General features: G+C 35.1%; 9 protein-coding genes and 1 long non-coding RNA gene across 22 annotated transcripts; 5 read left to right on the top strand and 5 right to left on the bottom strand.

The window, feature by feature from the left end:
• The first annotated feature begins 17,432 nt into the window (after positions 1-17,432).
• LOC106359146 (uncharacterized mitochondrial protein AtMg00310-like) lies at positions 17,433-18,068 on the top strand. The gene has a single exon (XM_013798891.3). It carries the CDS (start codon positions 17,433-17,435, stop codon positions 18,066-18,068), a length of 636 nt encoding a protein of 211 aa, XP_013654345.3.
• Positions 18,069-28,977: 10,909 nt separating this feature from the next.
• LOC106361630 (probable E3 ubiquitin-protein ligase RHY1A) lies at positions 28,978-30,196 on the bottom strand. 2 transcript variants are annotated; one of them, XM_013801409.3, is made up of 3 exons: positions 29,811-30,196; positions 29,611-29,723; positions 28,978-29,293 (listed from the first exon to the last, which is right to left on the bottom strand). In XM_013801409.3, the coding sequence occupies exons 1-3, from the start codon at positions 29,994-29,996 to the stop codon at positions 29,005-29,007; spliced, it is 588 nt and encodes a 195-aa protein (XP_013656863.1). In that variant the 5' UTR covers positions 29,997-30,196; the 3' UTR covers positions 28,978-29,004. The 2 variants fall into 2 exon arrangements, with proteins under 2 accessions (XP_013656863.1, XP_013656864.1); XM_013801410.3 differs by having other exon boundaries at positions 28,978-29,298; positions 29,811-30,108.
• Positions 30,197-30,453: 257 nt separating this feature from the next.
• On the top strand, positions 30,454-54,307 carry LOC125576670. Of its 6 annotated transcripts, XR_007315107.1 has the most exons (9): positions 30,454-33,609; positions 33,917-34,286; positions 40,093-40,149; positions 40,876-40,929; positions 44,569-44,669; positions 45,593-45,654; positions 53,799-53,852; positions 53,968-54,027; positions 54,111-54,307. It is a non-coding gene; the product is annotated as an uncharacterized LOC125576670 (long non-coding RNA). The 6 variants fall into 6 exon arrangements; XR_007315105.1 differs by lacking the exon at positions 44,569-44,669; XR_007315106.1 differs by lacking the exons at positions 53,799-53,852; positions 53,968-54,027; positions 54,111-54,307 and adding an exon at positions 50,162-50,402 and having other exon boundaries at positions 33,143-33,609.
• A 10,800-nt stretch (positions 54,308-65,107) lies between these two features.
• On the top strand, positions 65,108-66,491 carry LOC106361632 (thioredoxin M3, chloroplastic). 2 transcript variants are annotated; one of them, XM_013801412.3, is made up of 2 exons: positions 65,108-65,417; positions 65,948-66,491. In XM_013801412.3, exons 1-2 carry the CDS (start codon positions 65,222-65,224, stop codon positions 66,262-66,264), a joined length of 513 nt encoding a protein of 170 aa, XP_013656866.2. In that variant the 5' UTR covers positions 65,108-65,221; the 3' UTR covers positions 66,265-66,491. The 2 variants fall into 2 exon arrangements, with proteins under 2 accessions (XP_013656866.2, XP_013656865.2); XM_013801411.3 differs by having other exon boundaries at positions 65,112-65,417; positions 65,945-66,491.
• A 13,188-nt stretch (positions 66,492-79,679) lies between these two features.
• LOC125576085 lies at positions 79,680-80,591 on the top strand. Its single transcript, XM_048735434.1, has one exon. It carries the CDS (start codon positions 79,680-79,682, stop codon positions 80,589-80,591), a length of 912 nt encoding a protein of 303 aa, XP_048591391.1.
• Positions 80,592-89,989: 9,398 nt separating this feature from the next.
• On the top strand, positions 89,990-91,923 carry LOC106371541. Of its 2 annotated transcripts, none has more exons than XM_013811628.3 (2): positions 89,990-90,155; positions 90,245-91,923. In XM_013811628.3, exon 2 carries the CDS (start codon positions 90,258-90,260, stop codon positions 91,674-91,676), a length of 1,419 nt encoding a protein of 472 aa, XP_013667082.1. In that variant the 5' UTR covers positions 89,990-90,155; positions 90,245-90,257; the 3' UTR covers positions 91,677-91,923. The 2 variants fall into 2 exon arrangements, with proteins under 2 accessions (XP_013667082.1, XP_048593189.1); XM_048737232.1 differs by having other exon boundaries at positions 90,031-90,155; positions 90,226-91,923.
• Positions 91,924-92,190: 267 nt separating this feature from the next.
• Positions 92,191-95,942, bottom strand: LOC106371540 (E3 ubiquitin-protein ligase MBR1). Of its 5 annotated transcripts, none has more exons than XM_013811627.3 (8): positions 95,700-95,942; positions 95,558-95,624; positions 95,422-95,478; positions 93,895-95,338; positions 93,526-93,576; positions 93,142-93,240; positions 92,922-93,065; positions 92,191-92,600 (listed from the first exon to the last, which is right to left on the bottom strand). In XM_013811627.3, the coding sequence occupies exons 4-8, from the start codon at positions 95,269-95,271 to the stop codon at positions 92,469-92,471; spliced, it is 1,803 nt and encodes a 600-aa protein (XP_013667081.1). In that variant the 5' UTR covers positions 95,272-95,338; positions 95,422-95,478; positions 95,558-95,624; positions 95,700-95,942; the 3' UTR covers positions 92,191-92,468. The 5 variants fall into 5 exon arrangements, with proteins under 5 accessions (XP_013667081.1, XP_013667078.1, XP_013667080.1 ...); XM_013811624.3 differs by having other exon boundaries at positions 95,552-95,624; XM_013811626.3 differs by having other exon boundaries at positions 95,552-95,615; positions 95,700-95,900.
• A 9,552-nt stretch (positions 95,943-105,494) lies between these two features.
• LOC106370353 (polyadenylate-binding protein 2-like) lies at positions 105,495-113,672 on the bottom strand. The gene is made up of 8 exons (XM_013810376.3): positions 108,909-113,672; positions 108,169-108,287; positions 107,310-107,966; positions 107,144-107,221; positions 106,967-107,056; positions 106,404-106,541; positions 105,957-106,322; positions 105,495-105,870 (listed from the first exon to the last, which is right to left on the bottom strand). The coding sequence occupies exons 1-8, from the start codon at positions 109,129-109,131 to the stop codon at positions 105,592-105,594; spliced, it is 1,950 nt and encodes a 649-aa protein (XP_013665830.2). The 5' UTR covers positions 109,132-113,672; the 3' UTR covers positions 105,495-105,591.
• A 5,434-nt stretch (positions 113,673-119,106) lies between these two features.
• LOC106371539 (UDP-glycosyltransferase 73B5) lies at positions 119,107-121,073 on the bottom strand. Its single transcript, XM_013811623.3, has 2 exons — positions 119,918-121,073; positions 119,107-119,759 (listed from the first exon to the last, which is right to left on the bottom strand). The coding sequence occupies exons 1-2, from the start codon at positions 120,906-120,908 to the stop codon at positions 119,296-119,298; spliced, it is 1,455 nt and encodes a 484-aa protein (XP_013667077.2). The 5' UTR covers positions 120,909-121,073; the 3' UTR covers positions 119,107-119,295.
• A 3,336-nt stretch (positions 121,074-124,409) lies between these two features.
• Positions 124,410-125,938, bottom strand: LOC106371538 (DNA-directed RNA polymerases II, IV and V subunit 3). Its single transcript, XM_013811622.3, has 3 exons — positions 125,404-125,938; positions 125,049-125,286; positions 124,410-124,894 (listed from the first exon to the last, which is right to left on the bottom strand). The coding sequence occupies exons 1-3, from the start codon at positions 125,850-125,852 to the stop codon at positions 124,622-124,624; spliced, it is 960 nt and encodes a 319-aa protein (XP_013667076.1). The 5' UTR covers positions 125,853-125,938; the 3' UTR covers positions 124,410-124,621.
• Positions 125,939-143,191: the final 17,253 nt, after the last annotated feature.

Here is a 143,191-nt window from a genome sequence, read left to right on the forward strand (position 1 = left end):
GAGACATGAACAACGTGTGTTTTTTTTTCTCTTTCTCAACCCACAACCGTAGTTTTTATATTTCGATTTTCGCACAATCCTGTAACAATTTGTATAGTTTTTTTTTTTGACAAAGGGCTTAACAATTTGTATAGTTGCATCATGTTTTAACGTTTTGCAATTTATCGGGGTGACATAACTAGCCAAGGACGGAACTAGGACCGAACTATTTGAGCAAAATAGAAGGAAAAAACATCCGCCAGAAAAGGAAATGGTGGTCGTCAGAAAATTGCGGTAGTAATATCCTAGGAAGGTTTTTTTTTTTTTTTTTGGCTCAACATCAACTTTCATTAACCAATAACAGTGAATACAGGATTGTAACCACACGAGTTTAAACCCAACATACAAACGACGAAATCTAGTACCACCTAGAATCACTAAGTTGGATTCTACGCTACCTAATTTGGACGTCGCTGTATTTTTCACCACTTGGAGACGACACCAACTCACGACACGAGATGGCCGTCTCTTAGACCCTACTAATTTGACCACAAAGTACGGAGACAGTAATTTACACGGAAAAGAATGAAAACGTAGCCGGTACCAATTTTTAACCGCCTATTAGTCTCCTAATGGTAAGCCTTCAGCACGTGTACTAACAGGACCATCACCGCTGGCGCATACCGACCAAATTCCACCCCTCCGGCAGTCACCATCCCGACCCTAAGCCACAAAACCGAACAAGAATGTCCGGACTGAAAAGCGGATTTTGACGTCGGAAAACGAGCAAGGATCACCAAATAACAGCTTCAAGAGGTGCAAAGCACGTACCGCCGGGACAATCGTAGATATCACCGGCGCTGGGAAATACGGCTCCGCCGTGCCTCAGAAGGCAGAGACCTCTACTCCGGTTGACAAGTCCGTCGTTGAAGGTTCATGCCGCACGTTGTCTCCGGGAACCAAAGAACAAGCCCCTTTTCACCGTCTGTCGCAGCACTCCTCCAGCAGTCTCACCGTCACACGGTAAGGGAGATCCGCGGTGGAGGAGACGTCACACCTCGTCACGCGCCGACGCCATGAATCCTTCACCGTAGATCTCGAAATTTGGAAAACCGGATCTGGTGAAGTCTTCAATCCTAAAAGCCGACTTTCATCTCCGTCGTTCCACCTTGTATCTCGCCGCTACTCCATAGAAGCCGAGAGCCATCACCGCCGAACACAAGAGGTCACCGGAAGAAGTCATCGACAGCACAGAATCGCGAGCATATCGACGAAGGGAGACCGGGGTAAATGAAAGCAAAGAGAAAAACAAGGAAGGGAGAGGGAGGTGGTGCCTCCGGCACGCCTATCAGCAGCGGCGGCCGGAGTTAGGGTTTTTACAGATCTGGTTTTTTACGCGTTTGAGAGAGAGAATTCTAATATTGCTTATGGTTGGATGCTGTCCTGGTTCGTCTTTTGCTAGTGTGGATTCTCCTAGGAAGGTTATATCTGTGTTATTAAAATTGAGTCTATCTTGTTTTTTTTTTTGGGTGCAAATGTTAAAAATGAGTTTATCTAGTTGAATATTTTGCTTAAGTAATAACATGAATTTAGTTTTTTTTTTTTTTTTTGAAAAGGTTGAATTTAGTTTACCGACTTGAATATATATAAATAGAAAAAAGAAATAGTTTACTGACTTCAATATATTTTGCTTAAGTAATAGTACATGTATTTTAAATAAAATTAGTTGGATTTCTAACATATTTGACTCTTTTTTAATCTCTAAAATAAATATTATAACTATTTTTGTATTTGAAATTATAACTATTTTTGTATTTGAATCTAAAATTAACAAATATCAAACTCAGTATTGCAAAATTCAACAAAAAATCTTCCAAATTTTTATGTCCAGACATTTTCTTAGTTTATGACTCGAACATCAAAATGTCATAGAATAACATTACACAACTGTATGTTAAAAGAACATTACAATATTGTACGGAAATATAGTTTCATTGTAGCAACATCCTAACACAAAATTATAAAGACCTGCATTTTTTATTGAAAAAAGAAGAAGGAACCCCTACCTTTTAACACCAATAAAAAATAGCTAGTGGCTCTTCTAGCTTTTATAATTTCACGACATAACGTACGACCTCTCACGACGTCTAAGAAACAAAAAGTTGAGAAAGACATCAACCGGTTCTGTCCAAACCGTCCGCCGCTTTCACGCGTGGCTTCCACACTCCCCCTCATCTCTTCTGCATATCGAGATATTGATAAAAATCTTCGCTTTGAGAAAATCATTGGACCATGAGCTTTAACTATCAAAAATGTACAATCAACTAAAGTACTAAACAATGATGCTAAAGATTGAATTAAACACCACGCTGATACTCAATATGACTAACTCATTTATGTGGCGCTAGTAAACTTTACTATTTTTTTTCCTTTTTGACATTAAAAGTTTTTTTTATTATTCAAACAAGAAATTGTTCGAAAATCTAAACCAAAATTATAAACTAATAAAAAAAATTCTATGAAAATCTATGCAGTTTATACTCACCGGTCCGGTTTTACCCCTGGAGATGGTAGATAATCTTGTAATCTTGAAGCCTTTCTTTTAGGAAAGTTAACTTCTTCAGTTATGTTGAAAAGTTGAAAATACTATTAGGTATTGAATCATGAGATTAGATCCTTGCAATCTGTTTCAACACACACCATGTCAATATTTTGGAACAGACTGTAAAAATCTAATTTAAATGATTCAAGACCCAATAGCATGATCAAACTTTTCAACATAAATGAAGAAGTTACCCTCTTATAAGAAAGGTTTCAAGACTACAAGATTGTCTACCGTCCCTAGAGGTAAAACCGGACTGCTGATTCATTACCATAAACTGCATAGATTTTTCATAGATTTTTTTATTAACTTTTTTTTAATTTCAGTTTAGATTTTCATACTTTCCATATCCCAGGCTAGTCGTTCCAGCTTTGTATGCATAGATGAGATGCGCCTCCTTTAATTCCTTAAACCCAAAAGTTGCACTTGTCCTAAAGAATCTTTTTATACTCATTCACATCCACTGAGTTGTGCCTCAGTGTCCATGAGCCATTCACTAAACATACGCTCTCCAAGCTTAAGGCTTGAGGTGTAAGTTGACGATGTAATGGTTGGCTTTCTTCAATTTCTTTTGCATTCACTTCAAACAATGCTTTACATTCACCTTCCACACAACTTAATAGCTCTAAGCGATTCCTCGTGATTCCCCTAAATTGTTTGTCATTGCGATTTTTCTAGAGATATTAAATTATTCATGGATAAAGATTTATATCCAACTCCGGGTCTTCAATAACATTTTTTCCTCCAAAATAGATAATCCAAGTTTGTATAAACTCTGGAAATTGAAAAATTGATGGACATTAAGGTGTAAGAATTCAAAGCATGAGGATACCATAATCACCTTTTGTCCTCCCATATACTCTTGCTTTAGAATCTCCCATGCTTGGCGAGTTGGACGTGGTCGGCACTACTCGCCATACGGCGAATTAGACGAGGGCGAGGTCATTTTGATATTCCGGAGATTTCTACTTAGCAATTTTCTGAATTTATTTCGAGAAAGTTCCTTAAGAGAAGCAATCTTAGACATTGATTCTGTAAATCGCCAAGAGCTTTGTATACTTTTGGAACCATTTCGTTTGTTTTACGAAATTTTTTCCGTAAACGTTTTCCGAAAGTTGATTTGCGAAAGATTATCTCATAGATTATGCTGTGATGTTTTTCCACGGAAACTTCCCGAATTTCGTTTGATGGAAGATTGTTTCATAGAACTCATTTATTGTAAAAACCTTCCGCAAGAACATTTTTCCAATCATGTTTGGGTAGAAATATACAAATTTTGCTCTTGTATCATTATTCAAATTAGTTTGGCTTTGGCTGTATAGCTTCACCGACATTTTCAGCTCATATTTACTTAAGGCATGAGTTCTCGGAGGATTTTAGCCGTTAATTTTACAATGACCAATTTTGACCCCCGACATCTATCAGAGGCTCGTAGTCTGATTTTGTGAGTGCTTTTGTTGTTAGAGGAAGTCCTAAATACCTGATGGGTAGAGTGCCCACATTAATTTCATGCCATGTAGTTCATCATACAGACCCACAAGATTAGTTCCAGATGCATATAAGGATGATTTTGAAGCATTGATGTGCAAACCAGTTAGCTCTACACACCTCTCAAAACTTAAATGGGTTAATTGAACAGCTTGGCACTGTGGGTGGTAACCAAAACACCCATATGAAGTAGCCCGATTGAGAAGCTTTGAGAGAACATTATTTAGTATCACATACAGGTAAGGGGACAAAGAACATCCCTGACTGATACCTCTAGCACTATAGAAGAACCCTTCAAGGCTCCCGTTAACAGAAACATATAAGGAAGCCGTGGAGATAGACACCATGATCCAATGGATGAACTGAGCTGGCAGGCCCGTTTCCTTGAGAAAGAGATGAAAGAACACTTGACAGTGTCAAATGCTTTAAAAATGTCAAATTTAATAGTGCATCTGTTTAAATTAGTCTTCTTATGGTAACAATTTACCAGCTCTGAAGCCAACAAGACATTCTCCAACAACAGTTTTCCTTTAATAAAAGCGCACTGGTTTGATTCGATAGCTCTAGGCAGGAGTGTCTTAAGGCGATTGGCAAGCACCTTGGATATGACCTTGTATAGCAGATTACAGCAAGCCATGCGGTGATAGTCTTTCATTGTCCGAACATTTTCTGATTTGGGAATGAGGGACATGATCGTTGCGTTGACGCCTGTTCGGAGGAACCTAATAAGAAAAAAAGATTGTGCACCAGTAACATAGTATTGTCCTATAACTGCCCAAGCTGCCACAAAAAAATCTTTATTGTACCCGTCTGGACCTGAGACCGTATCATTAGGTAGAGAGTGTAGAGCTGTTTGAATCTACGCTGAAACAAGAGCGACCAACTGAGAAGCTCTCGAGGTAGGACAACGATAACTGAGGAGGTCTTGGACTATGGACTCATGTGCATCCTCTCCTACTGGGTCTTGCACTAGAGAAAACGTTGAAAAATGAATCACAGCTTCCTGCTTGATATCAGTAGAACCGCTTCCTATATATATATATTTAAATCAATAACTTATTTTCCTAGAGAACACTTTTATCTATATTACTTCGCTTTTTTCACTAAAACCATAACTAATTCGATCATATGTCAATTCATATATGGCGAGTAGGACAGACCATATGGACCATATGGCGACCACCTCTCCCTTCGAGCCTCGACTAAACTATCTCTTGTTTTGTTTCGATTGGAATTACCACTGAAACTTTACGATAAATTTATCAATTTGTATGAATTCAAATCAATCGTGTAAAACGATAAAAGTTAACTTAACACCATAATTATCTTGACTACACGATTAGTTCGCAAAAACGGCATCTTACCAAAGGTGATTTCTCAAAGAAATCGTAAAAACATTTGAGTCGATAACACAGCCTGAAAAGCGTTTAAAATGCGGCAAAAGTCTACTAACGATTTTTGGCGAGTATGAGCCCAAAACTACTATGATGGTCTATCTAATATTCGCAAGAGAAGATAAATGTCAAGTTTCAAAGGATAATTACGAAGATCAAGAAAAGTGGGATATTTCCGCGAAGATATAAAACTTGGGTCCGAGGGCAGAAAAGGAAAAGACGACTGACCTTGAAGGCATATATAAGGGCAGAGGCAAGGAGCACATGGACGATTCTTTCAAGCTCTTAGAACTCTCTGCACTTAGAAACTTTAGGATTTATTCTCGACAAGTTTGGTTTCTAATGACTGGCACTCAATTACTAGACGAACTCGCACAGGCAGTTCGATCTCTTGTTCCAATATTTTAATTGAATTATGTTCGGCATGATCCTCGAAAGGGGTACGTAGACAGCCTTTCATAAGGTTCAGTCCACGATCAATCAAAACCTTTTTCGTATTTTTTTGTCTTTTATTATCTAGCTCAATTCAATTAGGTTTAAGGTTTTAGGTGGCAAGATCTAGGGAACTCGCTGACAGTTCTTGTGGCCGAAACTTTTATAATCTATTGTAATGATCGCATCGCTCTTACGCGGATTCGAAATAAAGATCTTCTTTTTCTAAATTCGTTTTGTTATCTTTCTATATTTTCCGCATTTATTTGGTCACTTGTCGTTGGCTCTCGCAGAGAATCCGGACCTCAAGGAAAGTAGGGTTTTCTTTACTTTCCTCTGTTTACGGAAATCTACGGTGTGAATTTCGGTTCCAACAAAAGACAAGATCCGAAACATGATGCTGTCTTGGACGAATAAATGCCTCTCCTTTGCAGGCAGGTTGCAATTAATCAAGTTTTTGATATCCAGCATTGTCAACTTCTGGAGTCTTGCTTTTATCCTTCCTACGGGTTGTTTGAAGCGATTGAGAGTTTGTGTAGTGTTTTTTTTATGGTCTGGATCTCCTCATCAGACTCATAAGCTAAAGTTAATTGGGAAAATTTATGTTCCCCGAAGACAGAAGGAGGACTTTGCTTGCGCAAGCTTAAAGATTCATAAAAAATCTTTGCTCTCTATTTGATATGGAGGTTGCTAACACTATCAGGATTATTAGGGTTTTCATGGGTGCAACATTACTTGTTGCAGCAGAGCTCCTTTTGGGATGTTAGAGATGACAATAAAGGTTCATGGATTTGGAGAAAGCTTCTCAAACTGAGAGAGTTGGCTTATCCTTTCATTCGAATGGAAACCAGTCGGAAGGCTTTTTCTAGTTTGATGATTGGCTGCATATGGGGAAACTTTACAACATAATTGGAGCTACTGGTACTTGTTACCTTGGCGTGAGAATAGGAGCCTGAGTTTCTGAGGCGGTCTCTCAGGGACAGTGGAGCGTTAGTGGACAGAGAAGTAGACATTTTTCAGCCTTTGCACGCCAAGATTCAAGCTACACATGTTCCAAAGGTTGATCTAGATGAAGGTGTCTATATGTGGCGACCCTCCATAGACACTTACAACGATCACTTCTCAGCAGGGAACACTTGGTACTAAATCTGTAGGTGGCTTGGTTTAGTAGTGTTTGGTTCCTGCAGGGCGTGCCTCATTACTCCTTCATTCTTTGGTTGGCTGTTCAAAACAGGTTATCAACGGGAGATGATATACCATGAATTTTATCCACTTTCAGACATGGTATATAAGTGTTTTAAGATATAATTATTTTGTTTTGGAGTCTTTTTAGAGTATTTACAGGTTCAGGTACGTTCTGGAGAAATATGGTGATTTTGGAGCCTTTTGAGGTGCAGAGCTGCATAGACGTGTAAGATGTTTAGCTATGTATAGAGACCTTCCCAGTGTTAGATGGAGCCCATATTTTGACACAAGATAGAGATTTGAGTTAGCTTTCCAATTCCACCGGGTTTAGGTCAATCAGCATCTTATAGCAGCCGGTATGCCCGTTTTACTGAAGAGTGGTCAGTCTGCCTCCCAAGAGGAAGCTGTCGAGGAGATGAAGGACTTCCGATCGACGGTGTACCCTTTCCATCGATCGACGGTGATGCCAGAACGTGGTCCAAACATTATTTCAAGACCGTCTGAAGCCCAGAAGCCACACAAAGTTACCAAAACACCCATGGACGACCAAAAACCCTATTTATGTTATTTATAAGCCATTGTTGACGGCTACGCTATTAAAGATTTCTTTTATTCATAGTTTTAGGTTAGGAGAGAAAGGAAGAACTTCTTCAGAGTCCTTCTTTTATTATTGCTTTTATCTATTCTATTCATCTATGATTTATGTGACAAACTTCATGCTTGAATAGATCCACATGTTAGGTTTAGGTTTTATATAGGTTATGAGGGATTAGCCCCAACTATAGATTGCTAAGTTGTGATATTCATCTTTAGGATTGTCATTAATGCATCTTTCTAGATTAGCTACCTAGAACTTGCCCTAGGAGTTGTAGACATAAGCGATATCTTGCATCTCACCCTGAATACATCCTAACTGAGCTAAAATTTCTAGAGTAGCGAGAGCTGATCTAGGAAGTTTAGTGAGCACATTCAACCCGTGCATTAATGCTTAACCAAAAGCGTCGATCGATATTCTAATCGAATAATCGGTCGACGTTTCAACAAGTGTATCGATCGATATTCTAATCGAATAATCGGTCGACGTTTTAACAAGTGTATCAATCGATATTCCTATAGAATCATCGATCGACACTAGTCAATAGACAAACCTAGAAAGCGAGAGCCTAATTGTTTGTTTATAAGTGTTGAGCTCTATAATATCATGCATACAATTTGTTAGGCATCTGTAGCATTATAATCTGTAGCATTATAATCTTGATTACCTGAATAGAAATCCTAGATCTAGCAACCATCCTTCCATTAAACAACTCAATCAATCAACCGAGCAACTACCTTTCTCACAAACCTGCTATTTAAATTTAAACATAATCAATCTAGCTTAATCATATAACTATTAGATCTTTTGTGTGGCTTAGCTCCCTGTGAATTCATACCCTAAGTACTACAACTCGACCTCATATTTGAGAGAGTATAAATCACTCCTTAGGGTAATTTGAGTGATATCATGAGACATAATGAGAATGTGGGGCATTAGGAAGAATTGTTTATTGTGTGGAGAAAGGGATGAGACTAGAGAACATATGTTTTTTGCTTGCCCTTACTCGTTTTCAGTATGGGATATAGTAGCTAGTGTGCTCATTGCGTCAGACATCAATCCAGATTGGTGGATACTCTCACTTTTATTCAAGATGGAGGGCGCTGTCACATGGAAAGTATTCTCCTTTGCCTTGCTCTTCAGACAACAGTCTATCATGTCTGGAGGGAGCACAATATGTAGGCATCTCAGTGGTAATCAGGATGTAGCACATATCATTGGTCTCATTGGTAAAGTTGCCAGGAACATAATATATTCCCTATGATACAGGTCACCCCATAGATTTGAAGGATTGATGAGAAGGTGGTTCGAAGTAATGAGAGATTAGAGTAGAATGACGACAAGTACAAAGTCTGTTTTTGAGTTGGACTAAAGACCAATTTCCTTTTCTTTTGATTCTCTAAATCTTTTGTACATGAGTTCATAGATGATCAATAAATTTCAAATTTCATCAAAAAAATATAACATACAATTCATTAAAATAAAATTAATATTTTATTTAGTTTGCAACAACAAAAAATCCACCAAATGTGATAAAAACAACTCTTATAAAACTATTTTATGCACATTCATCATTTGAAATATTTGTATCACTATCACATTTGAAACAAATTCAAGCAACCCTTTTTCATTTAAGCAAACCATACAATCACTTAGAAACCGATCTCCAATTCAGTTACGTGCACCTGTTTTCACTAACTTTGTAGCTGAAAAACATCTTTCAACACTTGCGATGGAACCAGTAAAGTTAGATCTAACTTTAAATGCATGTTAACCAAGGGATATGGAATATGCTTTTAACTTTTCACTATCAAACAATAAAGATCTCCAAGATCTCCACACTCTTAAACATTTCTATGTGTATATTATTGTTGTAGATATCAAGTTGTGGCTCTAGAGATAAAATCTCACCATAGCTAAAATCATATGGATATAACTTAGCTAACCTCATTAACTTCCCCTTGAAAAACCCATGAAATGAATCAATCGGGATTAAAGAAGCCATACAAATAAGTAGATTAGTGGTTACCTCGGTAAAACGATCATTAAACTATGGAATATGCAAATCTAGAGCTGTGCAAAAGCAATTGACCTTATAATGATGCATATTAGATATGTTGCTTCTCTTTCTTGGCATCATTGTATTAACAAAATCTTCTTCCAAGATGAGCATTTCAACATCATGTTTCTTACAAAAAGAAGCAACTTTATCCATAAGTAAATCTCAATCATAATCCCTAAGCTTCTACAGTTCTCATTTAGTGGATTCTACCATTGACATAGCGTTTAAAAATTCTTGATCTTTCTCTTGCAAATCCAATGACAAACTTGCAGTGAGCCAAAAATAAGTAGCATTAGATGCAAATAGAACACACAATCAAATGTGTTAAAATATTTGAGAAGACCACATGCTTGACGTTTCTGTAAGTCTTCCATGACTTCATCGATATACTCAAGAATTTTAATTGTAGTAGAAAATAATTCTTCCAGCCTCAACAATGTTTTGTTATGAGAACCCCAATGAGTATTTACAGGCCTTAGTAAAGAGCATTCCTGATATTTTTCTATCGCAGTTTTAACTTCACCACTATTGATTCTTTTTTTCTAAATCTTCACACCGAATTCCTGGAAACAAATATTTTGTTTTACAAGAAGCCTCAACAATATTCAACAGTGTAGAAATCATATAAAAATTCAACAATATCAACATGTTTTTTGCAACTGCCACCACAACTAACTAATTAAATATAATATTTTGATGAATGTAAATATTACAATTTTACAAATTTAAATCTACAATTTTACAATTTTACAAATTCATAAAATTAAAATATGAAATTTTACAATATTTTACAATTTTACAATATTTTATTTATTTAAAATACAATTTTACAAATAAATAAAATCATAAAATTAAAATATGAAATAAATGAAAATTGCGTCTGCGGCAACCAAATGAACATAACTAAATCTACTTTATGCGTCTGCGACTGCGGCAATGTCTTGCGTCTTCGAAACGAACAACAAGCTGCGTCTGCGGCTGCGGCTGAGTCTGCGGCTGCAAAACGAACAACAGCCAAACGAATAGACACAGCCGCAGCCGCAGATTCAGCCGCAGCCGCAGACTCAGCCGCAAGCGCAGGAACCTGCGTCAATGAAACGAACAGCGCTTATATCACCTGGTACGAAGATAGACGCATCTTGCTCTTGCCACTGTCCATCTCTAAGAATCTGTAAGTGTGGATCTTGCTCAGATTTAAGGTAATATGGACACTGTAGAATCAAAACCATATAAGGGAAGAACCGACAATTGTTTCTGGAGCCAAGCAAGCCATAAGAGCTACAGCACCATTCCCAGCATTGTTTTCTTCAAAGAAGCTGATTGTTGCGTTGATCAGTAAAAGACAAACGATTCCAATGAATACAACAATATCAGTTCTTACCTGCTTGTAATCTCCTTGATTTCAAAAAGGTTGGCGTCAAAGTAAAACTTGGTTGCTGGTGTAGAGTTCAAATACAGGTTCCCTACAAAAGTCAAAGGTTTTTCAAGAAAAGCGTATCAGGCAAATCATTGTTGGAATGAGAAAGCTACTCAGTTTGAGAAGTAATGGAACGTACCAAATGTTAAGGCAATTATCGAGTGACAATGTTTTCCATCTGCAAATGAATTATTCTTATTTAACAATGTTTTGTGTATGTATAAAGAGACGATAAATTCTTGCAAATTTTGCATACCCGAATTTGGCATGACAAAGAGATTTTGGGCTTCACGTTATCTTCATGTGGCTACAAAATCAAGACTCAATATAAGAACCAAAAGCTGAGATTTAAGAATAAATGTCATAAAAAAATTCTACAATAATGAAGCCTTTGTGCTTCGGCAAGCCAAAAGTGGAAAAAGCTGCCAACAATCTCTTAATATGATCGGCTGAGACGGAGATCATCACTGTGGCGTCGTTAACCGATGTTTAGAATTACGTCGATTGGAGAACTTTTTCAGGACGGATGGTAAATAAGGTTTATGCAGGAGAATCATATATATATAATGAGGTTCAAATCCAGACTAATCTCAAATCAAATATCTGCAATATCATGAAAATTACAGTTGGAATTTCCCTAAATAATATAAACTGCTGTGACAATAGAGACCATATACAATATGTTAAACCCTCTTGATCATCCACCAGAATCTCAAGTTATTATGATAAGCTTGCAGTTCCTTTAGCATTTGCTCAGAGAAGGTCGAGGACTAAGAGACAGAGAAGTGGCTGAAGTGTAGAAGAGTTGAAGTGAAGGAAAGACTCTGAGTGAGAGAGAGGGTCTTAATAATTAATATTATGTCGTTTTGGGTTTACATTATGGCTACTAAATTCACGTTATGTGTATGGGAAACATTAAATAATTAATCAAAACTCTATCTTCTTATCTTATCTTCTCTCTCTCCCTTTCCCATTTCTGTCACGTAGATAAACCCTAAATCTTAGGGCTTATCATTGGTATCAGAGCCTAATCATCCCGCCTAAGCAAGATTTTAACTCCGATAGGATCTCTGCGCTCGAGGGTAGCGTGGCTAGCATCCTAGATGAGCTGCAAGAAGCGTTTAAGAAGACTGACCAGCAATTCATGGAAATGGAGAAACGAGCTGAAGAACATCACCTCCAGTCCATGGCGTCGAAGGAAAAGCCATCGTTCCGTTAACGTCTGATGACCCCGGAAACGCTAGATCTAAGAATGGGGTAGCCGGCGAAGCTCCACGGGTCATCGTTGAAGGATCGAACAACCAGACTGAAGGATCTCAAAAACGTGTTGACACGGGCTTGCTCGCGTTACCACAGACGGCGATTCCTCTCAGATCTGCCGAGATGAACACCCCGAGCTACAGAGGAGGATCCACAAGGTACTCTTCGCATCAGAAGAACGGATCTTCTCCAAAGAAGCTTGAACTGCCAGAGTTTGAAGCAAAGAATCCTGATGACTTGATCTTCAGGGTTGAGAAGTGTTTTAAGGTGAATCAAACGGAGGAGGATGAGAAGTTGTCAGTGGCTATGGATTGTTTGGTGGGTTGTGCTGTGACGTGGTTACAGATGATACAAGATCGCGAGGAGCTGTTGGATTGGAGGGATTTCAAGATCAAACTCAAGAGGAGATTCAAAACCACGAAAGGAGGAACCATACTCAGTCAAATGCTTCGTCTGAGACAAACGGGCACGATTTCAGAGTATAGAGAGAAATCTGAGGAGCTTTCTGCTGAAGTACCTCATGTTCCAAATGATGTGCTTGAAGAGATTTTTCTACATGGGATGAAGAGAAGCTTGAGGGAGCAGGTATTTAGGTTGAGGCCCATGGGAATTGACGAGATAGTGGATATGGCGACAATCATAGAAGAGCAGGAGAACGAGAGACACTTCTATCATTCGAGGCCGTTCCAGAGAACAAATTCAGCACCGGCTCTGAACTCCCATCAGAGGAATAGCAACTTCAGCCCGGGAACACAAGGAGATCACACTCCAGCCAGGAAGTCAGTTGATTCTACTCGAGAAAATAAGGGTTCTGATCAGAGACGTTCAGTTCAGAACCTATGTCGTTACTGCGGGGAGCGTTATTTCACTGGCCATCGCTGCAAGACTTTCCAAAAGTATAAATTCCTAGAGGTGGAGGAGGAGTCTGAAGGAGTAGATGAGTCGGAAGAGGAACTGGTAGAAGAATCAGAGGCTCAAGCGAAACAAGAGCTACAAGTTCTGCCGTTAGAATCCATGGCCGGGCTGTAACACCCCAAAACCAGCCCAATTAAAATTTTTAAAAGCTAATGGGTTCTCTTCAGCCCAACTAGAAAACCCTAGGGTTTTCCCTTTCCTCACCTTATAAAAGCAAGCCTCCACCCCTTAGCCTCCCATCAGAAATTGAGAAGCGAAGCCCTGCAGAGAATTCCCGGAGATCAGAAGCCCTAGCCGTCGACTCCTTCTCTCTTCCACGCGCCGCCTCTCTCCTCCTTCTCTCTCTTCGCCGCGTCTCTCCTCTCTCTCTTTCTCTCTTCGCCGCGCCTCCTTCTCTCTCTCTCGGCCGCGTCTCTCTCTCCTCGCCGTGAACAGCCGCGAGTGGTGGTGGTGGCCGCGTGGTGTCCTAGACCTCAGATCCCGTTTCTCTTACCCTCTATTCTCAGATCCAGATCCAGATTTAGGCTAAGGTGAGGTGTTCTATCCAGATCTGTTTCATGTTCGTTTATATTGTTGAATGGGTTGCTAGGATTGATTAGATCCTGTTTGTTGTTAGGATGATAGATCATATTGCATCAGGACTCTCATACTGATTAAGAACTTTACACGAACTGGTTCAATGATGATTGTGATTGAGTGATTGGTTGTTAGATGATCTGTTGTTTGTGATTGAGAGCTAGGATGGTTAGAAAGAAATGAGCGTAGGATCTCAAGAGAACTGTTAACCGGTCTGGTTAGATGAATGAGAGGATATCCATGACTGATTGTTAAATGGATTGAGTGTGACACCGAGAACGGGTGGCGTCTAAAAAGGAAAGTAAGAAAGAGTCTAAGGGTTAAAGAAAAAGGAAATGATAAGAAAAAGGAAATGATGAGAAAAAGGAAATAAAGGGAAAAGGAAAGTTAAATGATTGAAATACGAACCACCGAGGAACTGGTGGGGAGTATGAGAAATGAATAGAAATGGAATACGAACCACCGAGGGACTGGTGGGGAGTATGGGAAAACGCGGCGGCCGTAGCGTTCAAAAACGGCAGGTTAAGAATAGAGGCGCCGGTAAGATTGAGTCACGCCGAGTCTTGGCGGGAAGGGGCCGTAATACACTGCAAAGGGTATAGACTACATCCAAGGGAACCGGATGCCGAGTGTACCAGGGCAGGCGGCTCCACAGGAACGCAGCAAGAAAAGGGGAGGGTTGGTCCGCTTGAGCTGTGTAGGTCCTAGAGTTATAGGATGAATGGAGTCTTAAACAATAAACCAAAATGTGTGAATTGAGCGATGACTGAGTTCATTGCACTGCTTGTTTTGTGAAATGAAACTTTAATAGTTAGTTAAGAAATGGGTGTAGTGACTAGTCGGTTCTCGTTTCGCATTGAGCGGTATAAAAGCTCATGGGGGAGGCTGGTCTAGAATCGCTTCACTGAGTATTCATACTTACCCCTCTTTTTCCCTCTCACTTTTGCAGAACTATAAGTGGAAATGTCGATAGTAAGAAAGGAAATGCACCTGAAACTCATGGGACCAGAAACGGGACACACGGAGATGTCGGGAAAGTAGACATGTGTGTCCTAAACCCCGCACCCAGGAACCCCGGTTGGAAATGGGGAAGGGGCGGGTGTTTCACGGGCTCACAACCAAAAGAACGATGAGGATCAAAGGTCACATTGGAGGTGAAGAAGTGGTGGTCCTCATCAAGAGCTTCGTGCAGTTTCATTGCTACCAGGGTAGTGGAGAAGCTAGGACTACCGGTAGTGGCCACACAAGAGTTCGGGGTGGCTATTGGAGATGGAAGAGTAATGACAAGCAGAGGAAAGTGTGAAGGGTTGAAGCTATACTTTTGGTCTGGGAATTCAAAGTGACCAAGTTTTGACGAAAGATTCCTATCTTTCCCATTATTTTCGATACTCAAGTGGGTCATTGTGGAAGAAGAACAGAAGAGGGGAAGAGGAAAATAGAAGAAGAGAAGTCGATCCAATCATTCCAACCTCTCTTCAAGTGAAATTTTGTTTCGTATAAATTATATTATTTAAGTTTTGACGCATATTATAATTATTAAAATAACATTTTAAACATAATAATTCTATTTATTAAATTGAGTAATTATATTTTGTTTTTAACATTCAGTTACATCACCATATTTTTATTGGATAGATTTATTGTATTTGATTTTGAGTGAAATTTAATTTGTATAAAAATAAGCTACCAATAATATTTAAATGGAATAATTTATATTTATGTATATATTATATAAATGATTATTTTATAAATTTTTAGTTATTACTAATAAATAAAGAAAATATAACTATATATTTTTAAAATGATATTGTATTCTAAATTGAGAAAACGGATATCTAAATCGGTGTAGGTGATTTTTACAAGTTTTTAAAAGTTAATTTAAATTAATTATTATTTTATATTTAACGTTATATCACGTTTTTATCATGTTTATTAATTAATGACACATCTTCCACATTCGAAATAAATTTTATATAAATGCATGTTGAGTTTTATATAATTTTATTTGACTAAAACTAATGACACACATAACTAAATACAAATATCAGACATATTCATCATGTGAAATATGAAAATTAATTTTTAATATCATTCTAAAAATATACTTACAATTATAGGTATTTTAGTTTAAGTTTATTGTAAACTTTGACAAAATTATATTGTAAATGAAATGATCTTTTTAGTTTTTCTGTACGTTTACTTAAATTATTTTAAAACTAATTTAAAAATTTCATATTAATTTATTTAACCATTGGTATTACTTGGTGTAATAATGTAATTATGGTTGTTAAAAATTTCCATTATTTTACTATAGCATAAAAATATATTTTATAATAGTTTATAATAATTCATATCTATATATTTATTACTCAGTAAAATTTATTTTTAAGAAAAGTTAAATCAAAGTAAATTGGGAAAGTATTGATTATAAATCTGTTAAAATATATTAAGTCATGTATTTTTATAATTTAAGACTTGCCAATTACGAAGATCCTAAATATATGGATTCCGAATTGTAGTGTATTAATTAAATTTAAGATTTATCATGAATTTGTTGTGAATTTATTTTAGGTAATTGTGTATAAATTAGGAAAAAACAATTTATGTTTAAAGATAAGATTAATTATTACTCCAGTGGCATTGATGCGTAAATAAATTGAATTTTTAGGGGTTAATTTATAAGTGTGCTTCTATTTTAATAAGATAGATGGAAATTCATTCGTTCTGAAACTGAAAAGCCAAGCGACGCAAAATACGTTTAATACGATAAAAATGTGTAATTATCAAAGATTAATGAGGTTTAAAAACATAAGCTTGGACAATAAAAGAAAAAAAAGAACCTTGGTAAATTAACACCACACACTTAATTATTCGAAACTAAACAGATTTTTTTTTTCATTTGTTTTTTATTCGGAGTTTGATTCTAAGCTTATGTATTCTTTGTATTTAAATAAAATAAAAAATATTATTCAGAAATCTTGCTTTAAATTTTATTTACTAAATATCCTGTTAAACTTGTGTGTTTATCACCTAAAAATTGATTTTTAAATTTTCTTTATCTATAAATTGATAATTTTCATATTAATAATACACACCTTTATTCGCAGATACAATTTTTCTAATTTCTTTATCATATCGTTGGGGAAAAATGATTTGTTACCGCAGGATATATATAGCTATGAAATTATTAATCTCGTGAATGTGAAGAAGTAATGAAAGTAGTCAGAATATATGGTAAAGCGTCTGGCCAATGTATTAACTTTGACAAATCTTCTTTATTTTTTGGTAAGAGGATTAATGCCACTACTAAGCAAGAGATTAAAGATGTACTTGGAATACATAATGATGGTAGGATGGGAAAGTACTTGGGAATCCCAGAAGATATTAGTGGCTCTTAATGTAAACTCTTTGCATTTTTAAAGGATAACCTGATGCATAGAGTAAATGGATGGACAGGTAGATGGCTCTCAAAAGGGGGGAAAGAGGTAATGATCAAATCTATTTTGCTCGCTCTTCCGACATACGTTATGTCGACATTTCTGCTCCCATTGGAGATTTTTGAAAACCTTGCTAGTGCCATTGCACAATTTTGGTGGAGTTCGAATCCACCGAAAAGAGGAATACACTGGGCGAAATGGGATAAGGTTTGTCTACCAAAAGAAGAGGGCATGATTGGCTTCCGTTTAATCTATGAGTTTAATCTAGCACTATTGGCAAAGCAATTATGGAGATTGGTTCAGTACCCTGATTCACTGGTTGTCCGAGTCTTGAGGGGCAGATACTATAGGATGACCTCGCCATTGGGAGCAATCTCTGCAAGTAGTCCATCATGTGTGTGGACAAGCATTTATGCCGCAAGGAAGCTTCTGCTTCTGGAGATTAGACAGAAGATTCATCCTGGTTATGAAGTCACGGTGCGGGAGGATCAGTGGATTCCAACGATACCTGCTAGATCAGCTACACCTGTAGCACCTGTGACACACCCGAATATGAGAGTTAGTGACCTCATTAACCAGGATTTGAAGAAATGGGACGTAGAGTTACTAGAGGATTATGTCCACCCCGCTGACATACCACTCATACGTAGTATGGCCATAAGCTCTACTTATCGCCGTGATACCTTCTGCTGGAAGTACACAAAGAATTACCAGTACACAGTCTAGTCTGGGTATTGGGTTGCTCAAAACCTGTTGAAAACAGAAGAGGAAAAAGAAATACTGGAACCAAATATCACTAAACTTCAAGCCTTTGCGTGGAAGTTGAAAGCGCCAAGGAAGATGTGCCATCTTATATGGCAATTGACAACGGGTCAGGTGGCAGTAACGAGGAATCTAGTAAGGCGGAATATGAGGTGCGATAATTATTGCCGAAGGTGTGGAGAATTAGAAGAATCTGTAACACTTGCAATATTTGAATGCCCTCCAGCACTCCAAGTATGGTCCTTATCAGCAACTCCTACAAGCCCAGGTATATTTCCAGTGGCAAGCGTCTACACAAACATGGACTATCTATTCTGGAGGAAGAATGAAATCTTAGAACCAGGCCAAGACAGGGATCCTTATCCCTGGATAATATGGTATATTTGGAATGCTCATAATGATAAACTTTTTCGGGGAATTAGCAGAGACCCATTGGAACTAGTTCGATACGCAGAAAGTGAATGTCAAACCTGGTTTAATGCAAATGAGATGATACCACCAGTAGTACAAGTCATCAATAATGAGGAAAGCCAAGTCTTAAGCTTGGGTAATATTTGTCTATTAGATGGATCTTAGACAGCTTTTGATCGCTATAGTGGATGTGGTGGGTCTGGATTGATAGCAGGGAGAACACACAACTTATGAGAACACGGAATTTCACTAGATGTGAATCAGCATTGCATTGGGAGGTAGAAGCACTGCGATGGGCGATGGAGAATATGCTTCAACACTCACCATGCCAGAGCTTTGGAACAGACTGCAAGGAGCTGATTGCAATGATAAAGGAATCCCAAGAGTGGCCAAGCTTCGCGACAGAATTGGAGAAGATAGAGACGCTGCAGATTTGCTTCCCGGACTTCAAAATCACCCATGTGCCACGAGTGCGCAACCAGTTTTCTGATTTTTTGGCTAAAACTGCTAGGACCTTTCATAGAGAGTTACTTTTCATTGGTTGTTCTATTCCGGTCTGGTTACCCAGACCACCTCAAACTTGAGTAATAGAATGGCCGTTCGACGTCAAGAAAAAAAAAAAAAAACTTATTAACCTCAGACATATGATTAGTACATTTCTTTTCTGTGTGTATTTAAATAGCTCCACACAACACTCTTTCCTAGAACCCCCAAAAAGGAACTCGAGAGATAGATATGGTTTTATCATGTCTCTATCTTAGACTATTACCTCGTAGACTTGTTGGATACAAAGGCAATTAAGATACATAAAGAAAACATGTACAGTTAACATGCATAATATCCACACATGTATTAAATATAAATAATATTGAAAAACTTTAAGAGATTATTGAGATAATAAAAATAGGCCTGACCATTTTACTCGATAACTTAAGAACCGAACCGAAATATCTTAAACTAGAACCGACATGAACTCTCAAATATCCAAAAACTTCCTATATTTCTATATCCAAATTATCTTAACCAAACCAAAACTGAATGTAGAACCGAACATGTACGCAAATATATATAACTCTTCATTATATATACATATAAATAACCAGATATATATAATTAAAGTTTAAAAATCTACTAAATATATCCAAAATTATTTTAAAAAACTGAACTGTTCAAAATTATGCAAACTATCCAAAATTATCAAAAGATATCCGAATACTTTTATCCAAAATATTTGAAATAATCAAAATTATTCGAGATTTTTGTCGAATCGTTCGAATTACACAATATTTTACCTGAAATAATTGATAATATATAACAATTATCGAAAATAACTAAACCACAACCAAAGGGCCCCACATTTATTTTTCGGGTATTTGCATGTTCCTAACATTACTATCCAAACAGATGCAAACCCAAAATTATCTGAACCGATTCGAGCAAGAAATTGTGGTTCTTACATGGATGCAAATATTTCCAAACCGAACTAACTGATATCCAAATTAGCCGACCCGAACTGATACCCTTAATGTTCATAGGTAAAAAACCTGTACAGTAAACATACATGACATCCAAATTAGGATACTCATCCATTAATCATCATTAAAAAGTAGTTTTATTTTCAAAATAAAACCTTGATGTTGTTTTTGTTTAAATATATCAAATCTGATAAAAATGAGGAAGTGTCTATATATATATATATATATATATATATGCATCTTGGGATTATGGATTTAGATTTTAATGTAACATGTTATACTTCTGAATTAGAACGAAATAAATTTAACTGCATGTAAAAATTTTGCAATTTAACAGTTGAAGCCATTTAGTTGCATGTCAGAATTTTAAATGGGAGGTTTTCTGAAAAAGACTATCAAATAATTGAAGGTCTCAACTAAGTTCACTAACACGTGATCGATTAAAAACGACAATGGGGTCAACGCTTATAAATGTTCAACTAGGTCCTCAAAACGTGATAAGAATCTTCAAATGCTTTTTCTATAACATAAGTGTAACATCCCGAATTGTGATATATGGAAAGATTTAAAATGATTGATTTGACTATTTATATCACCAAAGTTGACTTACCTTTTTCGTTACACATCTGTTTAGAACTCCAGAGTTAAGCGTGCTTGTGTTGGAGTAATGAAATGATAGGTGACCTATCGGAAAGTGATTCGTGATACCGTGCGAGTGAGGCCAAAGCACAGGAAAAGGTCGGGTGGAGATTGTAGGGTTAGTAAACAATGATTTTGAGCCTTGGAAATTTTACGCACCGACCATTGAAACGGGATGGGGCCCATATGCCGAGAGAACGGGAATGGGTGATCCATTAGCCGTGGGCGGTCGGGACGTTACAATAAATTTTGGGAAAAAACACATAATTCTTTTAGTATGTACAGAAGCAGAATGTTAAATCCCTTCTTTGCAGCTGCGAGACTCAAATCTGGTACCTGTACTTTTAAGGTAAAAAGCTTTACCGGTAAAATTAAGGTTAAAATTAACTAAATTTGAATCTGTCTTTGGATATCCAAATATATATATATATATATATAAGACTTGTTTGGAAAATAACCAAAAAAGGAGATATTAGATTTGTAGAATATAGAGAGAGAGAAAGTAAAAGAAAGTAGAAGAAAGTGGATGATTTTGGATAGTTAGTGAGTTTGTGTGTGTTTTTTGGTTACTTGGCTTAATTTTCCATATATATATGGACGAGATAAGTGACGATAAAAATAAAAAAATAAAGATAGTGTGTTAAAAAATCCCAATAATTAAAATGCGCTAGTTCAAATTTTTTTTTTTATAACAAACGGTTATTTTATTACTCAAACTTAAGATGGCCTGGATAACCAGACCGAAATAGTTCAAACTTTAAAACGCAATGAACGATAAAAAAATTGGTCCAAGAGGTCATGTAGCTGATTAATTGTATATGATATATATACTGAATATGACAAAACTTTTTGAGAGAGATTTAACTTTTTTTCTTTTTTTTCTTTATAGTTATTGGTTGCCACTATTCACTTCTAGCTTTCTTTTTTTCTATTTCGTCTCATGTTGTTTAACAGCTTTCCCACCTCTTTTTTTCTTCAGCATCTGTGGATTTTTGTTGGATAAAAGCAGAATCCCGTATATCTAACCAGTTGTTGGGTGTGTGCTCGAGGTTGTGAATGGTCGTTCACCCTCATGAAGCGTTGATCTGGAAGTATGTAATAACCCGTAACAGAAATAAGGACGCTGACGAAACCAAAAAATGGCTGCACAGAAAATGGTCGATGTATGGACACATATATGGCTGAATAAGAAAATTTGAGCCATAACAGTTTTGATGAACAGAATAAGTTCTAATGGGTTAATAAATAAAGATATTGAATTTCAATGAGCTTCGCATGAGGAAACAATGCATTAAGTCGAATGTCTGGAGGAGTGTTACAAGTTTTAAGAAATTCATGAAGCACCGAGAAGCTAAAAATAGAAATGAAAGTATTGGAAAATCGGAAATCGGAGTTCAAAGGACAATAGACTTAGAAAAGTAGTTGTTGTTCGAGTAAAAGTTGAATTGGTCAGAGTATCTGTTACATTGGTCAAGAAATTACTTCTTTGATACTTTAGAAAAGATAATGGAACGCTATAATAGAAAGACTGCAAGTGATGTCGAAAAATAAACGAATAGCATGGGAAAAAGCCAAGTGGTGATAATGCTTGAGAGGTGCATAAATTTGAATTTGAGTTTTGAAAGAAGTAATGGTACGAGAAAATTCTTCGAGAAATTTAATGGGTTGTAAATGCTCGTAGTTCGACTTAGATAGTCCTAGAAATCTCAGAAAAAAATAAATTCTAATTTGGTCTGGGAATTCAAAGTGACCAAGAATAACAAGTTCCGAAAATCCTGATAAAACCATAGCAAGTTCAAACTTGCGCAAGTTCGTGCTAGTTTTCTTCGACGACATCCTAGTCTATAGAAGGAGCGAGAAGGAACACCGAGAACACCTTCAGATAGTGATGCAAGTGTTGGAGAAACACAGGTTTTACGCTAATGAGAAGAAATGTGCCTTTGCACAAAAGAAGATATCGTATTTGAGACACGCGATCACCAAAGAAGGAGTTTTAGCTGATCCCGAGAAGGTGGAAGCAATGAGACTATGGCCACAACCGAAGAATGTAACTGCCTTACGAGGGTTCCTTGGTCTCACAGGGTACTATAGGAGGTTTGTGCTGGCCTATGGGAAGATAGCGAGACCAATGACTGAGCTTCTGAAGAAGGATGGGTTCTTTTGGACAGTGGAGGCGACACATGCGTTCGAGCAGTTGAAGGGAGCCATGTGTAGCTTACTAGTGCTGAGGCTACCCAACTTTAGCAAGCCATTTGTGGTGGAGACAGATGCGTCTGGTATGGGCATAGGTAAGATCATCCTATTTCTTTTATCAATAAAGGGTTCTCCAGCAAAGGAAGAGTTAAGTCAGTGTATGAAAGAGAGCTACTCGCCATAGCTAGTATTTGCAGTCACCAAGTGGAGGCACTATCTGACGGATCACCAGTTCACCATAAGGACTGATCAGAAGAGTTTAAGACACTTGTTGGAGCAGAGAGCTGTCTTGTTGGAGCAACAGAAGTGGGCTTCTATGTTATTAGGGCTGAATTACACCATCGAGTACTGGCCAGGGAAGGAAAACAGAGTCGCTGACGCATTATCTAGACGTATGGAAAAGAAAGAGGAGTTTCAAGAGTTTCTTGAGTTCCAATTGACCGCTCCTTTATCGATTGATATTGATGAATTGGCTCTTCAGGTAGAGATGGATGAGTCGTTGCAGAGGATCATTCGAGGCGTGAAACAGGGTGATAAGAACTTTGCAGGCTTTACCGTGGACAAGGGGGTGTTGTTTAAGGAGAGAAGGCTAGTAATTCCTGTGAAGTCTCTCTTCATTCCTACATTGTTGGAACAATTTCATTCAAGTGCCATAGGAGGATATGAGGGAGTGTTGAAGACGTTCAAGAGAATGGCCAGGGAAGTGCATTGGCCTGAGATGAAAAATGATATTACAGAATTCATCAAGTCTTGTGAGGAATGTCAGAAAAATAAATACTCGACTCTTTCCCCAGCGGGTCTCCTGTCTCCTTTGCCAATACCCACTCAAGTTTGGTCTGACATAAGTCTCGACTTTGTTGAGGTTTTACCGGTCTCGAAGGGTTTTGACATCATATTGGTGGTCGTAGACAGGCTATCGAAGTATTCGCATTTCATCGCCCTCAAACATCCTTTCACCGCCAAGACAGTGGCAGAGGCATTCAAGAAAGAGGTAATTAAGTTACATGGTTTTCCAGAGACGATGGTGTATGATCGTGATAAAGTGTTCCTGAGTCATTTTTGGTCTGCATTGTTTGTAACACAAGGCACCACTCTTCATAAGAGCACCGCTTATCACCCGCAATCAAACGACCAAACAGAGGTAGTGAACAGGTGCCTTGAATCGTATCTGAGGTGCTTTGCAAGGCGCAAACCAACGTCGTGGAGTCAGTGGTTGCCATGGGGGGGGGGGGTATTGATAAGGTTGCAGTTCCCTCGAGGACTAAGAGACAGAGAAGTGGCTGAAGTGAAGGAAAGGAGAGAGAGGGTCTTAATAATTAATACTATGTCGTTTTAGGTTTACATTATGGCTACTTAAGTCATATTATGTGTATGGGAAACATTATCAAAATAATTAATCAAAACTCTATCTTCTTATCTTATCTTCTCTCTCTCCCTTTCCCTTTACTGTCACGTAGATAAACCTTAAATCTCAGGGCTTATCATATTACTATAAGCTTGTGAACCTATTCTTCAATTACAAATCCAGATAAGGAATTGATAATATACTGAAGAATCAACCATTCAAACATCAAGGCACATAACTCAATACTCGAAAAGTTTGTGTCTTTGCCACATAAAACCATTTCCAGCTACTTCAGTGAAACACCGAAGTCAACAGAGTACCTAACAAGCCTTAACACGTGAAACAGTGATCAAATCTGATTCTAAAGATGCACAGATCTTCGAAACCCAAAAGCTAAACTAAGGAATAGAAAAGATTGAAACTTAACTTTGGCAGAAGCAGCGAGCCACCGAGAAAGAGAAATCCAGAAAGACAATTGTGACTAAAGAGACAAGAAGATGATCTCCTCCAAGTCCAACCCTGACGATAACTTTACATAGGTTAATGAGATGTTGTTGCCTATGCTGGGATTTCAACTATTGGGAGATAGGAGAGAAATAATTAAATGATAGAAGCCATTACCTTTAGGTTAGATGAACTTAGATCTCATCGCCTCTAATTTGAACGCTTACAGAGAATACACCGTTTCGACAAGCTTGGGAGGAAGAGGAAGACAAAAATAAGAAGACATAGAGTCAAGGATTAAGATCGAGCAAAACGGATGAGACACCGGAAGAGGAATCACCACAGACGAAGGATCTGGATGAAGACGGCAGATGTCCTAATCTCTACCACGCCTGCTGAATAGATTTGGGCCAAATACGAAGCCCATAACACCAGAAAATCAAATAGCACACTCGTTTAGCCTTAACCCATTGATTCAGTCTATTCTTTAAAAAAAAAAAAATTATAGAGGTGGGGTCCACATACCTGCTGACATGTCACCTCAGTAAAGAATGAATTGCCTTATTATATTATAGATTAAATAGAATGCTTTACATTTGAAGCTTCTGCAATGAGAATAAACAATAAATTTGAAACATTAATAAAAAGCAAAAAAAAAAAAACCACATTTCTCTGTGAAGCAAAGATGAACGAGAAGGTGACTAGATTAGGAATTTTAGTTTGTAAACTAGGGATTAATCCGCGCTACACGCGAAACTATATTAATTTTCAAATGTTAATTATCTAACTATTCTTATTGTTTTATAGCAAATGGTAATACTAAAATATATTTTTAATATATTATTTACTTATTATTTATTTTATTTAATATTTTTAAGATAGATAGTTAATATATATTTTCTACTTCTTATAGTATATATTTTTTTATTATTTATTTCTTCTATATTGTATATTTACTTATACTAATATTACACTAGATATTTAATGTAATATTCTTATTTCTTATATTGTACATTTAATTATTTTTTAGTTTATTATAATTATATTTTATGTTTATTAATTCTAATATTGTTTTATTTTTTATTAAATAACAATATTAGGATAATATTTTAACGTAATATTTGTATTTCTTCTACTGCATATTTACTTATTATTTATTTTTTCTTATATTGCATATTTACTTATTCTAATATTGCGATAAATTTTTAACGTAATACTTATATTTTTATATTGTATATTTACTGATTATTTATTTTAGTATTAAAATTTTAGATCGATGTTTAATTTAGTTTTTCTATTTCTTATATTGTATATCTACTTATTGTTTATTTTTCTTATATTTTATATTTACTTATTCTAATTTTCTTGCTTTTATGTTATATGATAATATTACGATAAATTTTTAAATGCATATTTACATGTAATTAATTTTTACATTTAAAGATATATGTCTAATGTAGTATTTCTATTTTTTTTTATTTACATTGTTAAGATAGATGTTTACTTATTCCATTTTTTATATTATGTATTTACTTATCAATATTATTTTCGTATATTATATATTTACTTAATATCTATATTTTACATTTTAAGATAAATGTTTAAGGCTTAATGTACTTTTTTTTATTTTTTTTAATTGTTTATATTTTTTATTTTAAGATAAATGTTTAATGCTTAATGTACCTTTTCTATTTTTATATTATGTATTTACTTATTAATATTATTTTTATATTATATATTTTTTAAATTGTGTATTTAATTATTATAGTATATATAATTTGTATATTATATATTTACGCATTTAAATGTATATTTACTTATATTTTCGTATGTACTTACTTATTATTACTTTGTATATTATATATTTATACATATTTAAATATATATTTAAATGGATTTAATTTTTATATTTTAATATAAATATCTAATGTAATATTTCCATTCTTTTTTTTGTTATTTACATTTTAAGATAGATGTTTAGTGCTTAATGTACTTTTTCCATTTTTTATATTATGTATTTACTTATAAATATTATTTTCGTATATTATATGTTTACTTAATATCTAAATTTGACATTTTAAGATAGATGTTTAAGGTTTAATGTACTTTTTTCTTTTTTTTTAAATTGTGTATTTACATTTTAAGATAAATTTATAATGCTTGATATATTTTTATATATTTTTATTATGTATTTACTTATTAATATTATTTTTATATATTATATATATTTTTAAATTTTGTATTTACTTATTATTGTATATATAATTCATTTATTATATATTTACATATTTAAATGTATATTTACTTATATTTTCGTATGATTTAATGTATATATGGCAATAATATGTAGTACGGTAATATGATTTAATGTAATAAGGTAATAATAGTAGTCATGCCATGTGGCTTCTTTTCGAAGAGTGTTTCTAAAAGAACGTGGAAGCTTCCTGGATTATTATATATTTTTATTTTCCTGATATGAAATGATAATATTACGATAAAATTTTTATGTAATATTTTTGTCTCTGATATTATATATTAACTTATTATTTTTATATTGTATATTTATTTATTATCTATTTTTAATACCACATGGCTTCTTTTGAAAAATAGATTTTTATATTTATGTGGACGGTCAATGGAAAACACTTAGTCTTTAATATGAAAAATAGATAATTAATTATAAACTAATAAATTGTTATAAATTTAACAAATTTAATAAAAAAACTAATGCAATGTTTACAATTAAAAGATAATTCTTTTACATTTTTTGGATTCCTATTATTGATAGATTAATTTATACCAACTTTATTTTGACTAATGTAGTATTTATATTTTATATATTGTATATTACTTTTTAATGTAGTATTTTCATTTTTTAAATTGTGTACTTAATTATTATTAATTTTTGTATATTATATATTTACGTACTTAAATGCATATTTACATGTAATTTATTTTTACGTTTTAAGATATATTTCTAATGTAGTATTTCTATTTTTTATTTTTTATTTACATTTTAAGATAGATGTTTACTTTTTCCATTTTTTATATTATGTATTTACTTATCAATATTATTTTCGTATATTATATATTTACTTAATATCTATATTTTACATTTTAAGATAATTGTTTAAGGGTTAATGTACTTTTTCTATTTTTTTTTAATTGTTTATATTTACATTTTAAGGTAAATGTTTAATTCTTAATGTACCTTTTCTATTTTTATATTATGTATTTACTTATTAATATTATTTTTTATAGTATATATTTTTAAATTGTGTATTTACTTATTATTGTATATATAATTTGTATATTATATATTTACGCATTTAAATGCATATTTACTTATATTTTTGTATGTACTTACTTATTATTAGTTTGTATATTATATATTTATACATACTTCAATATATATTTACATGGATTTAATTTTTATATTTTAAGATAGATATCTAATGTAATATTTCCATTTTTTTTTGTTATTTACATTTTAAGATAGATTTTTAGTGCTTAATGTAATTTTTCCATTTTTAATAGTATGTATTTACTTATAAATATTATTATCGTATATTATATGTTTACTTAATATCTAAATTTGACATTTTAAGATAGATGTTTAAGGTATAATGTACTTTTTCTATTGTTTTTTTTAAATTGTGTATTTACATTTTAAGATAAATTTTTAATGCTTGATATACATTTATATTTTTTTATTATATATTTTCTTATTAATATTCTTTTCGTATATTATATATATTTTTAAATTGTGTATTTACTTATTATTGTATATATAATTTATATATTATATATTTACATATTTAAATATATATTTACTTATATTTTCATATGATTTAATGTATATATGGTAATAATATGTAGTATGGTAATATGATTTAATGTAATAAGTTAATAATAGTAGTTATGCCACGTGGCTTCTTTTCGAAAAGGGTTTCTAAAACGACGTGGACGCTTCCTTAAGCATCGATTAGTCTCTATAGATTGATTAAGTAGTATAATTAAGTAAAATTTCTAAAACAAAATATATTTATAAAATGGGTTTGGACCTTTAACATTGTCAAATGGGCTGTGAGGGCAAAAAAATAGATTTGTTAATATGCTTTTATCATGTTAGATAGATGTCTTTTATCATGTTTTTTTTTTTTTTTTTTGGTCTAAATCTTTTATCATGTTTATATATATGTTTCCACGTTATCTTCGCGCATAGGTTATAGGCTGATTTATGTATGGTGGAAAGTAATGATAGACTATCGATGCACTTCTGCACAAGGTTATATTATATAGATCAAGGATATGCTGTTTATGTTAACAATTCTAAAGACTAAGATTAGCCGTGCACAAGACCTAATGATATGATGACCTTCAATTATTACAATTAATTCCAAATGTCCATTCTACAATAAGGGCAATACACGTTGGTGTCTAGCCAAGGCAATAAACATATGGAGTGAAACTTATGGGTGCAAGGTAGGTGGACCAATGTCTCACCCGTCTTGAACTGGTCTAAACATATAGCACACTCTTGTTGCTCCCTTACTCGCCACCCGAACCATTTGACAAGCCTTCCCCGGCTCTTCTTCAACCCAACCACCTCTGTCAGTAAATCCTTAAGAGATTTACCTTTCCCTTGCTCCAATTTAGTCGCTTTGTCTTTGCCATTTTGCCTGAACTTGAAAATATAAAGCAAAAATCGGGACAAGTAAATGTCAAATTTGGTGATCTTAACATTAAATTGAAACCCTTGCTAAAATGCGCACAGCCGATAAAGTCTGTCAGCGCTAAAAGGATAAAATAATTGTCCGACAAAAGGCAATCTCACAATTATATGCTCATGTGTTACCACATGTTAGAAAGATAATAATAGTACACCATCATGTGTCATTATCAAGGAATTAAAGCAAATGGCTTGAGCTGGTTCGGTGCATTTTAAGGTGAATTAGGACTTGGTTTGCTATCATACACTTGTTTAAACAAACCAAACCTTCTTCGCGGGTTTCTCAGCCGCTCGTCCAATCTATCTTTCGCCTCTTTGGCTGCTCCTACGAGCTTCTCGTCGTTATCAACACCGTAAGATTTGTTCCTAACATTTCTCTCCTATAATTTTATAAATTGTGTAAGTTACAATCTTTCCTGCCAAGAAAATGTTTGAACTTTTTTCTTTTATTTTAGTCGTTTCATTACCGAGAAGGAGACATAGGCTTGGTGACTCTCGTGATTGGTAGTGTAGAGAGAGAAGGATGGTCGGCGAGTCCATACGTGTCCCGTTGCTGCCGCCACAGAAGCCGTGTTGGATAAGTCAATCGGTGGAGCACCGCCGTGAAAGCGCCGCCTCCTCGCGCACTCAACTCCTGGAAGCATACCAGCCATAGGTTTTATTCTTGTTGTGTTTTAGCTTGCTTAGAGAAAGGGAGAGAGGGTGCGAGAGAGAGAGAGAAATGACCGGCAGCTACAAAGGTTTATATCGCTAATAATTGAGAGCAATATGATATAATGATGGAAAAATATAAAGATGGGTTAGTTAGGTATAAACTAAAAGTTAGTTAAAAGTTCAAAAAAAATTAATCTAAAAGTTAGTTTTAAATTATATAACAGTTTCTTATTTAGCATTAGAATTTCCTTTTCCCCTATTTTTTCCATCTTGACTGAAGGCCTTTTGACAAAAAACAAACTTTTACATCTTGAAGGTACAGACTTTAGTAAAGATATGAAACATTATATTGTAATTAAAAAAAGAACAAACAGGAGCCCTGGTAGTGTTGTATTAGATAACTAATCATGGGAATATTTTTACCGAAAAAATCGTATGATAAGACCATAATATAGTATATTATTAAATCAAATTAGTAAAAAATAATAATCATTGTTAAAATATATAGGAAAATGATTAAAGACACGTAAATAATGTGAGGGCAGAAAACAAGAAAGAAAAATGCATTCGCTCTATTTTACTACAGAATGTGTGGTTACGTTTTGGTATAAAACGTTAAACCCGTTTAAGTTTACGTGAAAGTCCATCATATTTTCTGAACTGGTAACAAGTTTTATAACTATTCTAAAATTTCTTACAAAAAAAATCTAAAATAATAATTAAAATTGTCAGTGATATAAAATACTATTTAACTGATGGTCAGAGGAATATATTACTTTTGCAATATACATAGAAGAAATCCAAAAGCTTCAAGATAATTTTACTACCTTTCAGCTCAAGTATTTACCCAGGATTCAGAATACAAAGACATATGCTCTTGCACTGATGCATGAAATCAATCTTCATATTGTTTTCATATAAATATAGAGTCTTCAATTTAGTTAACAGAATCTTAATCGTGTCTTTTTAAGTTGATGTAAAAAATGAAATACTATTTAAACTGGAATAATGTAAAATGGTGGATAATGTTTCATCTAAAATCACTCCGATCCAACTTTGTTTTTTCCTATATATTCTTCTAAAAATAAACAAAATTATATATAGAGGTGATTTTGCTCCAATATATTTTATCTATAACATAATTTTATACTATACAGAAAAATATAGAAAATGCTACATTTTTACTCTAAAAATAAAAAAAGTAATATATCTTTTATATTTTTATAATATAGAGGAATTCTATTATAAATACATTTATTGGAATAAATATATTTCTATAATAGAGTTTATCTATTTAGAGGAAAATATAAAAGAGAAAATTAGGTTGAGTTAAAGATGCTCTAAAGCTACACTATTAGGTTTAACAAAATTCACTAGTCAGCAGTAGTAGAGAAAAAATGAAACTTCTTTGTAATTCTTGAATTATAGAAATAGTATATGATATTTTAAATTTATTAATCTACAAAAAAAATATCTGTGATAATCTTGTAAGTTTTTTAAAAACCAAAATCTTGTAAGGTACGTACGTTGTAACCGAGTTTGTGAGTCATCTTATACGTGTATTCAAAATAAAATATTAAATATTTTTCCGAATAAATTATGCCAAAGCCAAGAGAGAAAAAAAAGAGTTACTTCTTATGTAATTTATGGACCACATATATTATGTATGGACTAGAGTAGAAAAGGTCATTTGCATTTCAGATAATTTTTGGTACGATGTGAAGAATAACTGTGGACCAAGAAAAGGACGAAACAAGGGAGAGGAACTTTCGCGGCAATTTACTTTGTCTCCCTCTCTATCATACAAACAGCACACACATCACCACTCATGCATTCATTTCGATCCAGACGTCTATTTTCCAAAATAATTAATTATAGATATGATTGATAAGTGATAACCTCTTACCAAAAAAAAATGACAAAATCAGTAAGAAAAAAATTAGTGAAAAACTTCTAGTATATCTTCCTATTAGCTCTATTTACTTTTTGTATATTGCATTTTTGTAAGGAAAAACTTTTTATTTCAAGATCGATTTCTCGATTAAAGTTTCTCTCTCCTCTATTTTCTCGTGCGATTTTTTTTCTAAGGTTCTTTTGCTGCCTCTTCGCATCTCCGGCGCCGCCGCGGCGATAGCCATAGCCCCACTGTCTTCTCTGCTTCTCCTGTGTGTCTTTGTGGTCTAGCTTTTGTTTCTCGACGGAGGTGGTGCTCGTCCAAGGATCTCTGGTTCAGATCTGGCGGTTTTCCATGTAGATCTGGCGGTCTTCCGTGTAGATCTGCAGGTACATGGCATTGGCGATAAAGCTTGAGAGGATGGCTCTACATGTCATGTATCTCTGGTTCTCGCGACGAGATCTCTGTCTGGAGGGTTTCCCTCCTTTGCTGGGTTGTCCTCGAGACGGTGGCGCATGAGGTACCGAGTAACCTGGCTCGGGTTTATCTCCTTCTCAGTGTGGCGAGTGACTGGTTGGAGACGTTTTCCCAGCAGGTTAGGGGTCTGGGCTCGTGGATCTAAGGTCTCTCACATTAGATTTGGGTTCGCCGGTGATACGCGTTAAGTCTCGGTGAGGGATTCTTCTCTCTCTGAGGTTTTTGGTGGTGGCGCGTTTGGGTTGACTCAACCGCGTATTTGTTGGGGTCTCTTTGATGCGTACTGGTTTGGGTTTCTCCTCATAGTTTGTGTGTGCTCGGTGGTGTGGCTCTCCTTGTCGCTGTCTTTTTCTCTTGTGAATCTTATTGCGGTTTGCTCTCTTGTGGAAACACTTCAGGTCTGTGGTGAAGGGTAAGCTTCACTTGAACTTTCAATTCGTTGTTCATTTTGTGGCGCTTCTCCAGAGGGGGTGCGCTCTTCCTGTATCGGTGCTCTATATGGGTGCTTGGTTAAATCGGTGTATACGGTTCCGGGTTGGAGAGATTAACATACTAATATGTTTTTGTTGTTGTTTTTATAACGAAACATGTTTGTATTCAATTATACTATATTTGTTTTAATCTTAACTAGACTTTGACCCGCCCGACCGGGCGGGTATATTGTTATTTTTTTTAAACAACAAAATTTTTATATGATTTATATTTATACACATTTTCTATAATAATAACTTACTTTCGGATATAAATTAAGTTAAAAATTTAATTCTGAAAATAAAAAAGTGTTATTTATATTTTAACCATAGTTAGATGTTATTATTAATTTGAAGATGTTATGAATGTGTTGTGCAGTCTGTTTAATATAATATATACACTATATAACAATACAATCACTTTACATATTGCCAACCTAATTATAATTATGTGGCCCATCGATAATTTTTAAAGCCCATTATCAATCCATTATATATAAAAATTAACACAAAAATCAAAAACAATTTACATCATCAACAGAATAGTCCTGGAATGGTCAATACATTAACAACTTTTTTATAATTATTTTCTTTACTTTTCTGTCGGTGTCTTCTCTTCCCTATCTTATTAACTTTTCATATTCCTCTTCTTCTTCTCCGATTAAGATCTCATGCAAATTAAAATATGTATCAATACAAACGATTGATCAAAGAATCTGTTTGCGAAAAATCAATCTATTTGATTCAGGATCTACATCTATCATACATCAGGTTTGACTCTCAATTGTTAAAATTTTAAACTTTGGTCAATTTTTTCTTTCAGCAGCTAGTTCTGTTTCTCTAGATCGGCCATAACTAAGTATATGAAGACATGAAATAGAATAATTAATTCTCTAATTTAAGGTTTTGTTAAGATATATTTCCAAGTGTATATCAAGTTATCAATTGATCGCAAAGCTAAAGTCATTTTTTCTGTTGACAGATAATACTAACTGATGCTAATTAAAAGTTTGTGTTAACAATTCTAATACTTGTCTACTTCTAATTTTAACTATAAATTTGTCTATTTTTAATACAGTGATAGGAGAATAGAAGGAAGTTGTGGTTCTACAATAAGAGAGCCTCAAAGATAAGTCCAAGTCTCTATCTTGATGCTTTATATAATCGTTAAGCTATAAATGCAATTTTAGCAAGAATTTTACTAACTGTTTTAAGAAATAGATGCTTAATTGTCTAGCTTAATGATTAATCAGAATATTATCACAGAAATTCTTTGGATATGGAACAATACGACTTATATCTTTCATTCTTAGTAATAATTGTTGTTAATATGATTTATACGACAACTTTGTTTCAGGTACATGGTGAATTGACCAGAAACTAAGAATGTAACCACAATCATCAAAGAATTATAAATTGGCCAGTACATTCATATAACGAATACTAAGGTTAGTTACTCAAAACTAAAGAAATAGTATAGGATTCATACTATTATGAATTGACTGGTTAGTTTAGAACGGCTTGTTCATTTTTTTTCTAAGTAGTTTTTGGCTTAGAATTACTCTTATATCATTCTTTTTTTTTTTGGAGATTTAAAATGAATTACTTGAATGTGTGATAATGCTCGTGGTATGCTTAGTTTTGCATGGATCATGGACAAAAGAAATAACACTGCATCAAACTTAGATAAAACATGAGAATTATACCAAACTTAGAAGGTTCAAAAGAGCTTAAACTTTAAAAACAAATTCATAACATTGTTCAACCATAGAAACAAAATCAAGTCAACTTTCAATCCTGATCTTCGTTTTCAAGGTTGTTAAACACTTCTTTGAAAACAACATTCTTAGTCTTCCTCTGAGGCTTTCCATCCTTGTCCACAATAAGGATTTTCAATCCTTTCTTTGAGGTCACCCTAGAAATTGCAACATAGAGCTGTCCATGTGAAAACACAGGTCTAGGAAGAAATAGACCAACTTGAGAGAGTGATTGTCCTTGGCTTTTGTTGATAGTTATTGCAAAAGCAACAGCTAAAGGCAATTGTTTTCTTCGCATTTTGAAAGGAAGTTTCTTATCTGATGGATGTATCAACAACCTAGGAATATAAACTATGTCACCGACTTTCTCCCCAGTAAGTATTCTAGCACCAACCATGAAATCCATCATCTCTGTTATTTGCAGTCTGGTTCCATTCATTAAACCCCCTGTAGAATTAATATTTCTGAGCAACATAACAGGACAACCAATCTTCAATCTCAAACTATGGTTTGGCAGTCCAGAAACTTTAATACTGTTCAAAAAATCAGTACTGAGTGCTTGATTATTTTCTGAGGTCAAATCGGATGGATCAATACTGTCAGAACTAATATAGATCATTTCTTCACCTGAAAAAACATCAATAAAGAAAACGTTAAGGTCTAAGGCGCATATCAATGTTTACATTATATAGAAAGTGTTGACTAACCATCAAGTTTAGATAACATATGATCATTAATCATATTAACATCCTCATTAGTTGGACATAAGATTGCTCTCTCTTGAAAAAATATAGGATCCTGTAACTCTCTGAGGGAATCACTGCTTCCATAAATAGCATGGCTTATAGTCTCAATAGGATCCTTGGGGTCAATTATTAAAAACTCATCAGGAATATCTATCAGAACCTCCCCATCATTTGGCTCCTCAATCTTTCCATCGCCAACGTCCAAAATCCAGTTGGAAAATTCCTTAAGATCATTTGCTTCCTCATCAGTCAGATTATTGGAAGACAATCGCATGTTTTTTGTGAGCTTCAAGACCTTGCAGTGCTCCCAAAGATATGAAGAATTCATTGCAGCCAATACAATCTCTGCCCTACCAGCTCCGGTGATGACTGGAAGTACTTAACGAAAATCACCTCCAAACACAACTACTTTTCCACCAAATAGCTTGTTTCTATGATTTCCCATAAGATCCTTTAAACTTCTGTCCAAAGATTCAAAACAATACTTGCTCATCATGGGTGCTTCATCCCATATGATAAGTGATGCTTCCTTTATAAGATTAGCCTTATGTGTGCCATGAACAATATTACATGTGGTAAACTCGTCTGGATTAATGGGTATGCCAAACCGGGAATGAGCAGTCCTACCACATTGTAACAATAGAGAAGCAATTCCGCTAGATGCAGTATTCAGTACTATATCTCCCTTACACCTTATTGCAGCTGAAAGGATTCGCCACAAAAATGTCTTTCCGGTGCCACCAAATCCATAAACAAAGAACATTCCACCTCTTTCAGCATCAACAGCACCAATGATCTCATCATATATCTTCTTATGTTCATCCGTCATCCTAAGTATATCTCTATCATGAGCTGCTCTCAATTCTTCAAGATTGTAGTTACGTTCATCGAATATCAATACATTTTCCATCCGACTACTATGGCTTTGAATCTTTGGCATAGATTCATACAACGATAAAGAACTCTCATTCCTTTTCATAAGCTTCTCAATCTCTACCAGAGCAAATTGTTGTTTCTCTTCAGCAGTTAAAATAAGTCCTGTAAAACATATATCATGAGTAACAGAATGAGAACAATATATGTTTTAGAAATGATAAGTCACGTGTTTTAAAGTGATAACATAAAAAGCCAAAAAAGTGATAATTTGATACCTGGTATTTTCAGACGTTTCCTATGATGATACTCACTGTCTTCTGACAATAGTTCCCAAGTTTGTTTGAAGACAACCTCTGGTTGACCCAAACTATCAGAGCTTAGCATCATCACAAACATCTCTCTAACAAAGGATGCAGAACTTTGAAAACTGTGCCTTGCTAAATCATCAATATACTCTTGATCATCATCCAATAAACCTCGAGCAAAACATGCATCTTTGTACTCAGCATATACTACATTGTTATAGGTCTTCAAGTCTTGAAAACTGGTAGGACCTTTAACAATGTTCAATAACACTCTTAAATAATAGGCTGCCTCTTGCTTGCACGGAGCATAATTGATTCTTCCAACACTAAATCCTTGTTTTCGTCTTTTGAACATCTTTTTACTCTTATCAAATGTATAGAAGTTGGGGATCTGAGCATAAGTTAGAGTCCTAGCGAAAGCATCCACTTTATTCAGCTCAAACCATGCTAGATACATTGTATTCTCAATGAGTTCGCGGCTGACAACGTCCTGAAGTTTGTCTTTACCTTTGAAAATGACTTTGTTTTCCGGGTAGATGGAATGTGAGTTTCTCAACCGGAGTAGATCTGTAATGAATCAGATATTTAAAAATTCTCCAGGCACCTTCACAAGCTGAAACATATCTATACAATAAAGACAATAGTTAGGATTCATACTTTCTAGTCATTTACCAATATAAAATCGTAATTAAAATGTAGAATGCATCAATCACCTGCAATCGAAGAAGTCTTTTATTTCATTCTTCTTTTCATTCACCACACCTTCTCCAGCAATAACATTATTTGATGCATCCATCTCTGGTGGTTCTACTGCTACAGTGACCCGATCTGCTCCCTTGTTAATATACTTAAATAAGTATTTAATAGAACCAGCTTGATTGCACCACTCGACATTGATGTGAGCTCTATAACGAAGAGACAGCTTCTTGTTATACGGGATAACCCATCTGTTATCGAGTTTAATGCCGTTTTTCTCAATATAAACACCTGATTGTTCACGTCGCCTATACACAGGAAAGCCCTCTTTGTTAACTGTAGTTTTCTCTGCATGTCGTTTAGGATAATTCTTCTCACAATTCCCATTTTCCATACATGGTGAATTCATGTTGGCAGCTCCACATGGACCGTGAATCATCATGTCCTTAACAACATTATACAGCTCTGGCTCTTCATCTTTATCTGGTATTTCAGCAGATATGATATTTTCTATGTCATCAATAGTGAGAAATTTCGAGTCAGGATGCATATAAAGTAGGATGTGAGCATGAGGAAGTCCACGTTTCTGAAACTCTACTGTATACATAGCTGAAAAAATGAAGAAAGCAATCGAGTTAGTCCAAAAATTTGATACACAGAATTTAATAACTTGAAACAGAAGTACATACATGAAACAGTTTTTCCCAAAAGTTTCTTCTTCGTTAAATCGTCCATCAAAGAGTCTAGCATCATCTTAAACATTCGACAAATGATGTCAGGTCTGTCGTCAGCCTTCAATCCATGTTTCTGTACATATCTAGTTATCTCTGGCCATTTTGGATTGCAAGTGAAAGTGATAAATAGATCAGGGAAACCAAAATGCTTGCAAATGGTCATTGCATCAAGATAGTTATTCCTCATGTATCTAGGACTTCCTGTGAAAGTTGCTGGCAATATAAACTGCTGACCTTGTTCATGCATATCGATGTTGCCTGCACTTTCAGATTCTTTAATAGAATCATAGCTGTCGGATCGCAAGCAAGTCTGGTTAAACTTGAGATAACGGAGCCTGTTTTCTCAATGGTTGTGTAATCATCAACCAGAAATTGTTGAAACAACCTTCTTGATTTCAGAAGAACATTAGACTCATTTTCTCTATCTTGAATCCTGAAAGCAAAAAACTGTCTCATACTAATTGTATCTTTCTTCAGCTTCTTGTTAGCTTCTGTGACACCCTTCTTAATACCAAGTCAAAAACCATCCTCACCATAAACAAATATCAGAGGATACTGTAGTGCAAGGTATGAAATATGAATTTCACTTATTCTTTGTAGCCTCCCTGATTTTTCCTCAATAACAATGTCCCTCTTATCCATTCCTAATTGAAAATCCCCTGGAATTAGTGCTGCGACTTCAGAAGCAGTTGGCATGCTATATGTCCTTCCATCTTTTAAACGGTCACTAACAATCCTCATATGTAGAGTACTCTTAGGATTATCATCCAATCTGTGTCTAGCTTGTCGAAATTTGGAGACATATGGATTGACTTCGTCTAGCATAGCTATTATTTTCTGGATGATCTCCTTTTTCAAACCATCTTTCTTGCCTTTGCTGTAAACATTGTTAATGTAATCAAATAAGTATTGAATTAACTTAACATGCCAAGAATATGAATCATCGGAAAACTCATTTAGATAATACCTTAATATGTTAACTCTATTCTCTGCCTCATTCTTTGTGTCGACAATGTATAGCTGACCAAACTTTGCAGAATTACCATCTGGAGGTTTCAAACTCCCCAGTCTATGGTAGTTTTCACCTTGAAGCTGAAACATTTTTGGTCCTAACCCTTTTGGAAGAGAACGATCTATCTTCCCTCCAATAGAAGTAAATGAAAATACCATGTTATAAGGCCGGGTATTCCTTTGAAAATGTTTGCTGAGCTTATCATCTCCATTAAGTAGCCTTTCCATTAGCTCCGGGGTTTTTTTTAAAAGAGGCAACTGAACTTGACCTTGCATACAACATAGAGTAAATATGGGTTTTCTTGACTTCATACTCTTGTTTATACGCTCCCCAAACCACATATACGCTCCACAATGCTCACATATATATGTTGCATCACCTTCATCAATATAATCTACAAAACACATATTTGGGTCTGGTGAAAAAGAATTCATGGTAGTCTTTGTTTTGATACATATACAAATTCAGGATGGTAGATTTTTGTTTCAGAACTTACAACATTCTTTTTTTGCAACCTTGGCAGTTTTAGATTTGGTATTGTAGAAAGCTTGTTTCATAAATGCTGCCATTGTAAGGACCCGACTTCTGTGATTATCTGTTTTCATTTTTTTGGGTTGACGACATAAGCATTTTCTTCATCAGAATCAGTACTCTCTATGCTACTACAGTCAAACTCTTGATCATTATCGTCACGCATTGTTCCTGATAAAATTCAATGTAACTCGAGTGAAAAAATAATTTTATGACAACAACACAGAAAACTAATATAATTACGAAATTACCGTTAGATGAAACATCTGATAGTTCAAAGTCAGCATCATCATCATCATCCAATATAACACCTGAAATTTGTTCACCTGAGGCTAAGTTCATAAAACGAACAGTCAGTTTGAAGTTGCATTTAACTCCCTTTACTTAAAATAGAGTAGATAATAACTGAAGTAAAACTTACATGGTATTTCTGGATTTTGCTTACTTTTTTTCACTGATTGCAAGTTTCTGACATTTTCTTTCATAATCCCTAAAACGCATTGTAATACGTTCTCAATGAGATATAATGATATAATGATATTTAGTTATCATCTCAATAGAGTTTAATACCAGTTATGAGTTTTCTTTTCTTTGTAGGTTCAACAGCCACAAAGAGATTTCCTTGGGAACTCCTTTGAATACCAGAAGATACAGGTATGTTTTTAAGATCACCCAAAATCCGCTTAAAAACTGATCTTAATGGTATTGAATGTTGAATAGAATTCCGATTTGAATGTTGTAAACCATTACTTTGACGATTAGTAGCATTACTTGTATTATCCATTGATATATGACCATTTTCCCTGTGGAATTGGGTCAAACCATTATATTGTCTCTTTCTCATTGTGACCTGCTAATCAAACAAACATATAAGTATTATGTTATTGAGAAAGAGTCATAGATGTCGATTGTTGAAGAATTGGAAACCTTAGATTTCGATTGGTGTGTTTTGTGGAGAAAAGAGAATGATCACGTAAGTCATTTGTTTTGATTATAGAATATTCTGTAAGGTTACTTGGCGGGTTCACCAAATTAATTTAAATTTTTTGAGATTGATATTTCAAACAGAATAAGTTGGAAAAAAATAATCTGTTAGGATAAATATATTATTGTTTGGATAATATATTTAAGTTACATTTTAAAATCCATTAATTTCCATGAGGAGCAACATGCTTTCTGATCATCTAAGGTCTAAATTTTTATAAACTCTATTTATATATAAATAGACGTAAAGAAGTTAGTACTATAACATGTTCTTACATAAGTTGATCAATTTAGAAGACGTAATTGATTGTATAAGGGTTTAAAATGTATCTTAGTCATTAATCTTTGAAAGGGTCACAGGATTGATTGTATAAACATTTAGTTTTGTTTTTTCAGGATAGTTTATGCTATTATATTGTCTAAAGGGATTTCAACTACAGCATATGACAAGTAAGTATTTATTAACGTTAAATGCTCGTAGGTTATAAAATATATTAGATCATAACACATAGTAGAATATCTTGAAGTGCTATAAAATGAATGACATCATAATCAATACTCAATTATTTTATTAAAACTCAAAATTTTTTCCTAACTGATAGTAAAAAAAATATCAAACTAATACGACAAACTGAAGATAACATCATAAGAGCAAAATAAAAAAAAATATGTTTGAGATCATAAGATACAACCAAATCGTCAAATGCACGCCCCTTTTAACTACTCTCCATCATTCATTTTCACCTTGATTATCTTAGAGCATCTGCTCTTTGAAGTGAAAGAAAGGTCATCAATCTCATTGTGGACTTTTCGTTTTGATAGTGGAGTTGAAGAAAAACATGTGTTGGCTGCATTTTCGATGCTAACGGAAGAATCCTAAAACATTGAAACATATAAAGAATATTTTGGTCAAAAATACAAATATGGTTAATCTATTAATTTAAAAAAAAAATTAAAATTACAAACCTGTCCTGGTAAATGATCACATGAAACTACAATGTGGGTTGTATCTTCAGTATTATCATTGTCAGACTGAGAGAATATTTCATCAGCAGACCAAGTTCCCCCAATGTTAAATATATGGCATCCGTAGTCAACATTGTCTTTGCTCACATAGACACCAAATTTGAATGTCTTCCCAATCAGATCATTAATAGTGTCAGGCAAGTCCTCAAAATCCTTAACCTAAATAGAAATATAAATTAGTTTTAATAATTATCTTATTTATAAAACAAAATATGATATCTCAACTACAACTTATACATACCTCTTCTAAAGATCCATCCAAGAGCACTTCAGCACTTACTCCCAAAATGTGTTCAGCAATAGTATCAAGCAACATCACGGGTAACTCACCAGTTTCATCCTTTAATAGTAGATGTAGTTTAAACCTAATAGAAATTTCCAAATTAGTGAAGACATATATCAACTATATTATTGAATCAAGATTTAGAAACATAATTAGGTGCAACATGGGTGACTGACTGATGGCATGTACCACAATGCCAAAGATGTTTCAGAGGCACCAGATCCTTATTAGTAATGTTGGTCACCTTATGGAAGTGGCACTTAACACATCCAAAATAATACCATGCCCAGTCTGTGTCTATTGCATAAATTGTTGCCTTAACAATGCATTTTTCAATCTACAAAAATAACAATAGTGTTAGTAAATGTGTATCTTATAATACAAAAAGTTTACATACAAATAAGAAAATGAACCTTAGTTGACATTATGATTTCTAAAATTGTTCTCTCTGGATAAAGAGACCACGTTTCTGGTTGTCGTTGGTTTCCAATCGTTTTCACAACATGTGGAACAGCAGCAGTGAGAGTAAGGTCATTTGGCATCCTAAAGAGTAATACGTAAACTTTGCATTAATATATTTATGTATGATCCTAATAAAATATGTAATTATTATGAGACTATAATAGAACATCTATTCTATTAAAAGTGAAGCAGTCTTGAGAAATCTACCTATGAAAGTTGTTGGGATATTTTCCTTTTATTATATTTTGGTCTTCTCCTATATATAAGGTTGTTGGACCTATCTATAACAAGTTATTATATTTTTAGTTATACAATTAATTATTCTAACTAAATGCGACTAATAACTAACTATGCATATTTATTTTTTTCTGTTACCATAAAAAAATTAAAACCCTAATACAGTGGGATCACGATTATTGTGATAAAGAAATCAAAAGAATATGTAGAGACTTCTTAAACTATACGAAAATACTATATTAAACAAGATCAATCATATTTAATCCAACTATGATTACCAAATCTAATGACTCTTAAATATACTAACAACTACAAAAATATAAGTTAACAAATAATACCTTTTGAAACACTAACAAATAATACCTATAATATTATTTTTCTACTTTTAATGAAAATGACTATTTTACAAAATGTTCTTAAAATTACAAAAAAAAATTAATTCTCATTGATGAAAATTTGGTATTTTGGGTTTTGGGATAAAGACTATACATACCCATTAATTAATTTAATTCTTTGCATTCATGATCTATTAAAAATTTCTCATTGTATCAATCCTAATTTTTAATTTTATTAATAGGTGTAAACCCAATGTATGCTTCTAAACAAAATAAATAAACAATATACATTTAAATTGTAATAGTATTGATCAATACAAAAATTATAAATTAAAATGCATAACATAAATACAATAAATTTATTTATATGACAAATAAAATAGTTTATTCAGTTTTTTGTAGTATTGTAAAGTATATGAAATGTTTAAAAGGTATTAAAATTATGGTTTTACCGGGTTAATCGGTGTCGGTCCACAGATTAATAGCGAATTTTTTGGTTTTATTGGATTTTAATTAATAAGTTTTCATTGAATACAAATTTTGTGGAAACATATGAGTTTGTAAAAAATCTGACAGAATGCTACATGAAAAACATAAACCAGTCCGGATTATATACGACCACTATATTTACCAATTCGATCACAGATCTGGATCGGATATAAAAATATTTCTTATATCTTAATTCGTCTATAAATCATATATGTACTCCACTAAAAATAGTTCAATAATTTTTTAAAAAAAATTTCTTCTCACCATTTAAATGGTATTGATGCACTATTAGTCATCATCATTAATATTTGTGAATATATAATTTGTACTTTAAATATTCCGGTACCCATTCAGTTTTTGGTTTGATTTTAATTTTGAGTTCTAAAGATATATGATCTGTTCGGTTCTTTTTTTCAGTTTGATACAATTCGATTTGAGGTTTCGAATAAATGTACTTAAATTTATACTCTTATATAGAAATTCATCAAAAATTTATATTTAATTTCGAAAACAAACCCGCGCTTTCCAAGCGCGGGTCAAAATCTAGTACAGTCTTATATAATCTTGCAGAATAAATCCAGGTGGATTTATCTCCACACTTGAAATTTCAAATGCATTTGTTATCTGGACTTGTCCTACAACAAAAAAAAATTACATTACAATATGGGCACAAAATCATCTTTTAAATATAAACTTCTTAATAGTTTAGTAGATATCTTACCAATGTACACTGAGATTTTAGCAAATCTCAGTAAACAGAGAAAATTCTGATTAACTTGACCAACTTTGTATGCATATAACACGTGTTCAGCACATAGACCCCAAAGACAAGTTGCTATTTGGTGACCGCTGATAATAGTTGAAAAAGGTCGTAATATATTAAACACAGATTTTTAAACATTTGAAATATATATTTGTGAAATATAATTAGTAACTTACTATGAATCTGTCAAAGTAAGTTCCAACTTCTTTGTTTCTTTACCTTGCACTGGGACAACCTGAATATTGCCAATATCTATTGGATGACCAATAACATCTACAACCATATAAACAATATTAAGATAAATATCTATAAAAGGAAGCATATAGATTATAAACAAAAACACTTGTAAGTTACCAATAAGAAACTTGGAATCAAGATTTCCGTTCACAATTTCTGGGATAGTGGTTAATGTCAAAAAATTGTCATCATTTTGCAGTAAGAATTGGTGACGTTGGTGTTACTTGTGATCAATATAATGTATTCATGTCGCGTAGGTCGGTAATTTCCAGCAGCTGCGGTTAGAGAGAAATTCTCAATAAATATATATTGTCCAACCACCAGTTTTTGAACACGAGAAAAGAAGGGTCTCTTGCAGGTAGCATGAATTTTAACACCCTATATTAACATTAGAAAAAATGTAGTTCAGAAGTTAGCAATATAGCGTTTGTGAAACATAAGACCATAACAAATAGATACACTTACTGTCTTATCTGCGAGTATGAACTGAAGAGAGTCTCCATTCGATTGTTGTGTCCATAGATGCAGAACTTTCACTTCAACCTTCCAAGTTGTTTTAAATTGTTTGACATGGTTCAACAAAGTTATTTGGTCGGTTGGAACAATAGCCATTTTTGTGTCAGTATTTTTAAACGTGAGGTGTTGAAAATATAAGGAGTTAGAATATGTTTTATAGTGATTTGGTAGTAAAGATAGGTTTAGTGAGGATCGCGTGGATATTCCATTTCAACATCGTGAGGATATTCCATACCATCTAGGAGTCTAACTTGAACTGTAAAATCCATATTTTGTAGGAGAGGTTAAATGAAGTTAAGATATGAAATCTTTATAATGTAGATAGAATGAGCATTTTAATGCATATCTGATTTTAAGGATGAATATATTGAAAAGTTATTCGAATATAACATATATTTTGACTATAGAATCCATATTTTGTAGGAGAGGTTAAATGAAGTCAAGATATTAAATCTTTATAATGTAGATATTCAACCGCATTCTGAATTTAAGGATGACTATATCTGTTATTCGAATATCTTAAATATTCAGATATAACATTTATTTTGACTATGGGATTTTATTGAATTTGGATAAATTAATTTGTTGGATAAAATATATTATTGTTGAGGAATTATATTTTGGATACAATTTAAAGTTATTATAGTTAGATTTCATATTTTATAAAATCCGTTATAATATCATAACTTCGTCAGTATTAATTTTTTTTTTAGTTTTGTTAGTGGAGTCTCTTAATTAATACCAGTTGTGCTCTTATTGCACCAGGTTTGTTTCAGTTTCAGGGATAGATGTTAATACTTATATATCAAGGCGATCATAAAAGTCAAGTAAGACGACCAATGACTCTTTCTTAGTGATTATGATTGTTGAATAGAGTAGATTGTTCAATAAATTATCATAAATAGTTAAACATTCAATAACAATAGTAAAACATGAACCCTCTACTCTATTAAAATAGAGTCCTAAATTTATCTACCATTGAAATTGTCATTTAAGTTTTGGACTGTTTCAAGTTTGTTAGTGTGTTACATAATTTATGGACCATATCCTGTTAGTTACAATTAATTATACAATAAAATTAAAACTAGATAACTTAAATTAAACCAACAATCTATTATATTATAACAACCAAACGAATTATGTTCTATTGAATTATGTTCTATCTACTCTATTAAACTATACAGATTGTATATTTACAATTATATTAGCAATTCAATAACTCTCACTTGGACCTCTTTTACTATAGATTAAACTTTGCTCTAAGTTGATTTATAATTTTCTCTTATCAACATCATATAATTTTTTCTATACTGAACATGTATATGTTTGGTTCCTCTTTAACTTACATGCCATTATGAACACATGACTTAGAGACTTAGAGATACATGTCATTATATAAACTTCAATAATATAATTTCAAAAGTGCCAAAATATGATATCTATTTATAAAAATCTATTTAAAAAAAAATAGAGTATAAGTTAGGAATTACATGTATTATTTATTTAAAAAATATTTGTAACTACTAATTTCGAAAATATAATCCTTATCTACAAGAAAATTACAAAGATATTATTCAGCAAATATTTCAAAAATATAATCCTTATCTACAAGATTCTTAACAAGATATTATTCATACTAACTTGATTTGCACATCAAATAATTGATAACAACTTAATACAATTTATTTATCACGAGATTCTCTCATATTTGAAAGTTTATATTTTTAAAATAAACTAAACAATCACATTAACCATATAATAAAAAAATTAGATTTTTTTCTTATATGTTATATTTTAATTTTTTTTAAAACGTCCATAAATTACTAAATCTCGGTCGATACAACAAAGATTTATTTAGAAGCTATTGAAATCACCTAGCGAGAATATGGATTGCACAACAAATTTGCTTTCGTAACCTTTACCACCTTTCTCTTCGTCACAATACCGAAAATGAATAATTTGAAAGTGTCGATTAAAAATCTGAAATGGTAATGTTTTCTTTAATTCAGTCCATTGTTTTCCTTAACTAGATGTCCCACGTACATAGAAGAATGTATTTTGGCATAAAAATGATTGCATACTCAAAATCAATACGAATCATCATCAATTTCGTTTAAAATTTTGTTACAATAAAAAGTATAGGTTTGGGCAAAAAATCTGAATCTAAAGAATCGTACCAAAGGTAGTAATGAAATTTAATCAAAATTGGTTAGATATCCGAACGGGTTCAAAATTTTGGTATCTAGAGAACCAAAATGGAACCGGATCCGAAACAAAATATTTCGGGTATCCGAATATATTCAAACCATATGTATATACTTAAATATATTAATTATTTTTAAATTTAATATTTAAAGAATATACAACATATATAAGATGTTTTTAAGTTGTCCAAAGTACTTAAAAATATATATAAATAGTTAAAAGTACATGTTTAAAATAGTTAAAGGATACTCAAAATACCAAAATTACTTAAAATATCTATTTATTTCATATCCAAATATTTAAGATAAACCAAATTTTATTTTAAGTTTAAGTATTTTGGCATACATTATTCAAATTTATATGTTATATATTATTTTTATTTTTAGATTTTGAGATATTTAAAGTAAATATGAATTTTATTTTGTTTTTAAAGTTAAAGTAGTTATCTGAATCCAAACTCAAACCAAACCCGCAAAGATTCGAATTAAATCAAACTCGCAAAGATCAGAACAAACCGAACCGAGCCAAATTGAACCGAACCAAATGGTACCCGAGTGTCCACTCTTAAGATTCAAATGTAAAAAAAAAGTTATTCATAGCAAAGTATACTATTTATAATATTTAAATACAATATATTTTAAAAAAATCAGTCCGTGCAGAGCGCGGGTTATCATCTAGTTTATTTTATTAATACTGAATTGAAAGATAGAAGCAACTACTTAAAAAAACAAAATAAAACACATGAATAAATGTTATTATAAAAACCAAAAGCACAACTGAAACCAAATAAGAAAACAAAAACTAAGCTAGTCTTATTTTTAAAAACGAAAGCATAACTGAAAACAAATAAAGTTCATTTTTTCCTTCTAGTTTAAGTTATCCTTCTCAAGTTTTATTAACTTGGTGCATTGCTTCTTGTTAGTGGAATTGAGATCAGGCAGCGCATCTATTTCCTCTTTTCTCTTAGATGATGGAGTATACAAACCATAGGATATATCTTTGCTTGAAATTTCACTCTGAGTAGACACCACACAGAAAAAATATTAGTGAAATATAGGATAAAAAGTCTATATTATATAAGAATATTTGACCTTGTCAGACGATTTAGTTGAAGACATGGTGATAACTGGTTCATCACTTTCCTGCTCTTCAGTTTCGCATGCATCAGCTTCGGCTGCTTCAGCTTCAATTTTAGCCAATTCTTCAAGAGTCCACACCTTTGATATTTTATAAGTGTCAGCACCATAAGAAACATTATCCTTATTGATTTGAACTCCAAAGTGAAAGGTTTTCCCGACAGCCCCTGCTATTTCTACTGGTAGTAGCTCTGGATCCTCCATCTTATAAAAAAATGATAAAAGTATGGTCATCAACTATATTAAAAATTAGATAATATATTGAATTGAACACTTACGTGAGACAAATTATTATTCTAATTACCTCATTGTATGACCCATCCCAAATTTGTTTAGCCATACAACCAACTACTTTTTGAGCTTCACTGTCAAGAAGCAGCATCTTAGTATTGTTGTTGTTGTCTTTAACCAGAATATGGAGTTTGAACCTAGATCACACATACAAAGTTAGAACTACATTTAAATATTCGTAAGAAAAATTGTTTATAGGATTATTAAAAAATGGTTACTTTGGTTCGACATTTGATACATTTTCATGACATGTATCACAACGCCACAATGGTTTAGTTGAATTGGCCAAAACGATTTCACGTCTGATCCTTGTCACCTTTTTGGTGCATTGGCAACATCCAAAGTAAAACCAAGCCCAGTCCGTATCATTACCATAAATGGTAGCCGTGATTCTGCACTTTTCAATCTGTTGAAAGAAAAAATAAGGACCAAGTTGCAGGATTGATGTGAAAATAACAATTAAAATATACCTCTTTTGCGGCTATCATTTCGGCTACGGTTTTAACTGGATATGTCAGCCATACTTCTCTCTTCCGCCTTAATTTCTTTTTAGTTACATCAAGCCCAGTTGTTGTCAAGGACATATCATCTTGGGATAACCTTCAATATAAGCATAACGAACAAAACATTTATAACTATAGATTTTGCAATTCATTTGGACATTTCATAGACTAAAGTATACACTTACAACTTCATATACTCATCAGATTCAGGAATGCTTGGATTGATTTTCACATCAGATGCGTCAAAGGAATTTGTGACTTGTAACTCTCCTATATAACAATAAAGAAACTACATAGTCAATATTAATTAGTTTAGGATAATTGTATTAAAAAAATACGCTTCATATTAACTAACCTCTATAGGAGGTTATCTTTGCAAAACGGATCAAACATAAAATGATCTGTTTATCTGCTTCTTGACAAGACACTTGAAATTGTTTAGCAAATCGTCCCCAAAGACAACATTGAATTGCGTGTCCACTGTAAAATTTTAAACATTTATAAAGCCAGGTCATAGCATTTTAAAATTCTCGTATTATAAATTATTGTTTAAAATCTACCTTGTGTCTCTTAAGTAGAATTCACATTTTTTCCTTTCTTCACCACTCACTTGAACGGTCAGCATATCACCAATTTCAACAACTTGTCCAAATACATCTGAAAAACATACAATATAAAATCAAAAATAAGGATCACGATCACCATTGTTTATAGATTTAACAACAAATATATAAAATAAGAAATAGGTACCAATCAGAAAATCAGGATCAAGATCTCCATTGTTGATAGATGTAAAAGAGGCCAGAGATAGAAACGGAGTTTCTATTTTCACATCTGAGGAGGCGATTGATGTGTCATTGGTTATAGCAATTCTGTATGCGTGAGCTGTTGTTCTGTAATACCCTCTTGCAGGAGATACATTGAAAGTATCAATAACCCTCCATTCGTTAATAGGAAGATCTCGTCGAACTTTAGCAAGAAAGCCATGTTTGCAAGAAGCATGTATCTTAGCACTCTATAATGAAAAAAAAAACGAATTAATAATCGCGATAAACACTTATTCCACATAAGAGTTTGAAAATGATTGTTGTCTCACAGTTTCATCAGCAAGAATCATTTCTAAGGATTCCCCACCAAACTTTGATTGTTGTTTCCATGAATGAACTGCTTTGACATGAACTCGCCACTCTGTTTTCCAGGGTTTGATATCACTAACGAAACTTTTAGCTTTTGGAGGCATAATGTAAAGAATGGAGAGTAAATGTAGTTATAATAATGTGGTGTTATAACTACAGGTATATATAGCGTGTAGGCTTGAGATGTTCCAGGGTTGTATTTTGAACGGATTAGGATATTCCATAATGTTGTTTAAGAAGTTAGGGAATATTTTCTGTGATTTTGTATATAAATTTGAAAAAATATATATATACTTTTTGTTAAGATTTTATGTCAAACAAAACTAACGTGATCCATATATATATTTGTTAAGATTTTTAAGATATATCATAATATTTATGTTCTTATCTTTATTGGTTTAACATTTGGTATTATCTTGTTTCTTTTACATCTGAAATTGTTTTATTTTGAAGATAACCGTGGTTGATTGTTAATTAGGATCAGTGGTTTGTTCGAGAGCCGGTAAACCGATCTTAATGGTCCTACAAATAATTTAGGTAATGGTCTCTTTCAGGTGGTGATAAGCAAGAAGATGAAACTGGGACTGAAAAGTTAGTCTGATTAATTAATTAGGTAATCGTCTCCTTCAAGAGTCTTGTTGATGATGAACTTTTGGATTATGGAAGTGTAGGTGTTTATTAGTTTTATTGATGATGAACGTGTATATAAATCTACTCTATATAAATGCTTGGGATGGTTGGAGAAGTAGAAAAGGTTGGTTACATAGAAAGAATATGAAATCAAGTGTAGGTTTATTAGTTTTGTTGATGATGAACGTGTATATAAATGTAAACTATATAAATGGTTGGGATGGTTGGAGAAGTATAAAAGGTTGGTTACGTTAATTTTGAATATAAAATCAAATAGCTTAGATAAAAGGTTAAGTATAAAAGGTTGTGATTATTAATATGTATGTAAATTAATGGTCCTAGTAAGACTTTTTTTAAGTAGATAAAAAAAGTGTCTCTATTTTAATAGAGTAGATAGTAGTGGTAAATATAAATTTCTAACATTCATAATTTAATTTAGTTGATTATTCTTTCCATAAATTAATTTGCGGCATCAGTCAATGTATAAAACGTAAGTTTATGGATGCAAACTTTTAAAATACAAAAAAAGTTTTATATCTGTGAAATCGTTAGCTATATATTTAAGGGAATTGCATTGATGATAAAATATGTATATGATAATGGTTACTAATTGGTTAATTTGCGTGTTATGGAAAGTTTTTATGATAAATTGGAACACAAGTTTTGAGATATAATTAATTCGTCAATATTTTATATTATTACTCTGATATGATTTTGTTGGTTAAAACCTAAAACAAATATCATTGAGTATATAAATAGGTAGCCTTGACACATTTTCTCATCATAATATTCTTCCCAAACCTAAGCTTTACAAACAATATAAATGATTGATGTTATGGGTTTATGATAAAGTATAACTTTTAAACTTGAGATATCCAATCTATAATATATAGTTTCAAATGATCATCTTACCAAGCGCAGGACGCAGGTTATCACCTAGTAGATTATTAAAACATGATCATTGCTACTTCTTGCCTTTCATTTACCTTGGTATATTATTTTTCTACCATTACTTTTTCAACGGGAATTATATCCTTCATTGAAGACATAAAGGTAATTTAGTTACTAAACATTATGTGGTTTTAGCTATGCATTAATTGGAGCGCAAGTTATGCCATATTAATTAGTGAACTAGATTTTGATCCGCACGCCCGTGCGGGTGTATTTTTTTAAAACAAATATGATGCTATTTGCTTTTTATGTCACTATTTAGGGTTGGGCAAAACACTCGAATTCAAAGAATCAAACCGAACCCAATCCGAATAAGTAGTACAAAATCCGAACCGGAATTGATTAAATATCCAAATTATTCAAAATTTTGGTATTTGAAGAACTGAAACCTAATCCAATCCGAACCGATGTATTTTGGGTATCCAAAATAGATTTATATACTTATATACATATATTAATTAATTTTAGATTTAATATATATAAATTAAAACATCCAGAATATATATGATACTTTAAGTTCGCATAAATGCTTGAAAATAAATACAAATAATTAAACGTAAATATCTTAAATAGTTAAAAAATACTCAAAACTCCAAAAATACTTAAATAATTATTAATTCTCTATCCAAATATTTAAACCAAACCTATTTAAATTGGTTATCCAAATCCGAACCAAATCCTCAAAGATCTGAACACGAAATCCAAAAAGACTCGAAAACGAACCCGAACTCCCACCCCTAATCACTATTATATATATATATATATATATATATCCTATATGTATCATCATAGGTTACAAAATATGTGTAATCATATAATTAATCATATTTTATACGTACCATCAAATAAGTTTTTTTATAATTAATAATATTTTATACGTACAATCATATAAATAATTTCATATATTATATTTTAAAATTTAATGTGAAATATAAAAGCCATAATTTAACTTGGTGTTTGAAATTGGGCTTTGTATTGTATTTTTATTATATATATTGAAAACATTTTTATAATAGTTATTGGAAAATATGTTAGTAAAAATCAAATTTTGAATATATGTATATTTTTGAATGAATTTTTGATATAAATCAATTTTAAATTATTATTTTGATTTGAATATATATATTAAGTAACATAGACCCATTACTTTTTAATACAATGTAATGGACTTTTGATTTTTTTTAGTAGCATAAGCCCATTATTTTTTTTTCTAACTTACTGCTATCCATGTTTCCAAACAGAACTATTTTTTTAATTACTATTCATATTGCCAAACAATCCCAATTTGTACTTCAATTTTAATAATATAGATATTTTATATAATTGTGGTGATTTTATTTCATCAGATTCACCCTAGACCCATATCATTACATTTCGTTTACTGATTTTGTTATATAACTGTGTTTAGTTTGGCAAGCTGTTATCCTTTATTATTATTCTTAATAGGATTGCAAACGAAGAGTTCTGAAGACACTTTTTATAGCAGTTGTGGTCATCTCAGTTTTTTATTTATTTTGTTTCCCTATATTTTGTTCCTTTTATATTTTATTATTTTATTGCCTATAATTCATTTTCTTATATTTATTAATTTATTTTATGAAAACAATGATTCTATTGACTATGTTTCGTTTTATCTTTACTTCATAATTAATTTTATATAAGTTTTTGCTTACTCTTATAGATTCACTTCAGTTAAGCAAAATAAAATAACACAAGTTTTTTTAAAAAATCGAAATATACTTTATAAAGACATTCACAATTTCGTGAAATCCCATATTATATAACATGTAATATTTCTTTCTATGACTTTTACCTTTTCAATATCTATAGATTCAAAGTTAGATGATTTTCTCTTAGGAAGCAGATATTTACGGAGCTGTGGATTGGATATATGACATAACCTACTGACGGGAACAATGGTTTTATTGATCATAAAATTCGTTTCTTTGTAGTAGATATGGAGTAAGTAGTCGACATTTATAAATATAATTGACAACTTTTGTCAACATCATATATGTTGAAATTCCTTTTATTTTCACAACTTATAGAAACGTCGTCATTAAGTGTGTTGCTTGTTAAACATTTGCTCACGCTTTCTAAGATTTGTGGCATTCGACAGATGCAGACGTTGTACTCTGTATTTTATATTTTTGGCAAATTAATTGGAGAAAAGGTAATGTACTTTATTTTTTTTTAAAGTGGTCAAGCAGATATTATCTGTATATTTTTCTCAAATTATTTTGGTTATCATGATAAGGTCGATTTACGAACTTGACTAACATTGATAGGTTTTCCAAAGTTGTGTTTGAGCCCAATGATGTTCCTGAAATTGATACTTTCAGAAAAAGGTAATATATTTCGTTTAATGAGTTCCGATTTATAATTATTTGTAGTTGGATAAGTTTATATTTTTTGTTAATTGTCTTTCTAGGATTGAAAATAGAGAGTTCTGAAGATAATTTCCACAGCAGTTGTTCTTTTTTCCTTAGAAACTTTTCCTTATAAGTTCTGCTTTTCATATTTTATTATTATATTATCTATGTTTCGTTTAATTTTATGAATGAAATATTTGGATTGTCTATTTTTCTTTTTTTTTATCTTAATAGCATAACTAAGTTTATATAAGTATTTACTTCCACAGACTAAACTTTGATTACACCTAACCAATAACACAAGTTTTTAACGGTTTAAGTAATTGACCTAATACAACATAATCAATTTAGTTCAATCCGTCATTGTATAACATGTAATATATGAGACGCGAACTTTTACCTTCTGAATATCTATAGACTATAAATTACAATTTTTTTTAGTCTATTCACTCCGTGTAGGACGCAGATCATCATCTAGTAGATTATTAAAACTTGATCATTGCTATTTCTTGCCTTTCATTTACCTTGGTATATTATTTTTTCTACCATTACTTTTTCAACGGGAATTATATCCTTCATTGAAGACATAAAGATAATTTAGTTAATGGACCTCCATATAAATCTAACTAAAGCTAATTGTATGACCGTTGCCTTTTACTAATGATTTTTTCTTGGGTTGTGAACCAACAAATAATATTTTGATATTTCATATTCCATTTTTTAAAAGCAAAATAATAAGTATTTGCCAAGTTATATTATGTTTTTTTTAAAGTAAAAATAAATACAAATAGTAATATGTCAAAAAATATTAATAGTTGCAAAAAGTGATTTTTTAAATAATTTTAACGCAAACACTAAATCCTAAACCGTTGGGTAAACCCTAAATCCTTGGGTAAACCTTAAATCCTTGGATAAATTTTAAATCCTAAATCATAAACACTAAATCTTAAAAACAGTAAACTCTTAATCCTAAAACCTAAATCTTTGGATAAATTATCCAAGGGTTTATGATTTACCTGATAGTTTAGAGTTTAGTGTTTAGGATTTATTATTTAAGATTTACGGTTTAGAGTTTAGTGTTTTGCTAACAGAGTTAAAAATATTTTTAAAAAAGTCTTCTTTTTTTCGCAACTACTAATATTTTCATTTTAAAAACATAATATAACTTAGCAAATTCTTATTATTTTGTTTCTTTTTTTAAAATATATGGAATATAAAATAACAAAATTTTATTGATCGATGAACCAAAGAAAAATTCTTTACTAATATATAAATATTTCCTAACATTCATTTAATCAAAATGGATATGAGTAAGGCGTAATAGGGTGGAATGAGATTTTATTAAGGCTCTACTACAAAAAATATGTTTTGATCTACACTGGATTAAACTAATAATGGAGTGTATCTCGTCGGTTCAATATCGGGTTTTAATAAATGGTCAACCACGGGGTCTCATTGTTCCACATAGGGGTTTACGTCCAGGAGATCCTCTATCTCATTATCTATTCATTTTATGTACTGAGGCTTTGATTGCAAATATCAAAAAAGCGGAGAGAGAGGGCAACTGTTAACGGGGATGAAGATAGCCAGAGCATACCCATCGATTTCTCATATGATTTTTCCGGACAATAGTCTATTTTTTTGTAAGGATTGAATAGACTTATCTACTAGGTGATGATCCGCGCCCTACACGGAATATGAGGTCAGAATTTTAAAGGAATATGAGGTCGTATCGGGTCAACTCATCAATTTTGACAAATCCTCAATCCAATTTGGACATGAGATTGAGGAATCAACCAGACATGAGTTAAGAGATATATTGGGAATCCAGAATTTGGGGGAACGGGATCTTACCTAGGTCTACCATAAAATCTTAGAGGTTCCAAGATACAAGTTTTTAGCTTTGTGCAGGATCGGTTAAATAATAAGGTCAATGGTTGGACTTTTAATTTTTTTACTAAATGAGGAAAGGAGGTGATCATTAAGTCAGTGGTCACGGCATTACAAAATCATATGACGTCTTGCTATCGTTTACGTAAGACAACTGCAAAGAAACTGACAAGTGCGGTAGCCCAATTTTTGTGGAGTCCAGGGGGAAGCACAAAAGACATGCAGTGGAAATCATGGGATAAAGTTTGTGTAAATAAGGATGAAGGAGGTTTGGGTTTTAAAGATATTACTGATTTCAACACAGCAATGCTTGGTAAGCAGTTATGGCATATGATAGATAAGCCCCATACATTATTTTCTGGAGTTTTCAAAGGTCGGTATTACAGGAACGCCTCACTCTTTGAACCGATTCGTTCATATTCTCCGTCATATGGCTGGCGGAGTATAGTATCTGCTAGAACTCTGGTAAGCAAAGGACTAATCAAAAGGGTGGGATCGGGATCATCTATATCTGTATAGAATGATCCATGGCTCCCAATCACTCGCTCGAGACCAGCAAACAAAAATCAATATAATCTTTACCCAAACCTTACAGTGGATTCTCTCATTGATTCCACTTCTCGGACTTGGAACTCGCAGGCAATTCGGGTTTTGGTGGATCCCAAGGATGCAAAAATTATAGAAAGTATACAACTGAGTAGAAGTCTGATGGTAGATAGATATGAGATATATACGGTTAAATCAGGATATCAGATAGAACGGATTTATCCAGACAAGGAAAAAACACCAATACTGATTGGACCCTCAGTTGACGTATTAAAGGCTTTCTGCTGGAAAATACGGTGCCTACCAAAAAGAAAACATTTCTTATGGCAATTGGTGTCAGGATGTATATCAGTTAGGAAAAATCTGCGAGCGAGAGGGATACAAGGGGACAAATGTTGTGCAAGATGCAGAACCGATGAAGAATCGATAAACCATGTGTTTTTTATCGTCCTCCAACACTTCAGATTTGGGCCATTTCAACGATACCTTCAAATCCAGCCATTTTCCCAACAAGTTCACTCTTTACAAACATGGATCATCTCTTTTGGCAAGTTCTCCTGCAGATGGATGATCATCGGTTTGTATGGATCGTATGGTACATTTAAAAATGACGGAATAACAAAATCTTCAGTAATCTGGACATTGATCTCATGGACACACTTAAATTGGCAGAAACAAAATCTACATTATGGGCTGAGGCACAAATATTTAGACACACAGAGGACACCACCACACATAGAGGCAGTGATCCTACCCTTAATACCAAGAAGATAGTGTTTCACAGATGGTTCTTGAAAAGAGAATGATATAGTCTCTCGATAAGGTTGGTTTAGTACTCTAACGGGTTTTGATGGGTTGATGGGGGCGATGAATGTTAGGGCTAATCTCTTCCCTTTTCATGCGGAGATGGAAGCGCAATTATGGGTAATGGAACGTATGAGGAACTTACGACAGTTTCAGGTTACGTTTGCAACGGATTGTTCTCAGTTGGTGAAGATGGTTTCGGAACCAGAAGAATGACCAGTTTTTGCAAGCTATTTAGAAGATATCAAGACCTTGAAAGGAAGTTTTTCAGATCAGAGATCATTTATGTACCAAGGACACAAAACTCAAAGGCGGATAGCCTAGCACGTAGTGTCAGGAAGCAACCGTTTTTCGTCGTTCACATGGATGCAGATCTTCCGGTTTGGTTTACAGAGTCAGTATGAGTCGGTATACGTTGATGAAAAAAAAAAATTCCAATTTTTTTGGAGCCAACTTCTTTTACCTACATTTATTAATCAATGGTTTCTAGATATTAATATGGAAAATTAATAACCTCAACATTGGAGTGGATAGCGTCGGAACTTTTTCCAGTGTCACGAAATAGAAAGGTCAGTGTGAATATTTAGATTTTAAAATATACCAACCTAATGAGATGATATTATAAAACTAGGGTAAACCCGTCATACGGACGGGCGAATAAATAAATTAATAATAAAAATCTATTTTAATGTTTGATTTATTTTTACTAAAAGTAGCATTGACATTCATAAATTTCTCATAACAATTTTAACTATTTATTTGACTATACATTTGTAAAATATAATTATTTATTTTCTCTCAATGTTTATTTTTAACTATAACAATAAGTCGATAAATTTTCTTAAAATTACAGTACATTAGATTTAGTAGTAAAATTATTTTCGCTCTCAGTTATATATTTGTTTCATGAATTAAATTATTTATAAATATTTTTATTAAAAATGTATGATATACACAATATAAAAGAAATAACTTAATTAGTATAAGAATTTTGAAGTTCTGGCCGGATATGTGTTAGGTTTGCATTTGGATATGATGTATATGGTAAGATGTTTGCTTTTGAATAATGTTTTGCGCGAAGATTTCAGAAGGTAAACTGGAGGAAGAATTATATATGATATGAGTTATTTTGTTTGTCTCTAAAGCTAGTTTATAGTATTCAATACTGGTTACTTTGATTCGCGAGAGCAGGTTATTTTGGCAAAGAAGTATTGGGGTGACATATTTGATAGGCTGCGTAAGCTTTCAAAGGTGTTGGTGTTGTTGGTCTTTTTAAAATTTGTTCCCATAGTCGGTGGGATTACTTTTTTTTCGTTATGGACTTGCAAAGTTTGGTAGATTAGTTTTAAATAATTACTAGATTTTAACCCGCGCTTTCAAAGCGCGGAATCGTTTCTTTTTAAAATTTCATTTAAATTAATAAACATTTGTCGAATCTATATTTTAATAGATTTTTTTTATTTGTTTATAGTCAATTTTTATAATATTGTCTTCTTTATTTTTTTTAATTGTTATTAAAATAAAAATGTTTGTCCTATATTATCCTACGTAGATCCTGTTGGTTTGTTCGAATGTGTGGGTTTGAATAGGAAATCGGTGTTGCCTATTTATAATATTGATCGGATTCAAAGCGAGGTGTTAGGTTTTAGGAGAAACTTGGAGAGGAAGTTGGGAGATCTTCTCTTTAAAATCGAATCTCTCTATATTTTAAGATTAGTTTTTGGAAAATTTAGTTACTATGTCAAATAGTTAAAATATTTTTCTGCGTGTTCCTAAAATTAGGGCATCTTCTTTTTATTTGATTTGATTCCGTAAATCTTTGAGTATAAAATGGGATTTAAAACGATTTAATCGGCTTAAAAACAAAAATGTAAGTAGCAAATTGGTTGGGCTTTTCATTTTCGAAAAACATTTAAAACAATTTAAAAAACAATTAAAAAAGGAATGAAATGTTTTGTAATTAATAGGAAAATTCAGGGGCAGATTCATAAGAAGTATTATGCTTTAATAGTATAGATATTTGCGGAAGAGTTTTAAGCTTTAGACAGGAAAAGGGTTATGTATGTCGGCCAATTATTGTTTAGATGATCCTCCCTGGAAAGCTAACTTCACCTTCTTATCGAGTAAAGAATGATATTTGCCAAGGAAATAGAACCTAAGTTGAAATGCTTTTTTTTAATGTCTTTTGATACTTTGTCCAAACATCCAAGGTGGCGAAGAGCTTGATAGTAGTGGTAAGAGACCGTATGTTTAATTGCATTAGAAGGTAATGTTTTTATGATTATTGTTTAATTATGATTCTTTATTTGCAACAGAATCAGCTGTGTTCCGTCAAGGTGCGACGAAAACGAACAATGTGTATGTTTAGACAGTTCCGATCCCATTAGTGCATAATATTGCAATTGTCTTTTTTTTTTTCAATGCTGAGGACCAAAGATATAGTCTTTTATTGAAATAATGGATCGAGAAGCTAGACTTGTATCTTAATAATCAACTAGATTTTGACCCGTACTTAGAAAGCGCGTGTTTATTTTTTTATTTATTGATCGAAAACTGATCTACAAACTACCATTATTTTGTTTCGAACTATAACAATTGAGTATTTAGGTTTTTATCACTTTTTTCTTTTCAAAATATGGCATTTGTTCGAAATATGGTACTTGTTCTATAATAATGTTTGAGTTTTAAGATTTGTTTTCATATCCGACCGAGATTCATGGTTGAATCTGTAGACCCGATACGTTGTATATAATCCGGTTCAGATTTAATGAAAAATGCGTTAATTAAAAACAACCCGGTAAAAACCCAAAACTCACTATTAACCTTCAATATGATACCATTGATCCGATAAAACACAAAATATCTTATCGTATTTAAAAAAAAATTGATTAAACTACTCATATATTTTTTAATATTACATAAATTAGTGATTCCTTAGAATTTGATGAAATTTTATTATATTATCCATATAAGAAAATGATAATATAATAAAAACTTATTTATATGACAATATTAGTTTATTTTCGTTACTAATAACCTATTATAAGTTTGTGTTTTTATTTTAGATTTAAAAATTGATTTTAATATAATTTTTAAAATACTTTTGAATACTCGTAATTGCCATATCAATATTATGTATAGAATGACATTATACATGGAAAAATGATATTCAAAAATGTATATGATATATGGTGTAGGATATATGATTTGGTTTGTATTGAAAATCTGTATAATATTCAAATGATCTATTTTGAATATTGATATCTATATTTAAAAAAATGATATTTTCATGTTTGTTAATTTATTTATGGTTCATAATATATTTTACTTATATTAAATTTAAAGTTAGTATATCTTTTAAATATATAGGCTCATTATTTATAGATCTATTTATTTGTATTTGTAGGCCTAAAACCAAAAGACTTAAATGCCATTAATGAAATTTATTAATCCTTTGTAAAAATAAAGGTATTTTTGGAGAAAATGTAATTTTCATTAAGGGAATGATCATCTTTTAATGGTATTGATAAACAATGACTGAAAAGTGAAAGCCTAACAATATTACGCGAAACAAAAGGATATGATCAAAAAACATGACTAACATGCACATAATTAAAATAGAGATCAGGCAAGAAGAATCAGAAATGGAAAACTGGATTCGTTTGAATACTCTCATCTATTGGACCCTATGCTAACTTGTTTCACGACATGAGAGATGGGGCTATGGATTCTACATACTTCAAGATCTCTTCTGTTGTGTTTTTTAACCCCACTTGGAATCCTCTGTAATTATGCATTTTTTCTTGAAAGAAAGAGTTAAGATAGTATAAACTGAAGTCACTTATTGGATGAATGGAAAAGGTACTTACGTACAGCTCCAAGTAGGAGCTATCTGCAATACATTTTTAAAAAAGAAATATGAACAAAATAATATAAATAAATTTTATAAGATTTCATTACTAATGATGGTAAGCTACCAAATAATCTCTACTTTTTCTTTAACTATAATATAATTTTACTACAAAGGAGAGTAAAATACCTAGGCTTACATGATTCATGTTGTTGATTGTCATTTTTATGTGCTATTTTGAATGTCTAATAGTTTGATTGTGATATTGAGTTATATTTTGTTTGGAATTGGGTTTGTATGCCAGCAATGAATTGTCTAATAGACTAGTAAATGTAAGATGTTTATAGGAATGGCTTACCAGTTTCCAAAAGGCATTTTTGAAGAAGGAGCTGAGACCCAAATTGATAAGATTAACAACACCTGTAGACGTAAGATTTTAGAAACTGTGAAGTGTGTTCTCAAGGATGAGTATGAAGAAGTTTTGAAAGACCATGTTTTCGTTCCTTTTTAATTTATTTCTTTTGCTTAGAAACAGACGTTGGGTTTAGACCTATTACTAAAACTAAATTTATGATTGTTTCTTAGGGGGTGCAAAGATGCAATGAGAGATCATTTTACATCATGTGATAAATTGAATGCGTTTAAAGGTCTCTAATTATTTAGTTTACTAGATAGTAACCCGCGTTTTGCACGGGATAAGATGTCTATATTAACGTTGAAATTATATATTATGATTATGTATAACATAAGGTATATTTTAAGCGGTAGTTAGATAGAACTAATTAAATGTATGACTGTTACCAGGGGCGAAGCGAGAGACTTTTTATAATGGGTTCACTAATATTAAAATTTAATATATGGTGTTTGCAAGTTTGAGAAGAAGCTTTGAAAAATATTTTTTTTATATTTCGCCTATCACGTTGTAGTAGTTATGGACTTAGGGGTTTAACAAATAAAATTGAAAAAGGTGGATCAATAACATATTATAAGCAAAACAATAACTGTGTGAAATAAAAAAATATAGCTCCTTTAAATTCAGAAAACATAGTTGCATAATAAAAGAAATTGAAGGTTATTTGACCCCCTAAATTGTAAAGGTTGTTCGAGATGCGACCAACACATGATACTTGCCAACACATGATACTTGCTAGTGGTTCGTTCATGGAAGTTTCTTCTCATCTTCAAAGTCGTCTAATGCATGGTGGCAAAGGTTGTGACACTCGCATGCTTATATTGCTTGCTTGAGAATACTAATACACTAAGCCGAGACGATTTACAGTGATTCAGTCTTCTCGAAACAGAGATCACCTCATCGAGCAGTAACAAAACCGAGTACGACACATTTATCTAGAAATAGATTTTCAACGTCCTCTTTCAGCAATGAGAAGCGGTTCTTAAGAACGTGAATGCTCTGCTAAATGCATGAAAGCAGGTATGGAAAAAAATGTTCTTCATTAACACTTGGCATCATACTAAAGTTTCATCGCCTTATCGTCTCTACGGATCTGTCGACTTAATGGCGATAGATCAGATGGGTTATCATTTTTAACAGAAACGTACAGAGAAATAAGGAATCTTTATTGATGCTATGATTATATTGAGAGGATTGATAAATCAACTACTCAAACTTGAAGCTGGAGGTTTATCACGTAAAAGTGTGAGTCGAGAAAAGTATAGATGGTATGAAATTCTTTTAAATGAATATTAGTGTGAATGCATTAAATTCACAGTTTTGGTGAAAAACGTTCTCTGCGTAACACCTAAGCGTTTTACTAAATAAAAGTTTATCGTGAAGCCACGTCACCACGTCACAACGTCACATTACTTGCCAATAAACTTTTAAGTTAATTTTTATAAGTGCTTCTCCTTTAATATATTCTAGTGTTACTCATGTGCTACGCACAGGTCAAAGTTATTGTGTTTTAAATTATTTGATCATAACGTTTAATCAAAAAAAATTAATATTTTAATCAAATATTGTAACATGAGGGTTGTTGCATTGAAACAAAGCGGTTAGAAACTGTAAAACAAAATTTCAGTGTTGTTTTTGAAATAAATGATGGTTATTTATCTATCTTATTCTACTTATTTGAAGATCGTCTCGGTTAACTTATGCCAAGAATAACGGGTGAAATTCTAATATCGGAGAGGTACTGGGAGTATAGATGGAAAACATGAAGCCATTAAGGTACAATTATTTTTCTGAATTAATCAAGTTTTGTTACAGAAGCATGTGATCAGTAGATAAATTATAAACATAGTATATGATCTTTTGTTTTACTGAGGAAGTAGTAAGAAATCTACAGCCTGTATCCATTAATTGAAACCTCTATTAACACTACATTTTATCCTCTAACAATTCAACTTATGTTTTTCTTCATTGATATCCCGAGTCACACATGTTTTGTGTTAAATGTAGTGGTAATTGTCCATAAGTTTTTGACTTTATAATGTGGTGTTAATACACCATTCCTGATTTTGAACCTTCCGTGACATGATGATGCTTTATATTTTTTTTAAAGAATATATTATTATGTGCAGCAATTTATATGGTTGGAATCAGATACTTGTATTTTTCATGTTTTCAAATACTCTATTTTTATCTTACTTAAATGGAAATATAAAAAGTTAACATTTATATCAACACAGAAAAACATGGTTCAAAGAAAAAGTATAATAAGCATTTTGAAAGATAGGAAACAAAATATCACTAACCTAGTATATTTTCGTAGTTGATTAAACCTTGTCCACTCTAAAAAAATATGAAGTTTGATTTTCTTTTTTTTCTAAAACATTGTGAAATTTATCATCCTCATGTGTAGTTTCCTATATTCATATAAAAAGAACTGAATGGATTCGTGACAATATAATTATAATATAAGAAATTTTTTTATTGTTACCTTAATTTTGAATATAAATTGCTGTAACTTTTTCCCTGGTACTTACTGAAAATGAATTGATGGTTTGTTTCTTCAGATTTTCTTCATTGTTAGCAACTTCCCCTTCTGTCATATTTGATGTTGCTTCAAGTTTGTTGATGATTCATGAAATCTTTTTACTGGCAAACATAGTAGAAATCTCTTGTCATCTTCTTTCAAATATGTGTTCTCCATCTGTAAGAAATAAGTAACATAATTTTTTAAAATATAATTGACAAAAACAAACATGAAACTTAACTTAGGAGACTTGGAGTTGCAAGAACACGTGGGATTGATTGCTCATATTTTCCATCGCTATATAATAACAATGAAGCACTTACCGTATCCTTTTTGATAATGTGAACTGACTCCTGCTTTTGATAAATCAATTACAAATTATACAATCTTTGGTGATAGATAAAGTGTAGAGAAGAAAACAGTAAATTTTTTAAATTTTATAGAGAAGAAAATAGTTGGAGAACGAAGAAATTAACTTAAAACGTGAGATGCAAATTTTGAGAAAAAAATCAGGAATTTAGGTAGTTGAAGATTTGGATTGCACAAAAAATAGAAGATGAAGAAAATACAAGGGATAAGGGATAGGGGATATGTTTTAGAAAAATCAGGAATTTAGATAGTTAAAGCTTTGCTATGTGTTAAAATTTTAGTGGTCATGTGACTTGTGTTTTAGTATATAAAGGATAGAGAATATGTTTAAAGCGAATTAGGTGCATAAACTGGAGGCATCGCTAGAATCACAATGGAAACGCTGCTTTATCATGGTTGAATCTAATTCAATCGGTTAAACCTGATTTTCATGATTAATCAAAATTTTAATTGATACATAATCATTGATACATAATTGATCCCATCGAAATAAATTAGACTGAGGGGTAAATTGATGTAAATATGAACCGAACATGAAGAAAAACGGTTGAACCGGCGTGGTTTCAGAAAACCACGTGAATAGTGTGACAGGTGGGAAGTTCGGTGCAAGGGACCCACCATCTCCATTTTCATTTATTTTATCTCAGATCTGGCCAATCATGAAAATGCTCTTTCTTCATTAACTCCCGCAACTTTCTGTTTTTTTTTTCTTTCTTTATTTCTTGAGAAAACCCAAAAACTCTTCTTCTCTGCTTCTCAAATCACTCCTTCTTCAATGGCGGTTTCTTCTTCGTCTATGTGTTTAAACGCTGGTCGACTGCCCCCAGCTCGATCGATTTCTTCTCCGTCGCGTCTCTTCCCAGTCACAAGCTTCTCCCCTCGCTCCCTACTTCTCTCCGATAGACGATCCCTCGTATCTTCCTCTGGCTCTCGCCTCCGATTCTCTGCTCTCTGCGTGCGTGATTCCAAAGGTACTGATGATAATTGATCAGAAGTGTTCGTGTGGTTCTCTAAGTAGAAATCAAGAAACTTTTATAATCGAGTGGTTATTGATCCAAAGACTGTGTTTGATTGATTTAGACTTTACTCTTATGATTCTGCTCCTAAGTTTTAGTGTTCCCATGGATAGATATATACAAGCGTGGAATCAGAACAGCGTGAGGATCCTGCCGCTTGAGACTATAGAAAAGCAGCTTAAAGAGTGTAGGAAACTAGGTTCTAAGCTCCTTAGAGCTCATAGTTTATATGGAATTTACATTGATCTCTAACCATTTTGTTTGGTGGAAAACAGAATAAGATTGTACTACTGAATAACCAAATGCTTTTGATACCTAATCTCTTAGCTTACAGCTAAGATGGAATATCATACCATTATTCTGACTCTTCACTCTAGTCAACTTCCACAGCGCTTAGTACACTAATAGGAATACATGTTGAAGAATATATTAAGTTTTGAAATCCTTATGTCGCTTTTATTTCCTTGTTTGACTATGTGCAGCAGCTGAAGTTACACAAAGTTCGTGGGAAAACTCGGTCCTGAAAAGCGAAACGCCTGTGCTTGTAGAATTCTACACGAGCTGGTGCGGTCCATGCAGGATGGTCCACCGGATAATAAACGAAATTGCAGGGGACTATGCTGGAAAGCTAAACTGCTATGTCCTGGATGCAGACAGTGACTCGTTTGTGGCTGAAGAGTATGAGATCAAGGCTGTACCTGTAGTGCTCCTCTTCAAGAACGGAGAGAAACGAGAGTCGATCATGGGTACAATGCCCAAAGAGTTTTACATTTCCGCCATTGAAAGAGTTTTGAACTCGTGAAGAAGGTAACATCATTGATGAGAATTTCTCACTAGCACTTTGATTTGCATGGCTTAATATCTCATTGATACCCAAGAACTGTGTCTTCTCTCTTTTGAGTTTTCTTTGTGCTTTTGTGTTCTGTGAATATAACTGGTGGATTTGTGGGAAGATGACTCGGGGATTATTGTGAATACACACACTTTCCATCTTCAGTTTATTTAAGTTTTATTACGTTTCCGTTTTTACTTATATGGATCAAAACTAAAGAAACAATTTGGACCTTTTGAAAAAAGAATCAAGAGACGGTCTTGTACAATATAACCTCTTTAAATTAATACTCTATAAATTAATATACACTAAAATTTTTTATAATATAATTTTACAGTACGAAATTGAATTTTTGGTTCAATTAGTATATCAATAAATTAATTAGATTTTGACCCGTGCTTAAGAAGCGCGGGTATTTTTTTGGTGACCGTAAACTCAAATATTAAATGAATTTATATTTATTATTAGATATCTAAAATATTTAAAAGCTGTTCTATTATTATTATTTCAGTCCGGTACAATGTTTTCATTGAGTTTTCATATCCGAATCAGACTTGTGGTCGAACCGTAAGATCTAGTAACTCATATATAGTGGGATAGAATATAATAAAATAAATATAATAAAAGTATCTGAAAATCAAAAAGACCGTTATTAACCCACTGAGAAAAATATAATTTGTTTTTTGTTTTATAAATTTTTGATATATTAATATACATTTGACTTGTATAAGAAATTTCTTTTAACAAATATTTTTAAGTTTATTTATAATTATATTAATTATCAATCTACCAAAATAGTGAAGCAAGTATTATTTTTTTTCCTTTTTTAATTTTCTATCAAACTATTATCAATTTTTTTAAAAAAAAATCAGTTTGTGACAGACATTTTATTTTTAGAAATCCATACAATTTAAATAATGTTACATTTATATGTAGTTATGTATAAAATGGTCTTCATAATTTGGGATTTTGTAAAAAATGGGTCTAAAGTTAATTTGGTTAATTTTTTTTTTCTGTAAAAAAAGTTAATTAGATTTATAATTTTCTTTTCTGAATGGGTTGTATCAGTTAAATTATCTTTTTTAAGTTAAACGCTCAAAGCCCAATTAATAATATTTATTTTGCTGATAACAAAATGAGATTAAATAGGGATAACAGATAATATATAAGGAAGACCAAAAAAAAAAAGAGTCCAACAACCTTTTATAAGTAGATTTTTAAAGACTGCTTCCCTTTTAATAGTATAGATTTATTTATTTTGTTTAGAGGTATACAATGGGTTTAGACATGTTCATAAAATTAAATTTATGATTGATGGATTGAAAATTTTTAATGAGTCACAAATGCAATGAATTAAATTAATGAGTATGTATAGTTGTAATCCCATAAATCAAAACATAGTATATATATATATATGGTAGTTTAGAAGTATTTTTGGAAAATCGACATTTACATTAAAGGAAAAAAAAACAGGAATGTTTTCCTTTAAATAATATATATATATATAATATTTTCTCTAAACGCTGTAAAGTTATTTTAAAATATTTGGTTAATAATATACCACAGAAAATATTAGTGATTTATTCATTCAAATATAGATTGGTGAATGTTTCAAAAAAAAACTATAGATTGGTGAAAATTGGTTTTTATGTATTTGTGGTTTGTTTGTTAACTAAATACTACAAATATGGAATATAGTTAGGTAAATAGATCTTGATATTATTTGAAAATATTTCAGAGATAAAATTTTAAGAATAAACCAAATTGAATATAAATTTTTTAGTTGTCATTATCTGAACATCTTGTGTAGATTTATTGTATGAAATATTATGACGTTGAATCAGATTTTACAAAATCTATATTCAATCGCTGATACCTTGAATCCATAGATCTCCTTTAAATGAGTATGATAGTCTGTTTTTAGATTTGGAGGAACCAATTATAAGAAAATTTCTCTGTAGTTAGCATTGGTTATTGTAATGTATTTGTATTTAATCGGTTTCTGTACAAGTGATATATACTTTATAAATAAATGATAGTGTATGCTTGTGTTATAAAAAATATAAACATGTAGATTAAAATAACGTAGGGGATTCTATGGTTAGAGTAAAAACCGGGTATATAGGTTTAAATGTTTTTAGCTTATTACTTAAATTATATAAGGGAAGACCAAACAAAAATCTAATGAAATAGTCCAAACAACCTTGTATAAGTTGATTTTTCAAGACTGTTTCCCTTTTAATAGAATAGAGATCTCTATAAATTAATCAAAAAATTATAGTTTTGGTATAGTCCCAACATTATTAATTTATAAAGGTTTCACTGTATATTAATTGAGAAAAAAATTACAACATTGTTTTGTAGACACGTGTCAATTTGAGAATGAAATTCAGAATACTTAGGAAAATAAGTTGGTTCATCTTAATTTATATTATACTTTTTATTAAACAGACTATCACATTGATAAATAGTGTACAAAAGAATATTCTCGCACTTTCCTTAAATAAAAACTATGATTAACATATATATGAGAATTAATGATTTGAATAATAAATATTTGATAATAATTTTTGTATCTTAGCTCTTTTTTGTTTAATTTTATATTATTAAAAGATATTAAAAAATCACATTAACCATATAATAAAAATTATATTTTTTCTTATATGTTATATTTTGATATTTAAAAAAAACGACTATAAATTACTAAAATCTTTAAATGTCTCAAACTAAAATTTTGTGATCAATGTTTTATTTTTTTTCTAATAACAAGATACAAATAATCATAAAATCGTATGAATATGAAGTCTCATTTAATAGACATTCATATTAAATATTAATATAATTTAAAATTAAACTATATAATATATAAAATACATAAATATGTTAATTTCTAAATTTGTGTTGAAAAAGTACTGAAACTTTAATATTTTAATTTTGAAATTTGCATCGCACATTAGAAATTTATATTAAAGTATACTATATATCTATGTCCATGTCATTGAAATTTAGTTATATACCATACAAAATAAATAAAATGATTGTTTTGATTTATTTACCAAAAAGTTATCTTAAATAAACAAGAGGTATTATTTTTATTTATGTGATTACTATAATTTAATTATATACATAATCCATAAATAAACACAAAATAAATAAAAACATATAAAAATTATTATTATATATAATGTTCATCCTGCGCAATTGCGTGAGTCTTAATCTAGTTATATACCATATCGGTCTCCCTTTCAGTTGACTTACTTTAATGTTTTATATCGACACATAGGCCTGGGCAATCGGGTGACCATTCGGGTTCGGTTCAGTTCTAATCGGGTTACGGGTTTACAAAAATCAGCCCCATTCGGGTATTATAAAAGTTCGGGTCGGTCTCGGTTCGGGTTTTGTCGGGTTCGGTTCGGATTTAGTAAAACATCCTAAACCCGGTTGAACCCATTTAGTTTTCGGGTTCGATTCTAAACCGGGTTTCGCTTATCCATATTCCCTTTTTTACCCGAAGTACCTGTTTTGTTTCATGACATAACCTTACGGTTACTTCAACCAGAACGTGAACAAAGAAATAACAAGAACAAAAGTAGTTTGCAATAATGAAAATCAAATACTCCAAACGTGAGAGCCTTTATTAAACTTCAAAATAAATCCAACTTGTTCATATTAAACCTCCTTGAAAAGCAAAGAACAAAACGCTTCAAATGAAAAACGAGTACTGAAATCAAAATCAAAACCAACACCAACACCAAATAAGAAAAAGACTTCAGAATTGAAGAGACATTTATAAGAGCTACAAATTAGGTCTTCAAATTCGAAATCAAAAGAGAATCAAAGAGAATATGCAGCTAATCGGATTAAGGAAACGATTTGGGTGAAAATATTTAGGGATTGAGAGATTTCACGGATTGAATTGTTGAGATCACGCAAAGAATCTATCTTTATCCGAATAGGGAAATAAAATATCGAGGGATGAGTGAAACAAGGTTAGATAAGATCGGGTCTCGGTTATAACCATTCGGGTTCTCGGTTTAAACCCGACCCGAACCAAAACCCATTATACCAAAAAAATCAGACCCATTCGGTTTTTGAACAAGATCCGAACCCGACCCGAACCGGCTTAATCGGACCGGGTTCGGTTCGTGTTATCGGGTCCGGATTATTTGCCCTGGCCTATCGACACATAATCATAAGATTAGAATTTGATCCACGCTTTGAAATGGAGAGATTAATTTTATTCAAAATTTTATTTAATAAAAATTAAATTTTTTATACATAAGTATTTTTTATATAAAAAAACTTTTTAGTATTTTTTTTTGTCAGCAACATAAACAGAATCATGTAAACTCTACAAACAAAACTCTTAGCTCCGCATCTATATGGACAAGAAACTTTTTAGTATAATAACTAAACTAAAATTTATATAAATATTATTTTATGATAATAGGATCAATTTATGTAACTGCCTCATATTAATTTTATATTATTTTAAAACTGTAAAATTATAATATATTGTTACTCAAACCGTCTCATATTTGATAAATATTTACATGTTTATAAAATAATCTACAAAAAACTATAATTATGAAACATAATATATAGTTTGATGTACCATATAATCAAATAATATTAATATCAAACGAATCTAGTATTTTATTTTTATCAAATTCACATATATTAAATATAGTTTAATATACTCATTTAAATATGAATATTAACATTTAAAATTATGGGAGTTTTTGTAAATATGATTCAAAATTTGAATTCAAAAGAAAAACTAACCCATGCTTTTTTGGAATTTTCATTTGTTTCCTTATTCACCTTAAAAGTTCAAGTTGTTCACGAAAATATATATATTTTTTTTTGAAAATAAGTGTTTTACTCTATCATCTCATCTTCATCAAATATTTACAATATTGTCATTACCATCAGTACACAACCACCATGAACAACCAATTTGAAGTTCTTAATGCACCAATAATTCGATTTTTACTTTTCTTATCTCATATCTTATGTAAACAAATCACATATCTTTGACTTTCTCTCTAAATTCATCTTAAAAAAACCAAAATTTTGATTTCAAACTTTGTAAAAGTTCATAAAGACACTCAAGCTCATGATTCTTGGTCATTAACAAGTGTATCACCTTCGTTGTGAAATTTTGTGTGTTTGAAGAAGATAAGCAAGTTATCTCACAAGTTCGAAGCATGGAATTTTTTTTTTTTTCAGATTTGTTCGCAAAGAAGATTTCTTTAGAAGTATTAGACAATTTATAAACATTGGGCTGGGTCCTACTATATTTTAATAGACACACTTTCTAGAACAATATATATTTATATTATTCAATCCAAAGGGCATCAAAGTCGAAATACAAACCGGACTCGAACAAAATGGTCTAGATCAATACGTTTGTTAACCTAGTTTCGCACTACCACTTAACCGACGTGTTCTGCTAAATAGCTTAGTAATCACTAAACTACCAATGACTGTTTTCTTCTCTTGACGTTAACCCCGAGGAAGTGGATTTTACCTCTCGGATGCCGAAGTCCCTGAGACGTCGCCAGAAGTAGCTGGTAATCAGTGATCTTAACATGTTTGCATTCTTCTTTGTCCATGATGCGCAATACATACAAGGGAGAGAAGGAACGAGGACAGACATACCTAAGGAGAGCTGTCGGAGCCCCTGCTATACCACTCTCCGGGAAAACCAATAGAACAATAGCTCGCCATTACACACAGCCTGGAAGAACTCTCAAACCTGCACATAATAGCTAATCTACACTACCACAGATGATCAAAGAGCATTCATGGTACTGGGAAGTGAGACAAGCCAAATGATGACACCAAGCGATTATGACACAAATCGCAAAGACATTTGCTGTTAATCGAGAACCAAAAAACAGTCTTCTGTGAATCGTAAGTAGTCTCCGGTGTCAAACAGAGACAGAACAAGGGAACACTGAGAACAACTTTGATAAAGAGGGCCGTCGCCGTTAACCGAAGGTAACAGAACATGACCAAGTAGAACAGATTTGTAGTGATGAGAGACGTCGAGCAAACATCAAGGAGCCATAGACGACACCTTTCAAGAACACCACCGTAATCTCACAAGTCGGAAACAGGACCGAGTCACCATCTCCACCTGCGTAACTTGATCCAAGACTTGCCTCCGAGGAAGTGGAAGCCTCCGGAGCTCACTCGACAGCATTGGGAAGAGATTGGACCTCCACGACACCGAAGAGAACCTCAAAAACCACCGCCGCTGCCAAATAACACCACCAAGACAGGAGCTTGACAGAGCCGCGCAGATCTCTCTTGCAAGGAGCGACGAGAACCAAGAGCCAGATCTGAAATGCAAAAATCACAGATCCACTCCTTGAACTCTAAAAACCGACTACACCCACCATAAACTGCTGCCGCAAACTCACCCAGAGACCAGAGGAAGAGGAAACGTCACCGGAAGCGAACCCCTCACGAGCGGAGCTGATGCCGTATGAACGAAACCTATCCTAATTTCTGAGGCATATCGAAAAGGAGACAAGAGAATGGATGGAGAGCAAATATAAAACCGAAAGATAAAGAGAAGAGAGCTTCCGGCACCGGCGGTGGCGCTCACGCGCTTGCCGGACGCCGGAGCAAGGGAGACCACACGATTGAGAGAGAGGATGTAGAGAGAGAAAGGATAAGAGAGAGAAAAAATTTGTTTGTTAATAGACACACTTACATATTGGAAAACCATAAAATAAGGTTGAATTAGTTAAATAACAATGATGTTATTTGATAATTTTAATATCTCTATTACCCCTATATTTTTCTTGATTAATATATGTTTAAAACATGGTTTAAATTGGGATTTATAAATTCTAGGACCAATTTTATATAATTTTATCATAAAATTAATAATATTTGATTTAGTTTGAATTTTCAAGTCTACTATGGAAATCTCTAACAAGCACTTTCATTTTGAATGTGGTTCGGCTTTAAAATGAGAGATTAAGGACATGAATGGTTTCCCCGCTACCACCCGCAAACGCAGCTTTGGCGGTTGGTAACGGTTGCAGCGTTTCGAAACAATCATACAAACCGCTACAAATCGCTTCAAACCGCTCTGAACCTCTTAAAATGAAAAGCTGGTTCCAGCAAGCGTTTGCGGGAGGACAATTTTTTTTCTTTTGTTTAAAAATCATATAAATACAAAAATTAAATATTGAATAAAAATTTTAAATTGGAATGATAAAAATACTAAAATATATCTATTATATTTTAATTAATATTATAAAATTTTAAAACAAAAAATATTTTCTATAATTTTAAAATTTAAAACTATAACTTTCTAAATATAATTTTCATATTTATTATAATATTATGATTTTTGATATTTTTATAAGTATAGAAAATGTAAATATTGTTAATTTATTATTTAACCGCTGTTATATTTGGTAGTTAACCAGTATCCCGCAAACGCACCAAATTCTAACCGCAGAACCAGTCGTACAAATCTCTTATAACCGCTAGAAACCGCAATCACCCGCATCCGCAAATTCCCGCAACCACAACCGTTGCATTTGAACCAGTCAGGCCCTAAGAGTGTGTTGTTCCAACAGTCACCCTCAAAAATTTAAGAGAATTTTTTATTTATATTCGAGTCCTCGACATTATTAATAACTAGCTGATGCCCCCTGCCGCAATCACAGATCCACTCCCTGAACTCTAAAAACCGACTACACCCACCATAAACTGCTGCCGCAAACTCACCCAGAGACCAGAGAAAGAGGAAACGTCACCGGAAGCGAACCCCTCACGAGCGGAGCTGATGCCGTATGAACGAAACCTATCCTAATTTCTGAGGCATATCGAAAAGGAGACAAGAGAATGGATGGATAGCAAATATAAAACCGAAAGATAAAGAGAAGAGAGCTTCCGGCACCGGTGGTGGCGCTCACGCGCTTACCGGACGCCGGAGCAAGTGAGACCACATGATTGAGAGAGAGGATATAGAGAGAGAAAGGATAAGAGAGAGAGAAAATTTTGTTTGTTAATAGACACACTTACATATTGGAAAACCATAAAATAAGGTTGAATTAGTTAAATAACAGTGATGTTATTTGATAATTTTAATATCTCTATTACCCCTATATTTTTCCTGATTAATATATGTTTAAAACATGGTTTAAATTGGGATTTATAAATTCTAGGACCAATTTTATATAATTTTATCATAAAATTAATAATATTTGATTTAGTTTGAATTTTCAAGTCTACTATGGAAATCTCTAACAAGCACTTTCATTTTGAATGTGGTTCGGCTTTAAAATGAGAGATTAAGGGCATGAATGGTTTCCCCGCTACCACCCGCAAACGCAGCTTTTGCGGTTAGTAACGGTTGCAGCGTTTCGAAACAATCATACAAACCGCTACAAATCGCTTCAAACCGCTCTGAACCTCTTAAAATGAAAAGCTGGTTCCAGCAAGCATTTGCGGGAGGATAATTTTTTTTCTTTTGTTTAAAAATCATATAAATACAAAAATTAAAATATTCAATAAAAATTTTAAATTGGAATGATAAAAATACTAAAATATATCTATTATATTTTAATTAATATTATAAAATTTTAAAACAAAAAATATTTTCTATAATTTTAAAATTTAAAACTATAACTTTCTAAATATAATTTTCATATTTATCATCATATTATGATTTTTGATATTTTTATAAGTATAGAAAATGTAAATATTGTTAATTTATTATTTAACCGCTGCTGTATTTGGTAGTTAACCAGTATCCCGCAAACGCACCAAATTCTAACCGCAGAACCAGTCGTACAAATCTCTTATAACCGCTAGAAACAGCAATCACCCGTATCCGCAAATTCCCGCAACCACAACCGCTGCATTTGAACCAGTCAGACCCTAAGAGTGTGTTGTTCCAACAGTCACCCTCAAAAATTTAAGAGAATTTTTTATTTATATTTGAGTCCTTGACATTATTAATAACTTGTTGATGCCCCCCGCCACCGCTGCCAAATAACACCACCAAGACAGGAGCTTGACAGAGCCGCTCAAATCTCTCTTGCAAGGAGCAACGAGAACCAAGAGCCAGATCTGAAATGCAAAAATCACAGATCCACTCCTTGAACTCTAAAAACCGACTACACCCACCATAAACTGCTGCCGCAAACTCACCCAGAGACCAGAGGAAGAGGAAACGTCACCGGAAGCGAACCCCTCACGAGCGGAGCTGATGCCATATGAATGAAACCTATCCTAATTTCTGAGGCATATCGAAAAGGAGACAAGAGAATGGATGGAGAGCAAATATAAAACCGAAAGATAAAGAGAAGAGAGCTTCCGGCACCGGCGGTGGCGCTCACGCGCTTGCCGGACGCCGGAGCAAGGGAGACCACACGATTAAGAGAGAGGATGTAGAGAGAGAAAGGATAAGAGAGAGAGAAAAATTTGTTTGTTAATAGACACACTTACATATTGGAAAACCATAAAATAAGGTTGAATTAGTTAAATAACAGTGATGTTATTTGATAATTTTAATATCTCTATTAACCCTATATTTTTCCTGATTAATATATGTTTAAAACATGGTTTAAATTGGGATTTATAAATTCTAGGACCAATTTTATATAATTTTATCATAAAATTAATAATATTTGATTTAGTTTGAATTTTCAAGTCTACTATGGAAATCTCTAACAAGCACTTTCATTTTGAATGTGGTTCGGCTTTAAAATGAGAGATTAAGGGCATGAATGGTTTCCCCGATACCACCCGCAAACGCAGCTTTCATTACTCAGCTAAGTACACAAAACCAATCACATATAAAATTGAATTCAGTTTTCAGTTATTATTTTAAAGTGCCATTCTTTTCGTTTTTCAAAATAGTAAGGATCAGTTCAGAGAAACAGTTAACCGATTTAAAAAAAAAAAACTAGAAGAAAAAGAAAAAAAGTTTGTCACCCAAGTGTCTAAACCAAACCTAATTTATCTTTACGTTTTGTTCTCGGGGGTACAACCGTCTCTTTCTTTATTGCATCTCCTTGTTTACCTCAGATTCTTGCTTCATCTCCAAAATGTTTTAATTGGATTTCGTAGTTTTTTCAGTCAATCCATCAGGCATCTGATGTGTCATGCTCTAGAGAAATAAATCATTTTAGTCAATCTGTCAGGCATCTGATGTGTCTTTATTGCATCTCCTTGTTTACCTCAGACTCTTGCTTCATCTCCAAAATTGTTTTTATTGTCTGAGGTAAACAAGGAGAAATAAATCCAAAATGTTTTGATTGGATTTCGTAGTTTTTTCACTCAATCCGCCAGGCATTTTAAAATCTGATGTGTCATGCTCTGGAGAAGATATTATTGTGTTGATTAGAAATGGTCAATAAAGTTTCACAAATAAATACTATATGAGAAATATTAAAATGATATATTTTGAAAAATGTAATAATAAATATTGAAATGTAGTATAAATAGTACAAGCGGTTAATAAAATATTTATATTAAAGTAGAAAATGTAACGAGAAGTACTGAAATGTGATATAAATTCATGGGATTGTTTAATATATATAATTGTTAAGACTAAGGGCATGACTGGTTTTTCCATACCATCCGCAATGCAGCTTTTACGGTTGTTTACGTTTTGCAACAATCACTCAAACCGCTTCAAACAAGCTCTAAACCTCTTCAAACAGCTATAAACCGCTTCAAACAGCTCTAAACCTCTTAAATTCAACAACTGGTTCCAGCTAGCGTTTGCGGTTGCGGGAGGGTAAAATAAATTTATTTTTTAAAACAATATAAATACAAAAAAAAATTAAAGTAATAGAAATACTAAAATATATCTATTATATTTTAATTTATATTCTAAATTTTTTAAATTAAAATATTTTCTATAATTTTTTAAATTTAAAAATATAATTTTTATTTTTATTATAATATTATGTTGTTTAATATTTTATAATTATATAAAATGTAAATATTGTTAAGTTATTATTTAACTGCTGTTGTATTTATAGTTTACCAGTCATAAGTATCCCGCAAACGCACTAATTTCTGACCATAGTACCAGTCGTACAAATCTCTTAAAACCGCTCAAAACCGCAACCATCCGCATCCGCAAACTCCCACAACCGCAACAACTGCGGTTACACCAGTCGGGCCCTAAACTGAAAAATGGTAGAATGAATTTGTAACGACCCTAATTTTGTTTTGGTGGAGCCTTTGTGGTTTTATTAAAATTAAAGTCCAATTCTCTCTTTTTATTTTGTCCCACATTGGAAGTTTAGAAAATCTACCTCCTTTCCCTTCTCCTATATAAGAAACTCCACCCTTTCTTTTTATTCTCATCAAGTCAAAGTATTTCTTTGCGTGTGACGAGTTGTTGTTGAATTATTCGACGACCAGTCGCTAGTGAATTTTCTGGTGAGATTTCCGGGTGAGCTTCCGGCGAGATTTCTGGGCGAGCTTCAGGTGGGATTTCTAGACGAGCTTCTGGCTGGTTTTTCTAGTAAGTTTGTTGCCTCCTTATTTCTAGTTATAGGAATATTTTAGGAAAGTTTCTAATTTAGGAAATAAGTTATATTAGGAAAGTTTCTATTTTAGGAAAGTTGCCATTTTAGGAAAGTTTCTATTTTAGGAAAGTTTCTATTTTAGGAGATGTTTCATTTTAGGAAAGTTTCCATTTTAGGAAACTTATTTCCAGAGAAGCTGAGCTTAAGTCGTTGATTCTCGTGTTGCAGTTGACCTCAGCTGACCGCATCTTTCGTTGTTCATTTCAGCCTGTGGCTAAGGTGAGGGCTATCCCATTAAATCCCGAGCTAGTTTAGTACTACTATTATGGAAAGTTTAGTTTCGAAACATGATCCGTCTCTGTGAATTGAGTCTGTTTGAGAGTCTTGTTTGTTTATTACTACTATTGATTGTTAAACCGGAAATAGGATAATAGAGGATTCAACAGTTGATTGAATTGAATGAATTAAGAACTGTTATTTATATATGTATATACATAAGTCTGTTATGAGATTGCGGGGCACAAAGATGTTGTGCTAACGGCGCATTGTGTAGAGATTGCGGGACACAGAGACGTTTGTGTTAGCGGCGCATTGTATGGAGATTGCGGGGCATATGGACGTCTATGCTAGCGGCGCATTGTATGAGGGATTGCGGGGTACAAAGACGTTTGTACTAGCGGCGCATAGGTGATTGCGGGGTACAAGGATGGACTCTTGTACTAGCGGCGCATAGAGTTATATATTTATATCCGTATAAGGAGAATGCGGGGTGTGTGATCTAGTTATGCACTATCAGCGCATTTGATGTTTTATGTGGTGTATTAGACACTGTGTTTGTTTCATGCTAGAGCTAGGCCTACATAGTCGTAGTGCTATGTACTGAGTCAGTGGTTTGTGGTTTAGCATCCCATACCTCACGGAGTAACTCCCCTGTTACTCACCCCTCTTTCTTCCCCCTTTCAGGTGAGACCGACGAGCAGGAGTGATTACTATCGGATTGGTGCTTTGGAAGTTTTATCTCTTAAATTTTCAGACTTGCGGTTTTTATGATTTATCGATATTTTCAGGTTTTATTATATTATCTGGATTTACGACTTTGGAGTTGACTTTAGAGAAGTAATAAATGGAGATTTCGGACTTTATATTTATTTATTTTATTTTGGAAAATACGGGCGTTACAAGTGGTATCAGAGCTGGTTAGCCATCTCAGTTCCGACCTGAGAGGCGTCTTGAGACCTGTCGGGGGCGCAACGAGGACGTTGCGTTCTTTGAGAGGGGGTGAATTGTAACATCCCGAGTTGTGATATGTGAAAAAAGGCTTAAGAGAATTGATTTGGCTACCTATGTCACCAAAGTTGACTTACCTTTTCCGGAGCACATCCTGAAAGAACTCCAGAGTTAAGCGTGCTTGAGTTGGAGTAGTGGAAGGATGGGTGACCTATCGGGAAGTGATTCGCGATAGCATGCAAGTGAGGCCAAAGCATGGGAAAAAGGTCGGGTGGTGATTGCAGGGTCAGTAAACAATGATTTCGAGCTCTTGAAAAATTAACGGACCGACCGTCAGACGGGATGGGGCCCACGGGCCGAGAGAGCGGGCGTGGGTGGCCCATTAGCCGTGGGCGGGTCTGGGCGTTACAATTGGTATCAGAGCGGGGTTCCGTCCCGGCTCTGACCCGGGATGGCGATTTGTGGGGACTCGGTTTTTAATCGGTTTTAGACGATTTTTAAAATATTTATGGGAATATGGGGATTTAAAAAAAAAAAAAAAAAAAAAAGTAAATAGCACCTTTTTGCTTGGCATTATGTCTTGAATCGTTAGTATTCGGTTTTGACAGAAGTTAATTGAATTGCTGTTTCTTTCAGATGCCGCCACGTAAGAGAGTTATTCGCACTCAGGCCGCTAGTGCTTCTCGAGAGGGTGCAGATGAGCATGTGCCGCTACCAGTTCCACCGATTGATCAGGATGCCCTTAGGCAGATGGTGCAGGATGCTGCCAGACAGGCAGCACAGGAGGCAGTTCAGCAAGCTGTCCAGGAGGCTGCTAGAGTAGTTGCACAGGAAGTGGTTAGGCAGATGGCTGCAGCTCAGCAGGGTCAGCAAGTTCCACCAGTTCAGGTTCAGGGACAGCAGCAACCCCCTATCCAGCATGTTCCAGGGATTTTCCAGGTTCCACCACCAGTGCCACCCGTTCTTCCAGGGCAAGTTCCTGAGGTTGTGCCACCCATTCTTCCAGGGCAGGTTCCTGAGGTTGATGAGACGCTTATGCGGGTAATGAGACAGATGAAAACTGTGGATTTGGAGACTTTTGAGGGAACAGTAGACCCTGGAGTGGCCTATAAGTGGAAGCATAGGCTGGCTTCGTGTCTGCAGACCATCAATTGTCCGTTGCGCCTTTGTCTTAATATCGCAGAGTTGTATCTGCGTGGAGATGCATTAGTATGGTGGGATGGAGTGCGATCGATGCGTGATGGCGACATGACTTATGAGGATTTCCTCATTGCATTCGACAAGAAGTACTTTCCCAGAGAAGCGTTGCACCAGAAGAGGAATGCTTTTGAGCATCTGAGGCAGGGTACTAGGAGTGTCAGGGAGTACGAGCGAGAGTTTTGCCAGCTCCGCTTGTTTGCTGGTAACCATTTTGATGCAGAGGACTTGATCAGGAGGTTCTTAGATGGTATGCGAGTCGATCTCCGTGGCAGGTGCAGTATGGTTACTTACACCAGTTTGGAGGATCTGGTAGAGAAGGCTGCTGTGCAAGAGGCATGTATTGCTTAGGAGCAGAAATTTTCCAAAGAATCTCAACCTAAGTCGGGAAGGAGTTCAGAGCAACAAAAGAGAACATGGGAACAGTTAGGAGCACCTAGTTGCGACAAGTGCCATCGCCACCATTTTGGATAGTGCGTCCAGTGTTTTACTTGTGGTAGGATGGGGCACGTGTCCAAGTATTGTCGGAGTAGACCAGCCGAAGTTCAGGGTACTGGGAAGATTGCAGCTCCAGCAGCGGGACCTGGTAGTTGCTTTAATTGTGGTCAGACAGGTCATTATTTCAGAGAGTGCCCAACGAGGGAACATACTACACTTCCCCCGCCGGCTAAGCGTCCGACCATCGCCCCATGAGGATTTTCTGCAGGAGGCAACGAGGGTTGAGCCGATTGATGGTATGTATCTTTCACCTTGGTAGTTTACGGTGTATGTGTGTGCATGTTGTTCTATGTGGTTATCTTGTGTTTTTAAGATCAAGTTTCTGTTCTTTTCCTCTGTTTTCATCTCGTTCTTCTCTCCCTTGAATTCGGGACGAATTCCGATTAAGGGGGGGATAATTGTAACGACCCTAATTTTGTTTTGGTGGAGCCTTTGTGGTTTTATTAAAATTAAAGCCCAATTCTCTCTTTTTATTTTGTCCCACATTGGAAGTTTAGAAAATCTACCTCCTTTCCCTTCTCCTATATAAGAAACTCCACCCTTTCTTTTTATTCTCATCAAGTCAAAGTATTTCTTTGCGTGTGACGAGTTGTTGTTGAATTATTCGACGACCAGTCGCTAGTGAATTTTCTGGTGAGATTTCCGGGTGAGCTTCCGGCGAGATTTCTGGGCGAGCTTCAGGTGGGATTTCTAGACGAGCTTCTGGCTGGTTTTTCTAGTAAGTTTGTTGCCTCCTTATTTCTAGTTATAGGAATATTTTAGGAAAGTTTCTAATTTAGGAAATAAGTTATATTAGGAAAGTTTCTATTTTAGGAAAGTTGCCATTTTAGGAAAGTTTCTATTTTAGGAAAGTTTCTATTTTAGGAGATGTTTCATTTTAGGAAAGTTTCCATTTTAGGAAACTTATTTCCAGAGAAGCTGAGCTTAAGTCGTTGATTCTCGTGTTGCAGTTGACCTCAGCTGACCGCATCTTTCGTTGTTCATTTCAGCCTGTGGCTAAGGTGAGGGCTATCCCATTAAATCCCGAGCTAGTTTAGTACTACTATTATGGAAAGTTTAGTTTCGAAACATGATCCGTCTCTGTGAATTGAGTCTGTTTGAGAGTCTTGTTTGTTTATTACTACTATTGATTGTTAAACCGGAAATAGGATAATAGAGGATTCAACAGTTGATTGAATTGAATGAATTAAGAACTGTTATTTATATATGTATATACATAAGTCTGTTATGAGATTGCGGGGCACAAAGATGTTGTGCTAACGGCGCATTGTGTAGAGATTGCGGGACACAGAGACGTTTGTGTTAGCGGCGCATTGTATGGAGATTGCGGGGCATATGGACGTCTATGCTAGCGGCGCATTGTATGAGGGATTGCGGGGTACAAAGACGTTTGTACTAGCGGCGCATAGGTGATTGCGGGGTACAAGGATGGACTCTTGTACTAGCGGCGCATAGAGTTATATATTTATATCCGTATAAGGAGAATGCGGGGTGTGTGATCTAGTTATGCACTATCAGCGCATTTGATGTTTTATGTGGTGTATTAGACACTGTGTTTGTTTCATGCTAGAGCTAGGCCTACATAGTCGTAGTGCTATGTACTGAGTCAGTGGTTTGTGGTTTAGCATCCCATACCTCACGGAGTAACTCCCCTGTTACTCACCCCTCTTTCTTCCCCCTTTCAGGTGAGACCGACGAGCAGGAGTGATTACTATCGGATTGGTGCTTTGGAAGTTTTATCTCTTAAATTTTCAGACTTGCGGTTTTTATGATTTATCGATATTTTCAGGTTTTATTATATTATCTGGATTTACGACTTTGGAGTTGACTTTAGAGAAGTAATAAATGGAGATTTCGGACTTTATATTTATTTATTTTATTTTGGAAAATACGGGTGTTACAGAATTGTGCACTTTTAAATTTTAGAGTGTTTATTCACCCTTTCAAAATTTGAAAATATAAGAATATATTGTAACGAAAAACTCCTCAAAAATAAAGGGATAAATAGCTATTGGATGTGTTATAAGATATCAAAATCAATAACACCTATTGCATCGACAGATCCACATAACCAAAATTAAGCAAACTTGTTTTCGACACTGTCTTTTACAAAGGAAATGATCTAGAATTTGAGTACCATTTACTTCATTACATGGAATTGTATTTTGATATTTATCCAAAAACGAAGAACCAAACCGAAACACGAGGTTGGGTTTAGATTTAGATCCTAACAATTATACTAGTGGATACTATATCTCTAGAACCAAAACTCGGGATCAAACCGAGAACCGAATGGGTACCCGAATATTTATATTATAATTTATATATTTGTAAATATTAACTAAATTTAATTTTAAATAATATAAACATAATATTTACAAGTCGAAATACCCAAAATGAATTAATACAATACCTTTTATCCAAAATACTTAAATTATCTGAATTATACAATTTTTTTATCTGAAAACCCAAAAAGAAAAGATATTTAGTGTGAAAACCCCGGATCTTTTTTTTTTAAACCCAAATTAACCAAAAATTAGAACCGAACCAGAACCGAATGGGATCTGATATCACTTCGGATATAAGCATGTTCTGACTTTGTTATCCGAACTGAACCAAAAACCAAAATAACCGAACCAAAACCGAAATGAACTTTCTAAATAACCTAACATATCCTAAACTTCTAGAACCAAATTGAACTGAACCGAGAACTGAATATCCACGGCTAGCTATGGTAATGAATTTTAAGATGGTTTGTGCTGATTGTTTGGTAATGTTTGGTAATGATCTTGAGAGATGTTTGTGATGAGAGAGATGAAAGTTAGGGATTTAAGAAAGATAAATTGGAACTGCTCGTGTTTAGATTAGATTTTTTCGTTTTATCAAAAGAACATTGTTTAATAACTTAACTTCTGTCAAACAAATTAATGGAAGATTAATTAGAGTATTAAAAAGGTTTAGTCAACGATTGTTCAAGATTTTTTCTTTTTTGACTAAGAGTTCAAGAATTAAATGGCTTGTTTTGGAGTTCAAAATTTTTTTTATTTATTTTTAAAGGTTTAGGATTAAAAAGTCATTTTTTTTTCTATTATATCGTCTGGTCAAAAAGATGAATAAGGAAAGAATACTATTAAGTGGCTGGGTAAGATGAATAATAACTCTAACGTGGTCATATTTATTTATACATAAACAAGTCAAATGTACTCAATCTACAAATAAAAAGGATACCTATTTGGCTAAACCCATATCTAGACATTCCATTAAAAAAGATTGTATAAAACAAGTATAAATTGGCTCTATCATCATCATCATCATCATCATCGACACACAAGCACTATCAACTAAATTCTGTTGATTTCTGATTGCTTAATCAAAAGGAATCTAAGATGATGAAACTGCTTTTTTGATTATGGTTCTTGTTTTCGCAAAGACTTTGTCATATCCAAATGCTCAGCCGGCATATCCTCAAGGGTGTCAAAACGCATTTAGGAACATTACAGAAGGATGCCGCCAACCTCGGAAAGTAATCTATATTGATCCACTTGGAAATTGTGTATTCTCATTACCCCACTCCTTTTCTAACTACCCTATCATATTTCCTCTCTTCTTATTACCTTCAACTATTATATTATTATCTTTTTCCCGCGGACCCCATGCCTTATTTCTAATGTTATAATTAAAAAGTGGATCCCTCATCCCACATAAAGTCCATAATTTATTGGACACCTAACATGCGACCCCACACCTCATCTACCTCTCTCCTTCCCACAGCTGTCCATCTTGTTTCCTTTTCTCACATCTTGCTCCATTTTTTCCAACCATCTGCGAATGCTTCTTCCTCTTCAAGCTCCATTGGCGTTTTTTGAAAGTTTTTTTGACGAAAATTGGTACGTTTTTCATGAAATTTTTATAACAATATACTACTTATGTTCTATGTGTTATGAGCTCTGTTCAAAAACCCGACCACCTAGCCGAATAGGCGTCCGCCTAGGCGTTCGACGGTTGTGAACCGCCCCGATTTCGACCAATAGGTATAATTAATCGGATTTGTACAAAACCCAATTAATCGCTTAAATAACCAACTAATTGCCGCCTAAAAGCCGATTTTAATAGACAATATTACTATGTTGACAAATTTTGAGCCCAATAATCAAGCCCATTCGTCTGGTTATAAGTTGAAACCTTATTTGTGTATTTATAGGAGAGCTGAAGACTCCTCTTTTCCTTAGTTAGCCAATGAGGGACAAATGCAAGTTATTTTTAAGTTTTTTTTAATAACCCGCGCTTGTTAAAACTAGTAAAAAATTGGAACAGACGTGTATCGAACAATCAACATGTATTTTGACAAACGCATGAAATGCCACTGGACTATGACATTTCTACGTCCAATAATTTCTAGGACACCTAACAGGCGACCCCACACCCCATCTACCTCTTTCCTTCCCACAGCTGTTCATCTTGTTCCTTTTTCTCACATCTTGCTCTATTTTTTCCAACCACTTGCGAATGCTTTTTCCCCTTAAAGCTCCATTGGCGATTTTTTAAGGTTTTTTTGACGAAAATTGGTACGTTTTTTTCATGAAATTTTCATAACAATATACTACTTATGTTCTATGTGTTATGAGCCATGTTCAAATACGCGGCCGCCTAGCCGAGTAGGCATCCACTTAGGCGTTCGACGGTTGTGAACCGCCCCGATTTCGACCAACCGGTATAATTAATCGGATTTGTACAAAACCCAATTAATCGCTTAAATAACCAACTAATCGCCGCCTAAAAGCCGATTTTAATAGAAAATATTACTATGTTAACAAATTTTGAGCCCAATAAACAAGCTCATTCGTCTGGTTATAAGTTGAAACCTTACCTGTGTATTTATAGGAGAGCTGAAGACTCCTCTTTTCCTTAGTTAGCCGATGTGGGACAAATGCAAGTTATTTTTAAATTTTTTTATAATAACTCGTGCTTGTTAAAACTAGTAAAAAATTGCAACAGATGTGTATCAAACCCTCATCATGTATTTCAACAAACGCATGACATGCCACTGGACTATGACATTTCTACGTCCAATGTTCACATGTGTTAATACATATATATGTATATTTATTAGTAAAAATTATAAAAACTTATCCCCGTGTATACCCCACTTACTCCCGATTTTTTGATAACTGGCTAGGCCCGGAACTATCCCCCGACTAGCGCCTAGCATAGTTCCGAACAGGGGTTATGAGTAATAAAAAAATAAAAACTTAGCTGTAAAAATCGTGAAAGTTTTCAAAGAAAGATGAAAATAAAATTTGAAGAAGATTCTCTTTTTTTTTAACACGATTTTGATAGAAAAAAAAACATAAAAATGGTGTTAGAAGATAATGTGGTTTTATAACACGTTATTTGTTGATTAAACAGACTTAAACCGATGAAAAATTAAAGTTTTAGGTATATTGATATGAAAATGATGTTTAAGGACTATTTTGTATACTTCTGCTAATTTTTCACAGTTTTAAAGAAAAATAATACATTACAATATTGGTAGACGATATGGTGGATTGTATAATACCCTCTTGGTCAGTTAAAAGGGTTAAAATCAACAAAAGTGAAAATTTATAGAAACTACTGGAATTACTAGTACTACTAAGGTAATACGTGTATTACTTGTATTACTTATATTACTAAATAGAGTATGTACCAAAGATCTTGGACAACTTAGATTCTTTAAACGGTTAACTATCATAATTTTTGTTTCATGTAATCATGGCCTCTCCTACTACAATCATATGTTTTGATTACAAAGGAAGTTGCATCAAAGATGGGGGTGAGAGAAGATGGATCTCGGGAGAAGATGAAATTCACACTCTAGTGATGAAGACAACTGTGGAAGAGATTATGTCTTCTGAATTGGTTGAGTGTATATGCAGAAAGATTAAGGCAAATGGAGATGGGATGGTGAAGATTAGTTACTTTCCAATGGTATTGTATTCGAACAAGCCATCATATATTTGGTGTGATGAAGACGTTTTGGGTTATCTCATGCAAGTAAATCATGATAAATGTAGAAGTGTTTTACATGTGGAGATCAACAGCGACATGGATGATACATATGGTGGTATGTCACTTTCAGGAGATGATGATGAAACTGATGATAGTTATGTTGGTCTTTATGATGGAGATGATGATGAAACTGATGATAGCTATGTTGTTCTTTCTGATGGGACCGAGGAAGATGAAACTGATCAGGATCATGAGATGGATGGCGTGGTCACGCTTTAAACAGCCGAACAACATGAAGACATTGAGATGCATGAGAATTCAGAACATGGGTATGAAGGAACAGAAGCAAGAGCAGGAGTTGAAGCTGCAAGAGCAGTAGTTGAAGCCACGGCAGCAGTAGAAGAAGAATGTTATGATGGACTCGATTTGGTTAAGGGTCAAGAATTCAGAACTAAGGTAGTCATGCAAGTTCTAGTTCAAAGGGGTGCACATAAGAATGGTTTTGAGTACGAAACAACTAAGTTTGATATTGTGAGATTTGTGGCAAAATGTTGAGGAGCCAAAGAAGGTTACAAGTGGTATTTGCGTGTAGCAAAACTTAAGAATTCAAATCTTTGGACGGTTAGAACTTACTACAAGTACCCTTAGAAATAGAAGGAGAGGCAAACCACAGGTTGTCGCATTTGTTTTGAATGAAGAATATCTCGTAGATATGACACAACAACACCAAATGATCTGATCAGTATGGTTACCCACAAGGTTGGTGTTGATGTGTCATATGCCACAACATGGAGAGGAAAAAGGATGGCTGCTAATGAATTCCGAGGTAATCTGGAAGAGAGTTTTTTAATGATACTTTCCTATATGTACATGCTTAAGTTGAAGAATCCTGACTCAGTAAGTTATGTTGAAGTGGATGCGGCGAAAAGCATGTTGTGAAGGGTAGTTTAGTATTTACTGACATTTCTGTAATTAAAAGAAAAAGAAAATTAATTGTTAATGTTACAGATTTATATTGGCCTTAGAGTTAGTAGGAAAAATAAGAATAAAGTCCGCCAACCTCTACACGAATTTTTTCATTTTCATTTCGGATTCAGTGGGCTCAAGAAAGCATGTTGTGGAACCGTTGTTAATGTTACAGATTTATGTTGGCCAGTCCTCTTCCCGAGCCAGCCTAACATTCGTTTTATGTTGAAGTCTATTTGCACAAAGCCCAATTTACATTGAAGTTTCTTGAGTATTTTATTTTATGATATTTTAAAAAATGAAAATAAAAGATTATCTACAGGATAATTTATTAATTAAAACATACTTTTGCTTATGATACCATTTATGTATTACTAGACTTTATATGAGCCATCTCAGCACACTAGAACCTAAGGTGGGTATTCGGGAAACCAATCAGGTTTTGGTTTGGGTTCAATCGGGTTTTGGTTCGCGTTTAATCAGGTTTTCAGGTTTATGAATTTCAGCCATATTCGGGAATATAAAAAGTTTGGTTCAGATTCGGTTCGGGTCAATAACTGATTCATTGAACATATCATAATCAGGTTTTTTGGTTCCAAAATATTTTTTGTGCTTAGTTAAAGCCAAAACCTAAAAAAGATCCAATTCTCACGATGTTATTTTTTTTTCATTTCCTCAGGAAGTCCAATTCAAGAAGAAGAAAATATATATATATATATATATATATATATATATATATATATATATATATATATATATATATATATATATATATATGTATATACAATCTTAGAGAAAAAAATATCAAATATAATTGAATTACGTGTATCTGGTAATCGAATGTGTATACGAAAACTGGTTGTGCGTTTTATACTTTTTTGGAGGTTATGCTTTGTTTCATCCACTCCATATGGGGCATTTATTAAAAATTAATTTTCAATTTGATAATATGCTATTTTGTGCAATTAATTTCACAATATAAACAATTATTAAACAAAGAATAAACCCATCATCATCCATATATGTATTTCAAATCATTTTTGTATTAATTTCATAATGTAATAATATAAATAAGTTGGAAATAAATATAACTGTTTTTATTTTTAAACAATTTAAGTGTACATAAAAGAAATGTAAGAGATTATTTGTCATTATATATTACAAACAAAAAGGAACATAATTTATTTAAACTAATAGGATTACTAAATTTGAGAGTAGTATTATATTTACATGTTCATATCTTCAAGGTAATTTTTTTAATTTTGGTAAATAAATATTATTTAACTTCAAGTTATACTGAAAATCTGTTTTAACATGTTGTACATATAAAAGTCATTTATTTTAATTAAATCATAAAATATAATAAATAAAACAAACAAACCATAAAAATTACAAAGTTTAAAGTTTGAAAATACCATGAGTAGGCCCGAAATTACAAATTCATCGGAAAATTTAAATCACCTTTGAATAGAAAAGACTATGAAAGTGGAGATGACATATCGGCGGAACGTTGACGGATCAACGACGACAAAAATGAATCAATTTCAAATGGAGGACAAAAAGAAACATTCTTTTTTTAGGTTCTTTGGAGATAAAAAGAAGAAGAATTGTAAAAAGGATTACGAGGAGCAGATGGTGGAGAATATGACGCCATCTCCGATGTCGGAGGCTGTGGAGGAGAATGAAGGGTTGATTTCGAGTTCAACAATGGAGGAACTTGCTGCAACTAAGAAGTATATCGAGGACCATTACAAAAAACGCATGGCATGAGACAGACAAAGGCTAAGGGCCTAAGGCTAATGCCATAGAGGCCAAACACTTGGTATGATTTTGAATGAATTCACTCTCCTTTTTTGTATGTTTGTAGTTTTGATGATGGGTCAATATAACAATGTGTCAAGGTTGCTGAAAAAGAACATATTAAACCTTCAAACTATTTTGATTTCTATGGGAATGTTCTTATAGGTATTGTAACTAAAGAGCGTATTGTTTCGCATGTTGACTGATTCAGTGATCTCTTTATGTAAACTGTTTAGTGTTTTTATAACTTTTAATATTAACTCAATTTGTTAACATGCCCAAAAGGGTTTGAATGTTTCAAGTTTAAAAGAATAAACGTAGAGTCTTTAGATATTGATCTTTAGCATGAATCTTTAAACTATAACATTCCAACCAAGACGACTTTATATAGTTAAATTGTCAGAAGAAAATGGGTTGAAAGAAGAAAATGTTTTTTTTTTGACAAAAAAAAAAGTTTTCAAAGAAGATAGAAAATGGCGGAAATGGGCTTTTAAGGAACTACATAAGCCCACGAAAGAGAAAACTTAGAAAGAGAGTCGGTGAAAGCTCCAAAACAATTTTAATTTCCTTTTTCCGCCGGAGAAGAAATATCATCTTTCCCTTAAGATTCTGCAGAATCGTGAAATCTCTCTCTCATCTTCAAGATCCGTCTCTGTGCATCAGGTACTATGCTTTCGATCTGCTTAATCTTCATCTCAATTTCTCTAATCCCTAGCTAAAACCATACTCGAAGTGTTTTTGTTTGTTAATAGAAGCCAGCGATTGATGATGATACAAAAAGCAATGTCACCATCAGAAACAGCGATCGTCTCCGTTGATTCCTTTGCAAGCGATTTCAACCTAATGGCCGCCACACAGAGACGCGAAGCTCCTCTAGCAGTCCTCTGGGACATCGAAAACTGTCCCGTCCCCAGCGACGTACGTCCCGAAGACGTCGCCAGTAACATCCGAACCGCTATACAGCTCCACCCAGTGGTCTCCGGCTCGGTGGTCGTCTTCTCAGCCTTCGGCGACTTCAACGCCTTCCCTCGCCGCGTCAGGGAAGGCTGTCAGAGGACAGGTGTCAAACTCGTCGATGTACCCAACGGCAGGAAAGACGCAGCTGATAAAGCTATCCTCCTCGACATGTTCCTGTTCGTGCTTGACCATCCTCCTCCTTCCACTATCGTTATCATCACTGGAGATGTTGATTTCGCTCCCGCTCTTCACGTGCTTGGCCAGCGTGGGCACAGTGTGGTTGTCATTATACCTTCTGGCGTGTACGTGAACCCGGCTTTGACTAGTGCTGGTAAGTTTGTTTGGGACTGGCAAAGCATTGTTCACGGTGAAGGGTTTGTGCCGTTGCCGAGGCCTCGTGTTGGGACCTATCTGATGGGATGTGGCAGTAATAATCTTGATGGGGCGGTGAATGAAGATGAGACGATTCTTTATAGAGGTGTGTCTCAGAGTTTTTATAGTGGTAACTCTAGAGAAGCTTCTTCCTTGATGGTTTCTCAGTTTCAGAATGAGTGTAGTAGCAGTAGCAGCATGATGCCGTCATGTTATCCTCCTCCTGGCCACCTTGAGTCCACCATGTGGGTAGCGCCTGGAGATTTGAATGGTTTGAAGGGACAGCTAGTGAAGCTTTTGGAGCTTTCGGGTGGGTGTATGCCTCTCATGCGTGTTCCTTCTGAGTATCAAAGGAATTTTAGTAAACCTCTTTTTGTGGCGGATTATGGTTCGCCTAAGCTTGTGGATCTTTTCAAGAAGATGGGTGATGTGATTGCTGTGGATGGTAAAGGCAACAAGAGGTTTGTTTATCTTCGGAGCTCCAGACCGAGCCGTGTCTCTCCTCCTTCTCCTCCGCCTGTGGTTCTACTGAGGAGAGAGAATAAAGACAAAGATATCAGCATTACTACCAATGGAGGAGGAGTCTCATCTGATGAACTCTCGGATACTGGTTCGACTCAGAGCGAGAGGAGCCTGGAAGAGTTCAAGTTGGAGCTGCAAGACATTATGGTTAGCTATGGTTGTCGCGTGCGGATGGATTGTTTTGAGGCGGTATACAAGCAAAGGTACAAGAGGTCACTGGATTACAATAAGATGGGAGTGGATCAGTTGGAGCAGCTTTTTGACAAGTTCAGCGATGTTGTTGCCATAGATGAAGATCCTGCTACAGGGACCAAACTCATCAACGCCATTTAGGGGAGCCCAACTCTGATGAGACGGTGCGTTTTCTTTCAAGTGTTCTTTCTCAATGTCAGCGCTTTGCCTGAGCAGGCCGAGTTTTATTGTACATGCTCTTTACTCTTTCCTTAGACAGAAGAGTTTTTACTACATAAGCTTTGTTTCCCTAGTCTAAGCATTTCTACTGCTCAATTCTCAAAAACAAAATATTTGTAAGAATTTTAAAGAATCTTATTAAGAAATCAACTGTGAACTATTTACAAAAGATTCTAGTAAAAAAAGGGGATTATTCTCATTGGGAACAAGAGCATAAGTAGAGACACATTAAGACACATGATATCTGTAGTTTAAGCATTTATACTGCTCAATTGTCATAAACAAAACATTTGTGAGAACTTTAAAGCATCTTATTATGAGGAAATGATTCTCATTGGGAACAAGAAATGTGAACTCTTTTATTGTACATGATTCTGTAGTTTAAGCATTCCTGTTTTTACTTTTGAGAAAATTTGAAAACCAAAATCTTTGTAAGAAATTGAAAGGCATGTTATTAAGAAATGAACAATCAACTATCAACAATTACAAAAGGATTCTAATGAATTATTCTTTCTCCATGGATATGTTATGAATTTGTTTGTCATAATGTTCTCTTAACAGTGTGACATAACGAGCAAGCATAACAATTAAATATTTGATATGAGATAGGGATAGATAGAAGAACAGTTCTTTAATTTTTTGTTTTTTTCTTTTCTTTTGGCATCGAAAGGATGATGAATGGAGCCGGGATGCGCAATTAAGATGAGAGTACCATCACGTTGTTAATGCCACGGTCTTACATATGGGGCAGAGATTCTTGAGCATGACCCATTGCTTGATACAGTCCTTGTGGAACTCATGGCCACATTCCAAGGTCCCAAGATCATCACCTTCTGCATATTCTTCCTGTCAAAACAGCACCAAGAAAAACAGTTCCACATCAGTTCGTGACTTTAAGTAGAGACACATTAAGTAGAGACACAGAGGAAACTAAGTTTTCCAAATCTCAGAAGGCTCCCAAACAACAAACAAACTCTGGTCCAATCTATCTTATCTGCAGTATCCTAATTCACTCCACATGCAAGAGAAACAATAAAAAACCACTTTTCTTATCTTTTATGCTCACTAAGTGTAATTGTCGCGTAAGGAATGGCTGAGTATACAGATGCATGATTAATGTACAGTAGTGAAAGGAGTGGAATACTCTTTAGTTTATAACTAGTTTACCTGACAAATACAGCAAGGCTCCATGTACTGATGCAACTCAGGAGAAGAAGATGTACATTTGTGCTGTTTCATTGTTTTCAGAATGACATCTTCGCTTAGTCCAGTGCTCACATCTCCTATGCGTTCCCCAAGTGCCAATAGCTCCTACATTCATTCCCAGACAACATTGGCAAATGGGAAGATTGCGGTTAAACAGTCAAAAAGGAAATTGAATACTCACCTCGTACGACATGTTGTCGACATCAAGGCGCATTTCCCGATGCCTATCGTGCATTTCAGTCATACCCTGGAAGATAAGTGGATCCAACACCATGTAATCCTATCGAATGGAGAAACAGGAAGGTAAGCTACACATGTAATGCTTCAGAAAGGAATAAAAGGAACTCACAAGTGGCTAAGACTATGTTCGTAATGTGAGACCTATAACACTTAAGACTATGATACATTGCAGCTACAAAGATGTCAGGCACTTGTTTGCAGGAAACTATGGTTTAAAAGTTATAAAGCTAAAACGTGTATTCAGGGACTCCTTCGCACACTTCAGGAAAACACGTCTACCAATAAACTGATATAAACAAGAGAATCACTTGTGTCAAAATCATACCTCAATACGTAAACTTTCCCCTCTTCTCATGGCGGACAACACCTGACGTATCTGCGAACAAAAAGAGGAAAGAGTACAGTACAACTCACTATTAAAACTCTTATCGAAGTACAAAAAACAAAAACAAAAAGGAGGTTTACAAAACAAGAAACATCTCCCATAACGTTACTATGGTTTGCATTAAGTCATATCAGAATGCACCAAACTGCTCTAGCACTCATATATTAACTTAGATCACAAAAGTACAAAACCAGATTATATCACAAAAGTAAAACACCAGAAAACATCACCCCCCAAGAAATGGTCAAATGCTATTGTAGGCTGTTAAGAATAATCATTAAAGAGCTGAGTAATATATAGAAGACAGACCTCAGAGATAAGGTGATTCCTTCCATCACTGTCAGCAGCTAAGCTCCTCCCTAAGTGACGCAAGTGGAGAAGCTCATTCTGTCTCTCAGATAACAACCCTGACCTTCTTTGCCGTGAGCGATGGCTCCGGCTATTAGAGCTAGATGGCATTGCAGCCTCATTTGAGGAAAGAGAAGGACCTGTGGGCAACAAGGGACCATGACTAGCAGATTGAGATTCAATACTAGGAAATAAAGACCAAGGAGATAGTTCTGATGCTCTCGTTGGATCATGTATTGGGCCACTCTGAGGAGGAATCCATGCGGGATTTGATGGCTGCTGCTGCTGCCCATGAATAGCTGAACTCGGCCCTCCTCGAGAAGCGAACGGAGAATCTACAGGACTCCCACGTGTGAAACTCCACATGGATTGATCATGCACGGGGTTTCTAATGTCAGTTGGAGGTGCAAACATGGTGGGCTGCTCCGGATTGCTTCTTGGTGTTTCCCACTGTGGCATTTCAACACCCGAAGAGCCGCTTCCTCTATCCCAAGCAAATTGGTGTATATTCCTCGTCAAAGCAGGGTGATGGACTATATTTGACGGATGCTCACCACTGCTTGAGCCACTAGCGAATGCTGTTGACCGAGGATCTATATTCTGTTGCAAAGAGCCAGTGGGACGCACAGAAGTTCCACCTAGTGAAATGCTGAATGCAACAGACTCCTGAGGCTGCCTCGGGTTTAACCTTCTGCCAGGTCTAGAAGAAGTGTCAGTGTTTCTTACGGAATGAAAAGCATTAGTTGAAGCTGCCGGTCTAGTTCCTCCAAACAAGGGTTCTGTCCGGCCAAAAGGATTAGGAGAAGTTTGTGAGGGGGTAGCCAACGTTAAGCTACTGGAAGCACCATAACGAGGATGAGCTGCATTGTCGTTGTGAGAAACGAAGTCAGGAGTTTCAGCAGTAGGAACTCCTTCGAGAGCCTTTCTTTTGCAAGAGGAACCCCAAAGACCCAAAGAAGAGGCCGGACCACTACTGCTCTCTCCAGCGGCCTGAACTGAGCTTCCTAATGAACTCCCATAGTTACTATGACGGAAAACGACCCCGGAAGTCTGTGCACCGTAACCATCGCTGTCCATGTCCATGCTCATAGCGTTAGAGCCTGAACCGCGCAAGAAAGAAGGCCCTCCATATCCATCTTGTGGGGGCAGCTGGTGATTCGCTGAGCTGGACTCCCCAAATCTCCACCAGTTATGATTTTGAGCAGGTCGTCCTGAAGGCGTAGTACCACTGTTTGAGAACTCATTCTCTACTAATGGATTCATCTCTGTGTTATAAACCGGTTCATTAGTATCTCCTTGATTCACATCACTATTCCGCGGGCCTTGCATTGGATTCATAACTCTCTCTCTCTGCCTAGAACACAAGCACGCACTCGATCAAAAGTTACAAGGACTTTGAGGATACCTAGAGAGAGAGAGTCAAGTCAGTCACACAAAACAGAAGAAGCAGGCAAGGATATTAATTTAATACGCACAACAATAATTTACCATTAAGAACATCACCAGGAGCAGCCTGCTTTGCTTTAGCTCCCAAAAGTATAGCTTCTGCAGAAGCGTTATTTCATTTTTAATACATAAAAACATGATCTTGGCAAATTAAGTTACTGATTCCAATTACCCCAACCAAATCGAATCAGATGCCAAATTAAAAATCCAATCTTGCAGTGGGCCAATCTCCCGATCTGCACATCCTGTCGCAAATGCATCAAATCAAGAACGATCTAAACGACGAAGAGACCGATTAAAGAAAAAGAAATGGTGGTTACCCGGAACGAATCAAGATCAAAACTGAAACGTATCTTTGTCGAAATTGAAAACTTGGTGGGTGGGTGTCTTTTCTCCTCTGCACGATTCTCAGTCTCCTTCTCGATTTTGTTTTTTTTTTTAAATGCAAAAGTTCTCTCGGAGAAATGAAATGGAAAAGAAGATAAATTGTATTATTTAGAAGACTAAACGCATAAGCGACGATGATGAGGCAAGGAGAAGATAAGAGACGTTCAGATTTCATGTGACATTTGTTTTCTTCAATATTTACTTTTTATTTATTACCTTGTTATTTGCAATTAAACGTTGAAAGATTTTGACCCCCAAACACACAAGTTCCAAAATTATAATTTTTTAATTATAATTAATTTTTAATATTATAAATTTTTTCAAATAAATTTTAGGAGATTTTGACCCCAAAACAGACATGGAGCAACCAAGTAAATAGACTGGGCCAAAAAAAACTCAAATCCATTTATATTTATTACTTTTTAAAGATTTTTAAAAATAAAATTATTCAACTAAAAATAAATCGGAAAAATCGGTTTTATCACCAGCGTCTGTCGAAGATGATATTGTACATATAAAATGGGTGAACTCCCATTTGTAAATTATTCACCGATATATAAGATAAACACTTCTTTTAAAGTCTCTCTCTTTCTGTGATTCTCTCTCTATCTCTCTCTCTCTCTCTCTCTAAGCAAAGTTCCAAGTTTTGGTAAACGATTGACTTAGCAATTATAACGCGTAAAAAGTGTTAAGACCGCACATTTTGATTCAAGAGGAATCAGTCTGTGACAAGTTGTATCAAAACGAAAGTTTGTATGTGACGAGGGAAGATTTAGTCCGAGAGTATGGTTAAGGTAAGTAAAGATAAGAAAGTTAGCTTGACGTCCTGAGTTCATGAGGAACGCATAAGGGAGACAACGTTTTCTCATGTTGGATGCTGACGAGAGAGGAGTGTTTTTCCGTGAAGTCTTGGAACAAGTCATGGGTGAATTAGGTGAGAAGCTCTGACGGTCGAGCATTACATCACAGAGCTGGAGAGCTGCATGTTCAGCTGGCTCGAAGAGGTCAAGCAAAATGATATTGACGTCTACTCTTGGTTTGTTTGACTTGAGGAGTTGGTAATTGGAAGACCTTGTATAATGATATCAAAGGGAGGAAGGCAAAGTATTATGTGATGGAGGAAGATATCACGATATGCAAGAGGGGAAGCATGAATATAGATACCGTTTTAGCAAACAGATTTGTTCGGATTGACTTTCCACAACCATTATAGTTCAACGGAGTAAGAGATGCCAAGGATGGATGCAAAGTTAAAGACCAAAACACCATACTTGGCGGACAAAAGTATGATGTGGTGGCATATAAAACATTCCGACATTGAACGGGGAATTTTTCGGTTAAGACGGGAAGATTTTAAGGAGTAGAAGCGGTGTTCTACCCAGAAAATGTTGTGTATGAATCATGTAAGAAGTTTAGGAATATTTTAGATTGAGGTATGATCCGCGAATATGTGAAGGAATTCACTACTCACATGCTTCAGATTCCGAGCATAATGGACGAGGAGCTCATGTTTTACTATGCAGATGGACAACAAATGCTGGAAAAGGAAGAGTTGCAGCAACGTGGAGTTCAGTATGTTGATGAAACAATAGTGGTGGCCGAGTCATTAACTGACCTTTGCGACTGATCATTTTGAGTTCTTTAAGAAGAAGGAGAATGTTGTAGCCAAAGGTGTGGAAGATAGATGGGATACAGCCTGGCCATTCCACTCGAGGAGCTTTAAGAAGGGATGTTTTCGGGAGGAGTTTGAATCAAAGAGGATGATTTTTCTGAAAAGGGCCGCATCTTGTGAAGGATAGTCCAAAGACTAGGACATTGTCCGCAATCATGGAAAATAATGCGACTGAGACTACCAAGAAAGAAACGATCAAGATATACTCGATATAACTCCTTAACGCCCTTAAGGCCAATCCAGTGGTGAAACCAATGAGCAAGGAGCTCATGTACATTGAAGTTTGGATTTATGATAAACCAACCCGAATGATGGTGGACATTAGTGAATTAACTTCATGGCAGAAGATGAAACCACGAGATTCAGATTCAAGTGGACGAGGATAGATGGTTGGATGAGAAGGTGAACACTAAGGCTCAAACCGTCAATGTGATAGGTCGAGGGATTGAGATGCGGATGGGAAGTTGGAATGGTCCAGTAAACTTATCAGTCATTCCCATGGAATATTTCAAGATAGTGTTGAGTATGTAATTCATGAAACAAGTGACGGCTATACTCATGCTCGTGCTAAGCATGGTGTGCATTCTCAAGAAGGGCTAACCACGTATGATTTTGCATAGAAGAAAAGTCCAATGGGACAAAGTAACTTTCAGCCATGATGCTCACCAAGAGAGTGAAGGAAGAACCCACATTTCTGGCCATAATGAAGATGGAAAATGAGCCTGAGAACGTTAAATCAATTCCACCAGCCATCGAGGCGGTCCTTGACAAGAACAAAGACGTGATTTCGCTAAGTTTCCTGAAAATTACAACGAGGAGGGCATGGACCATCATATTGAGTTGGAGATGGGATACAAACCACTCACAATGGCACCCTGTCGGATGGGTCCATCCAAATTTGAGGAGTTACAAAAATAACTTGATGAACTGTTAGCGAAGGGGAAGCTGAGACCGTCCAGGACACCTTATTGCACCCCAGTTGTGTGCTAGAAGAAGAACGACGAGACTTTGTGGATGTGAATAGACTATTGGGCACATAATAAGGTGACAATCAAGAATAACTACTTTATTTCTCTGATTGTCAATATATTCAATAGACATGGAAGGACAAAGGTCCAAACTAAAACGGACTTGCGAAAGGGGTAATATCAAATTTAGATTACTGAAGGAAACAACATGCATAAACAATATCGGTCGTTGATGTGGTTGGTGATACCATTCGGTCTTAAAAATACCCAGCCACTTTTGTACTTTCATGAACCAAATCCTAGATTCCTACTTGGATCGGTTAGTGGTGGAAAATCTGGACGATATTGTTATGTACAACAACTCGATGGAGGAATATGTGTAGCACTTGAGGAAACAAATTTTGGATATTCCAAGAGAACGATTTTTTATGAATCGGGAAAAGTGCACTTGAGGAAAATTATCACTACATATATATTGGACCATCACTCTCTAAAGTACCGATGTGGGACTGTTGCTACAATCATGTTTCGGTTTCTTTTCAATATAAAGGTTTGTGTAATTTTTGTTTTACTTGTTCTTTCTAACATATCAGAGTGTGATATATATAAGAGCATCAATAATGGTAGAGACTTATAGATTTTTTAAACTTGAAAATATTAACTATTATTATCTAATTATTTTATCTTTTTTAATAATTAAAATCTAGTTAATAATAGGGAAATTCTCATAAAAATCACAAAATAGTTTGTATCATAAAAATAACTCATAATGAAGAAAAAAAACGAAAATATTATTCATTAAAGATGCACCGTTTTGAAAAACATGCACCGAACATATTAATACAACATTTATAATTTTAGAAGATGCTAAACATAGTATAGACCCGTTAAATAAATGGTAAAACTGATACAATTATATTTTATGTTTGGTGCAAACAAGTTATTTAAATTCTCAGCCAAATACAATTATGTTCAATCTTGTACCACTCAGTCAAGAACTGTTCGTTGGTTCTCTTGCATGGGCATTAGGCGAAGACATTGGATGGATGGTCAGGTTGTCTCCGGTTTCTGGTGCTTCTTCGGTGACTCCTAATGTTTGGAGAAACACATCGCAGCACCAATTGGTGGCTTGATCTTGTTGGTGGTTTTGCTCCTCTTCTTATTTGTGTAGGTTGAAGCCTTTAGTCACTGCAACAACTGTTTTCTCAGACCCGCTTGAACTCCAGTGATGGTTTAGGATGTGATGGTGAGAGAAAGCGGAGACATGGCTCTCCCGCCCCGATTAACCGAGCTAGCCAGCGACATGGAAGTGATAGGTTCAAGAAGGTTTATATTCGCAGGGGAGGAGGTAAAAAACCGTTGGAGTCAAGTGAGGAAGAGAGTGAGGAGTCTGAAGTGAAGTGAATAACAAGGAAGGGGGAAACTTCTATTTCAGAGAGAGTCTTTGCGGTTACAGATGGAGATGATATAAATAGCTATTGTATATGCATTTGAGAGATTATGCTTTGTATGTTGTAAACTCACCGACGTTATGAGTCTTGAGCTAACAGTCGCTATGAGACTGACGAGAATGGTGATCTCGCTATGAGAGTGAACCAGTATCGTACTTCAAAGCTGTAACTCTTTATATTGATAATCAAAGGAATCGTTCATAGTCTTTAGCTTTACAATATCTAAAGTCTATCACTGGTGCGGTGAAACTGATCGGAAGCAACGCGACAGAAGAACGATGGTGGAAACAAGAAACGGAGGTGATCGGGAGAAGTCGTCGACCGCAGAGCCACTGAAATCGATGGATCTTCAACGAATTCAAGATGAAATGGAGCTGACGAAGCTCAACTACGATACGCTAGCTCGTAACGATCGATCTACAAAGGAGCGAGTGGAATCAATGTCGACGAAAGTCGATTCGGTGGAGAAGAAGATCGACGCGATCGGTGTGGAGACGACGACGCGATTCGAAGCTCTAGAGAGGAGGATGACGGTCATCACAGACCTTTTGACGCGATTCGAAGAATCAGCTGCGTTTCCGCAACGTCCGGGAAAAGAAATTGCATCATCATCAGATAATCAGCGCCCTCAGGTACCGATAACTATCTATGAGCCGGAACTACCTCCCACACAGTTAGGTTATCGGGGAATCCATGGCACTTTGGCGAATCGTGATAAGATGTTGAGGAAAATTGAAATGCTTGTGTTCTCTGGTCCATTGCCATTCGATTGGATTTCTCGTGTGGAAAGATTTTTCAGGTTTGGTAACTACAATGAGGAAGAGAAGCTACATCTAGTTTCTTTGAGCTTGGAAGGTCCAGTGTTACAATGGTTCAATGGAGAGATTATCTGTGATCCTTTTGTCAACTGGGAACAGTTTACTCAGAGGATGCTAGACAGATTTGGGGGTCCAATTGACAACGATCCAGCTGCAAGATTGTTCTGTTTAAAACAGGAGGGAGAGGTTGAGGACTATGTCAACGAGTTTGAAGCTTTGATAAATCAAGTCACGGGAATTGACGAGAAGAACTTAGTCAAGGTGTTCTTCAATGGGTTGAAGTCAGAAATGAAAGAAGTGATTCGGATGAAGGAGCCAGTGAGTTTGACTGACCACAAACTTGCGGTGTTGAAGATGCAGAGTACAACGTTTTGTAAAGTGATTGGTTCAGCTCAGGGGAGTGACTCTCATCGGAATGTATCAAGACTCTCTTCTACAGCTCGTCATTCGAACTTTCCAGCAAAACAGAGTGGTGATACCTTTAAGTTGGATACAACGGCAAACAAAGAAAACACTAATCCACAGAAGAGTACAGTTCGTTCAAAACTACAGTACTCTGATGTAGAACTTGACCGCATGCGTAAAGACAAGATTTGCTTCCGTTGTAAGGCGCCATGGTCGCCAGCTCATAAAGACATCTGCCCCAATAAACAATTAAGAGTCCTCACGGTGATCAACGGCTTGGAACTTGAAGTTATTGATTCACAGAGAGAGGAGGAGTTCTTTGTCGATCAACAACAACAAGTCCTACGTACATTATCACTCAACTCTTATTTGGGCATTAACTCCCCAAAGACAACTAAGATGAGGGGATATATACAAGATAAGGAGGTGGTAGTCATGCTCGATAGCAGAGCATCTCACAACTTCATTTCTCCAGAAGTTATGGACAAGCTACGATTGAAAGTTTATGCAGACAGTAGCTTGGACGTGTTGTTGGGAAATGGTGTGACTGTGAACGCTTTGGGAATTTGCCAAGCAGTCGCATTTCAAATCAACAAGACCAACTTCACAAGTGACTTCATCTCTTTAGAACTGGGAAACGTGGATGTGATATTCGGCATTCAATGGCTTGAAACGTTAGGCACTTGCAAAATGGACTGGAGGGAGCAGGTCCTTTCGTTTTTATACAATGGGAATAAGGTGACTTTGCGTGGTGAGAAGGACCTGCACTGCACCAAGTTCTCATTCAAGTCGTTGTTGCCAGTCTCTACATGTAGTAAGACAGGAAGAGGAGCGCTTCTTGCTACATCTAGTGCTACATCTTCGAAACCAGAATCATCACCAAAATTCACACTGCTACTCCAAGAATATTCAGATGTGTTTGCTGTTCCAACTACTTTACCTCCATTTCGGGGAAAAGAACATGCCATCACATTGAAACAAGGAGTTTCGGCAGTATCTGTTCGACCATTTCGTTACCCTCACGCAAGTAAGGTAGCGATGGAACAGATGGTGACGGAAATGCTCTCAACATGAATCATACAACCTAGTACCAGCCCTTTCTCGAGTCCAGTATTACTGGTTAAGAAGAAGGACGGTTCACTACATTTCTGTGTTGATTATCGAGCATTAAATAGAGCCACGGTGCTGGATAAATATCCGATTCCAGTTATCGATCAGCTCTTAGACGAACTTCATGGTGCTTCAGTGTTCTTTAAGTTGGACCTACGATCGGGTTATCACCAGATTAGAATGGTCGAGGCTGATATTCCAAAGACAGCTTTTAGAACAGTAGAAGGTCACTATGAATTTCTCGTCATGCCTTTTGGCTTGACTAACGCGCCAGCTACATTTCAGGTCCTGATGAATCAAGTTTTCAAACAATTCCTTCGCCGGTTCGTACTGGTATTTTTTGATGATATCTTGGTGTACAGTGCGAATGAGGAAGAGCACGAGGAACACTTGAGGTTGGTATTACAAGTATTACGCGAACAGAAGTTGTATGCTAATATGAAGAAGTGTACCTTTGGAGTGAATTCTGTGGAGTATTTAGGACACATCATATCTTCAGAAGGAGTAGCTACAGATTCAGTGAAAACAGAGGCAATGACTGCGTGGCCAACCCCAAAAAAAGTTAAACAACTACGGGGGTTCTTGGGTTTAATGGGTTATTACAGACGATTCGTCAAAGCATATGGCAGTATAGCTCGACCACTTACGTGGTTGTTGAAGAAAGAACAGTTTCTATGGTCTCAGGAAACACAACAGGCGTTCGATCAGTTAAAAGCTGCAATGGTTCAGGCACCAGTTCTAGCTCTACCGGATTTTGATCAGCTGTTTGTCGTGGAGTCGGATGCATCTGGGTTTGGTTTGGGCGTAGTGTTGATGCAGAACAAAAGACCTATCGCGTTTTTCAGCCATGCATTAACGCCAAGGGAACAAATGAAGCCAGCATATGAACGAGAATTGATGGCTATAGTCATGGCCATTAGGAAATGGAAGCATTATCTACTCGGTCGCAAATTTCATGTCCATACAGATCAACGAAGTTTAAAGTTCTTATTGGAGCAGAAGGAAGTAAATTTGGAGTAGCAGAAGTAGTTGACTAAGATACTTGGCTTCGATTTTGATATCTTTTACAAGCCAGGTCCTGAGAATAAAGCAGCGGATGGATTATCTTGATCGATGTCAGTCTCTTCTCTCTGTTTGGCTCTGACAGTACCTACAGCTCTCCAATGGGAGGATCTATTTCATGAGATTAAGGAAGATGCAGGGATCCAACATATTATTGCGAAGCTGCAGGCGGGAGAGTTGAATTCTAAAAAGTATCAGGTCATTGATGAGAAGTTATGGTCCAAGAGGCGCTTGGTAATTCCAAAGTCTTCATGATTTATACCTTTGATCTTACAAGAAGCTCATGACAGTAAGATGGGAGGTCATTCTGGAGTTCTAAAAACCGTCAAAAGAGTTCAATGTTCGTTTTTCTGGAAGGGAATGTATAAGCAGATTCAGCAATACGTGGCTTCTTGTGCAGTTTGCTAGACTCACAAACACTCAACCTTGTCACCAGTAGGGCTGCTACAACCGTTGCCGATTCCGGAAAGTGTATGGGAAGATATTAACATGGACTTTATTGAGGGCTTACCAACTTCAAATGGCTTCAACGTGATCTTGGTGGTGATTGATCGCATGAGTAAGTTTGCTCACTTTCTCAGTTTCAAACATCCGTTTACGTCTCTAGATGTTGCTAAGAACTTTGTGAATGAGGTAGTTAAACTACATGGGTTTCCGAAGAGTATTGTATCTGACAGAGACAGAATCTTCTTGAGTTCCTTTTGGACTGAGGTATTTCGCTTGTCGGGAACTACATTTAAGTATAGCACCGCTTTTCATCCTCAAACGGACGGTCAATCTGAGGTTTTGAATAGGTGTTTAGAAACATATCTACGCTGTTTTTCTTCGTCTCACCCTTGGTCATGGCATACTTACTTGGCGTGGGTGCAGTTATGGTATAACACGACATATCACAAATCTCTGCAAACAACCCCATTCAAAGTCCTATTTGGCAGAGATCCTCCACCTTTGTTACGATTTGAACCTGGACCTACAACGAATTTTGAATTGGACAAAGAATTGAGGGAAAGGGATGATGCGCTGGAAGCTTTGAAAGCAAATCTGCTAAGGGCTCAGGACATGATGAAGGCGCAGGCGGATAAGTCTCGTCGAGAAGTGGAGTTTGCTATTGGCGATATGGTTTATTTGAAGTTGCAGCCTTACAGACAGAAGACAGTTGCTAGACGTTTCAGTCAAAAGTTGGCTGCTAAGTTTTACGGTCCTTACAATATCATTGAACGTGTGGGAAGGGTCGCTTACAAGCTTCAGCTTCCTCCTGAGGCTCGGATTCATGCAGTTTTTCATGTTTCTCAATTGAAGTTGGCGGTAGGACAACAGGTTCAGTGTGCGGAACTTCCACCGGGTGCCTTACAGTTACGGATGTTGTGGGGGAACCAGAGGATATCTTGGACAAACGTTAAAATTCGAAGGGTGATTTGGAACTCTTGGTGAAGTGGAAGAACCGTTCTTCGCTGGAGAATTCTTGGATGTTGTATCAGGAATTTCACGCTTGTTTTCCATCATACCAGCTTGAGGGCAAGCTGGATTTCGTTGGGGGAAGTATTGATAGGTTCAAGAAGGTTTATATTCGCAGGGGAGGAGGTAAAGAACCGTTGGAGTCAAGTGAGGAAGAGAGTGAGGAGTCTGAAGTGAAGTGAATAACAAGGAAGGGGGAAACTTCTATTTCAGAGAGAGTCTTTGCGGTTACAGATGGAGATGATATAAATAGCTATTGTATATGCATTTGAGAGATTATGCTTTGTATGTAGTAAACTCACTGACGTTATGAGTCTTGAGCTAACAGTCGCTATGAGATTGACGAGAATGGTGATCTCGCTATGAGAGTGAACCAGCATCGTATTTCAAAGCTGTAACTCTTTACATTTATAATCAAATAAATCGTTCATAGTCTTTAGCTTTACAATATCTAAAGTCTATCAGGAAGTCGGGTCCGGAGTTATGATAATCGGTTTGCTGTGTGTTCATTTTTAGAGCTGGGTCTGGAGCCGCGAATTAACCTGTCTGTGTGTCTGGTAAAAGTGTAGTCAAGTAGTGGATTTTATTCAAATCCCGTTGTATTCCGAAAGCTTAAGCCGATTTGGAGATTAAATAAAAATTAAGAAAAATGACAACATTATAAGATTGATATTAAAACCAATTGACAACCATGATTAGTCTACTTAATTCTCTTGGACACGATGGCTTTAAAATTTGTTTTACAGAAAAACAAACGACATCCAATCAAGTTTTTAAGCAAAACATATCAAGTTTGAAGGGTGGAAAGGAGAAGAACAAACCATGTCAAAGAATCCTACAGAACAAGAAGTCTCCAAATGTGTATGGAAAAGACAAAAACCACACTACGAAAATTGTATTTTTCCAATACAACAAGAAGACAAGAACACGTAAGAGACAAGGTCGTCGTTGAGGTTCAAAGAGGCAAGCTGCTCGCCTGCACCACCCGCAGCAACACTTCTGAGAACGTCCATAGCCTCGGCTACTTTAGCCTTGAGAGCTTCAGGTGACTCTAAGAGATGGAGCACTTCGGTTTGATCCATCTCCAAAAGCATCCCAGTCACTTTAGCTGCAGACTCTGCCTCAAGCTGCTCCACAAGCGGATACAGATTCTCACCCAGCATCTACACACATCACAACATCACAACAACTAACAACCAAACCCCCACATAAGATAAAAGCGAAAACAAACAAAAAAAAGCTTTCTCACCGTCCTCTGGTGTTCTGGAGACGCATTAGCAAGAGATGTAGCCAAAGCTCCAATAGGAACATGTTGAGAAAGCACAGGGTCACGTAGCGGCATATTACTAGGCATCTCATATGGAAGCATTCCAGGAACATCAGGGGGACCACCACTTCCACGGCCTTGCGAATATCGGAACATGCGACCCCTCGGGTGCTGCAGCATCATGGGAACTTGTTGCTGCTGATGATGATGAGATTGCTGGATCCCACCAGGGCGTCTACCTCCAGGACGCTGCTGGCCATGCTGAACCATTGGCATGAAGAAATTGTACATCGGTCCACCACCGGGTCTCATTCCAGGAACCATCTGTTGCTGGTAGCCAAACGCGGACTATCATGTACAAAATCACTTGTTACAAATAATCCAACAGTTAACAGGAAGTAGTGCCTACATATTAGGAAAAAGAAATACATGTGAAGGAATCATAGGAGGAGGTGTCTGAGCATAAAACACTTGTTGTCCAATACCTGGACCACCAGGGGGATACATCTGCATACAAGGCCCAAGAGATGGTGGCATTGCACCCGGTCTCATTTGGGAAAACTGAGCCTGTTAGCATCATGGCACAAGTAACAGTTAACATGAATATATAAAATTCCAAAAGGCGTCATCTAAATCTTAGATCATAGGATGCATAACAGTTAAAAAGCGCAGACATATATGTGCATTTCTTTGTCTATTATACAAGCATAACAAGGGAAAAGAAATCTATCGTGAAGTTAATCACACATAGCAATGTTATTCATAGCGGATAAAGAAAAATATGATAACTAAATCCAATATCTTTTTAAGTAAGAATCATGAGTCAGGTGACTCGGACATTGAATATCTAGATGCATCGCTTTGTTAGTGATGGGAACTGTAATCAGACATGTCATTTCCACTCAACACTGACGGGTCAAATTGCTGAAGATCGGGAAATAAACAAACCAAACGAAAGAGCCTGTCCAAGGCATATATTTAAGAGAACAAACCTGGAGTATGGCCCTTCTGTTCTCTTTTCTCTGAGCAACAGCAACATAGAGAGGTTTGTTTTCAATCATTTTACCACTCATCTCTGACATCTGTACAGATAATAACCACTGTTAGTAAGAGCTGAAGAGATATCTTTGCTCGTGTATGGGCTCCGCATTATATTACAATTGGCTTACAGCTTTGCTTGCTTCTTCAGGAGTTGATAATGCTACAAAACCAGAGCCCCTGCTTATGCCATTCGGATCCCGCATCACCTGTTATTGTTTTCGAGAAGGAGAATTTATATAGGCAACCAACAGGGCATAGTACAATTAAGATTAGCAGGGAAGAAGAATATTGGACCTTGCAAGATGTAACAGTGCCATACGGTGTAAAAAGCTCCTTCAGTTTCTCGTCAGAGATACTGTCATCTAAATTCTTGACATACAACTTAGAGCTTTGAAACTTGTCTGCAGCTTCCCTCAAACTCTGCTCATACCGAACCTTTAGTTCCGTTTCCCTTTCAGACTTCTTTTGGGCCCTACCAACAAACCATTCCTTATCATCAAATGTCTTCCCATTCAGAGTTCCCACAGCCTTAGCAGCATCATCGGCATTGTCAAAGTTAACAAAACCAAAGCCCTTTGACTTCCCATCTCCATCTTTCATCACCACCGCACTTGTAATATTTCCAAACTCACCAAACGTGTTCTTCAAAGCATCATCAGTAGTTGATTCAGCAAGATTCTTCACATACACATTGGTGAATTTTGTTACGTTAGCGGTAGAGTCTCTTTCTTGCCTCCTGAGGAAAGGTCCGACATACACTTGCTTATCATTCAGTAACATGCCGTTCAATTGAGCCATAGCTTTCTGGGCAGATTCCTTAGTTTCATATTGCACAAACCCATAGCCTTTCGATTGCCCTGAAGAATCCACAGCTACCTTGCACGAGATAATGTTCCCGAACGCAGAAAACGTATCATGCAACGCTTTGTGGTCTATGGACTTGTCAAGATTCTGCCATATATATAACTAAGTTTAGCTCAGGAAAAGAAGAGACAAGTCAAAAGGAAAGCAGCTAAATCGTCATTGTTCCAAGGGACAAAGGAAGAGTTCAGTATCCCAATTCTATAAAGATTACAGAACAAAAAGGACAAAATCTTTGTTGGAAGAGGATTGCAATTGGTGGAATGTTGAAAAAACAGAGGCAAAAGAATACCTTGATGAATATGTTTCCTGCACCACTTCGGCGAACACTAGGATCACGATGAGAGTACATAATCCTGACAGGTTTTCCATTAAGAGGAATGTAGTTCATTTCCTGAATCGCTCTTGCAGCTGCCAGAAGAAACGTCAACATAAAGTCCCATCAAAGAACAGAATCACACATAGCAAAAACACTCTAGGAATCATCCACAGAAACCAACAACACAAAAGGGCACATTTGTTACTTGATGCAATTTCTGTTTAAGGCAAAAGGCACTTTCTAAACAAGAAACAAATATACAAACTGATTTTCTTGAACCTTATAAAATGTAGGAAATATCCACTCAGAGTATGTGCAACAATGATAGAGGCACAATCTTTATTTATTCTGTTTCTGCTTAAGTAAGACAATCTGAATACACTTTCTAAACAACAGACAATTGAAAAAGACCATACATACTCTGAAAAAAGACAACAAATATTCATATGAATTTCCTGAACCCAATCTTGGTAACAAATATAGTGCACACTATACCCCAAGAAAAAAAAACCCAACATAGTAGTGTCTTAATCTTGATAAAAACACTAAACAAGAAAACCTTTTTCAATCTACACTATCTTCCTAACACAGTAATACACAAGTGAGAACTACAGAATAGCTTATATCGTCAAACAAAATAAAGTTAAAATGCAAAGAATATGGATGGTATCAATTTAAATTTTTTAAAAATATCAAAATCAGAGAAGCCTAACCATCTTGAGGAGTGGCGAAATTGACATATCCATAACCGAGAGATCTCCGAGTAGCTAAATCCCTACAGACACGAACGGTCACAACTTGACCCATCTGGCTAAACGCCTCGAAGAGCTGCGCGTCCGTAACATTTGCATGCAGATCTCCAACATAAAGCGACATCGTACCGCCCGCTGTTCCCGAACCGTTTGGATTCTGACCTTGAGGTTGAACCTGAGCCATTTTCCTTCTTCTTTTTTTGGTTTTTGGAACTTTTTTCTTCTTTTTTTTTTTTGCTTTGCTCTTCTCTCTTCCCTCCTCAGAGCAATCAAGATCAAAAGAGAGCAACAGAGAGAAATTGAAGCGGAGAAGATAGGTTGGTGAGTTTTCTTAGGTCTTTTTCCTTAAGAGTTATAAAAGAGGGGAGAAGACAAGGGTAAAAGCAGTTGCCGGCGGCAAAGCCTGCGGCGGCGCGTGCGATATCGAAGATAGTTTGGTGAGAGATTCGGGGAATCTGAAGACAACTGCGAAGAGGAAAGAGAGACACTGCGTTTCCTTTTTATGATTTTTTTTATACTTTAATCGAATCCTAGAAATGTCAAAGAGGTGTGTGCCTCAAATCTGAACCGTTGGTTCGGTTCTTATATAGACATTGGGATTTACAGTTCGCAAATTGACTGATGAGTGATGAATTTATTAGGTTCAAAAGAAAATCGGAAAATCCTTCATTATTTATATTTATTGGATTATATTTTAATTTTCTCAACCATATTTGACTTTATTTATTCAGTGACTCTACTGAAATATACTGTTACTAAATCTTACAGATTCACTTTATATTTGATTTAATAATTATAAATTGATTTCTATTTAAATTACAAAATATCAAACAATTGTTTATTATTCAAACTTGAAATGATCTAGAACAAATTGGTAGTAAAGAGAAATTCCTATGATATTTTTTTTAGTTTATTTTTATAAAAATAGTCTTCAAAAAGAAAAATAAGAAAATGATATTTTATTAAAAGGTAATTATACATTTATAATCCAAAGTTAACTAATCTAGGTTTATGGTTTAAAGTTAAGGGATGCAATTTTAAAAATGGAGTCTTAAATTTTAAAAAATAAAAATTTTAAAATAGAAATGAGTTATTTTTAGTGATTATTTTGTTAACAAAAACTTAAAAAGGCTATTGAAAGAATTGCTCAGTTATAAAAGTAATATACTATAAAAAAATTAGAGTTGGTTATCTGAGAAATGTAAGAGATGTTGAAAGAATTTGAAGTGTTTGCTATGCCTACCAAGTTTATTTTACTCTATGGAGAAACTACGACATCTTCATAGATCATATCTTGAAAATATGCTCTATAATCTTGGAACTGGTGCGTGCTGAAGCATACATCTTATTCTATATGAATATTTCTATTTATTAGTGCAGCTTAGCTTCTATGTTGGGTGATTTTGCTGTATATTCATAAGAGGAGAAAAAATGAAGAATATGTCCATGCAACGGTTTCAAGTGGTGGATGGGACAATTTGACCCCAATTTTTCCTTTTCTCTCCCTTAGAGCGCGTGAGTGTACAAATAACGCGTTTGGATGACGATGGAGATAAAAACCATGTGCTCAGTTCCATTCTACCAAACTTATGGCATAGACTATCACATCTCTATCTTTGCACATATTTTTTTGAACTGAGATTCCAACATGTTGACACACATACGATATTATACATCATACAGAATAGTCCAAAATAACCAAACAACTAACCTCCCAAAATAGCATACTTTGTAGAAAAAGCTAGCACATACGAACTTTGTCATTTGAGAGAATGTGTATTGAAATGGAATAAGAAACACATAGTCTAATTAGTGAACTAATAAGTCACCAAACTGTTGGAGACCACTATATAGGAAACTATATACATGTGAAGAAGGATATGTATTATGTGTGTAATGTTACTATTTTATACAACATATAGTATAATCATACACTTGAGTGACATAATGCATTAGTTTAGTTCAATGAAAGAAGAAGCAAATGATAGAACTGCATATGTCTGACACGGTGTCGATGTATAGTACGGATACAACTCCAATTAGAAAATCAAAATCAAGTAATAGTGCAAGACTTTTGGTGGCTCTGCATAGTACATGTAGGATATGTGATGGAAGACTGATATTGTGAAATGGTGTAAGCACTTTGTTTATATATTTCGGGAAGTTATGCAGTAGTAAGTAACGAAAGTAGATTTATCCATCTGGTGATTATATTAAACACGAGAACAATATAATATGCAAATGTTTCGAAACAAAGTGAAATATATTGTACTATAGGTAACATAGTATAGTATGATAGCCTAAAAACAAACACATATGATGTTCACTTTAGTGTGTTTCACAATAACACAAACAATTTGGAGATACAAATTAGTGTTACGGCTGTGTTGTGCAACTTAAACATACATAACAGCCTTAATATGAGCTTAGGTTAGTTTCGTTCCAAAGTTAGTGATGTGAAACAATGTGTACAGAGTAGACACAAGCAATATGCAAGTTGCATTCAACGAGAAGTCATAGGTTAAGACATAACAATAATTTAAATTGCATATTGCCCGTGTGTGAACAAGGAATTCACCAACTGTTTCTGCTGATCATTGGAAATAGCTAATTTTATCACCTTGATCCATCAAAAATTTAGTTGTTTATGAGTTTTTGGCTGATGTTTCCTACCAAGTTTGATACACCAGTATGTGCAAGCCTAAAACTCCATATTATAATTGCAACAGGAAAGACTTTAGGTAATTAAAAAACATCTTCTTGTACCACACCAAACATAAATACAGTATTATTATGGGCTAAGGATAGTATATAAATTGCACTTCTAATTCATTTAAATTGCATACTGAAAGCTAGCACAATGTTTTAAACTATACAATCTACTAAATAGTATATTATTACCTCAACTCTTTATAACATCATTTATACTTTCCACCAGTAGCATATGTGACATAATATACTATACAAAGATAAAAGATAAAATTACTAACTACTATACTATTTTACTCTTTCATATAGTATAGTTTGTTCGGTTACGACATACATCACCATCTCCAACCCCACAACCCAGAACTTTGAATATATAATCCCTACATAAACCACCGTGACATACATGCAATGCTCTCAATTTTTGGCGTCATATAAAAATTGACAGTAAAGGGAAAATTTTTGAAACTCGATGTCAGGTTACCTTATTCATGTAGCTGCCATAAACCCCTTCCATCGGATCTGCAAAATCAAAGCAGTTGCGCACTTGCGCCGCCGGGAAATTTCATTAGCCGCATGAATCCTAACTTTTCTTTTCTTACAACTTTGACCCCTCTCGTCAATCGTCCTTCTCTGATATTCCCTTCTTTCTTCTTCAACTGTTGTTCACAATCCTTTAGTGTAATAGATCTGATGCTTCGCTTGTTTGGAAAATTTTGTTTTTATGTGAGAGAAACCTTTTCGGATACATAGAAGAAGACACAACGACATTTAATTTTTTTCACGCGCAGAGAAGAGCATTTTTGTCTAAAATCAACATTATATATAACATATCATAGCCCTTCCCTTGCTATGTGTATTTCCTTAATTTTCATTCTATTATGGTTATGATCCCAAATTTCCCTTCTATGTTTAGTTTCTAGCACCCAAGAATTGAGTTTCTCATGTTTCAAAAAAAAAGAAAAATTGAGTTTCTCTAGCCAAGTCTAACCAACCATATCCACTAAATAATGAATCATATTGCTAAGATCCATCGACAAGACAAATGTTTCATAAGCATAAGACTTACACACGTATGAGGTTCTCCAAAATTTGCTTCATGTCAAGCATGACAGTTTCCCTCTACGTGTCGAATATTTATGGGTGATCTATATTAATCATTTTGAAAAGCTTATTATATATGTCTCGTTTTCAAATAGACTAAATTATACAAGCATAAGGATCATGATCTTCCTAAGGCACTTTAAATTATACAAGCATAAGATTCAAGAATTTAACTTTAAGGTTCATTAGCTCTTTCGACATGAGGTGATGACGTTTTTATGAGTTTAGCATGTACACATATTTTACATTTTTTCTACTTATTATTTTTATTTTGAGATTAAATTTAGATTCACTAATTTTTTCTATTTCTATTGATTTGGAATTAACATGGCATAATCGTTCATGCTATATATTAAAAAACTCAACCAAATATGTAACTAGTTTCTTCTTTCTTGAAACTTATGGAGTTATAACTTTCGGACGGACTCCCATTATATTCATCTTGACGAGTCAATCGTTAACATACCCCTTACCCAATTAAACCCCATTCTTTTGAATCACGAGTTTGTCAGCCTCAATAGTCATGGCAAATCCATTCTTAGTGAAAAAGGTTCCTGAAACAAGGTTCTTCCTCATGTTAGGCATGTGCTTCACGTTCTTCACAGTGACTTCAAGTCTATATGACATCTTCAAAATCACCTTACTGTGGCTTTCAATCTTGGAGACTTCAGTGTTCCCCATGAACAACTTCTCTTCAATTTTTCTCCTTTGATAAGTGATGAAGATGGACCATGTGTTGTACCACCATTCTTTAGGGTTGCTTTCAACCATATTGACATCAGTTACCACTGTGAAAAGGTCTTCCTCAGTGAGGCTGACTAGAGCCTTATAATTTTTGAGCTTGTTGCGGCATACATCAGACTTGTGTCCATTTTTGTGCGATAGTGACACTTCTCCTTTAACTTTTCCACAGTTGCTTCAGCGGGTGTCTTCTTGAAGTTTGTTCCATAATCTCTTAAGGGTGCAGCCGTTTTGGAAAGCTTAACAGGAGAGTTCATATTTTTTTTCCTTTACCTTTCAACTCGGCCATGCTGACATTATGCTATTTAATGATGCGCTTGCCTGCATTTTGGTTCTTTGATGCTATCTGAAGCGTCATGATGACTTCTTCAAAACTCATCTTTTTCTTGTGTTTCAGGTAGTTCTTGAAAGTCAGCCATGTTAGAGAGAGCTTCTCGACGAAGCAAAGAGTCATGAATATCTCGCAGATGGATATTATTTCAACAACAATTTCATGGCACAAAAGTTCCAAAGCTTCAACTTGATCCATGATGGGTTTTGAACCCACCATTTTGAAGTCAAAAAAATGTACAACTGAAAACTTTTGGCATCCTTCATCCTCACCTCTATACTTCTTGTCCAAGGATCTTCGTAGATCTTTTGCCATGGGAATATCACTGTAGATTTAGTACAATGGATCAATTGAGAAACCCAAAATCCATCTGTTGCATAGGAAGCCAGATTGCGTCCATATCTCCACAATACCAAGAGTGTGTACATCATAAATCTCGTGAGGCACAAGGGCTTGCCTTTCTTGATTAATTTGTCCAACCTCATTGTTGTGAGTAAGAACAACATTTTATTCTGCCAGGTTTTGAAGTCTTTGCCATCAATTTTTTCTGCCATCAATCATGCAACAACTGCATCAGGTACAGTGATATGTTCAAATTAACATTAAACTACTCTTTCAAACAACAAGTTCAATTGTAGTATTTTATGATCGAATCCACGAAAACTCTATGATTACTCAATAGATTTATTAGTTATTGAATTAAAGCTAGATAGTAATATTGAAATGCAAGAAATAAGAAATAGCAATTGTATTGTAAGTTATCACAATGGTGAAAGGCTAAATTTTGGAAACTCTTAGATTCTTTAGGAAATGTAAACTATTTCAACTATCAAGGAATTATTAAAGACAACTATGAACTCAAACTCAAGTTATAATCAATCAGATCTCACCGCAAGATTATCTAATGTTTAAACCAAGGACTTTTACTCTCGTATTTTAATCTGAGGAGTGTGTCGATCGATACTTTTGAAGTACCGATCGATACCACCTTTAAACAAGATTTAGCGCACGGGTTTGATATGTTCTCTATCCACCTGGGTTTACTCTCATATTCCTAGTTGTTTATTTCATCTAAGTTTCAATTCAGGAAATAGTCCAACCTCTAACTTGTGCCAATTAACCTAGGTTCTAAGTTTAAGATGATCAATCATAAACATAACATTAAGATCAACTAGATTAAGAATATATTGATTTACCTAACAGTACTACAGTTTAACAATCCATAAAGCAACCCTTGATGAACCATAAGTCTAACAATGCAATTACTCAGACATAATCATGAAGAACATAACTGAAATCTGAATAAATTGCATAGATAAACAGAGTAAAAAATAAATGGAGTTTAAGATCTTCTCTGAAAGTGTTCAGATCTTTTTATCTCCAATCCTAAGCTCTCTCCTGTGTAATAATAATAAGCATAGCCATTAACAATGACTTAACAAAACATAATATAGGTCAAAAACACGTCAGGGGTGTTTTGTAAATAAGGGACAAAATGCAATTTGGATCTTAATTAAAATTCGTCGGGACTGAATTTGGAGCAGTGTCGATCGACACACAAGTGGTGGTGTCATGTCACTCGACACTAGTTGATATCTTCGACAGCTTCGTCTTGCGAGTTGGACGAACCAATACTCAGTAAAAAAAGTGCATACTTTTATATCTAACCGTTCGATGGACCTCAATACACCTCCAAATGACTCCAAACCACCTCCATTGGAAAGCTATCTCAATTTCCTATCTCGTGTCAAAAAATGAGTACCAAATTGTTAATTTAAGACGATGGACCTCAAACCGGTGGCATTGGAAATTTAACTTAAAGCACTATCATGGGTCAAATAATATGAGCTCAATCACATCTTGGAAAGGTCTCCATACAAAGCTAAACTTTTGACGTATTTGCTCAGCTCTTCACCTCAAAAAGCTCTAGAATCTTCAAAGTATCCCAAAACGTAGCTGGACCTGAAAAGATTCTAAAACAGACTTCAAACACATATAATAGATTCTAAATAGAAAATATAACATGGTCTAAAAGTGGTAAAATCCATGGTATATCATACAGCCAGAAAAGTTGGATTTGTAACTGGAACACTTGTGGTGGCTTCAGTTGCACCCACTTGATAAAGACCAGCACTGCATATGCTACGGCGCGTGGTTTCATTGGTATTGCTACCTCCTGCAACATTTTTTATTGTTGTTCCAACATTTTTTACGGTTGCACCCGTTTGGACTTGCGAAATGTTGAGTAGAGACTTTAATCAATAAAATTTTGTTGTTGTTTAGATCATTTAAAAGCATTCACAATCACTTAATAATATCAATAGAAACCTGAAAACGTTTTGCAAAATTTCTTAGAAGTGTTCACATAAACCATTTATGTAAGATTTTACATCGTTACAAACTCATTGAAAGCGTTTGTGGAAACAATCATTTTTAGAACATATAAGATAAGTATATAAAACGTTTCACAAATATGTTTGACAACAAAGCACAAAACCATTTTGAATAGAAACAATAAACATTTTGTGGGGATGCTAAGCAAATCGCAAAAAATCATTCAAAAAATAAAACCAACAAGCGTTTTATAAATCCTTGAAAAAATAGTTTTATAGAACCCCTTTTCAATTTTAATGCGATTCAAGCTTCATATAAGAAGCAATTACAAGTTAAGATTATAGGAACCGATAATCTTGAATTAAAAATGACGAAGTATATAAAATGTTATAAATAAAATAAAATAAATGAAACAGTAAGTCAAATTTGAATATGTTTCCGTAAACGACATGCAGTCGAAATATGATATATCTTTCCTTAACTCTTAAATTTGCTTTGTTAGTGCGACGAGACATATCCCATGCTGAGCGGGCTGTGGACGACGCACGTGGGGGAGCCACACCACCTCTCTTTGAAACCTTTGACCAAAGAAAATCATGTGGGAAGGAAATGACACGTTATTTGTCTTTTGATCATTTCAACTTGCTCTCTCCCTTTCTCATTCAATTCAAGAATATATAATGCTCTCAGACCAATTGCGTGTTGCAATGTCTTGTACAAGGTTGTATCCAAGATTATTGCTAATAGACTGAAGAAGCTTTTGCCTAGTGTCATCAGTAAAAATCAGTCAACTTTCATTCAAGGAAGATTGCTTATGGAGAATGTTCTGTTAGCTTCAAAGATGGTGAAGGACTATCACAAAGAGTCAATCTCTCCGAGGTGCGTCATGAAAATTGATATCTCAAAGGCGTTCGATTCTGTTCAGTGGGAGTTTGTTTTGAAGGGGTTGGAAGCTTTGGGATTCCCCAGCAAATTTATTCACTGGATCAGACTTTGCATCACAAGCCCGTCTTTCTTTGTTCAAGTAAATGGGGAATTGGCAGGTTATTTCCAATGTTCAAGAGGTCTACGCCAGGGTTGCTCTCTTTCTCCGTATCTCTTTGTTCTCTGTATGGACATTTTGTCGAGGAAGATTGATAAGGCAGCTTCAGAGAAACAGTTCAACTTCCATCCTAGATGTAGTCCTCTCTCTCTCACCCGTTTGTGCTTTGCAGATGATCTCATGGTGTTTGTAGAGGGTTCTAAAGCGTCCATAGAAGGGGCTCTGGCAGTGTTTGAAGAGTTTGCAGTTTGGTCTGGGCTGAAGATAAGCATTGAAAAATCGACAATCTATATGGCTGGAGTAGCTGAAGAAGAGAAGAGGAGGATTCTGTTGAACTTTCCATTAGCAGAGGGCACTCTACCTGTAAGATATTTGGGTTTACCTCTCATGACTCAGGTTATGAGGAAGCAGGACTATCAGCCAGTGGTGGAGAAAATTTGAGGTAGAATCAATACTTGGACTAGCAGATTTTTGTCTTACGCTGGGAGATTGCAACTGGTAAAGGTGGTTATAAGGAGCATTGTAAATTTCTGGTCTGCAGCATTTCGACTATTTAGCCAATGTATCAAAGAAGTTGAGCAACTTTGCTCAGATTTTCTTTGGTCTGGTCCAAATCTTAAGACTACGGGGGCAAAAGTCTCGTGGAGAGATGTCTGTAAAGAGAAAGATGAAGGTGGTTTGGGTATAAGAGTATTAAAAGAAGTAAATACAGTATGTGATCTGAAGCTAATCTGGAGGCTGTTGGTTGGGAAGTCGTTATGGAGTAAATGGGTAAAGACTAGTCTAGTGAAGAAAATTTTTTTTGGGAAGTGAATACGAAAACTCAAAATGGATCTTGTATGTGGAGGAAGTTGCTAAAGCTCAGGGAGTTAGCGAAGAGTTTCTATAGGAAGGAGGTGGGGAATGAGCGTTAAAATTTTTTCTGGTTTGATAAGTGGAGTGATCGGGGTGTCATCTATGATCATTTGGGAGAGAGAGGGTTCATAGATATGGGAATTCCAAGAGAAGCCACTGTTGAAGAAGCTATTTTCAATACTCGAGGTAAAAGAAGACATCGGGTGGGGTTGCTAAATGAGACTGAGGAGGAGTTAAGAAACATGAGAGACACTCTTAGTGATGAGTTGGATGATGTGAGTCAGTGGAGGAGAGAATCGGGATATAATTGTTCTTTCTCAACATCTGAAACATGGAGATTAGTTCGTGAGGTGAAGGCGAAATGTGATTGGACTCGAGGAGTTTGGTTCACTCGGGCGACACCTAAATATGTGTTTATGGCTTGGCTGGCAAACTTAAACAGACTATCTACGATGGATAGAATTGTTCAGTGGAATCCATGGGTAGATGAGATCTGTGTATTATGTAAGAGTGCCTGTGAAAGCAGAGACCATTTCTTCTTTGAGTGTTCTTATTCAGTGCAGATCTGGGAGAGTCTTGCTAGAAGGATCATGGGAAACTCGTTCTCAAATTCTTGGTCTGAGATCATGAATAGAATCACTACTGGAGGGAATCTTGTGAAAATGAAGCTATTATGTCTTCGGTATGCTTTTCTAACTGCATTATATGTAATATGGAGAGAGAGAGGAACAAAGTGAAACATGATGAGAAGCTGATCCCAGTGAATGTTTTGAAGAAGCTGGTTGATAAGAATGTGAGAAACAAGTTCAGCTTGTTAAGATCTAGGTGTGTGAAGGGAATAGAAAGTTCTTTACAAGTTTGGTTTGGAACTCGTATGTATATGTGAAGGTATAGAAATAAGTTTTAGATAAGGGGATGCATTCATTGTATAAAGGTTTTTTTTAGAAATAAAATTTAATATTCTTTCAAAAAAAAATATATATATATATATATATAATGCTCGTTGCAAACTTTCCAACAAACTATTAATCTGGCAACGACAACCATTAACCACCGAAAAAGTCAGCCTATTCATTTTGTACAAGAAACAGAGGTTCCAACAGTTATAACTTTATTATGTAAGGGACACTATAGACTTATCTCTCAACATAACTCAACAATAGTAGCTAAAGCTAATAAAGTTAAGAACCCACCTCACAACATGAAACAACATGAACACATGTTCTGTCTCTATTTTACTTTCTACCATTCACCTCTTCCATGAACTTGTTCAAATCCTTAAAAGAAGATCCTCCTTCCTCAACAGCTGCTTTAGCCATCTCGCCTAGCTTCTTGGCCCGTTCCCGCCTTTCTTCTGCTTCTTCCCCAACTATCACTTCTCTCACTGCCTTCTCAACTTCCTCTCTACTAATTAACTTTCCTTTTTTCACCAACTCCGTTGCTCCCACGTTCACTCCTGTTTTCAACACTTTTGTCAAAAGCTTCTCGTTGTAGAACTGCTCTGCTCCCATCGGCCAAGTTACCATAGGCAACCCAGCAGCAATGCCCTCAATAGCCGAGTTCCATCCGCAATGCGTCACAAATCCTCCAACCGCTTTGTGGTCAAGTATAAGCACCTGTGGAGCCCACCCGCGTATGATCAGCCCTTTACCTTTCGTTCTTTCCTCAAACCCTTCAGGCAACCACTCCTCATTTTCACCTGTCCCAAACCACATCAACACCAAGTTTCATTTCATAATTGTTATGTAATTAGTAAAAAAATAACAATAAATAATTGTTACGTAATTCAACAGTCAACACCATGCTATCAAATGACGTATAGCAACAATGAAATTTTGAATGAGTTATCCATATTACCTTTGTTATTATTTTTCCTAACCACCCAGATGAAGTTTTGTCCAGAGCCTTCAAGACCAGCAGCGATCTCTAACAGTTGCTCGTTGGTGAAGTTAGTTCCACTGCCAAAGGACATGTAAACAACTGAACCAGGTGTCTTAGAGTCGAGCCACTGGAGGCATTCTCGCTCATCAATGCTCGCCTTCTTCCCTCTTCCAGCTTTCTCCGCTATCTCTGTGTTGCTGAGCGAAAGCGGACCGATATGCCAAGCTCTTTTAGCAACAAAGCAACGGTAAAAATCAGCGTAAGTCGATTCCAGCTCGTAGAAGCTATTCACCAGAACACCAAAGCTAATTGACTCCGATTCTCTGACCTCTTTCATAAACTTTCCCATCGGAGTCTCTTCGTCAGCAACATTGGCTTGCTCTGCTGTGATGACTATGTCCCCCGGGAGACCAGGGATTACAAAAGGAGTAGAAGTCGTAGCAACTTTCTTGTGTGGCTTATGAGTCCTCATGTTGTAAGAACAGCACAAGGAAAAGAGAGATGTACCGTGGAACACAAGTCTTGGGACACCAAACTTCTCTGCGGCTTCCGTCGCCCAAGGGAAGAACATATCGGCAACAATACAGCTCGGTTTGGTTGTCTCGATGAAACTTTCCAACTGCTGTTTCATATGCTTGGTAGAGAAAAGAAACTTTAAGAACAAGTCACCTGCGTCAGGCTTTTGGTATGAGGTGATGAAGTCAACGTTCTCGCACCCTTCAGGCAATCCAAGCTCTACGCTAGGGAAGTCGAAGATCCTGATTCCGATTTCGAGACCAGGGTTTTGGTTTCTGAATGCTTCAATGGGTTTCTCCAAGATCTTAGAGTTGCTTGGCGTTGTGATGATGGTTGATTTGGCTCCTCTGCTAGAGAAAAGCTTGGCCATGTCCAGAATAGGAATCATGTGGCCGTGAGCCATGAAGGGGAAGAAACACACATGAATCCGCTCAGAGACTTCGCTAGTCATGTTTGGCTGCAGACAATCAAAAGAAAGCAGAATGAAAAAAATTATAAAATTTTGAAGATTCGATCAGACAGAACAGAGGATTTAATGTCAGGATTGAACTTGTGTTCCTTGGTCTTGATTTGTCCTTCGAGTTTAGGACATTCGAGATGTATATATATACTACACACGCGGCACGTACTGAAAAGATCAGATAAATTAAAGGAGTTCTAGGCGGCGAATCTCACGTCTATGCACACGTCATATTTTACTTTTGTGTTACTTTTTTTAATTATTCGTGTAGGACTGAGTCATCTTTGGTTGGCTATAAAATGGGAATCTTGATTCTTGACATGTGATGTGTCTTTAGAAGCAAATTCTGACTTATCATCAGTGATGATATTGGGAAGGCTTGACATTTTAACGATTATTTGATTCACAAACTGAATATAAAACTCTGAATAGTAAACCATTTGAGACTTTGAGTAACCTAGATGAGAGGATAATTTCAGTATTTATCATTTCGGAAAATGACTTAGATTTAGATAGCACCAAAAAAATAGTATGAGAAAATAACACATAAAAATGACTAGACTAGTACTAATTACAAAAATAAGATGATTAAATTATACTAAACTCTTATCCTAACTTTCACCCTCTAAATATTGAATCGTAACTTTAGTCACTAAATTTTAAATATAAAATAAAAATACTATTTAGAACTTGAATTAATGCAAATTTTACTATTTTCTTTTTTTTGGTGTGTGGTAATTTCAGAATGTAAGGTATTTTAATACTAATTTAGGGTATTTTCATTTCTTTTCATATGCTAATAGTCTTAATAATGCAGTAATGGTGTTTATATAATACACATGCTAAAAAGAGAGTTACATAATTGATTATTTTGACATGATACTTTAATATATTTAGGTACTTTACACTTAAAGTGTATTATTTGCTTTATTTTTGGATTTTGGCTGCTTTAGTCCGACAAAAAAACCTTTGAGTAAGAAAGAGAAATCGTGACGAGAGTCGTGATGGTTCGAACATTTAGTTAGTTGCTTTAGTTGTTACTAATTTAGGTTTATTGGATATTGGGCTTCAATAGTAACCATAAGATAGGGTTTAAGCTAATTTGATCTAAGGCTCTTGTTAACGTAAATACAAGTCATAGAAAAAGAGGGACAAGATAAGAGAGAGTTTATGGCCATTTTTTTTTTTTTTTTTGTAAACTGGCTTTCATTGCGTTAAAATAAAAAAAAAAAAATGTTACAGGCTTTAAAGGCAGTGTTTAGAGGGCAAGACCCAATTTAAAACAAGAAAAAGTAAAGCCCTAGAAGGAATCTCAGTTAGAACTGGCCTGTAGTGTGATGATCCACCAACGGCCCAACAAGGATTAGAGTAGGCGGTTGTTGGTACTTGGATGGTGAGAAGGCAAGAGGAGGTGTAGTTAATGGAGATGAAGCACGATCGAACTGGATCTAAGCTGTAGTAAACCAACGCTGCATCATCGAGGACGATAGTAAGGGATTTCCCTCCCTGAAACTCTGTATCTTGTTGCGAATTTGATGATCAATCGCAGAGAACAACACAGTGATCGGTCGGTGAGATGTCGCATGCAGTCTTCCATTCCGTTCATTCCAGAGCCAGTAAATGGTCGCCTGCCACGCGAGGAGAGGGAGCATACGAGCCGATTTGTTTCCCCTTAAGGATTCCATTTGGGCAACTGTCTGATTCCAAGAACGTATCGGCGCGAGGCTGCAGCGGGTCGAGACTCTGGACCATAAGTCAAAGCTGAAGGCACAATCAAAGAAGAGATGGTCGCGCGACTCCATGTACGAGTTACAAAGCACACAAATCGGATCTACTTGCAGACCTCAACCAATCATCCTGTCCTTTGTGGGACATCGATTCAAACAGACCAGCCAAGTGAGGAAAGAGTGTCGAGGAATGGATCTAGAAAACCAAACCACACTGGTCCAGCTAATATCTTCAATTTCACCCTTTAAGTAAGTGTAGACTGCTCCAGTTTTGTACCTCTCTTCTTTACTCCCTAAAAGATTCCACTCATAGAAATCTTCATTTGATGTTAGCTCGATTGTTGTGAGGAAAGCATAAAGTTCTTAAGCTGCTTCTGAACGAGCAGCTTTAGAACTTTATGGCCATGATGTGGCAGTATTAAACATGTTGTGTCAGGGTTGCGGTTGAGAGAAGAGAGATTAGGGCCAGTGATCATGTGGTCAAAGACTTTATGAATAACAGATCGGTGGGTGGTGTAGTCAGGATTTTCGTTGTGAAAAAAAAGGTTATGGTCAAAGTTGGTGTGGTTAGAGAGGGTTATAGGTTTTTGCACATTTTTGGTTATGGTAAAAGTTGGTGTGGTCACTCCAGCGTCTCCTCTGTCTAACAACATCAGTCCAGCGTGACCACGTCTTGTCTCGTCCTCCACCATCAAGCTTTTCTGCTCCTCCATCATGCTCTGCCACCGGCAACGAGGAGAACAATGATTCGTCACACCACCACCACCAATTCGCATGCCATCACCTTCGGTTATAACATCACCATTTTTCTAGATCTGAAAAATTAATAAATTTAAAAACAAAGAAGTAAAAGACAAGAAACAAAAAAACATTAAATCTTACTATTGGTAGTTGATACTTACTATGTCTTTGATTTTTTTTCCATGATAAAGATGAGAAGAGGAGGAATAGAAGAGTAAAAAGATGAGAGATGAGAAGAGAAAAAAACAAGTACAATCTCGATAGTGATTTAATCAAATGAAATCTATTCATTTTGGTTAGAATTGAAAAGGTAATTTAAGAATTTTATTATTTGGAAGTACACCGCATGCTAGAGTGTTATGAGAGAAGTGAAAATTATGTTACACTGTAATTAACAACAAACACCAGTTGCATGAACTTAAGTAATACATGATTGCATACTCTAAATATTAAAATTTAGTTTTACTACGCCAACAAACACGAACACCTAATGTTTGGTAAATTACACAATAAACACAAGAAAATATTGTATAACCACACCGAGAAAAGCAAAACTACAAAGAAGCTAATATGATTGATTGATTTCTAGTCAAACATGGCTAAAACTTAAATCCAATTTTAGTGGATGAGGCTATGTTTTTTCCTGGGTGTAATGGATGAGGCCAAAGTTAATGGTGAAAATGGAATTAGAGGAAACAAAGGAATATTTAAATAGTAGTATTTGTTGACAGTTGAGTATTTTTGAATTCTACACGAAAGATGTTAGACCATAAGAAATTGAGATGTCTTCCCGTTAATCATTCAAATTTATAGATTCGGATTTGTCCATTTGCCCCCGCTGTATCGACGTTAGTGATGTTGTCAAACAAGTAATTGCAATAGCCATTGAAGTGATGATTCTAAGTGTTATTGGCATTAGATCTATAGCCAAATTAGTACAATTTTTTCCCTCTTATTTCGAAACATAACCGTTCAGGTAAATGGCATCGGTTCTATAGCCGGGTCATGTCATGTCATAAACACATGGAGCAAGAATAAACTTTAGTCTGAATAACATAATAACAAGATTTGAGAAGGGATCAGTTTGCAGGGGCCAAAACAGAAGACCACCTGCTTCATAAGTAGTTATCTAAGAAGAGTGTCCCGCTACGGTAAAATAGATTGCCCTGGTCCAAACATAAACTCAAACCCGAAACAAACTGGGTAAAAAACATGGAGCCCAAATGAACCACACGCTCATCCTCCACGCATATGTGCACCTAGTTCGCCAAACTGATCATCAGCTTCAACAGTGTCGTCTGAGAGACGGACTGCATCGAGCTTCTGCTTCAGGAGATCAATGGCATTCAGTACCAGCTGCGAAGCCTTCACTGCACCTGTGGATTCAACAGTGAATATGAAACTGTCATCTTTCGGACGGATCTCGATGAGCCCTTGTTTCCCCATGGCTTCTGCTTTCTTGATCACTTCTTCATCGTAAGTGTATGCTTCTGGATCAACCACCACAACCTAAAGTAGCAGAGTGTCATTAACAGCAATAGTGATAAGCTATGATGTAATGAATGACTGCCCAGAAATTAGCTAAACACACTAAGCACCTAGAGAAAATTCATACACCAATAAACTTGTAGATATGACATTCTTCACAAATGTCCAAACTAACCTGTCTGGTGACAGCATCAAAGTCAAAAACTTTGGTCGGGCTGCTCTCAATCAAGTCAATCTTCTCGTCGTCTGTCAAAGTGTCCATCATATCTTCATTGATGATAATGTCAGGCTCATACATGAACGTAACAGTGGCTGCAGGAGACCATTTAGCGTGATCTTTCCCGATTCCTTTCCTCGCTATCGCCCTAAGCTTCAGTTCTTGTCCACGTCTCAGTTTCACTATGATGATTCCCCTGAAATTAAAAGAAAGAAACAGTCAGGAACAAAAAAAAAAAAGAAGCAACCCAACAACTAATTTATTCTGATATTGTCCGAACACAAAACAAAAAGTTGTCATTTTTATTTTATACCTTTGCTCGCTTGAATCAGCTCCAGATGAATCACCGAAATCAACAGGAGTAACAGTAGGATCAGCGCTGTACAGATCCTTACTAGTAACATCTAGGGTTTGGTCAGTGACACATTTAGCGCTAAGACGAAACTCAACAGAGCAAAACTCGCACTGTCCGTCTCCGTCGCAAGCATCGCAGTCTCGAGAGAAGCGCATGCTCATCGCACGCTCGCTGGTGAGAGGGATGAGACCTAACCGATGAGCAATGAACTCGTCGTTGAGAACAGAGGAATTAACCTCGATTTCGACCAGATCGATTGCGACCGTGGGGACCTCGGAGATCATAACGCGACGGAGAGCGTTCGCCATGGAGACATCGGTGTCACGAAGCTCGAACTTGGCGTAGTCATCTTTCAGCTCACGGATCTTCACCTTTGGGAATCTCTGGTAAGTGGCACCACTGTCCATCTCTCTAGCTTTTTAGGGTTTTAGTCTGAACAATCCGGAGAGAGAGTTTTCTTCGCTGAAGGTGAAGAGCTAGAGTGGTAGAGAGAGAGATGTAAGATACAGCAGTTGTTTAAAAGTTAGGCCTTTGGGCCTGGTCTTTACCGCAGCTTTTTGGGCCTGATATATTGCTTTCTGCTCTTTATTGGATTCAAAATAGAGACTAGAGTCAAGGAATTGTGCAGATTGCATCCACGGTTTTTAATGGTTGGTCTCTCATCAATAATTATGAGTTTAACGGAAAAAGAAGGATATGGGTAGTTTGGAGCCCTCAGGCCAGGTTTAACGTCAGTGTTTAAATCAGATATAAAATAATAATTGTCTTTGTACTTCTCGAAGGGGGAGACAGAAGAATTTTTTTTGTTCATTTGTATATGCGGAAAATGTATCTGAGAATAGGAGAGAATTATGGGGTGGTATCAAGTTTCATCAGGATTCACAGATGTTCAGAAATAAGAAGTGGATAATCATAGGGAATTTTAATGAGATATTCGATGGGGAGGAACATTCAAGTTATAAAGATTCATGAATTACCATTGTAGGAATGCATGAGTTTGATAGTGTTATTCAACACTGTAGACTCATGAATTTGGGCTATCAAAGACCTAAATTTACTTGGTGTAATAAGCGTGATGATGCGTTTATCTGCAAGAAATTAGATCGTTTTCTGGTTAATGAGATTTGGTTGAATCAAAGAACTCAAGTGTATGGTATATTTGAGGCCGAAAGCTGTTCAGATCATCTTCGAGGCAGATTTCATATGCAAGCAGATGCAGTAGGAAAGCACAAACCTTTCAAATTCATCATTAAGATAATGAAAGATTATTGGAAGGATACTCAACCTTTGTTTTAGTCAACATCTGCCTTTTTCGATTCTTAAATCATCCAAAGCTTTAAAACCTCTGATTCAAAATATGAGTAAAGAGAAATTAGGGAAACTGACAAAAAATTATTAATTTCATAATTATTTTAAAATTACTTAAGAATATAAATAAATAAATAAATAAATAAATAAATAAATAAATAAATAAATAAAATAAAAGTATTTAAAACTATATTTGAGTTATTTAAGTTAATTATTATTGAGATTATTATAATTATATAATTATTAAATTATAAAAAATGAAACTTTGAATTTAAATTGGTGAAATAGTGTGTTAAATTTTATTAAATAAAATTATTGAAAAAATTAAAAGAGACATGAATGTTCAATAATTAGGCAAAATAAAGATATGATGATGTGAAGTATTAAAAAGAGAAAAGAGAATATTGAGTTTACAAACTATTGTACAGTCTTACACAATAGGTGATGCTGGTGACGCTTCAATTATGGATAGTCAAAAAAATAAAAAATATATATATAATAGTGATTTTCCCGTGCTCATGCACGGGAATAAATGTTTACAAAATAATCAAATCACTATAATTTAAAATATTTGCTTTCATTGTTTATAACTTTTAAGTAATTTTATAATTTATATTTATGATGAAAAAAATTGTATTAAGCATCATTATGTTTTTATGCATGGATATAAATATTTACATGTTGGTTTATAAGTTTGAAATTATTTTAATTTATATTATGAAAATAATATTGCATAGTATCATTATATTTTCTTCTTACTTAGATATGTTATTTCATGTATAATAATTTGGATTGGTTCATGGTATGTTGATCTCCATATATTGTAAAATTAAATAATAATTTTTAGTTAAGGTATAATATTTTTTTTATTTTCTTAGCTTCATTTAGTTTGGACCCACGGTGGATATTTTGAAGGCACATTGCTGGAAAATACGGTATCCACCAAAGATTAAACATTTTCTATGGCAATTGGTGACAGAGTGTATAGCAGTCAAGAAAAATCTGCATAAGCGAGAGATACCCGGCGACATTGTTTGTGCAAGATGTGGTGCGGAAGAAGAATCGATCAACCATGTGTTTTTTGAATGCCCTCCTGCACTTCAGACATGGGCTCTTTTAAAGATTCCAACAAGCCCAACTATGTTTCCAACAATTTCCCTCTTTGTGAACAGATCATCTTTTTTGGAGAGTGGTTCCACAGATGGAGGATCATCAGTTTGCATGGATACTATGGTATATATGGAAGGGAAGAAATAATAAAGTCTTTAGTAATATGGATGTAGATCCGTTGGATACCCTTAAACTGGCTGAAACGGAATCAAAGCTTTGGGCTGAGGCTCAAATTTTGACTGATAAAAAGAGGATTCAACAGGTAGGGGCAATGATTCTTCCGTCAATCTCAGGAAGATGGTGTTTTATGGATGGTTCCTGAAAAGAAAATGATATTTTTTCAGGACAAGGATGGTATAGTACTCTAGAGGGATTTGCGGGTTTGACGGGTGCAAGGAATGTCCGGGCGTCCCTTTCTCCTCTTCATGCAGAAATGGAAGCCTTGTTATGGGCAATGGAATGTATGAAAAACTTACGACAATTTCAGGTTACGTTTGCAACGGATTGTTCTCTATTGGTGAACAATATTTGCAAGTTATTTGGAGGATATAAACAGCTTGAAAGAGAGTTTTTCCCAAGCAGAGATTATCTATGTACCAAGAACGCAGAACAAGCAGGCGGACAGCTTAGCCCGTAGCGCTAGGAAGGAAACATCTTTTGTAGTTCACATGGATCAAGATCTCCCAGTTTGGTTCACAGAGTCTATATGAGTCTGTAAAGTTGATGATAAAAAAAAAGCTTCATTTAGTTTGATTCATCTGCTAAGAGTTCAAATAAAGTTTATAAATTTTATAAAATTTGATATATGTTGTTTTGAAAATATAGAAAAAAATAAAAGGTTGAAGTTGAATTAATTAACATAATCTATAATATTTTAAAAATTCATGTACATAAAATAAATAGATATTTTATGTATTGTTTATTTATATTGTTTTGGGAAGATATAAACAAAACAAAATCGTTTTACAAAAAGAAAATCTATATATTTACCTTTTTATTGATTATATTGTTTTATAAAAATGAAATTTAAATTAAAAAGGTAATCAAAATTTTATTAGTAAAAAAGAAAATAGTAAGTTTTAATATATTAAAGGTATTCATGTAATTCAGTTTTGTGAGAATTAACTTGAGTGCGCAATGTAAGAAACTGATTTCTCAAATAGTATTACAAAGATACTGTTGTCCGAAAAAAAAAGATACTGTTGACCAAAAAACAACAAAATATATACTAGTTTGTTCTTCTTATCGAGCCTTCATTAATGTATTGCCGGTTGAAAGCTTGCTCTTTCTTGTCTCTAGTTTTGCTTTTCTTAGCTTTGATGTTTGATTGTTTTTGTGTTTCAAAAGAAAACTGATTTGATCAGAGAAAAAACAACAACATAATATTATTCTATACACGATTATGATGATGTGTTAATCAAAATTTAAAATTAATAGTAAGTTGAACCATGACAACAATGACTGTGTTAGTGGGAGTAAGATTTATATAGAGTTTGTTGATTTTAAAAGTTGAAAGATTTGTTAAATTTGGAAAGAGTTGTAGAGAGTTTTGTATATTGTGAAATTCTATGAAAATACATTGATATAATGATTCTAAGAATCTAAGGTATATAAGTAGTATTCTCAAAATCTTGTGTTATGAGTTAAATGGTGAAGAATACAACTCCCAATAACATCAACTTTAATAGATTTAAAGAATCATTAAAATCTAGACTTTTTGAATAACAAAAAATTGTGTATAGAATTACTAAATCATAAAACCAATAACACTAGATTTTAATGAGAATGTGAGAATGTGTAAACCAATAACACTAGATTCTATAAATTCTAACAATCATCATAAATCTAACTCCCACTAACACCCCTAAGTATGTACAATTACATTTCACTTGTTTTTTTTTTTATCAAAGCTTTTAACTTGTTTTAATACAATCTTCAGATGACAAAACAAAAACAGATGACAATGACAGGATTGGCCACTTTGATGGTAAAGAAAGTGTTTTGAGATGGCAATTTAATGAGTTCAAGAAATATAGCTGATTTATTCGTTGAGCTATTTTCTTTAAGTTTAACAACATAACAAAATCATAACAATATCAATACTATTAAAACAGAAAGTCTTTTTTTAGGTGCCCTTATATTTCAACAATATTTACAAGATACTGCCACTTGAATATTTTTAAACTATGATTTTAATTAAATTGAATTAGTTCCATTTAATACTTTTAATTAGTTTCACGAAATCATCTACTTCCAACAAACAATATATATTCTTATTTATCTTATCCCTTTCAACTAAAAGGAGAGTATTATGTGGGTTCTATAATGATTGGTGTGAGATCTTTGATTGTGACTGGGATTTTCACGACATGGGTTCGATCAAAAAATTATGGAAAGAGGAATGTTTTCCGTTTTCTGATGGGGTTTACTCGGAATTTTGAGGTACCTTTTTGGTCGATTTGGAATGAGGTACAATTGAAGTTTATCTGGATCTAGAGGACGAGCTGAAAGGGAAGTATGAAGATTCAGCGGATTCGATAACGATCTATAAGACAGAGGAGCGATCTCTGTGGAGGCACAAGAGGGAAGTAGATTCGTTGTTGCGGAGGATGTTTGCAATTACGGTTCATTTTCATGAAAAGTTGGCGCAAACTAAGGTGACAAAAGATATTACAAAGTTTAGGCGTTTTTGCAGTTGCAGTGAGTATATAACAACAGGGACAATGGGGAAAAAAATGAAAAGGTTTTTTTTTCTAACAAGGTGGGTTTTCTCGGTATTTTGTGTTTCACTGGGTCTTGAACACTGAAGAGAATATTGAACGATGGTTTTATAAGAGAGGTTTATATGGCTAGGACTAGGAGCCAATGTACAAGTCTCGGCATGATGAGTTTGGTTACACTCAATGGAAAGGGCTTTATCAATGGACTAGGTTCTGGATACAAAGGTATATGTTGCTGCACCTTAAAGGGAATCCTGGGATATATATAAAAACAGGAAGGGCGGTAGTGTTTATAGGTCTTTATATATGGTGTTTTGGTCGTCCTTGGATAAATATGTTAGTATTTACATGTACGAGTGCTGAAAACAGGTATAAGTGCTGAAAGTTTATGGTACTTGAAGGATAACATGCGGAATCAGCTGATTCAATTTGAGCTGCTGTTAAATACTGCAACATTTGTTGTAGCCATCTTCGTGGTTGTAGCAGGGATCTTTGGGATGAATTTTGAGATAGATCTCTTTGAACAGTCTGGTGCTTTCAAAAGGGTTTACTGGAATCTGTAGCGTTTTTGTATTTTTTAACTCTGGTTCTACAAACGTTGAAGGCTCATGCCTCTGTGAGGACTTAACTGCCCATGCATATAGGTGATTGGTAGTTCTGTCTATGTTGCTTTTATTAATCATATGTGACCTTCCCAAAATGAAAACAGTGTTCTAGATGATATATTATGAGAATGAAACTTTAACTTGAGACAACTTTTAGCCTTCTCATTATTTGTGTGATTTTTTTTTGTATTTATTCGATATAGACTTCAGTACAGTGAAATGCAACGTATTCGAATAGGTTTGGAGGGTTGAATGTGGAGGAGGATATGGAGGAACAAGTGGAGGAGAGTGGGAATAGAGAAGAGAATAAAGAAAATGAGAATACTATTAATATAGTTTCTGAAGGAGCGAGCAAAGAGACTGGGAAGGAATTCTCATTTGGAAACAATGGGAACAGAGGGAACCGACAGCCTGCTCGATTGGGTCCAAAAGATAAGAAGATTAGCAACATGAGAGGCCCGAATCCTCATAAGACCAAACTGAGAAATGCTGGGCCTATGCGGGGTTTGGTGTTTGGCCCAATAAGTGGGGAGAGTGGCTTGTCGGCGAGAGGGAAGAGACTACGAGTAGAGAAGGAAAATGTCGGCCGACCAGGTGGTGTTTTCGCAGGAGATGGGGAGCTAGACAGAAATGAGAAGAATTCTGGGCATGTGTACGATAAAAATAACACTCAGGTGCAATTTTCAGAGATGGAGAATCTGGAATTGAATGAGGCAGAAGCTAGTGCGAGCCAAGGACGAGAAGTCCTGGAGAGTGTGGAGGCATAACATTTTGCCCCGGTGATTCTATCTATTGATTATAAAGATTTGATGAAGTGCATTCTGTGGAATTGCCGGGGGGCAAATAAACCCCAATTTCGAAGATCGATTAGATATTTGGTGAAGAAGTTCAAGACAGATATACTTGCTGTTTTTGAAACTCATGCTGGTGGAGAAGCGGCAGGCCGGATTTGTCGTGGTTTAGGGTTTGAGAACTCGTTTCGGGTGGATGCGTGTGGCCAGAGTGGAGGTTTATGGCTGTTATGGAGGGAGGAGATAGGAGAGCTTGAGGTGGTCAAGTCGTCGGATCAGTTTATACATGCTCGAATAGGGAACGGAGCAGAGGTGATTAATCTGGTTGTTGTGTATGCGGCCCCTTCACCGAGCCGTAGAAGTGGCTTATGGGCTGCTTTAGAAGAAGTTTTGCGTAATGCGGAGGGCCCGGTGTTCGTTGGGGGAGACTTTAATACAATAGTGAGGATAGATGAAAGGAGTGGTGGGAATGGGAGATTGTCTGAGGATTCTCTAAAGTTTGGTGATTGGATAAATGATATGTCACTGATTGATATGGGATTTCATGGCAACCAGTTCACATGGAAAAGAGGGAAAACTGAAAGCACATTTGTAGCGAAGAGGCTGGATAGAATATTATGTTGTGCCCAGTCTAGACTCAGGTGGCAGGAGGCAAGTGTGAGGCATTTACCTTTCTTAGCATCAGACCACGCACCTTTGTATTTACAGCTCACACCGGAGGTGAAGGGTGATGCACGTCGACGTCCATTTCGTTTTGAGGCGGCATGGCTACAACACAATGAGTTTCAAGACTTGCTAACAGCTTCATGGGATCGTGATATTGATACAAGAGAGGCTTTGCAGAGGTTGGAAGTGACACTCCGAAAGTGGAACATAGAAGTTTTCGGAAATATCCAAAGAAGGAAAGAGGACTTGTTGAGGCAGATTACAGAGATACAGGATAAAATTGAGCAAGACCTCTCTGATGATATCTTGGTAAAGGAGGGAGAGCTACTAAAAGAACTTGAGATCGTCCTCGAGCAAGAAGAAATGCTCTGGCTCCAAAAGTCGCGGGAGAAGTGGTGTGTGCATGGAGATAGAAATACCAAGTTCTTTCATATGTCGACAATCATTAGGAGAAAGCGAAATCGAGTGGAGATGCTAAAGAAAGATGAAATTCAGTGGGTATCAGATGCAAAAGAACTTGAGAAGCTAGCGGTGGATTATTTCAGAAAACTATATTCTCTGGAAGACGTGGATACAGACACACAAATGCTAATGGAGAAGAGATTTGTGGGGCTTACAAGACAAGAGAGAATGGATCTTGACAAAACGTTTTCTGCGGAGGAAGTAGAGAAGGCGGTGAGAGCTATGGGCAGCTTTAAGGCACCAGGTCCGGATGGGTTTCAACCAGTTTTCTATCAGAAGTGCTGGGAGACCGTTGGTGCATCTGTGATCAGGTTTGTCCTTCTTTTCTTTGAGACGGGGAAGTTGCCGGAGAATACTAATGATGCACTCGTGGTGCTGATTCCGAAAGTGACGAAGCCTGAGTATATTACTCAGTTTCGACCTATAAGTCTCTGCAATGTGTTGTTTAAAACTATCACGAAGGCCATGGTAGGGAGACTGAAGAGTATTATGCCTAAACTGATTGGTCCTGCTCAGTCTAGTTTCATCCCGGGCAGATTGAGTGTGGATAACATTGTTGTGGTTCAGGAAGCTGTTCATTCGATGAAAAAGAAGCAAGGCCGCAAGGGTTGGATGCTGCTGAAACTGGATTTGGAGAAAGCCTATGATAGGCTGCGTTGGGATTTTCTAGAAGATACACTAAGGGCTGCTGGTTTGTCTGAGAATTGGGTCAAGAGGATTATGGAATGTGTGTCTGGTCCATCAATGTGTATTTTGTGGAATGGAGAAAAAGCTGAGCCGTTTAAGCCATCAAGAGGACTGCGACAAGGTGATCCACTGTCCCCGTACTTGTTTGTCTTATGCATGGAGAGATTATGTCAACTGATTGAGAAAGCAGTGGAGGATAAAAGATGGAAACCGATAAGATTGTCGAGAGGTGGTCCACAGCTATCTCACATTTGCTTCGCAGATGATTTAATCCTGTTTGCAGAGGCATCGGTGACGCAGATTCGAGTGATCAGGAAAGTGTTGGAGAAGTTTTGTAAAGCCTCTGGTCAGAAAGTAAGCCTCCAGAAATCAAAGATTTTCTTTTCTAATAATGTCTCTAGAGGAAGAGAAGAGAGAATTAGCAGAGAAAGTGGTATTGCATCAACAAAGGAGCTGGGAAAATACTTGGGGATGCCGATACTACAGAAAAGAATTAATAAAGATACTTTTGGAGAGGTACTGGAGAAAGTAGCTTCACGGCTAGCAGGATGGAAGAAACAAACATTAAGCCTCGCAGGAAGGGTAACATTGACAAAGTCAGTTCTGTCATCAATCCCGGTGCATACGATGAGTACGATTAGCATGCCAGTGGGTATACTGGAGAAGCTTGATAGCCTAGCGAGGAGCTTCGTGTGGGGAAGTGGACAACACTTAGTCTCTTGGGATAAAATATGCAAACCGAAGGCGTCTGGAGGTTTGGGGATCAGGGTGTCGAGAGATATGAACATAGCCTTGTTAGCTAAAGTGGGATGGCGTCTGTTACACGATACTGAGAGCTTATGGGCCAACGTTTTACGAAGTAAGTACGGGGTGGGGGACATACATGACACAGATTGGATGGTAGGGAGTAGCTCTAGCTCGTCAACATGGAAAAGTGTGGTAATGGGGATAAGAGAAGTGGTTCTTGTGGGCCATAGTTGGATCACTGGTAATGGGAGGAATATCAGGTTCTGGACAGATAGTTGGATAGCAGGCCAACCACTCATGACTGAAGTGATTGCAGGGCTTCCAGAAGGATATGAAGGTATAACAGTTAGAGATATGTGGGGGGAAGGTGGAGGTTGGGATTTCAATAGAATTACCCCGTTTGTAACAGCTGAGAGAAGACTAGAGCTTATGGCAGTAGTAGTGGATACTGTTACTGGAGCAAAGGATCGTTTGGCATGGGGGCAGACTCCGAATGGGCAGTTTACGGTGAAGTCTGCATACACTTTGCTTACAAGAGATGAAAATCCAAGACCGCAGATGGGGAGTTTCTTTCGATCTATGTGGCGCGTTGTAGCACCTGAGAGAGTTCGAATGTTCCTCTGGCTAATGGCAAACCAAGCAATCATGACAAATGCAGAGAGACATCGAAGGCACCTGAGTGGGACTGACTTATGCCAGGTTTGCAGAGGAGGAATTGAGACTATAATACATGTGTTACGTGATTGTCCTGCGATAAAAGGTATATGGGAGAGATTTGTTCCGAGAATGAGAAGGGAGGCTTTCTTCAGAATGCCGTTACTGGAATGGTTATATAAGAACCTATGTGATAACAATGCAGGTGGTGTTGTTCCGTGGGCTACTATATTCGCTTTGACTCTATGGTGGGGATGGAAGTGGAGATGTGGAAATGTATTTGGTGATACCCGACTGTGGAGAGATAGAGTCAAGTTCTTACGTGACTTGGCTAAGGGAGTTATAACAGCAAATAGAGCAGAGAATGCTCACATGAAGGAGAGACATATGGTTGAGATAATGGTGGGATGGAAGCCACCTTGTGTGGGGTGGATGAAACTGAACACAGACGGGGCATCACATGGGAACCCGGGGCCGGCGGCTGCAGGGGGAGCACTGCGAAACGGAGAAGGCGAGTGGTGTGGAGGTTTTGCGGTTAATATAGGTAGCTGTACGCACCATTAGCGGAGTTATGGGGTGTGTACTATGGTTTAGTGGTTGCTTGGGAGAAAGGGGTGAGAAGGTTGGAGGTAGAGGTCGATTCTATGATGGTGATGGAGTTTCTTACGATAGGGATTGGGGACACTCATCCGCTGTCTTTCCTGGTACGCTTGTGCCATGGCTTCTTGACAAGGGACTGGCTCGTCCGATTTGTTCATGTATATAGAGAAGCAAACCTCTTAGCTGATGGTTTGGCTAACCTTGCATTTACTCTTCCGTTTGGTTTTCATAGTTTTGTTGTGGCACCGATTGAGGTCGCTGTTTTAATTCATGAGGATGTTGCTGGACCGTTGCGGCCACGACAAACTCGTCTTGTAAGCTGAAGTTTGGGTTTCTTTTTTAAATAAATTGGGAGTCACTCTCCCATATTCCTACCAAAAAAAAAAAAACGTATCTGAACCAAAAGAACATTAGGCCCCTCAGACATCACTGAACTATGTTTCCATTGACATAAAATAACTTAGTTAAAAATAAAACTAAAATAACCTTAAACACTAAGTTTTTTTTTTAACTTAAACATAAGTTACAAATGATAAACCCTAAAAATTATATATATATGATTGCATAGTGTATAAATTATTTGGTATATTAATTTTCGTCTTACTTAGTATATAAACAAAAATGGTTCAGAATGTCTCGCCTAATAAAATGTAAAAATTCAAACAAAATATATTGCTAATCTAAACAATATAATTTAACATGGTGTATTAACTTTTGTTGAGTTGATTTTCGTCCAATTTAATATATAAACATAATATTATATATGTATACATATTTTATATATGTAAGAATCTATTATTATATGATTTATTTATATTCACAATTAAATTATCTTTATATTTTATTAACACTTAATATATTTTTGATGCGATTTTGTAATATTCTATCTAAAACCACATTTAAGTTATATGCAATATGTATTATATACAGAAAATAATATAATAAAACTAATATAAATAGCAAATTTCAAAAAAATATCAATTAATGTCTATACACTAAAATCAAATATTTTTTTCATCTTAAAATAAATATTTCTTAAAATAATAAATCTAAATAAGGAAACTTTTGTAAATTAATATCTCTATAAATTAATAAAATTTCAAAGTCCTAATATTATTAATTTATAGAGGTTCTACTGTATATTACTGAACTATGAGACGGGTTAACAAATTATCAACAAAAAATAATCCCGCGCTTCCAAACCCAATTATCTGAATCGATCTGATCCAAAAACATTTTTGGTTTCTAAACGGGTCCTAACACCCCAAGCTCAATAGCTTGAAAATTGAATAATCGAACCGACACGAATCTAAAATCTGAATGCTCATCACGATGAGTCGTCAAAATAAATTAGTCTCAGTTATAGATATTAAACTCAAATATTAAAACCCAGACCAAAAAAATTAGTAACTTTTGAATTGAAAAATTGAATCAAAATGTTATTCCGCGCTTTCAAAGCGCGGGTCAAAATCTAGTTCATGGATTAAAACAACTATTTTATGTGATCTAAATCAGAGAAATTATAACCCTGATTCTAAAATTACATATAATTCATAAAATAGGAAAAAAATGAAAAATAAAATTGTATAACATAGTTAACTAGAACAGCAAATATTACAATATTAAAGATGTGTGAACTACTGTCTCCGATCCTCTCTCCTCTGTATCTAATCTTTTGTTTTTGTGGCTTCTAGTCCTTTCTCTCCATGGCTACACTGTTCTTAGTAGTCTTGAAATCTTCTCTTCATCTTCTTTAGTACATCTTTGTTGTATAATATAAAAGTGAGAGTATATTACTTATTTGTGTTTGGTGGCAAAATGAGAGAGAGATTAAACGTGAGAGGAAGAGAGTTGAGTGTTTTATTATATATATGTTGTATTGCGAGAGAAATAGTGGAGTGACAGAGGATGTTGTGAAGTGTAAAAGATGATCATTATTCACTTCATATGATCCTATTTATAGAGACTTCAAGTCGGTAAAACTAACCGATTTTAGAAAAAGACAAAATTAAAGATATACCTTATCTTTCTAAATAGATAAGTATTATCCAACATACATGATCTTATCTTTCTAAATAGATAAGTATTATCCAACAACCCCCCTTACTTATCTATTTTGTATTATGTAGTGCCTCGTTAAAAACCTAATCACGGAAAACCCCATTAGGACAAAAACCATGTACACTGCCGTAATCTCCTCCTGAGAATAGTGGACATAGCTTTCTCGTCACAGGTCACGCAAATGCCGCATTCCGATACCGTAGACGTGTTTTCAAAATGTTGTACTGGGAAGGGCTTTTGTGAACAAGTCAGCTGAATTGTCGCATGACCGTACATACTCGATGTCCACCTCTTTATTTTTCTCGAGCTCCCGTATGTATGAGAAAAATCTTGGAGGGATGTGCTTTGTCCTGTCACTCTTAATGTAGTCTTCTTTAAGTTGAGCGACACACGCCGAATTGTCTTCAAATATTTTCGTCGGCTCTTTCTCATTGACTATTCCGCTTGATTCTTGTATGTGGTGACTCATTGACCGAAGCCACACACATTCTCGACATGCTTCGTGAAGCGCGATAGTTTATGCGTGATTCGAAGAAGTTGCAACCAGAGTTTGTTTTTGGGATCACCAAGAGATCGTGGTTCCACCAATTGTAAAAACATAGCCGGTTTGCGATCAAGCCTTATGAGGATCTGATAAGTATCCTGCATCTGCAAAACCAACCATACCAAACTCTGGTTTTCTTAAATACATTAATCCTAAATCGACTGTACCTTGGAGGTAACGGAAATACATGTTTTATTCTGTCCCAGTGCCTGTGAGTAGGAGCATAACTATATCTTGCCAAGAGGTTAGTAGCAAAGTCAATATCAGGTCTGGTACAGTTTGCAAGGTATAAAAGCCCACCGATAGCACTCATATAAGGTACTTCAGGACCTAATATCTTCTCGCTATCTTCACAAGGCCTAAAAGGATCTCTCTCAACATCGAGAGTTCTACCAACCATTGGAGTACTCAAAGGAGTCGCTTTATCCATATAAAAGCGTTTCAATAACCTTTTTGTATAGTTTGATTGATGCACAAATATTCTTTCTCGGAGATGCTCTATCTGGAGCCCAAGACAAAACTTTGTCTTCCGAGATCTTTCATTTCGAACTCCTCTTTCATATGAGTTCGAGCATAATCAACCTCCTTTTGAATTCCAATTATGTTCAAGTCATTTACATATACAATAATGATCACAAAGCCAGATGACGATTTCTTTATAAAAACGCATGGACATATCGCATTATTCACATATCCGTTACTCAAAAGATATTCACTTAAGCGATTGTACCACATGCGTTCGGATTGCTTTAATCCGTAAAGTGATCGTTGTAACTTGACTGAACAAATCTCCCTGGATTTTTCTTTCAATGCCCCTGGCATTTTCAATCCCTCAATGAGTTTCATGTATATATCATTATCCAATGATCTATACAAATATGCAGTCACAACGTCCATGAGATGCATTTCAAGATTTTTAGACGCCGTTAGGCTCATCAAAAATCTAAACGTAATTGCATCCATTACCGGAGAATACTTTTCCTCAAAATCAATTCCCGGTCTCTGAGAAAAACCTTGGGCAACTAATCGGACTTTATATCGTTTTACTTCATTTTTCTCATTTACTTTTCTCACGAATGCCCACTTATACCCAACATGATTTATATTCTCAGGCGTTATGACAACATGTTCAAAGACATTTCTTTTATTCAGGGAGAGTAATTCAATTTGAATGGCCTTCTTCCACTCCTCCCAGTCATGTCTTTTCTGACATTCCAAAATGGGCCTTGGATTGGGATCATCATTTTCATGATCGATCTCTTTGGACACAGAAAAGGAGAACATTCCATCAACATCTTTTATCTTATTTCTGATCCATAACTTTTCATCTCGGGCGTAGTTGATAGAAATCTCATACTTTTTTGTTTCCTTTTCGTCATCTGGACCATCTTTATTTATGTCTTCTGTCAGACATTTTTCAGTAACAGGTTCTTCTGGAACCTTTCAATTTATGTCTTCTTTCAGACATCTTTCAATATCAGGTTCTTCTAGAACCTTACTATTTTGCTCATCCAATTTCTTTTTATTTCGGAGATTTTTATCTTTAGAACCCGCTGGCCTCCCCCTCTTTAACTGAACCCTAGGTTCATTCATTTTATTTCCATCAGTTTGTTCTTTAGGAACATCAACTCTGGATGAAACATTTTCAGCGGGTATACATGATTTCGTCACCCTTCTTGTATCTGTGAACGCATCTGGTAACTGGTTTGCCAAATTATGCAAATGCACAATTTTCTGAACTTCCAGCTCTTTTTGATTTGTAGGGGGATCAAGGTGTAACAACGACGGTGTACACCAAGTAATCTCTTTAGGAATTTCTCTAATTCCCCCCCCTAACGCTGGAAATTCATCCTCATTAAAATGGCAATCAGCAAATTTGCCGTAAACATATCACCAGTTACTGGTTCCAGATACCTTATTATACTTGGTGACGTATAACCCACATATATTCCCAATCTCCTTTGTGGGTCAATTTTTGTTTTTTGTGGCGGTGCTATCGGAACATAGACTGCACACCGAAAGACACGAAGATGAGATACATCTGGCTCTTGCCCATATGCCAATTGTAATGGGGAGTACTTATGATATGCATTCGGTCTTAACCGAACCAGTGCAGCTGCATGCAATATAGCATGGCCCCATACAAAAATTGGGAGCTTCGTTCTCAAGACTAACGGTCTTGCAATCAATGCAACTGTTTTATCAATGACTCGGCCATGCCATTTTGTGTATGCACATGGGGAACTGGATGTTCCACATCAATCCCCATTGACATACAATAATCATCAAAGGCTTGCGATGTAAACTCACCAGCATTATCAAGCCTTACTTTCTTAATTACATACTCTGAGAACTGCGTTCTCAGCTTTATTATCTGGCAATGAACTTTGCGAAAGCCGTATTTCGTGTTGTCAAAAGAGACACACTTGACCATCTACTAGATGCGTCAATCAATACTTAAACGGCCCGCACGGTGGGTGGATCGGCCCACATATATCACCATGTATTCTTTCTAAGAACATTGGTGATTCACTGCCTACTTTTGCTGGTGATGGCCGAGTTATTAGTTTTCCTTGAGAACATGCATTACATGTAAACTCGCCCGTTTGCAAAAAATTTCCGTTTTTCAACGGATTTCGAATTTTGCACTATCTTTCTCATCATGACTGAACCAGGATGTCCTAGCCTATCATGCCATATTTTAAATGTATCAGTAAACTTCATGTTTACCACGGCATAGGACTCAGTCATGGTTATTTTCGTACAATATAGTCCAGAGGATAACATTTTTAACTCTTCCAATATATGTTTCCTCTCGGACTTAATGCAAAGAAATTCAATGCCATATTTACTCATAGTCTTAATATGATATCCATTTCTTCGGATATCCTTAAAACTTAACAAGTTTCTATGAGACTTGGGGGAATACAATGCATCACTTTTCAAATATCGTCCCCCCTGGCATTGAAAATTTCGCTCTTCCAGATCCCATAATAATCTTCGCATTACCAGATATTGTACTTACGCTTCCAGCGTAATTTCTTATTTTTAGACTGGAGAAATATTTTTTTTTTATCTTGAATTATCGTGTACGTTGACGCATTATCTGCCAAACACATATCTCCATCCATAGTCTTAAAGTTTGACATTTTCTCGGCTGGTTTAAGAACTTTCGGATTGATAAACCTCAGTTGGTCAGAGCTTCGTGCTGATAATGTGTTGTATAATATAAAAGTGGGAGTATATTATTTATTTGTGTTTGGTGGCAAAAGGAGAGAGAGAGAGATTGAACGTGAGAGGAAGAGAGTTGAGTGTTTTATTATATATATGTTGTATTGCGAGAGAAGTTGTGAAGTGTAAAAAATGATCATTATTCACTTCATATGATCCTATTTATAGAGACTTCAAGTCGGTAAAACTAACCGACTTTAGGAAAAGACAAAATTAAAGATAGACTTTATCTTTCTAAATAGATAAGTATTATCCAACATATCTGACCTTATCTTTCTAAATAGATAAGTATTATCCAACGTATCTGACATTATCTTTCTAAATAGATAAATATTATCCAACAATCTTATCGTTTCTTCACCGCCTTTAAACATTTTTCGGCCGTAGCTACAATTTTCTTTACCGTCTCAAGTTTTCTTTCACGATTACCACTGCCTTTTCTCGGTTGCAGAAAAAAACCAATAAATTGCAAAGATATTTCAAAGAATAAGTGGTGATCTGATTTGGAAAAACAAAAGAAACAAAAACCATTATGACACATAGTTTAAAAGTATCTATTACACTAAAATAAACTTTTGTCTTTCTCTTGCTGCCTTCTAAGTGTTGCATACCTAAAATTTTGACATATATCCTTTCTTTTTCGTTGAAAATCTAGCTTTGTTTCTAACTGACTCTTGATATTTGTTTTGTTGGTGGACTATTTCTCTAAATATCCATGTTTGTCCATCTTCTATTAGGATTTTTCTGTATCGAGAGCACAAATGAGTTCATTTTTTTCTCCGTCCCTCTTCATCTTTTAACCACTCCGACCATCGCCTCCGTAACGTCATATATTTTCGTATTATATCTCGTTTAATCTCACCATTTCCGCCGAACCAACTATTTATCCCACTCTTTTGCAATTAAACATCGTCATTATCATCAAAGATAACTGCTTAAAGCTCTTGAGTAAAACTGGGTTTCTTGTCTGCGATGGAAAGCCACATTGCTACCAAATCCCAAGTCCAATCGTTATCAAAACTAATGTAGGGTTTCAAATTTTTTGGTGTTTGAGCTACAGAGCAGAACCACCGTCTCCTTACAGATGAGGACACATCCGAACATTTCCTTTGTAACGGCTGCGGCTCGCATTTAATCAACCTCAGCATGTTACAAGGTAACTGAGGGAGCTTCGCTTATAAATGTGTAAGTTCTCATCCATGAACATCATTATATAATGGATAAGTATCACATAGTTAAGGGCATTCTAAGTAATATATAAAGGGTTATGGTCAATTTACTTATCACCAATTGGTTTTAGTTGTAAGCTCAAAATAAACCCAAATCTCACATGGTATCAGCCTAGATCCTAAAAACAGAATCCATAAACCCGTAACTAATATAACAGATATCCCACATGCTGCTTCAACAAAATCAAAGAGAACAAACTATGCTAAGCATAAACCCCAACGAAAGTGAATTCATGCATCTTGCTGGCCTATTTGAAAGATGCTTACTTGAACCGCACCACTTTACTCTCTTACTGGTTTTACAAGATTTTTTTCGACCATTTTCTCCCTA

Source organism: Brassica napus, chromosome A7 (genome assembly GCF_020379485.1).
Source record: "Brassica napus cultivar Da-Ae chromosome A7, Da-Ae, whole genome shotgun sequence".
Classification (NCBI taxonomy): domain Eukaryota; kingdom Viridiplantae; phylum Streptophyta; class Magnoliopsida; order Brassicales; family Brassicaceae; genus Brassica; species Brassica napus.

Coding starts and splice junctions, on each gene's coding strand:
- LOC106361630 (XM_013801409.3), bottom strand. CDS start 29,996: ATGGCTGGTATGCTTCCAGGAGTTGAGTGCGCGAGGAGGCGGCGCTTT. Junction 29,724..29,810: donor AAGCCTATGTCTCCTTCTCG/GTAATGAAACGA, acceptor ATAAAATTATAG/GAGAGAAATGTTAGGAACAA. Junction 29,294..29,610: donor CTGAGAAACCCGCGAAGAAG/GTTTGGTTTGTT, acceptor TTTCAAGTTCAG/GCAAAATGGCAAAGACAAAG.
- LOC106359146 (XM_013798891.3), top strand. CDS start 17,433: ATGTCGACATTTCTGCTCCCATTGGAGATTTTTGAAAACCTTGCTAGT.
- LOC106371538 (XM_013811622.3), bottom strand. CDS start 125,852: ATGGACAGTGGTGCCACTTACCAGAGATTCCCAAAGGTGAAGATCCGT. Junction 125,287..125,403: donor GCTGATTCAAGCGAGCAAAG/GTATAAAATAAA, acceptor TTTTAATTTCAG/GGGAATCATCATAGTGAAAC. Junction 124,895..125,048: donor TTGATGCTGTCACCAGACAG/GTTAGTTTGGAC, acceptor CTGCTACTTTAG/GTTGTGGTGGTTGATCCAGA.
- LOC106361632 (XM_013801411.3), top strand. CDS start 65,222: ATGGCGGTTTCTTCTTCGTCTATGTGTTTAAACGCTGGTCGACTGCCC. Junction 65,418..65,944: donor CTGCGTGCGTGATTCCAAAG/GTACTGATGATA, acceptor GACTATGTGCAG/CAGCTGAAGTTACACAAAGT.
- LOC106371540 (XM_013811627.3), bottom strand. CDS start 95,271: ATGAATCCAATGCAAGGCCCGCGGAATAGTGATGTGAATCAAGGAGAT. Junction 93,241..93,525: donor GGGAAAGTTTACGTATTGAG/GTATGATTTTGA, acceptor TCCATTCGATAG/GATTACATGGTGTTGGATCC. Junction 93,066..93,141: donor TCGACAACATGTCGTACGAG/GTGAGTATTCAA, acceptor GAATGAATGTAG/GAGCTATTGGCACTTGGGGA.
- LOC125576085 (XM_048735434.1), top strand. CDS start 79,680: ATGCCGCCACGTAAGAGAGTTATTCGCACTCAGGCCGCTAGTGCTTCT.
- LOC106370353 (XM_013810376.3), bottom strand. CDS start 109,131: ATGGCTCAGGTTCAACCTCAAGGTCAGAATCCAAACGGTTCGGGAACA. Junction 108,288..108,908: donor TTTCGCCACTCCTCAAGATG/GTTAGGCTTCTC, acceptor TTCTTCTGGCAG/CTGCAAGAGCGATTCAGGAA. Junction 106,323..106,403: donor CTCCTATGATTCCTTCACAT/GTATTTCTTTTT, acceptor TGTACATGATAG/TCCGCGTTTGGCTACCAGCA.
- LOC106371539 (XM_013811623.3), bottom strand. CDS start 120,908: ATGACTAGCGAAGTCTCTGAGCGGATTCATGTGTGTTTCTTCCCCTTC. Junction 119,760..119,917: donor TAGGAAAAATAATAACAAAG/GTAATATGGATA, acceptor GGTTTGGGACAG/GTGAAAATGAGGAGTGGTTG.
- LOC106371541 (XM_013811628.3), top strand. CDS start 90,258: ATGATGATACAAAAAGCAATGTCACCATCAGAAACAGCGATCGTCTCC.